The sequence below is a fragment of the Microcebus murinus genome, chromosome 5, assembly GCF_040939455.1.
Source record: "Microcebus murinus isolate Inina chromosome 5, M.murinus_Inina_mat1.0, whole genome shotgun sequence".
Lineage (NCBI taxonomy): Eukaryota > Metazoa > Chordata > Mammalia > Primates > Cheirogaleidae > Microcebus > Microcebus murinus.
This window is the reverse complement of record NC_134108.1, coordinates 196,578-338,751: the sequence shown is the minus strand read 5'-3', so window position 1 is coordinate 338,751 and position 142,174 is coordinate 196,578. Positions and strand designations below refer to the sequence as shown.

The following is a 142,174-nucleotide window of genomic DNA, read 5'->3' as shown; positions in this document are numbered from 1 at the left end:
GAGATGACTCGGGAGTGGTGGGCGTGGCCTGGCCCGAGTGCCCCGAGTGCCGCTGTGACTGTGCCGTCAGCCCCCCACCCCACCACCACCGCGGCAGCTTTGGGAAGCAACTGACTCTCTAAAACTTAAGTAGAATAAACTCACAAACAAACGCAGGAGTAAGTATCACCCTAAGAAGAAAACCCTTTGCCATGGCGACATAGAGGTGCCTGGTGGGCATTTGGTCCCAGATGAGGCTCTGCTCCAGTCCTTTAAAAAAATACGGCTCAGAAGGCAAGCGGCCACCCCCCGAATCCCTCAGGACCCCGGCCACGGCGTGGAGAAGCCTGTGGCTGGGCCGCCCGCAGGGACACAGAGCAAGGCTGCTTCTCCACGTGCCCGCTGTCGGCCCGTGGCCCCGGGCGGCTGCGGCTCGTGGGTAGAGGCAGAGGATCAAGGGAAGTTGCTCCTCACAGATCCAGGAAGCCAGGCAAGGACTCTGGCAGAGAGAAGCCCAGCCGCATGACCTGGCGAGCGAGGACGAGGCCCCTCAGAGCAACGCGGAGCCTGCCGGTTTCGTTCATAAAATTTATTCTGGAAAAATACTTTAAGAGGGAATTTCTTCATTAACAAAACAGTAAAAAAACCTCAAATAACATTTGCACAATATTCCATAAATACATTTATATACAAAAAAATATAGTCACATAGACCCGAAGTGCCTTTGTACATATTTACCAAAATTTAAATTATAAAAAAACAAAACGAACATCACAAAATACTCAAGCTTTACAGATATCGTGAAAAATATTTTTACAGATCCAAAAAAATAACACATTTTTTTTTCTTTTTCATCTAGAAAAAAAAAAACACATCTCAGTATCAAAAAAGGACGATCAAGGCAGTGTCTGTGTTTCTAGTTCAAGACAAGACTGGCTCACGGGAATCCGGATACACACTCCAGGCAGTGCATGCTCTCACGCGCACCCCAGTCCACTCACTTAAATATATATTCTTCTAAAAGCAACTGTCCATAGTGCAATGGAGACGTCGCGAAGGCGGTGGCGCAGGCCCGAGCCCCGAGCGCGCGCCTTCGCTGACTTCAGGAAGAGAACCAGCTCGCTCTGAATTCAGTGTCTCAGCAGCAGTCCACGGAGGGCCTCCCTCTCCTCTCTCAGCAGCATTCGTTGGGGCATATATCCTTGGAATTTCATGTGTTTAAGAGAAACGGGAATCTTGCCATGTCGCTTCCATGTTACACCTGCGGGGCGGCGGGACAGGCGGGGAGTCAGCGCGGCCCCCGCGGAACCCTCCCGCCCCGGGCCGGGCGCGCACTGACCTCGGTCGCTATGACGCACTCGTCCTTCCCCTCGGACAGGACGTACACCGACTGGTACTTGGTGTCCGCCGGCGCCGAGTACCCGGGGTCCGGCCTCCTCCTCTCGGGTGCTTCCCCGCTGAAAGGAAAATCAGAGAAAACCAGGGTGAACGTGGGAAACCGCTCTCGGACGGGCAATGACCGGAGCTTGCTGAGGACACCCCCAGGCGGCCCCTCTCGACAGCGCAGCACCCCCAAACGCCGGGCGCCTTCCCGGGGGGCCTTCCCGAGCTCCCCGGCCGCCGCGGCACGCACCCCCTGAGTGAGGCCGGGGTCCGCTTGTCCTCGCCCGAGGGGCTCTGGGGCTGGCCCTTGGCGTCGCGCCTGCCGTGCGCGTCCCGGGCGGCGGCGGCCTCGCCCTTGAGGTCCTGCACGAGGTTATAGTCCACCGCGGGGTAGCGCGCCTTGAAGCCGCCCCTGTCGGCGCCGGGGTCCCCGCCGAAGTCCGCCTTCTTGTTGGTGTTCTTGATCTGCGTGGCGCCGATGACGCTGACCGCGATGTCCTTCTCGCGCTGGCAGTTGGCCAGGTTGTTCATGGTCTCCGCCTCCCCCCGGCAGGGCTCCGCGGGGGGCCGGCGCTTCTGCAGCCGCAGCCGGACGCACACGCCCACGGCGGCGCAGCCCAGCAGCAGCACGAGCACCAGCACGGCGCCGGCGCACACGGCCACCCAGGGGAACGGCCCGGCGCGGGCCTCCAGCTTCTCGGTGAGGTCCACCACCACGGGCCCCGGCGGCGGCTCGGGGAGCAGGAACTGGCAGTTGGGGCCGCCGTAGCCGCGCGCACACTCGCACACGTAGCGGCGGCCCCTCTCGTGGCACGTGGCCCCGTTGTGGCAGGGCGCGTGCTCGCACCTGCTGACCGGGGCGCTGCAGTTCCTGCCCGTGTAGCCGGGCGGGCAGGTGCAGGAGTACTCGTTGACGCCGTCCCGGCAGGTGCCCCCGTGCGCGCACGGCGAGGAGGCGCAGTCATCCACGTTGGCGTCGCAGTGCCGCCCGGAGAAGCCGGCCGGGCAGCGGCACACGTAGGCGTCCCCGAGGTCCACGCACTTGGCGCCTGGAACACAGGACGGGAGACAAGGAGTCACACGCCGCCTCCCGGGAGTCTGGTCATCAGAAAGTCACTCTGACGCACGGGTGTCTGTTACCATGGAAACCAGTGATAGGAACGCGATCCGAGGCAGCCTGTGGCCTGACAGCCACAGCTCAAGACCACGTGCTCCGCGGCTCCAATGCAGGGTGGACGGGGCGTCTGGCTCTAGCTCCACTAGCCAGAAACACTAACACTGCTCCTGGCTCATTCCCAGCTACCTTTCCATGCACCGTGGGGCAGCCACAGGCTCACGCCACTAGGCCCGGGTTGCTGATGGGGAAACTGAGGCTTATAGAAGACAACATGCCCGCAGTCACAGGTGGTGAGAGGAGCAGGGTTTGAAAACAGAGAGGGAAGGAAGGACAGAGGAAGGCAGAGAGAGAGAGCAAAAGGGACCATTCCAGAACGTCCCAGCCGGGCTGGGCCAGCCTCCTCGCTGTGCGTTCCTGTGGGCCCTGGCCGGGGCAGGAGGCTCTCAGTCCTCGGACTGTTCCCGACATTGTGCCACGCCAGGCGGCCACGCCAGGTGACAGCACAGAGCCAAGCTTTCCTCCAGAGCACGTGGCCAGGTGGCCCGTGAGCACAACTGTGTTGTGGGCAGTCTCGGACACCCAGAAACGCGTGGCCAGAGACGCCATTTCACCTCCCTGCACAACACGAGAACACACACGCCTGCCCGCCTCCTTGCTCTGGGACAGTCCAGACGCAAAGGTAAGTTTCCATGGAGAATTCCCGACTGTCTGGATGAAAGGGCTCCGTAAACGCCAGGGCGACATGTTCTGACGCAGACGCAAGTGCTCCCCAAGTGCTCTCAGCGCCGACCACGTGACCCGCCACCCCTTACCGTTAGAGCAGGGCGAAGAGCTGCAGTGATCAATCTTCTTCTCACAGTTGAAGCCAGAGTAGCCCACGGGGCAGCGGCAGGTGTACCCTCCGTCGGGGCCGTCCGAGCACCGGCCCCCGTTGAAGCAGGGGCCGTCAGCACAGGTCATGGCACTCAGCTCGCAGATTTTGCCGTAGAAGCCAGGCGGGCAGGTACAGGAATAGCTGTTCTCAAGATCCTATGTGACAGAGAAGGTCAGGACAGTCCTGCCAGAGGCGTCCCTGGAGCCCCTCTCCACGTGACACAGGAGCCCAGCTCCAGAGCGAGACCCCGGCGCCCGAGCTCACCGTGCAGCTGCCCCCACTCTTGCAAGGGCTGGTGTCACACTCGTCGATCTCCAGCTCGCAGGTGGCACCTGTGTACCCAGGCCGACACGAGCAGGTGTAGCTTCCCTGGCCTGTGTTGGTGCAGGTGGCCCCGTTTTTACAGGGCTTGTGGTGTGTGCAGTAGTTCAGGTCTGCGAGGGGTGGAGACAGGAACAGGAGGCAGGAAGCACAGTGTCAAATGCAGGGAGATTGCTTTTGCAGGGAAGGCCAGGGCTGCTGTGGAAGGGGATGGGGCAGCTGGGGTGGGGGGAGGCTTACCCTGGTTGCAGAAAAGGCCCCCCCAGCCTTCCTGGCAGTTGCACTGCCAGGGCTGCTGGCAGGTGCCGTGGAGACAGCCCGGGTACCGGATGCACTCGTCGCAGTACCGGCCTTGCCAGCCCACTCTGCACCTTGGAGAAGAGCGCAGCAGAGTCAGGTGGGTGCTGCCGGCCACTGGATTCGCAACGGGACATTCTCACAGCTAGAAACCACCTTCCCGCAGCACCAGCGAGGCAGAGCCGGATCCCCTGGGGAGCTCCAACACACACTGACGCCTGGGTCCCCCCAAGGTTCTGACCTAAACTGCCCTCTGTAGACTCCCATAACCATCAAGGAGCTCAGGCGAATGACAGACCCACAACCTCACACGCTGCCAAATGCTTATTAGGTAGAAAACGCCAAAATAACGGCCCCCTGCCCAACTCATCTTGCTGGAGTTTTCAGACGATCACCTAGGGATGCCTTACAAACACGCCAGGTGTAAAAGGACCACGAGAAAAGGCAGAACAAAAAAAACAACTTTTGCAGACTTACTTGCATTCCCCCGGCTTGTCACAAAACCCGTGCTGCTCGTCACACCCGGGCAGGCAGATGGCTGCAAGCAAAGGAGAAGCCAGGTCCGGTGGAGCCCCCCTAGGTCCACCCTGTGCAGGAGGGCTCCCGGCCGTGGGGCTGGGACAGAACCTGCCGGCTGAGCTCCCTGCCCAGCAACTCCCCTGGCCTTGGGACCGGCATTCTTCTTAACACAGCGCTCAGGGACAAAGGGCTCTCGGAAGCCCCCACCCCCACCCGTCCCCCTTTCTTCCAAGAGAGGGTCAGAAGTCTTCCCCGCCTCCTCCCCCACTTCCCAATTCTCTGCACAAAGCTCCACCTCTTAATATCCCAGAAAGTGTGTGTGCAGATAAGAGTGGACAGCTGGTGTGCAGGGTGCCAGGGCAGACAGCTGCTCTATTGTCCGGCCTCCCCAGCAGCTGCCCCGGCGCAACAATGCGGCCTCCCCCCCCCCCCGCCCCCGTGTCCCCACCCCCCACACACACCCCTCGCGTGTACACACACACACACACACACACACACAGGCCCTTTCCGCCAATGGGGGCAGGCGAGTCCTGCCGCCTATCCCTGGAGAGATCTAATCTACGGCACGCGCAGCCTGGGGGCTGGGAGAGGCTCCAGTGTTTAAATAAGGAGAAAAAAGTTTAAGTTTCTGGCTTCCCCACACCCAGGACAAGGAGGGGGAGGCGAGGGGGGCAGCAGCGGCCAGAGGCACCCTCGGGGGTCGGGGGCAGTGGGCTGAGGCTTTGAGCTGGCTCACTCTGCCGGTTACGAAACTCATTAACGAGCAGCTCCACAAGTTTTCAAGAAAACAGAACCAGCTTGGGCCAAGGCGGAGCTTAGAAGGAGCTCAGTGGGTCCTTGAGACTTGGGAGGCCAGGCAACAAACAAAGACACTGAGGCCCCACTGGACGTGGAGACCCAGCCTCACCCCAGGCACAAATCGCTGAGGAGCTGCACCCTACCCACAGAGGCTCTGGGCCTCAAGGAGAATGATCCACGCTTGGCCTGTCCCAGGGCCAGAGAATGAGAGTTCACTGGGGTTTCTGGGCAGCCCCAGGACCTACCCGCCCCCTGAAATCTGGTACCAATGGGCTGGGGTGGCCGGGCAGGCAGGTGGTGCCCCTGTGAGCTAGAGAGAGGCTCCTAAGGTCCAGAGGAGTCAGAGGCCGGGGGAGGGTCCCCACCAGCCCCTCAGCCCTGCTCTGGTGGCCCTGCCTGCTGCGGAATTATGACACATCAAAACCTCATCGGGCAGGCGGAGCCTACGTCACTGAGGCAAAGACATTTCTTTTCCAGACAGGTGCTGCATGGGCAACCACCCAGACGGGGCCTGCAGACCCAGCCCAAGCCCAACACGCCCCCCTGTGTGTGCACCGACCACCCGAGTGGAAGCCTCGCCTGCGGACAGCACACGCAGTGTGCGTCACGGGGAATGCGTGGCAACACGCTTGCTCCCAAGAGCTTACGCACACCAGCTCTGGACGGCACGGGGCGCTTCCCAAGGAGAGAACTCTGGTTGAGAGCATGCCCTAGACTCACGCTCTGTTCCTCCCTTCCTTCCTCCCCGCCCCTTGGGTGGTACTGGCTGTACTTCCTGACCCCTGGCCCCGTCTCCCAAATCCTCCCCGATGAAGAAAGGCAGCTTCCTATGGTGGATATGCACTGCCTTGGATGCTAAAACCTCTGAGTTGACCCCAACCCTGCCCCTGGCTAGCTATGAGACATTAGCAAGTCACTTCTGCTCTCTGGGCCTCAGTTTCCCCAACAGGACATCTCCACATCCCCGTTAGCTAAACACCGGGATCCGTGGATGCCTGCGCGTGTGGACACAGGGCCGGGGACTCACGTTCTGTGCAGTAGGGGCCCTTCCAGCCTGGGTTGCACACTTTCTCCCCACGCTCCCCGCAGGTGAAGTGGCCGAAGGCATCGTCCCGGGGGCGGCAGAAGACGGAGCAGCCTTCCCCGTAGTAGTGCTCGTCGCACACAAAGCGGTAGGAGTACTTGAGGTCCGCCCGGCCACTGCTGTGCAGGTCCTGGGACCACTCCTCTCCCACAGTCAGGTGCCTCTGGGTGGCCAGGCGGCTGATGAGCCTTTCTGGATTTTCTGTGGGAAAGATGCTTTTCTGTGGGAAAGATTCTGTGGGAAAGATGTGGGAAAGTTGGTTCTGATGGAGACCCTCTGGGGACAGGGACAGTGGGCCCAGGCTCATGGCCCGAGGGGGCCGAGGATCCCCCGGAACTTTCTAGGGCAGGAGCAGAGTGATGGGCATCAGAGTTGGTTGCGCCTGGGGCCAAAGCCAAATACGCATGAGCTGGGGGAAGCAGTTGTCAGTCTGGAGGTTTTGTGTTTACCTGTTGCAAGGTCATCCGGAGAATCTGTGTGGAGAGCTTCAATGATCAGAGAGAAGGTGCCCTGGGAGGAGGCGGAGGGGACAGAAGACAAACCATAAAGGCAGGGTTAAGACGCCAAGGCCAGGCGCGTCTGGGGGCGGCCTGGGCAGTCTCCTGCCTGCGCGCGCTCTCAAGTGGAAGGACTTGTTAAAGAGTGGTTTCCTGGCGTGTTTTTTCAGCCTGTAGTACAGGATATTGCGTTTCTATAAACAAGAGAGGCCGCAGGCTGGGGGTGGGGAAGCCGCGGGCTGTCACCCGCAAGAGGAGCTGCACAGCAGGCGCGCGAAGGGCCCCACTGGGCCCGGAGCAGGTTCGGAGGCTGGATACGCAGCCCTCCCAGGTTTGAAAGCGATTCCAGCTCTCGACCTCGCCTCCTGACCCCCTGGGCTGTCACCTCTCGCCGCTGGCTGGGTCCTTCCGCGCGCCGTATCGACGCCGCAGGCGCCCACACGCGCATCGCGGGGCCTCCCGGCCCGGCCCTCCCCGCGCCGCCTCGCACGCGCCCGAGCTGCCACCCGGCTCGCCGCCCGCCCCGCCTCCGCCCAGGCCCGCCCCGGCGCGCGCAGGTGAGCGCTCACCGGCCAGGTGAAGCCGAAGGGGAAGCGGATGGGGTTGCTGAAGGTGGGGTCGGCGCCCGCGCCGTCGGGCAGGCTGAAGGAGTCGACGCCCAGCACCGGCGTGACGGCGCTGCCGTAGGTGCAGGGCGGCTCGGGGGACACGCTGGCCTGGTAGTGCTTGAGGCACACGCGGAAGAAGGTCCTGCAGGCGCACGGCGGGGGCCCGGCGCCCCCGCGGCAGCAGCTGCGGTTCCCCAGCAGACCTTTCCTGTTGACGAACTCCTGCAGCTTCAGCTCGAACACCCCTGAGCTCCAGACCTGCGCGGGGAGGGCGGGGGCGTGAGGACGCGGTCGGCCGTGGCGAGGGCCGTGGGGGCCCTGCGGGTCCGGGCTCGGGGACCCAGCGCACCGCGGCGCCGCGGGACCCCTACGAGCCGCCGGCCGAGAGCGCGGCAGCGGTGCTGGCGCTCGGGTCAACGCATCCAGCGTTCGCCTTCGGGCCGGCAGTCTGCACGGTCCGTCCCGCGCTCCAGCCCCACGCGGGTCCTGGGCCCTGGATTCCCCGTCTGACCCGCCGGGTCTCCGAGGACCCCCGCAACCCACCTGACAGCCTACCTGACACAGCAGGGCCGAGACCACGGCGAGGGCCAGCGCGCACCGACGGCCCATGGTGCCCCGCTGCACGCGCCTGCTCGCTGGGGCTCCCCTTTCTCCCTTCCCGAGGCCGCAGGGAGTGCGAGGAGGACAAACGTGCCCGCGGCGCGTGGGCAGAAAAGTGGTCCGCTCTGCTCCCAGCTGGGGAACCAGGACTCCCTTGTCTAAGGGCCGGCCCCGGCGCCTTCGGAGGCTGCGGCTCTCCGCGTCCGGCCTGGCACGGCTGCCCGCGGCTCCGGAGCGGCAGCTTTCGGTTTTCCTCCCCTTTCTTCCAGTCCACGGTAGGTAAGGGTCATCGATTTCCTGGTTTTGTCTCAAGCTTTTTCTCGGAGACGGGAGAGCGCGAGGAAGAGAGAGCCCAGATATTCAGCTTAATTCCCGAGAGAGCCGCCGCGGTTCCTTCCCGAGGCCGACCGGAGCGGTGTGGAAATCCCACGGCGAGGCGATAATCCCGGCCCCGGCGGGCGCGCGGAGGGACTGTCGGCGGCGGCGGCTGTCGCGGCGCGCCCCTGCGAATCGCGGCCGGGTCGTTCCGGAGCACCCTGGACTCCTGCCTCCTGCGCCACCGCAGAGACCCGCGTCTTGCCGACGAGTCCAGACAAGGCCACCCAGTAAACGGCGCGGAGAGGCCGGTCGTGGGGAGGCGTGCGCCCGCGGCCCGTGCTCTCGCGGCGCCTGCCCCGGCCGCGCCGGATCCCCGCGGGTGCGCGCCGAGGTCTGGCTCTCGCCGGCGCCTGCCGCCCTTATATCCAGCCGGCCGCCCGCATGGCTAATGAGATGCAAATGAGCAGCCCCCCAATCTGGCGAGAGCTGTCACAAAGGAGCCACTTTTCCAAACCCTCCTCTCAATGGATCGCCAAATGGTCAGTGAGCTGTAAAATGTGCAACCCTCCTCCCCGCCCCCACCCTCCCCGCCCCCAGTGCTTCCCTGCCCCCGCCCCCCGCCCGCCTTCCTTCCTCACAACACAAACGCGCTCATTTACATTCCTGCAAAACCTTCGCCGCGAGAGTCCCCTCTGCTGCCGGGGCTCCCGCCGCCCGGCCCTCCGCGCTCGCCCGGCCGCAGACTCGCGGAACCCACGGCAGCGCGCGGGGCGCTGCGCCTCCGGCCCGCCGCGAGCGCCCCGACTTGTGCGGCTGGGCCGGCCTCCACGACTCTCGGGCCGGGCGCCGCGGCCTGGTCTCCTCGCGCCGGCCGGGCCCCGGGGGCTTGGGGAGGGCGGGGTTGGGGTGGGGTGGGGAACGAAGTTCGAGGCCCGAGTTCTGGGGGGGGGCGCCCCTCTTCATGGCAGGCTCCTTCTAAGGAGTCTCCGGGAGCGGAGGCGGGGGCCGGGGGGCACGGTAGGAAAGCGGCGGGCAGAGCGGGGCGAGAGTGCAGCAGCAGTTTCGAGAAGTTTGGGGAGGTCCAACGCGGATACACCTCCCGGCCTGGGGTGGCGACTTGGACCCGAGGAGCGCAGATCGAGCGTGTGGGGCGGGGCCTGGGCGACCCCAGGGACTCCGGCGTCCCGCGTCGTCGGCGGACACTGGGGGTGGGGGTCAAGGTCCGGGCGGCACGTCCCCCAGGTCGGGAGAGCCCGAAGCCTCAAACCACCCCGCTCCCCAACACACACACACCCTCCCCCGCGCGGTTCCCAGCCGGCGCCGCCTTCCCTGGGTCTCGAACCCTCTCTCCTGCGCATCCCCCTCGGCCTCCCTCCGCTTGGTAAAAAGTGAGTTTGGTGTGTGTCGTTCGCGTGGCTGTCATTAAGGCAGTCTGTTATTGTGCGAGGCTGAATCAGTGGCTCTTTGTGCGCTCAGCTGTATGGTAATGCAGACAGCACCTGCTCCCCGCACAATGCCGGAGAAAGAGCTCCCTCCGCGCGCGCCGCGGCCTCCGCGACAATGTCCGGCACATGTTCTAAAGACCCTCCGGACCCGGCCCCCAACCCACCACCTTTACACAACCGTCACCTTGTTAGATTTTTACACGTCCGTCAGGCACCACAACTTTTGTTTTCATTTTTTAAAAGGAAATGAGTTTATTGGGAGGGCCGAGAGCACACGTAGCACACAATGAATTATCTGGATTGCTGTCATACTTAGGGCGCGATGGGGAAGGAAGTCGGGGCACAGACTCCTACTATGGCATCCAGCGTGGTGCTGGCGCGCACCCCGCCCCCTCTTCCCATCTCCACTCCTCCTCCTCAGCCACCCCAGCACCTTCAGTGGGTGTGAGCGGTGGAGCAAATGTCCCTTTGGTCGCGGCGCGGCCTGGCAGTGCGCGGCCACGACGTGCTCCTGTAGGCGCGTTCCCGCCGACTCTCTGGCGAGAATGTGCGCCGTGGAGGCAGAAGGTGACTTTCATCCGGGCAGATGTCCTGATCGCAAAATACATAATGCACAGAAAGAGGGGAAATCTTCCAACACCAAGTAAAACCACTGGCCACAGCAATCTAGAAGTCGTTTGGTGAAGTCCCCCATGGCCCTCTCTCTCTGGCTATTAGGCAACTGGAACTGAGATTCTAAGGCTCCTGTTCAGGTGACCTAGCCTGTCTCTTGCTACCTGGGCTCCCAAATACCTGTAAGGTGTCAGGATCAACAGAGATGTACACTCGAGGCTTTTCATTGCCTCATGGAAAAGCAAAGAGTTAACTAAAAGTAGCATGCATATAAGGTTTGAGCCAGAGGTGAGAAGGCCTGGGCTTGGATCCCACCACGAACCCCCTACTGTTTGGTTTAGGACAAATGGAGGCTTCAAAAGGCGTTGCCACCTCCGTGCTGTGGCAGCTCCAGTGTGGCTGTCCTTCACAGACCTGGGGCTCGCTGCTGTGCCCAGCGAGGGTGGGGCCAGCTCAAATCCTAATTTAATCTTGCCACCTAGTGTCAGAATCCTTTTTTTCCCGTCCATGTTTCCTCCAGAAGCTAATTTCTAAGAATTCTGCCCCTTACAGCACAGGAGCTGTTCACGTGGGGGTGTGGGGGGGGGAGGGCTCTGGGAGCAGGGGACACAGAAGAAGAAAGGAACGCAAGGTCAAAACCCAGAACCTTGTGCCTGTGAGACTGAGCATGGATTCCCCAGTAAGAAATGAAATATCAGGAACTTTTTAATTAGAAAATGGAAGTGGGAAACAGGCTCATTTGAATGCCTGTTTAGAAAACTCGAAATAAAAAGTTCCACGCGCAAGGGCTTAAACCTTGGGGGAAAAAAGACTTGCCCCCAAATCTTTAACAAACCCCCCTCAGTATCAAGTATTTGTTAAATTGACATGGCACAGATTTCTCGATTACAGCGGCAAAGCGGAACTGAAAGGCATCGTAAAATCCATCAGAATCCTGCCCAAAGCGTTCATTCTTTTCCAACTTAATTTATGCCACGCGATTCTGTACTGGGGAAATCAAGCAGAAAGCCCTTTTCTTCTCTTCCCTCTCCTTCCTCCTCCTCCCGTTCTTCTCCTTTTTCTTTTTCCTCTTCTTCTTCTCCTCTTCTCCTTCCTCCTTCCTCCTCCTCCTCCTTCTCCTTTTTCTTCTTCTTCCCCCTTCCTCTCCCCCACCCCCAAGTTGGTGTCTCTCCTTTTCTCTTTCAAAAGCTAAGCTAACGGGGAGACTGTTTAACTCCAGCGTTTCTATAGGAGCCTGTTGTAGTTTAACTCCTGCGCACCAGCAGCTAGGATGAACAAAGGAGAGACTCGGGTCCAACTATTCATCCTTTCTTTGCACTTTAATTTTCATTGATTGGGAAGACAAGGGGAGCCCTCAGGGATTCGAGCTGGAGGGGAGGACACGCCTTTAGACGCCATCAGCCCCCTGGCCAGCCATCTGCTCCGAACCAAATGGCGTTTTTTCACTCCCCAACTGCATGTCTCTATACTCCACAACTACGCACTCCGAACCCCCCAAATGCAGGAGGGAGCGCAAGCCAGAGTGTGTCGAATAGACTTGGGCGGCGTTGGCCCCCGCCGCCAGATTTCCTCCTCCCCAGACACCATAAATCCTCACCTTGCTCATTAGGAAAAAGCAGGAAACTTTCTTTTAAATACTTTTTGATGTCTCAGCAAATTTACTGTACAAAGTGAGGCTCATTAGGGCATGGAAGACACCCAATACATCAGACCCGGGAGTGGAAGGAGTGTGCTGGCTGGCGGGGGTGGTCTGTTTTGTCCAGCAGTGCCACCGTGGATGGGATGACCAGGGCAGGCTCAGGCTAGGACAGTCAGAACCACCGCAGCCACACCTGGGTCTGTGTGTGCCGGCAGCCTGCTTCCTTCTCCCCTCTATTATGCCACGTGGGAATAAAAGCTCCGGGCTGTCACCTTACCAAATTAAACGTGCCCATCCCCAGCTGCATGAGCATGACCTAACACTGCGGGTCCCCCAAGCCCAGTCCACCCCCTCGCCAGGAGGAAGGCTCTGTTCTCAAGGTGTGTGTGGCGGTGGCTTGGAACAGGCGGGAGGCCTGGGCGGGCTGCAGACTCTGGCCGGCCACAGGTTCAGTTTTCTGTGTAAACAAGTCTGGAGACTTGAGTGGGGTTTGTGTTTTCTCAGACCAACTGAATACTGTATACCCAACAGAGAGGTTCTCTTATTCCTAGAAGAATTGGGGTCCTTGTTCGGAACAACAAAATAAAAAACTTCCAGGCAGCAAATCTGGTGTTGACCAAACATGCCAGCTTACTTGAAAAAAAAAAAAGAAGGGTACAGAAAGCATGTGTATTAATTAGCATTGGTATCACATCCCTCCCCGCCACCCTCTGCCCACTCTCCATCCCGCACAGTTTGGGAATCTCAAAGCAGTTAAAATAGCAGAGGGGCGGCCCTGCTCTCTGCTGCCTAACTTTTAAGGATACTTCCTGCCTCCCTCCTTCCTAAGGCTACCTTTGGAGGTGAACCCAGAACTCCTTTGCCACCCCCACCCGCTCCCCAACTTTCGGCCATCCCCATGGCCACCCACGCCCCGCAAGCCAGTGCACCGGTACGTCTACACTCCCTCGCTATTGTGTCTGGCCCTTAGCCACGGCCCATCCACAGCCTGGAAACCCAGGCGGCTCCTAGTCAGTGTTTAGAACTCCCGGAGGCTTCTCGCGCCCCAGTCTGCAGCAGGAGGGACCTGTGCCCCATGAAGGCCCCCAGCCCTCCCCGCGGCGGCCCAAGGGGACCAGGACCCCCAGGCGTCAGCTGAGCGGCCTCTGGCTGGGGCGGGGGGGGGGGGGTTGGCTGGTGGGGGGGGAGTAGAACCGAGGCGGGGGAAGAAGGATCAGCCCTGACAGCGTCTCCCAGCGCCGGAGACCCCCGCGTGGGTCGGTGGTCCCGACTTCCCCTGCAGCGGGGGCGCGGCGTCTCACCGCCCGGTCTTTACAATGGGATGGTCGGCCGTGCGGAGGAAAGGAAGGAGTGCCCCCCCCCCCCGTTTGTTTGGCGTTTTGGGGGAGGAGGGGAGTCGGAGCCACAGTGCGGGGCACTGGGACACCCGCCTCTTCGGTGCGTGGCGCCGCGCGGCGCAGGCTGCAGGTCTGCAGAAAGTTGCGAAGGCATGCGCTGATTTGCATGAGAAAGGGCGGGTCGCGTGGCTCAGCTGGCGGCCCCCGCGCAGATGACCGACCGGCCGCCGGCGGCCCCTCCTCCCCCCGCCCCCCTCCGCTGCGGCCCCGCCGCCCCTTCCCCTCGCAACCGCGGATCATCTGCTCCGGGCTGTCCCGCGTCTCATCTCCATGACAAAGCGCGTGTTTACCTGCGGCCCCGAGCACCGGCGGGCACGCCTTTGTCCCGGGATCCGATTACCGCGGCAGCTGCTCCGGCCCGCCCCGTGCGAGGCCCCGAGTGGCCCCTCGGAACTTACTACTGATTGAACGTGCCGGGACCCGGGACTGGACAGGGGGTGCGGGGCGGGGGAGGCCGCGGGGCCGGGAGGGGCTTAGAGTTTGATGAGCACTGGACGCTGAGCCCCGCGACGGGGCGGGAGCCCCCGGAGGGCTTCCTGGAGGTGGTGGTGGCGCGGGGCGGGCGTCACGAGGGGCACCCGTGCGGGGTCCGCAGCGGGAGTGCGCAGTCGCCCGGGACGTGCGGCGGGTCACCCCCGGGCCGCGGGAAGGGGGGCGCGAGGGGCCTCGCGGCGGGCTCTGGTCCAAGTCAGGACGGTCCCATGCAGCTGCGCCCGGGGTCGCCGCCTTGCGCGGGGGGTGCTCGCGCGTCGCCACCTCGCCTGGCTGCCAGACGAGACTTGCAACCCGCGAGCCGGGTGCGGGCGCGCGCGGCCGCTGCCCTTTGTGCGCTCCCGGCGGAAGCCGCGAGTTCCCGGAGGGGCGCGGCCAGCTGAGACCCAGGCCCCGACGGCGGGAGGTGCTGCGGGAGCCCACACGGGGTGGGCTTCGCGGGCCGGGTCGGCCGAGGCCAGACCCCTCCCGGGCGGGGCCCTGCGCCCGCCGCCCTCAGCGTCTGCGGGACTTTCGTTTCTAAACTCGGTCCGAGGGGGGGGGGTGTTGCAGCTTCGCACCTGGAAATCGCAAGCCCGTGACTTTGTAAAAAGTGAACGAGGGGGAAGAAAAGGAGTGGAGAAGGCAACGGGCGGATGGCCGAGCCCCTCGCTCTCCCGGGACGCGCCCCCACCCCGGGGAGGTCGCGGGCACCTGTCGCTCCTGGCCCCCAGGGCAGCCTGTCAATCACCCACGCTGGGCCCTGCTGGCTGGGAAGGAGGCTGCGGGGGCTTCGAGGCCCGGCTCTCAGAGGCTCCCAAACAATGACCTCAAAAAGGTGGCGCGCACCCGCAGGGCCGAACAGGGCCTCCTTGGCCGGGGCGCACGCGGCGCGCGGGGTCCTCCCCGCCCTCCCGCGAGTGCCCGCGCGGCGCCCCGCATCACCCCAGGCAGCTCCGGGGAGCCCTGGACACGGCGACGTGGAAGCTCGAGGACGCGCTGTCCTCCTCCGGCCTCCCCCAGCTCCCTTTCTGTGAGCATCTGCCCGAGGAGGAACAGATGTGGGCACCTGCGGTGACCGGCTGCATATGTTCCATCCTATTCACAGGCATTCAGACGTGGCCACAATGAGCAGCCTTTGTGTGCGGAGAGTCACTAAATATATTAATCTGTACTCCCCAGAGCACCGGGCTGTTTAATTTTTCACTAGCAATAACATCTGATCTAATCCTTAAATCGGCTCCCAAAAGCCTTTCCTCCCGCCCACCCCTCCCGAAAGCGTGTGAAGTTATTCAGCTGCCCACCTGTTGCCTGCCGAAGCGGGCGTGGGGCATGGCAACCTCCAGTGCGGCTCGGGCGGGGGTGGGGCTGTGCCGGGAGCTGTCGGGCCACATGGGCACAGCGAGGGCATGTTTATCAGGAGCAAAATAAACACAGAGTGTGGAGTGTGGCTCCCCAAATGTTGTGCAAACAAAGAACAATAATTATTAAACAGCTTCCAAAGCAACCCGGCATACCCACCCTCGGTGTGTAAGGCCTTTAAAAATGTACATAAAGTTCCCATTTATCTTTTTGTTTATCAAACTCTAGTGGTTGTTATAAATTCCGGTCAATAGGCCACACAGCCAAAAGGTAACATAAATTTCAGATGTAAGACTTAGATTTTTTAAAGCAATTTTGTTGCATGACTCTTTTATCTTAGCATCCTTTATTTTATTTTGATTTGTTTTCTGCCACAATGAGTCCTTCAGTGCCATTGTGGACGTCACAATGCACAGGACATCAGGCTGTGGGTGAAGACTGAGCAGTTTAAACAGACCGAGCTCTTTCTTTGCCTTCCGTCCATTGTAATGTGAATGGGCCTTCTGCGTCCGCTGCTAGGAGACCAGCCTGCAAAGCCCTACTCTAGCGAGCGGGCTGCAGAGAAAGGGACCCCAATAACAGCCCAAGTGTTGGAGGGGAGAAAGGGGACAAATTTAGCAAGGTTTTTCTCACCTTGGAGAATCAACACATTTCTCAATCCCAAAATGTAAAACGTACTTTCTGGCTTTGCATTCCTTGCTTTTCAGCAGTTTCCTTCCTTCTCGTCATTTTAATTCTTCCTCCCTCCCCTCTGCCACTTCCAGTCAGGAAACAGAGTGGGGCAGCACTGGGTCACCATCAGACTTGTTTTCAAAATGCAATCCTTTTTTCTCTTAGGAAAGTGGGAACTGGGTGGTATATTTATCAGTCACCATCGCTAATTATTTGTGATCGTACAGAACTTTCAAAGTGTACGCGCTGGACCATTCCAACATCAGTAGGAGAGTGGCTGGCGAGTCCGGAGTTTTTAGGAATGATCGCAAACTATGATTTGTTTTCTTGGTGGTTGGAATGGTTCCTATTGCTGTCAGTACGTCAGTTGAGGCCACAGGTGTAGCTGCTTGCAGGCTGTGAAGGGCCCGGGCACAGGGTGTGCAGGTAACGACCACCCCACCACTTGCCAGCCTCATTCCCCAGGGGCCAGACCTAACTCACCTGGCGGCTGCGGAGCCAACACTGTCCTGGCAGACGGGAAACCACAGCTGGCTCAGAGTTGGGGGCCAGGCCAGACACGGCAATGACCCATCCCATCACTCACCACCACAGACCCCAGGGGTTAGGGTCCGGAGTGAAAGTGGGCCTGCTTTCTGCCACCACGTGAATTACAAAATGAGTCAGAGAAGACGCTCCTGTTTTTCCATTTTCTGCAAGTTTGGGTGGGATTGATACTTCTTCCTTAAAAGCTTGATAGAGGGCCGGGTGCGGTGGCTCACGCCTGTAATCCTAGTACTCTGAGAGGCTTAGGCGGGCAGATCGTTCGAGCTCAGAAGTTCGAGACTAGCCTGAGCAAGAGCAAGACCCCTGTCTACCCAAAATAGAAAAAAATTAGCCAGGCACAGTGGCACGTGCCTGTAGTCCCAGCTACCTGGGAGGCTGAGGCAGGAGGATCACTTGAGTCCAGGAGTTTGAGGTTGCTGTGAGCTAGGCTGACACTACGGCACTCTAGCCCGGGCAACAGAGAGAGACTCTTGTCTAAAAAAAAAAAAAAAAAAAAGCTTGATAGAATTCACCAGCAAGGCTATCAATCCCTGGCATTTACTTTCTTGAAAGGTTTTTACTGACAAATTCAATTTCTTTAACAAATATGGGGTTACTCAGCTTTTCTATTTCTTCTTTGGTCAGGCTTGGCAGTTTGCGTGGCTCAGGGTGTTCGGATACCTTCCATTTCCCCTTCGCGGTAGGAGTATCTGCTGGGATGCTGACTCCCATGGCTGGCATGGGCACTGTGTCCTCTCTCTTGGAGGGATCGCGGCCCATAGCCACAGCCTCACGGTGTTACCGGTCTTGTCAAAGAACCAGCCTTTTGCTTCATGGATTTTCTCTGCTGATCTAGGCAGAGGCCCCGGCAGCCACTGGGCCCACCTCATTTGTTTTCCTTTCAAGAATCTTCATCTTTCACTTATTGTCTGTTCTCTGAAAATACTAATTTCATATTTTGGTCTAGTTTTCTATTTGTTTCAAGTGGGAGGACAAGTTCTTCAGGAATTATTTCTTCTTGGGTGAAAACTGAAGAGGGTACCTTGAGTTGCAAAGAACCAGCATCCTGGTCCCACACCCGACTGTGTCTAAGGGAATAACTTTATCTCCCGTAACCAGGAGGGAGGGTGGTTGGGGCCAGGTGGTACCAGGGCAGCAGCCCAGGGCCCTGCCTCTTCCTGGTCTCCATTCTGTCCTGTTGGCTGCTTCATTTCCTCAGTGCACAGGTCTGCAGCAAGCCCAGAAGCCTTGGACACAACAGTGACCATTAGAAGAGGGACGTTTTCTATGTGACACTGTTTATCAGCAATAAAACATTTCAATAACATGTAATGTGCACCAGCCATGTGGAAATCAGTATGTTTTCATGGTTGTGGCTTTTCTTCCTTCCCCATTTTTGGATGATGAATTGTTACCCAAGTAAAATCTTGGGTTCATGTGGTTGTTACACCCAAAAAAATTCACTTGAGTCCAAATAGAATTATAACTAACTGCAGCTAAGTCTTGCATTCTATTTAAAGGGTCAGCTGGTCACCAAGAGAGGCCTGTCCCAGACCCTCTGCCCATGTCACTGTGTTTCTCTCTCACAGCTGATGTGAACTTTCTTTCAAACTTTTCACACTTTATTAACCCCTAACTTCAACCCACAGTTTTTCTTCCTCTGTCTTTCCTTTTCTATTTTTCTTTTATGTAAATCCTCCATCCCATTTTTAGATTCTCTGCAAAACTGGTAAGTTGGGCGTGTCTGATGGGGCCCAGGACAGTGTGTCTGTCTAGGATATGCAGTAGGAGGTGGAAGATGTGAACACTCACACGTGATTTTCTTCTGCTCCTCGTACCCTGATGTTTTTTATTCTCCCAGGAAGGAGAACTTGACGTAACCTTTGCCTTTTCTTTTCCTTCCCTGTAGTGTATTATAGTAATAAAACCTTTAAAAAGTTTTAGAATCTAGACGGATTAGAATTTGAGTAAAAGGTGTGCAATTTATTACCACTTGTACTGGTTATTGAACAACTTCTAAAAACATAAACTTTATCTTTTTATCCAAGTAACATACTTAAAGTTTTAAAATTCAAATAGTATTTCTAGACTTGTGGCAGAAACAGCCATTGCCCACAGCACACATCCCCACCCCTAGTCCTTTCTTCTGCATTGACCTCCATGTACCTTTGGAATTGACTCTTGTATTTTTTTTTTTTTTTGAGACAGAGTCTCGCTTTGTTGCCCAGGCTACAGTGAGTGCCTTGGCGTCAGCCTAGCTCACAGCAACCTCAAACTCCTGGGCTCAAGGAAATCCTGCCTCAGCCTCCCGAGTGGCTGGGACTGCAGGCATGCGCCACCATGCCCGGCTAATTTTTTCTATATATTTTTAGTTGGCCAATTAATTTCTTTGTATTTATAGTAGAGACGGGGTTTTGCTCTTGCTCAGGCTGGTTTCGAACTCCTGACCTCGAGCAATCCGCCCACCTCAGCCTCCCAGAGTGTTAGGATTACAGGCATGAGCCATAGCGCTGGGCCGACTCTTGTATTTTTTTAAAGTTTCTAACGCTGTCCTTAGTTCCCAGTGTGTTCAGCCCACGGACTTCCTAATTCTAAAAGGCAAGGACGTAACCCTCTCACCCTTACTTCCTAGACACATACATTTATAAACACACGAAGGTCACCTCCCTCTTTTAAAAAATGTCATAGCATCCTTTTTGATCATCACTCAGTAATTATCGTATTATAATCATGCAATTATTCATAGCCAAGGCATATTCTATAATTACATTTCCTTTTTTGTACAGTTTTGTCTTTGATAGATTCAAGTGTATCTTGACTTACTTGCTTATTGACTTTCCTATGTAGCTGTTATTCACCATCACCAAACTCTGAAGACCCTCTTTTAAAATATGCATATATCTCAGGTATTCCATGCGCTTCTCTTTTTTCTGGAGGAGTTTCTCCTGGAGGCCTCCATCCTCTACTGCAGTTTCTAGCTTTTGTCTTGGCACTTCCCCTCCCCTCTTCTCTGCTTTCTAGGTCCTAATATTCTTCTGTCTTTTCTCTTAATTTTGGAGGAGAATACCTGTCAGGAGCTTTCTGAGATAAGGTATTTGGCAGCTAATATTTTTGAGCTTGCATATCTGAAAATATCTTTATCCTACCCACAAGCATAACTAATAGATTGACTGAAAAGTCAAATTCTATGTTAGAATTATTTTCCTCAGAATTTTGAAGTTAATGCTCCATTGTATTTCAGCTTCCTGGGATTCTGTGGGGATTCCCATGCCATTCAGATTTCCAGTCCCTTAAATGAGATCTTATTATTTTCCCTTCTGGAATCTAAGATCTTATCTTTATCCCTGGTGTTCTGAAATTTTGTGATGATGTGCCTTGGTGTAGATATTTTCAGTTTTGTTTAGCTGGGCACTTGGAGGGCACTTTCAATATGAGAACCTATCTTCTAGATCTGGCAAGTTTTAAAAATTACTTCTTGAGTAATTTCTTTCTCTTCATTTTCTCTATTTTCTTTTCCTGTAGTTCCTATTTTTCAACTGTCAGAGCTCTTAATCTTCTAATTTTCTTGTGTTTTCTTTTTCTCCATCTCTTTATCTTTTTGTTCTATTAGAGAGCACCTAATTTATCTTCTTTTATTAATTTCTACATTTTAGTTATTGCTTTTCTAATTTTCCAGAGCTCATACTTATTCTCTGAACATTCTTTTATATATCTTTCTTTCTTTCACAGACATAATATTATCTTTGGAGACCACAGATAATAAAGTTTTTGTAATAACATTTTTTTCCTCCTTGTATTTTTTTTTAATTCTTCCTAGTGCTTTTCTCTTTTCCTTTCCTGTCTATCTTCCTCAAATGCCTGAAGATCCTTGGTTATCTTTGCATATTTAAAAGTGAGGCAAAATGCTATTGGAAGCTCTGTGCAGTAGTTGAGGACTGTTGACAGGTGGACTCACTGTGGGACAACCAGAGCTGCCTTCCGTGGCCTGCACGTCCCAGCTCTCCTGCCCACTGCCCTCAGTATGCGCTCCTGCCCCCAAGTTCGTCCTCCCCGGTTGCTCTGTCATGCAACCTGAATTTTTACCTCGGTGTCTTTCCTAGGTTTGCTCCTTCTGCCCAGAAGACCTTCCTCTTCTGATGCTGCCTCAGATCCTACTCTTTCTTCCAGGCTCTGTTCACACGTGACCTCCTTGCTGTCTCCTCCATCTCCGTCTTAGTTCATTCAGGCACTACTACAACAAAGCACCACAGCCTGGGTGGTTTGTAAACAACAAAAATTTATTTCCCATGGTTCTAGAGCCTGTAGGTCTCACACTGAGGTGCCAGCACAGGTGGTTCTGCTGAGGGCTCTCTTCTGGGCTGCAGGCCATCTTCTCAAGTGGAAAGGGAACGAAAGAGTTCTCTGGCTGCGTCTTATAGGGACACTAATCCCATTCATGGAGCTCCACCCTCCTGGCCTAGTCACCTCCCAAAGGGCCCACCTCCAAGACAATCATATTGGGGATTAATTTCAACATATTAATTTTGCAGGGGCACAAACATTACAAACTTGACTCTGTTGCACTTGTTCCTTAAGGTTTGACATGTTAATTTGTGTCCACATCCAGGCCGTGCACCCTTTGCCTCTTGGCTTAACCCCACAGCACCCTTGGCTGATGTTACTTAGAAAGAAAAAACCAACAGGAAATGAAAGCCTTGTATACTGAAAGGGAGAGATTCCTTCCCAAATCCTTTAATGCATACATGATGTCACTTCAATTTGGTAATTTTTTTTTTTTTTTTGAGACAGAGTCTCAATCTCTTGCCTGGGCTAGAGTGCCATGGCGTCAGCCTAGCTCACAGCAACATCAAACTCCTGGGCTCAAGCGATCCTCCTGCCTCAGCCTCCCGAGTAGCTGGGACAACAGGCACGCACCACCATGCCCGGCTAATTTTTTCTATTTTTAGTTGTTTGGCTAATTTCTTTCTATTTATAGAAGAGACGGGTCTCGCTCTTGCTCAGGCTGGTCTCGAAGTCATGAGCTCAAGCAATCCTCCCGCCTCGGCCTCCCAGAGTGCTAGGATTACAGGCGTGAGCCACCACGTCTGGCCTGGTACTGTTTTTTGATCGCTGAGCCAAGTACTTTGCCAGATCCTGAAGGAAACCAACAGAATGTTTTTCCTAGAACATCATTTGACCATTTTACTTCCCTGATGGACGCTGCATCGGCTCGCCACCGCTTCCAGCACCGCTGCTGAGACGTATTGTGCATAAGGACAGGTTTCAAGATGCATCTTAAGTAATTTGGCATTATTAATAATTGACGTTTGTCAATAATTTACTTCTTAAGGACGCTCTCTTGGTTGCAGAGAACTGCGGCTAGAAGAACGGAAGTGTGCAGTTGGCGCCTACCTTATCTTCCAGCCGGTGGGGCGCGTCCTGAACGTGCACGCGGCCTTCCCAAAGCAGCCTCAGCATGGGCCGGCGCTCCGCGCACCACCGCCCGGCCTGCCCGCGCTCTCTCACTTCCGTTCCGGACCCAAGCCCGCCTTCAGCTCACGAACCTACAACTGCAGCAGGACGAGCCCACGGCCAACCTTCCCCGCGCTCGCTGCAGCCGTGCCCCAGGGCACCCCGCGGGAGCCCCGCCCGGGAGCGCCGCCCGGGAGCGACCCGAGGAGGGAACAGCGGAGGGTGCAGGGGAGCACCCCGGCGAGCGCGCGCCGGCCGCGCAGGGCCCGGCAGAGTCGCACGGCGCGGGCACCCGCGGCCGCGCCCACCCAGCCAGGCAGGGCCTCGCGCGGCCCGGGCCATCAGCCTGCACGGGCAAAAGCCGGCGGCCAGCCACCTCTCGGCCCGGCAGGACGGTGTCCGTGGAACCAAGAGGGACAAGGGCAGCGCCCACGACAGCCTGCGGGAAGCGAGCGGACACCTTAACCCGGAGCCGCCGAAGCGCCTCGTAGTTTCCCGGGCAACACACTGAGCGTCGCGCTCCGCCGGCGCCTGCGCGCCCCGCGCCTGCCCCCTGCGCGCCCCGGGCCTTTCCCCGTGCGCCTGCGCGCGTCGCTTCCTGCAGCGCCTCCGGCGCCCAGCCGCGCAGGCGCAGTCCCCGGGAACTGGGCGGGCCCTGGGGCGGAAGCGTCTCCGGCGGAAGCGGAAATGAGCGCGGCGGTGCTGCGCTGTGGCTGTGGGGCGGCGCTGAGGGCCGAGGAGTCGCGTTTCTGGTGGCTTCTACAGGTAGGGCTGACCGGTCTTGGGTGGCCGTGCGTCCCCCGCTTCCGACCCTCGTGCGCGTCAGCCCGTGGGCCACAGAGCTCGGGTGCCGTCCCGGCTGCGCCGCGTCCCCGCTTTGCCCGCGGCGGGACCCTGGGCCGGGCGGCAGCTGCGCCCGACGTGGGCCGGGGCCGCCGCAAGGCGCCTGTGGGGTCAACCCCGAACCCACCGCTCCCCTCAGGACGGGTCTGGCTCCTGCATGTCGGTTTCGGGTCAGGTCTGCGGTCCCTCACGGCCGCGCGGCTTCTCTGGTCGTCCCTGGAGAGGCGTCCTCTCTCCTCGCCTTCGCTCTAGGCATTCTGGCTGCCCCGGGACCAGGGACCAGCGCCTCACAGGTACTTTCCTCCGCGGGGAGGAGAGATGAACAGACAGGCCCTGCCTGCGAGGGGTTCACAGACCGAGTGGGGAACGCCGACGTCACGCAGGCCCGATAACACAGGAGCGGAGAGGTGTCTTAGCTGATTTGCCCCAGGAGGGCCTGGAAGTTTCCAAAAAGGAGGAATTTGAGCTGAGCTTTGAGTAAGTGGGAGTTGGGTGGTGAAAGAGGATTGAGAGACTATTCCTGTTTCTGGCAGAGGGAGCAGAAATGTTTAAGACGTGAAGGTTTCAGACAGTCGGTCGTATTTGGGGAATTAGAGCAGTACAGCATTCCTGGGACAAGACACGTTGCTTATGTGGGGCAAGGAAGTAATATGCCCAGACCTTAGTGTTAAAAAAGAAAAATCCGTCCGGCAGGTATAGGGGTGGTGGAGTGGGATGACTCTGCAGCTTGTCAGGGCTTTTGCAGTCATTCAGGGAACCGAAAACCCGGACTTGAGATGGAGAAAACGGGAGGCAAAGAGGTGAGGGGGTGGGCTTGATAATGGCCTGAGCCCCTGAGTAGATGATTCAGAGAGTGAGAAACAGATTGCAGGCCAAGTCTGGAGCACCAGGGTCCCTACTACCCACTCCCCAGTGTGTTAGATGTCTTCCCAAGTCCCTCTGTGTCTAGCGTCCTTTTGTCTTTGACCTCGGTCTCTCCGTATCCCCTTAGGCCTGCTTGTCTTTGGACCTTGCTTTTAGAAGCTGTTCTGTCTGCCCCCACTGCAGCCTCCACACTGTAGTCTCTATATTTTGATTTCCTCATCATCCTATTTCTGCCATCTCCAAGCTCCACCATTAGTGGGTTTTCCCCGACCTTGCTGTTCCTTTTGTCTTGGAACTCTAATTGTGCTTTTCTTACCAGTTGTGTTCTTTTTTTTTTTTTTTTTGAGACAGAGTCTCGCTTTGTTGCCTAGGCTAGAGTGCGTGCCACGGCGTCAGCCTAGCTCACAGCAACCTCAAACTCCTGGGCTCAAGCAACCCTGCTGCCTCAGCCTCCCAAGTAGCTGGGACTACAAGCATGCGCCACTATGCCCGGCTAATTTTTTTTCTATATATATTAGTTGGCCAATTAATTTCTATTTATAGTAGAGATGGGGTCTCCCTCTTGTTCAGGCTGGTTTCGAACTCCTGACCTCGAGCAATCCGCCCGCCTCAGCCTCCCAGAGAGCTAGGATTACAGGCATGAGCCACCGCGCCCGGCCCCAGTTGTGTTCTTGAAAAGCACCAACACCGTAGCTGTGCCAGAGTCCTCACCATTCCTCTCTGTCTCTCTCTCTTTCTATATACATATATGTGTATAGCATTTCTCAACCACCTTATCTCCCAGTTTTTTGTTTAGTTTTTAACTCCCTAATCTTCCAGACGTATGGAAATCTCTGATCAGCCGTGGCCCATTGAGAAGACTACAGTAGATGACCTCTTTCATCACTTGCAGTTTTTAACATCCTGAAATTCTACCTTATCCATGAAAATGAAGTTCAGGCTTATGGGTCTCTCACTTATATGGGCCTCTTCCCAGGCACTGGGACCTCAGAAGTCTTAAGTTTATAATGTGTTCTCTAGTTTGAAAAAACGGTCCCTAATTTTTTTGTTTCAGACCCTTTAAAATTTGGATCCCTCCAAAACTGGCCACTTGTCATCCTGCTGCTTTGAGATTTTTGTTTTGTTTTTCAGACTTTCCCATTTCCACCTCCTACTTCTTCTCCTTCTACCATGTGCTTGTTATTTAGACCCGGGGAGAAAATATAAATGAGTGGAACTGGTCAAATTCCTGACATAGGCCAGGCTTAGTGGCTCACACCTGTAATCCCAGCACTTTGGGAGGCTGAGGCAGGAAGTCCCTTGAGCCCAGAAGTTTGAGGCTGCAGTGAGCTACCCTGTTTCCCCTAAAATAAGACAGGGTCTTATATTTATTTTTCCTCAAGAAGACACCCTAGGGCTTATTTTCAGGGGATGTGTTATTTTCCCCTCAAAGCCTCAGCTTGCAGCATGCACAGGATGGCTGGGACCTGACAGGGGGAGCTGACCTTGTTGGCGGGGCTGCCCACACCTTTCTGGTCACCTCTGGGATAGTAGCTGTCATGATGGGGCAGATGAGTAGGGCTGCTTGTCTTCTTTATCGCTTCGCAACAAAATGCATGAGTTGTACAGATACACTGAGTAGCCACGCTGATCACTAGGTCTTATTTTCAGGGTAGGGCTTATATTGCGCAAATGCTTAGAAATTCTGCTAGGGCTTATTTTATGGGTAGGTCTTATTTTCAGGGAAACACGGTATGATCATGCTACTACACTCTAGCCTGGACAACAGAGCAAGACCCTGTCTCTAAAAAAAAAAAAGGAATTCCTGATACAAAACTAACTTCATTTTGCACTGGTGTCAGAGCTTGATAAAGTAGTAGATTGGCAGAATCTTTGCTACTCCTTTGTTACAAGTTTTAATGCATGTATTGTTAGATGTATATTTCACTGCTGAGTTGCCACTTCCTTCAAGGAAAGGTTGGTGGTGAGAAAGATGGTTGGCTTAATTGAAATCATAAAAGCAACTCTTAGCTCCAAGGAAACTAGGGTTATATACTATGGAAATTCATTCAGAGGAGTTTATTGCAACCTTTCTTTTATTACTTTGAAAATGACACAACCCTAAGGCTATCATTTATTTCTATAGAGCTTTGTAATAAGTGTAAATAACTTTATTTTAATTTGCTTTGAGACAGCTGTTTCTTTGTAAGGTGTTCCATTGGGAAAATCTTCAGAGATTTAGAGCATATTAAAGTTAAATTATTTCTATAAATATAACAAGGTATTTCTAAAGGATTTTTTGGTGGCAGTTTAAAATCCTCCTATCTTGAGAGGTAAATTATGATCTTATTTTTACAAACAAGGAAGTCAGTGATGTACAAAGAGGTTAAATGATTTGAGTTCTACACCTACAGTAAATCAGGGCCTTTGCTAGCCAAAAAAGCCAGCTCCTGAGTAGTGGTTTTCTCCCCTCACCCCACCACTTGTTTCTTTTTTGAGATGCGGTCTTGCTGTGTCACCCAGGCTGGAGTGTAATGTGACATGATCATAGCTCACTGCAGCTCTGACCTCCTCGCTTCAAATGATCCTCCTGCCTCAGCCTTCCAAAGTGCTGGGATTACAGGCACGAGCCACCATACCTGACCTCGAATTTTCCTTGTAAACAAATATTAATAAATGGGAATCTATTTCAGTTTGCTCTTACAGAACATTTAATGTAAGATGGACCAAATTGTATCCTTCAGTGTGTCTATTTATACCTTTCTGCACACATGCATGTATTTCTGTATGCTAGGTTCTATAAAAGTGAGCAGTATTAATCCTGTTCCTGTTAGGACTTTAGCCTCCAAAATTAACTCTCTGTGGATTCATGCAAATTATTATAAAGTCATTTACAGTAAAGCCATGGTCACCTATGACAAGAGGATAGTAACTTTCTGAATAGCAATTTCCGGATAGTTTAGATTTTTGCCCATTAAGCAGCAAAGTATCTCATTTAGGATGAGAATCTTTCTAAAATGTATCTTCACATTCTTTTTTTTTTTTTGAGACTGAGTCTGGCTTTGTTGTCCAGGCCAGAGTGAGTGCCCTGGTGTCAGCCTAGCTTACAGCAACCTCAAACTCCTGGGCTCAAGCAATCCTGCTGTCTCAGCCTCTCGAGTAGCTGGGACTACAGGCATGCGCCACCATGCCCTGCTAATTTTTTCTATATATATTAGTTGGCCAATTAATTTCTTTGTATTTATAGTAAAGACGGGGTCTCCCTCTTGCTCAGGCTGGTTTTGAACTCCTGACCTCGAGCAATCCGTCCGCCTCGGCCTCCCAGAGTGCTAGGATTACAGGCGTGAGCCACTACGCCCGGCCTATCTTCTCATTCTTAAATGGAATGTGCTGAATGTGATGTAAGCTTTTCATAATGATCTCAAGTCATCATTTTAAACATACTTTGTTATGATGTAAACAGTGATATTCTCAGGCTTGTTAAGGCATATATAGCTGTTTTCTCTTTTTCCTTTTTTCATTATAAGGCGGAAAGGCATAAAAACTATGTCTTCCCACTTTTTAAAGTTTTCTGCCCTTCTCTTTTCCACAGACAGCTGTCAGCACTTCCACTGCTGTCAGTGTTCCTGCCTAGGTCCCTGTACCTCCCTCTCTGGGGGCTCAGGAACTAAATGTTAGAAGTGATTAGAAAACTAGTCCATAGATGATGATAAGAGTCTAAGGAAGTTTCTTGGGAGTAAGTTGTTTTAGCTTTAATTCATGAACTTCTTGATTTGTATCAGATCTTCTTATCCTGAATTCTGGATAAATGAGGCATTATAAATTTGTATAGGTGTACACACATTTTCCTTTCTACGTTCAGTGACAGTGGTTTTCACATTGTGTTTTATCAGCCTCTAAGGTGTTTTGTGGAGCTCTGTGGGGTAGGAAGGCCAAGGGCACAAGACTTCTGGGCTACTGGGAGAAGCCAGAGAAGAGACTTTTCAGTCCTAGCCCTCCTGTTGGGGCCCTGGAGTGGGCTAGTGACTGGGAATAACTTGTGGGTAAGGACACCGACAGCCCAGCTCTGGAGCGAGGCACTTGGCCCTCCTGGCACATACAGGCTGGCAGTAACCGGTCACTCCAGTGTGCAGTAGCGCTAGATGAGGTTGTGCCTGGGAAAAGGAAGCCAGAGTTTGGAGGCTGGCGGGACCAAATCTTGCTTCCCTGTTGATTGCTGACTGTGACCTGGGCAGGTGACATCCCTGACATGCACTGCTGGCTGTCTTCCCAACGGGCCCTCCTGCCTTCTTTGCTACCCAAGCGTGTCTTTGACAGAAGTGGCCAATCAGAACTGATAATGTGCTCCTGTCTGGCCAGTGGGGCTAGAGGGGATGCTGTGGGACTTTGGGCATAAATGGCACTTGTGTACACAGCTGGGCACATTTCGACGCATATATTGCTCTCCCCCTAGGCTTGGTTCTTCTCTAACGGACTCTGAGCCTTTGCCTCCTTCTGTCAAGAGGGTTCATCTTAGGGGGTCTGTCTTGTTCACTGCTGTGTCAAGAGCTGCCAGATTGGGACTTGGAGTATAGGAAGTAGTAGGTGAGTACTTACTGTGTGAATGTGGCTGAGTTTAGATCTCATGCCCTTGGTATATCTGTGGGGGTCAGAAGAGGATCTCTGCCCTTTGTTTTCAGCATAGAGAAGTGGGGCTCTGCCTGCCCCCAGTCTTGGGATTCCCCCAGAGTAGGGAGGTTTTGGATCCTGGTCAGCCGTGACACCAATGTCCACGATAGCTCATCAGCTGCCCCCAGTCTTGCCTGCCTCTGATTCCCACATAGAGCAGTGTTTTCTGAAAGGCACTTGCTGAGCAGCCTTGAGTGACGATTCGTTTCCTTGTGGATAAAGTGTAGGCATTTTAGCTTAGTTTATAACGGTCTTCACAAATCTGGCCCTATCTACTCCAGTCTCATCTCATTTTTCCTTAAAACAGAGCTTCTAGCCATACTGTTGGTTTTTTTTTTTATTTCCATATTTGATGAACAAATTTATAACAAATAAAATTGTAGGTTAGTTAAACTATTAATACTTAATGGAACAGGTTTTAAGCTCCTTAGAAACATTCACCTAGTAATTTTTAAAAGGATACCTTGGCCGGGCACATCCTAGCACTCTGGGAGGCTGAGGCGGGCGGATTGTTTGAGCTCAGGAGTTCAAGACCAACCTGAGCAAGAGTGAGAGCCCATCTCTACTAAAAGTAGAAAAAATTAGCCGGGCATGGTGGTGCATGCCTGTAGTCCCAGCTACTCGGGAGGCTGAGGCAGGAGGATCGCTTGAGGCCAGTAGTTTGAGGTTGCTGGGAGCTAGGCTGATGCCACGGCACTCTAGCCCTGGCAACAGAGTAAGACTCTGTCTTAAAAATAAAATAAAATAGTCCCTTATGTACCTTTGAAACATTTTCTCTCTCTTACTCTTGGCTGATGCTTCCCTCCGGCCACATCTGCCTGTCCTCAGGCCTAGCTTTATGTGCCTTTTTCCCACACCAGGCTGGCTCTCCCTGCTGAGTATTGCCTGGGCCTGGCCCCTGCCATCTTTGTCCTGCAGTTACACTCATGAGATGGCTGCGTGGTGGGTGTTTCCCTGCCAGCTTGCTGCTGCTGGAGGGCAGGGGCCTTATTCATGGCTCAGTGTCTACTCTGGTGCCTAACATAAAGGTGCTTGCTGAATGCAGGATCCAAATTTATTTTCAGATAAAATTACCTGGCATTGTGGAGGAGAACTGAGTATTCATGAGTTATAAATGGGTCTGTACTTGGTACAACCCTGGTGGAGAAAAACTACTCATATGTGCTTATATTTGACTGGGTAACTTCGTATCTGAGATCCTAAGGAAATATCAGAGATGAGCTCAAAGGTTCATATGCAGGGGTGTGATAACATACTTATTTATGGGATGCATTTGAAATAGCCTAAATGTTCAACAGTGGGTTAAGTAACTCAAGTCCACATTGTGCACCCATTAAACATGACATTGTAGGAGAATGTTAACATCATGATTTGGGAATAGTCATAATAAATTAAGACATGAAAACAGAGTATAAAAGCATGATCTCAGTTTTTTTAGAATTTCAGAATATTATGGGGGTACAAACGTTTTGGTTACATAAATTGCTTTTGTACTGTTTGAGTCAAAGTTATAAGTGTGCCCATCCCTCAGATAGTGTGCATTGTACCTGTTAGGTGTGAATTTACCCATCCCGGCCTCCCCTCTCCCTCCTGCTTGATTTCTGCTGAATATTATTTCTATATGTGCACATGAATGTTGTTTGATTAGTTCCAGTTTAATGGTGAGTACATGTGATGCTTGTTTTTCCATTCTTGTGATACTTTACTTAGAAGAATGGTCTCTATTCCTGATCTCAATTTTAAGAGCAATGAATAATAGGAAAAGGCTAGAAATATGTAAAATGTTTGTCATCATTGTCTTTGGAAGATGAGATTATAGGTAGTTTTTAAAAATGTTCCTTTGTGCTTTCTATGAATTTTCTGCAAAGAACATGGTTACTTTTTTAATCAGAAATTTTTTTATAAATACATTTCCAATATTAAAAAGTACTCTAGTTTGTAAAAATTACAAATATGGTGAGGCATCACAAAAATTTATAGGCCTTTCTAAATGGTGCTGGGAAAACTGGATAGCCACATGTAGAAGACTGAAACAGGATCCACACCTTTTACTTCTCACAAAAATCAACTCACACTGGGTAACATACTTGAACCCTAGGTGTGAAACGATTAGAATTCTAGAGGAAAATGTTGGAAATACTCTTCTAGACATTGGCCCAGGCAAAGAATTTATGAAGAAGACCCCAAAGGCAATCACAGCATCAATAAAAATAAATAAATGGAACCTGATCAAATTAAAAAGCTTCTGCACAGCCAAGGAAACTGTAAAGAGAGCAAACAGACAACCCACAGAATAGGAGGAAATTTTTGCAAGTTACACGTCCGATGAAGGGCTGATAACTAGAATCTACTTAGAACTTAGGAAAATCAGCAAGGAAAAAGCAAACAACCCTATCAAAAAGTGAGCAAAGGACATGAACAGAAACTTTCCAAAAGAAGACAGAATAATGGCCAACAAACATATGAAAAGATGCTCAACATCTCTAATCATCAGAGAAGTGCAAATTAAAACCACAATGAGATGTCACTTACCTCCAGTGAGAATGGCCCTTTTTAACAAGTCCCCAAACAATAAATGTTGGCATGGATGTGGAGAGATACAAACACTCCTACTTTGCTGGTGGGACTGCAAACGAGTTCAGCCTCTGTGGAAAGCAATATGGAGATACTTTAAAGCGATACAAGTGGATCTACCATTTGATCCACCAATCCTATTACTGGGCCAATCTACCCAAAAGAACAAAAGTCACTCTATGAAAAAGACACCTGCACTCGAATGTTTATAGCAGCACAATTCACAATCGCAAAGATGTGGAAACAACCCAAGTCCCCATCAATACATGAGTGGATTAATAAAATGTGGTATATGTATACCATGGAATACTATTCAGCTATAAGAAACAATGGTGATATAGCACCTCTTGTATTTTCCTGGATAGAGCTAGAACCCATTCTATTAAGTGAAGTATCCCAAGAATGGAAAAATAAGCACCACATGTACTCACCAGCAAATTGGTATTAACTGATCAACACCTAAGTGGACATACAGGAATAACATTTATTGGATGTTGGGCAGGTGGGGAGGAGGGGATGGGTATATACATGCATAATGAGTGTGATGTGCACCATCTGGGGGATGGACACGCTTGAAGCTCTGACTTGAGGGGGGAAGGGGACAAGGGCAATATACGTAACCTTAACCCTTTGCACTCGGATGTCGAGTGTGACTCGACACGGTTAGCAAAAATTATAGAGATTAAAATTATTCTTTGAGTATATCAATAATTTGAAATATAAAAAAATCCAAATAAGTTTGTATGAAAAGAAACTCCAGTTTTTTATTCTATTGCAGTGCTTTGTAAAATCTGGGGTATTTTTAAAAATTAAATCCCAAGTAGAATAAAGGAATCGAGTAAAAAGCCAGTGCAAAGGATTAACATTTGTACCCCCACAATATGCTGGAAAAAGAAAATTTATAGGGCTTTTAAAAATATTTTGAGATAATTTAATGATTTTGACTGGTGCTGGGCTGATGTTACTAAACTTTGGGCAACTGATAAAATATTAGATGAATAAATGTATAATATAATTATAACAAAATAAAACTGTACCACAACAATTGATGAGATAGGTTTTATAAACTTCACTTTGCAGATGAGGACTGTGAGCTTCTAGAACGAAGTAACTTGCCCAAGGTTTCACAGTTATTAAGTGGCAGTTAGAATTTAAACTTAGTTCTGTGTTGTGTTGGAGCCGTTCCTTTTATCAGCAGTACTATACTGCCCTTCATGTTCTCATTTTTCCCTGTGATGTAACTGAAAGGGAGTGTCTTGACATCAGCTGGCACCAGTGGTCCTGGCCAGACAGTTCTGGGGGCTCCTCCAGGGCACGGAGTGTGGACTCTGTACCTGGACGCGCCAAGAACATCATGATGGCTGTAGACTTTCCATTTCTTGCTTGAATAGGCCAGGGCTAAGGAAGATTCTGACACTTGTCAAAATGGTAAGAAAGATTTTATTTAAGACTGTTGCAGTGGAGAAGAGAGATCGGTCTTAACTCCAAATACAGCAAAAGCAGATGGGATTTGTCGCCAGTGAGCAGGGTGAAGGGATGAATGGATGGGAAATTTCTAAGAGGAGATACCAAGAGCAGGGGCATCAGATATCAAGGGTGGAGAGTTCTCTTTAAACTGTCTTAGCAGATTCTTGCTAAAAGCCCAAGATTGAGGCCAGGTGGAGAAGCAGGCCTGGGGCCTAACTAAAGTGTGGTCAGGAGAGTCTTTGTCAGTAGTTGGGAATTCCTGGGAAACTCAGCTCTTGAATAAGCCCTGCACAGAGACCCTCTAAAGCATCAAGACCAACTTGCACCCATCCTTGGTTTATTTATTCACTTGGTTGTTTGTTTGTACGTTCATAAATACGCAATGAACCTTTAGCAGACACTATCCTATGTTCTGGCATGGGGTAAATAGTGATCTCTTGGGATTTTCAGTCCCCGTTCTCACTGTATTGGTGTTAAGAGGTCCCTGTAAGTTTCACTTTTTAGGGGGGGATAGTGGGGAGAAGAGGAGAGGAGAGAAGAAACAGTAGACATTCCATACCAAGCCACGGGAGCTTGGGAGCCTGGGAGCCTGGGAGGACCCAGGCTCAGCTAGCAGTTACCATTGAAAGAAAAATTATTTCATGCTTGGAAATAAAGCAAGAACAAAAGAAGACTGCATGCTTTGTACTGTCATATGGGGCTATTGTTTGACAGATTCACCCAAGATTATTTAATTTTCTAACAAATGTACTTCTGTTTGACTTTGCTATTTACTCCCAATTAGAGTCCAGACACTGATGTAATATGCTGATTTGTAGATATTTGTCTTATGGAGATGAAAATTATTTCTGTCTGGTAAAGATAAGTCCAAAAGTTATGGATTTATTTTCTCCAATTTAAAAAGCTTATTTTAGTGTGCCTTTCCTGATGGACTGTGAATTCCAGCTCTTCCACTGCTGTGAACCAGCTTCCCTGTCTCTTAAGCTCCCTTGCTAAATACCGTTTGCATAAATTATGTCTTTTAGCTTTTGAAAATTATGCTGTGACAGGGTTGGGGAGCTGGGTGTGCCTTGAGGCAGTCACTGCTGCCAGGTACTGGTTGTCTTGCACAGGCTGTTTTCCACATGGAAGGTGCCCCTTGGGCTGTCCACAAATCCATTGTCCCTGTGTCCAGAGTGACCCTGTAGAATGGTCTGCACTGCCTGGGACATCCGTCAGTGTCGAGGGTTGGTATGTTTCTGCTGAGGCATGCCACTCCTCATTTTTGTAAGCCCAAAGAGTGCGAGTAAGGAAGCTTCTGTATTTCCCCTTTCCTCTTTCTTTCTACTTCCCCTGGTAACACAGTATGTTGGGACTGGTAAGGCTGTCAGATGAGTCTCAAGCCACCCCTGAGGATGAGGTGGCCTCCAGCTGTGCCTCTTGCCTGCCAGCAGCTCCTTGCCTCTTTCCTGCTGGAGATTTGTTGCCCAGACCCTTTGTAAGCCTCTTGAGGGCAGTGATTCTACTCTGCACTGTTTCTTTGGCCACTGTTTAATTCTATAAACTTGTCAGTTCCCAGTTTCTCTGATACATCATGGATTCATTCGTTTACTCATTTGAGTACTTAGCTGGGCCTGTCAGGTGGTAGATGTGCCGGGCGCTAGGCTGTGCCAGAGTGGTGAGGCCCATCTTAATGGTAGTGGCGCTCAGAGCGCCCCAGGCTGTACTGGGGCAATGAGACTCCTACTTGGTGAGACAGAACTTATATTTCTTTCTAAACAATTATCTAGATAATGAAAATTTCCTGTATAATTTGCAGGTAGAATGAATTTTATACACACACACACATTTCCCCTCCCCTCAGTCACCCTATAATCACTATCTTTACATAAAGAAATAAAAGGTTTCAAAAATTGTAATATCCACAGAGTTTTCTGTCTTTCTAGAGAACTTATTGCATACCACACTAACTGCAGTAAAAGTGAGTGTTGCAAATATTTAACGCTTTGAAGGTGCTGAAATACTGGGAGACACCCTCCAGTGTCACAAGCTCCCAAATCCCTGCCTACCCCCATTTTTCTTTGTGTGTGCTGTAGAAGAGCCCATTGTAATGTAACATTCCTGTGGTAATTTGTGATTCAAAATGTGAGAAATTGGCAGTATGAAAGACAGGAAGAACCAGTGCCTGCTTAATTAAAATAGTGAGCTTTTCAGTACTGGATGAGAAAGAAGGAAAAGCATTTGAATAAACTCAGAGGACTGAGCCTGACTTTCAAAATAAAAAGGAGAATATTTTGAGAAATTCAGTATTGTCACTTGCAGTTGTAATAGAAAATACTTGAAACAAAAATCCCTTTTTATTGGCAAGGGAAGGCAGCCCACCCAAATGTGGCAGACGCTGCTGCTGGAGGCTGGGCCACATCTGCCTGGAAGTGGGAGTGAAGGAGAGTTTGCTTTGCTTCCCCTCTTGGCCTTATCTCCGCGTGTGGGCATGTGGCTTCTTACCTGTCTTGAGCAATGCAGCCAGTAACTGGGAGCTGCCAGAGCCTGGCAGTCCCATCTGCTGCTGGCTTCTGACCCCAGTGGGCCTGTGGAGTGTAAGGTTTTTTGGTGGCAAAAAGAAAAGACAGACACAGAGAGAGAAAGAGTGGGGGCCAAACTATGTGGCTTTATTATACACTCGTGGACGAGGTTCTGGGGCCCCAAGAGAAGGGGGGCCCCAGAAGTCACCGCTGTTTGAAGGTGTTGAGGCCTTTTATACCCTTTGGGCCTGGCTAGGGAATTTTGGCGGGAAGAGCTGGGGATTTTAGGAGGGGCTGGAGGTATTTGTGGAATCCAAGAGCCAAAAAGTTCTTATCCAGGTGGACATCTGGGCAGGGCCTGGCAGTTTTGACCTTGGCAGGTCTGGTCTCATGAGCCTTTTCTTTTTTGATCTAGGGAAGGGAGGGGGCCTGCCACCAGCCTTACATGGAGGAGGGAAGAATCTGCAGGGGCTGGCCGTGGGCTCTGTTGGGCCCTCCACACCCTCTCACAGAGCTTGGTGGGAGAAGCAGGGTTTTTCACAATATGGAAAACCAAGTCAGAGTCCAGGTTTATCTTTGGTTGGCTCATTACCAACAAACCTTGCACAGCACACTTCATCAAGGATAGGCATAGAACAAGTCTTGAGTTTGTGAAATATAAGTGAAGTTTTTTAATCCTTCTGACCAACTTTCTTTGTGTGCTTGTATTCCCTTTCCAAAGCCTGTCCCCTGCCTGCTGTGTTGGAATAACGTCAGAAATAAGAGTGTAACCTTCCTGGACTTAGGATCCATGCCCAGGGGTCCAAAATGCAGAACCAATTTATAGATGAGATAATCATATTATTTCTTCTTCAAAAACTCAAATACCTTGTTTTTCCTGTGTTTCCAGGATGAACGGTATTTGAGTAATAGCCCTGTAATAGTGATCTGGGGTATATGTATTCATGTATCACAGTATATTTAATAGTTTAATGAGCAAGACTTCTCCAAATTTCAACATATGAAATGTGTGCTTTTTATGTAAACTCAATTTTTGCATATTTTTATTATTAATGGCTATTAAACACATAACTTCAAATTTTGTTAGGGGCTAATGTCCATTTAAATCAGTAAATCCCTCAAAGGTAGTCCTGTCAGGGTGGCTTTTCTCAACCTGGTGATATATTCACAGTTTCTTCATTTGTAAAATATAGCTTATAGCTTTTCTTTGTCAGGGTCGTTTCAAAGATTGAAGATTTTGTATGGTGAATGCCCAGCTATTTGGTGGCTGGCAGATACAGTGGATTGTAGGATGAGAGGTGTTGTGCGCAGTCACTTGCAACACCACTGCTACCCTCAATCCTGAGTCTAGGGGAGGCCTCATTTGTTCTGTGTTGGTGTTTGCATAATAAGGACTTTTTGTTCTGTTGTATTAAAGGACATACAGCCCTGATAACACTTAAAACTATAGTGGAAGGCCAGGCTAGTGGCGAGTGGCTTACGCCTGTAATCCTAGCACTTTGGGAAGCTGAGGCCGGAGGATTGCTCAGGGTCAGGAGTTTGAAACCAGCCTGAGCAAGAGCAAGACCCCGTCTCTACTAAAAATAGAAAGAAATTAATTGGCCAACTAAAAATATATAGAAAAAATTTAGCCGGGCATGGTGGCACGTGCCTGTAGACCCAGCTACTTGGGAGACTGAGGCAGAAGGATTGCTCGAACCCAGGAGTTTGAGGTTGCTGTGAGCTAGGCTGATGCCATGCACTCTAGCCGGGGCAACAGAGTGAGACTCTGTCTCAAAAAAAAAAAAAAAGTATAGTGGAAAAAATAGGCCATTTAGGATTAAAAAATGTCATGATAGGTTTTTTTCTTGAATGTGATGGATATTGCCTACTTGCAGAAAGCTTTATATTATGTCTTATATATGAGCATATTGTTACATATATACAGTATTCTGCTTATACAATTTCCACATTCTAAATTCTAACTCTTGAACTACTTTGTTTCTGATTCTAAATTTTAGAATGGGTCAGTTTTCCATTTAATGTCATCAGTATCTCATGTTACAATGTTTGGTATAGTAAATTTTTATGTAACTTTTTTAACACCTTTATTGAGATATATTTGACACATTTTCACAGTGTACAATTTGATGAGCTTTAAACCATCGCCACAAAGTAGTGCACATATCCGTCACCCCATAAGTGTCCCCGTGGTAATCCCTCTGTCTGTCCTATCACAGACAACCGTGGATCTGCTTTCTGTCACTGCAGGTTAGCTGAGCGCAGTGGACTAGGATCTGATGTGAGTTGAGTCATAGTGTGTTCTCTTCTTGTCCGGCTGCTTTTATTCAGCAAGATGATTTTGAGGATCATCTATGTTGCGTGTTTCAATTTATGTTTTAGATTTTTAACCATAACTTCTATTTGAGTTCCTACTTCTAAATGAGAAATACTACTTTTTTGAAAACTGTTAACCTCTTCTTGAATTTGGTTGAGAAACATCTTGAATAGTAACCTTTGTGAAAATCTTAAAAGATGGTTACACTCTATTGGCCTTGTGAAAGTCTAGCTAAAGTAATTACCTTCCATTTGGGTGAAGTCCTCATGTGTTGTAATTATAAACTCTTTAGGTTCCTAACCAGTGTATCATGTCACCTTGATGACAAGTGTTTTTTTGGAAATAGAGAAAGAATATTAAATGTTGTCTTGTGTTTGTTTTGAAAGATGCCATATGTCTAGTGGTAATTCTTAATCACTAATTACTAATCTGTTTTTCTTTCCAGATCTTTCCCAGAGTTCAGCTATGGGTGTAAGAGGTTTGCAAGGATTTGTGGGAAGTACCTGCCCACACGTGTGCACAGTGGTAAATTTGAAAGACCTGGCGGCACAGCACCGAAGCCGGCACCCGGCGTGCACTCCCACTGTGGTGGTGGATGCCATGTGTTGTCTCAGGTACTGGTACACTCCAGAATCCTGGGTCTGTGGTGGCCAGTGGCGAGAATACTTTTCTGCTTTGCGAGACTTTGTGAAAACCTTCTCGACTGTCGGCATTAGGCTGGTGTTCTTCTTTGATGGCACGGTGGAGCAGGGTAAGCGGGATGAATGGGTGAGGCGAAGACTGAAGAACAACAAGGAGATCAGCAGGATTTTTCATCACATCAAGTCGCACAGGCAGCAGCCCGCCAGAAACATGTTCTTTATCCCCTCGGGTCTAGCCGTGTTCACACGATTTGCCCTGAAGACCCTGGGTCAGGAGACTTTTTGCTCATTGCGGGAGGCAGACTACGAGGTTGCTTCCTACGGTCTCCAGCATGACTGTCTTGGGATTCTTGGGGAAGACACGGATTACTTAATCTATGACACTTGCCCCTATTTTTCTATTAGCGAGCTCTGTCTGGAGAGCCTGGACACTGTCATGCTTTGTAGAGAGAAACTCTGTGAGAGCCTGGACCTCCACCTGGCAGACCTTCCTCTGCTGGCCTGCCTACTTGGCAACGACATCATCCCAGAGGGCATGTTTGAAAGCTTTCGGTACAAGTGCTTATCTTCCTATACCTCTGTAAAAGAAAACTTTGACAAAAAAGGCAACGTTATCTTAGCTGTGTCAGATCATATATCTAAAGTTCGTCGCTTGCATCAAGGTGAGAAAAAATTAGAAGACATATTACCTTTGGGACCAAACAAAGCTCTTTTTTATAAGGGAGTGGCATCATATCTTTTGCCGGGACAGAAATCGCCATGGTTTTTCCTGAAGCCCAAAGGTATAACAGCTTTGGACAAACAAGTAATAGCCATGAGTTCAGACCCTGAATCCAAGCAAGATGTTCCCAAGTGTACAGACCCTGAATCCCAGCAAGACGTTTCCATGTGTACAGACCCTGAATCTAGGCAAGAAGTTCCCATGTGTACAGACCCTGAATCCAGGCAAGAAGTTCCCGTGTATACAGACCCTGAATCCAGGCAAGAAGTTCCCGTGTGTACAGACCCTGAATCCAGGCAAGAAGTTCCCATGTGTACAGACCCTGAATTCAGGCAAGAAGTTTCCGTGTGTACAGACCCTGAATCTAAGCAAGAAGTTCCTATGTGCACAAATCCTGAATCCAAACAAGAAGTTCCCTTATATGCAGATCCTGTATCCAAGCAAGAAGTTTCCATGTGTGCATACCCTGAAATCCAGCAAAAATTACCTATAGCAACAGACTCTGAATTTAAGCTAGAAGCTTCTATTTATACACACCCTGAAATTGAACAAGAAGACCCCATGAATATGGGGCCTGAAATAAAGCAAGAAGTAACCATGGTTTCAGACACCGAAATCCTAGAGGTACGTGGATCTGCCCACCCAAATCTAGTATGTCATGATTGAAAACATCTTGGTTGATGAATTTGTTAGTGAATATTTGTCGACTACCTTCAGTGGTTGAGGCACTGTGGGAGGACACAGAGCAGGAATCTGTGAGTCTGGTTGCAAAGAATGGCATCATGTATGTAAAAACTCACATCATAACCTACTTGTGATATTGTCACATGAATGTTACAGAAAAGAGGTGTAGGAACTCAAGGGACCCACTGAAGGTCATTGGTTAGCATACAGGGAGAAGTTCCCCAAAGAGGTAGAATTTGAGTGAGACCTTAATGGGGACCGGAATTTGCTTTGAACAGGCAAAGTCTTGGAGTTGCAGAAGTGCTGTCCTCTGGGGCACAGGAAGAGCAGTTAGGCTGGAGCGGGGGTTGGGATTGAGGGAAGGAGCAGGGAGGGAAAATGGAAAGGGCAGACAGTTCTGAGAGTCTCACAGGGCCTCGGGAGACTTGACGGGGGCCAGGCCACTGTGCATCAAGCACCTGTCGTGGGTGTGGTCCTGTGCCAGGTGCGTTGTGTGTCTTGTCTGAGCCTCTCAAGGCATCATCCTTGTTTTCCAGATGAGGTCCATGTCCACGTGAATGCTTAAAGGCATCTCAACAAGTTAGAAACCAAACTTACAGCCTCACCCACAAATCTTTTATTGTTCTTGGCATTATAAGTATCATCGTCTTTCATTTGTTACAGTTGCCTAGCTCTCTGGGGAGGCTGCCGGCTCCTAGAACTCTGGCCTGGGCGGCAGTGGAGCTGCTAGGGATGATGCCTGGAGGGTGGTGATGTTGGCTGGCCAGCCAGGGCTCTTCCTGGAACTTGAGCCTTTGTCACCTGCCATCCGCCTCTGCCCACCTCTGGACTCTTTTTGCTTGCTTCTGTGGGCTGTGGCCCTTTCCATGTCCCAACTCGCTCATCTCCAGTTTGTGTGTGGCCTTGCCAGGAGTCCCATTTGAGCTTAGGTAGGTTTGTTAAGGCTCCTCTTCTCAGACACTGGCTTGTGTTCACCCACAGACAGCCTCCCTGGCCTTGGCCATTTGAGTTAGCCTCCTGGGCATCTCACCCCAGTTCCCCCAAGGGGAATATGGCAGATTTGGTCAGAACACAAAGAGCATCATGTGTATTATGAAAGAATTTAGAACTTCATATTTGTACTCATTGAGGTGATTGGATATTTTTAAGCATGGGTGTGATGGGATGAGAAATTTGCTTTTTGCAAATTTCTGCAGAGAATAGATTTAAAGTGGCTGTTGCAGAAACTCAGGTAAAAGACAAAAGAGTTAGAATTAGGAAAAAGGCAGTGAAACAGGAAGAAGCAAATTCAAGAAATGTTTCAGAAGTGAAACTACTATTAAGTCTTTCTGTGGAGGTGAAGTTCCTTCTTGAGCACTAGGATGGCATTTGCCATTAGCTGAAGGAGGAGGAGGAAGGTTTTCTAGGGAGAATATTGAACTGAGTGCTGTTTCAGGTGAGTTGAGTAGACAGCATCTTTGACGCGGTCATGTAGCGAAATAGGGGCCTCAAGTCCCATTCCTGGCAGGAGGCAGACATTTGGAAGTCATCCTGTTTTATGTGTTAAGTAGAAGATTTGTGGGATGGAGACTTAAGAAACAGTGCACTGAGAGATCAGTGGTGGCAGAGGAGGTGGGAGAATGAGAAAAGACTTAGCCCAGCAGGAGCCCAAGGGGGTAAGTCTCAGGAAGGAGAAGAAGGCATCAGGAGTGTCTCGTGCTGCATATGTGAGGATATAGAATCCGGACTACACGTGGGCAGTTGTGTTTGGCAGTTAGGAGTTTTGGGGACCCTGCAGAGTGGTTACAGCAGAGGGTTGAGAGTTGAGGGTGGAGGCCAGATTGCAGCGGTTTGAGGAGCAAGCTTGGAGTCCAAGACGGCAGGGAGTTTGGCAGAAAGAGAGCCTTCGATGGGACGGGCGGGGTCAAGGGATGTGCCCGCAGGCCTATCTGAGCAGGAGGCGCTGGTGCAAAGTGGTGGGTCATGTGGTGTTCATTTTGTTGGACTTACATCTTTGAAAACAATTCTTCAGTTGCCCTTACAGTTTTTGTTTAAAATTTTTTTGCAGTGTAGTCTTCTAATCCTATCTAATAGGCAGATAAAATTCAAGTGCATGTGTATTTTAACCATACACAGTCACCCTGGAAATCCTTAGGTGGAAAGGTTGCAGGGCACAGCACTTACATTGGGTGGATGTCTACGTTTTCTCCACACTAGCATTTCGGAAAATCAGTTAAATTTAAGAGCAAATTATATGTGTTGCATAGTGCTAGATAAACTAAATTGATTTTGCTTTACAATTTTTTAATTAAGTGGATATGTTAAGATATTTGCAAGTATAGAATGCTATATATCTGCATTTAAGGGCAGAGATAAAAAACACTTAGATGATAATGATCTAATTAATGAATTAAAATTATAGAAAACTTAACTGAATACCTGTGCACATCCAGGTGTTGCATCTTAAATTCTGTGTAGTTGCCAAAATCAAGAATTTCTTGGTAGGGTAAATATAATTTATTATAATTTTCTAGATAGATTTGTAAAAATACCATCTCTTGAATTAAAGAGAGTCAGAAATGGAAGAGGGAATAAAATAAGTTAGAAGTGATTCTGCCCTTAAAGGATCATGAATACATAACTTGAACATTTCTCATAGATTCTGTATCAACATGGAATAGGTTGCTTCTGATGATCTTCAGTTGGTTAGATGGCAAGTTAGTGCTCTACGACTACTAACTCTTTAACATCTTTTTTTTTTTTTTTTTTTTTTTTTTGAGACAGAGTCTCACTTTGTTGCACAGGCTAGAGTGAGTGCCATGGCGTCAGCCTAGCTCACAGCAACCTCAAACTCCTGGGCTCAAGCAATCCTTCTGCCTCAGCCTCCCAAGTAGCTGGGACTACAGGCATGCGCCACCATGCCCTGCTAATTTTATATATATATATATTAGTTGGCCAATTAATTTCTTTCTATTTATAGTAGAGACGGGGTCTTGCTCTTGCTCAGGCTGGTTTCGAACTCCTGACCTCGAGCAATCCGCCCGCCTCGGCCTCCCAGAGTGCTAGGATTACAGGCGTGAGCCACCGCGCCCGGCCAACATCTTTTTTTTTTTAAACCTTACTTTAAAGTTGTTAGCAGATCTGCCTTGGTTTGAAGAAATTCTAGCAATGAAATAGACATTTTGTCATATGTGTAGTTTCTGAAGAGAGTCTTGGATAGTTTTATTATAATCTTATAATAATCATTAGCACTTAACTGACAGTGCACTGCACACCAAGGCCTCGTGGTAAGTGTTTCTCCTGTATGAACTCCTTGGCACTTTTAAAAAACATTTCATATATGAAGAAAGTAAGGGGCAGAGAGATCAGTCGATGGGCAGTTAGGTTGATTCCACATCTTTTCAATTGTGATGTGTGCTGCAATAAACATAAAAGTGCAGCAGTCTTTTTTTATATAATGATTTCTTTTCCTCTGGGTAGATCTGCAGTAGTAGGATTGCAGGATCTAATAATGATAGTCTACTTTTAGTTCTTTGATAAATCTCCATACTGATCTCTGTAGAGGTTGTACTAATTTATATTCTTACCAACAGTGTGAAAGTGTTCCCTTTTCACCACATCCACACCAACATCTGTTGTTTTGTAACTTTAATAGTGGCTCTTCTAATTGGAGTTAAGATGGTATCTTATTGTGGTTTTAGTGTGCATTTCCCTGATGATTAGTGATGTTAAGCATTTTTTCATGTTTCTTGGTCATTTGTATATCTTTTGAAAAATGCATGTTCATGTCATTTGCCACTTTTTTTAATGGGTTGTTTTATTCTTTCTGAGTTGAGTTCCTTATAGATTCTGGGTATTAATCCTTTGTCAGGCATGTAGTTAGTGAATATTGTCTCCCATTCTGTAGTTTGTCTCTGCACTTTTCTGATTGCTTCTTTTGCTCTGCACAAGCATTTTAGTTTAAGTCCCATTTGTCTATTTTTGTTTTTATTATATTTGTGGTCTTTGTCATAAATTTTATGTCTAGGCCAATGTCCAGAATAGTTTTCCCAAGGTTTTCTTCTAAGATTTTTGTTGTTTCAGGTTTTACATTTAAGTCTTTGATCCATCTGAGTTGATTTTTATATATGGATGAGAGATAGGGATCCAGTTTCTTTCTTCAACATGTGGGTATCCAATTTTCCCAGCACCATTTATCGAATATTGTGTCCTTTCTGCAGTGTACGTTTTTGCATCCTTTGTCAAAGATCAGTTGGTTGTAGGTATTTGGTTTTATTTCTGGCTTCTCTATTCTGTTCCTTTTATCTGTTTGTCTACTTTTGTGCCAATACCATGCTGTTTTGGTTACTGTAGACTTGTAGTATAAAATGTGATGCTTCCATTTTTGTTCCTTTTGCTTTGGATTGCTTTGGCTATTTGGGCTCTTTTTTGGTTCCATATGAATTTTAGAATTTTTTTTCCAATTCTGTGAAAAATCACATTGGTATTTCGATGGGAATTGCATTGAATCTGTAAATCACATTGGGCAAGCAATATGGTCATTCTAACAATATAGATTCTTCCAGTCCTTGAGCATGAGATATTTTTCCATTTGTTTGTGTCATCTACAATTTCTTTAATCAGTGATTTGTAGTTCTTGTAGTGATCTTTCACTTCTTTGGTTAAATTTATTCCTAGGTATTTTACTTTTTTTTCAGCTGTTGTAAATGGGATTGAGTTCTTGATTTGGTTCTCAGCTTGGTTGTTGTTGGTGTATAGAAATGCTATTGATTCTATAACCTGAGACTTTGCTGAATTCATTAATCTAGGAGTCTTTTGGAGGAGTCCTTAGGGTTTTCTAGGTATAAGATCGTATCACCAGCAACAGGGATAATTTGACCTCTTCTTCAGTTTGGATGCCCTTACTCTTGCCTGATTGCTCTGGCGAAGACTTCCAGTACTGTGTTGAATAGAAGTGGTGACAGTGGGCATCCTTGTCTTGTTCCAGTTCTTAGGAGGAATGCTTTTTTGATTGCATCCTTTCTTGGCTTTGGTATCAGGGTGATACTGGCTTTGAAGAATGAGTTAGGGAGGAATTCCCTCCTTCTTGAACTTTTGAAGCAGTCTCAGTAGGATTGGTACCAGTTTGTAAATCTGCTAGAATTTGGCTATGAATCCATCTGATCCTGAGCTTTTTTTGTTGTTGTTGGGAGATTTTTTTTTTTTAATTACTGATTCAATCTCACTATTTGTGACTGGTCTATTTAGGAGTTCTATTTCTTCCTGGTTCAATCTTGGGAGGTTGTATGCTTTCAGGAATACGTTCATTTCCTCTAGGTTTTCTAATTTTTGAGTGTGTAGTTCACAATAGTATCTGATGATCTTTTGTATTTCTGTGGTATCAGTTGTAATGTCTCCTTTGTCATTTCTGATTGTGTTTCTTCGGATAGTCTGTCTTCTCTTGGTTAGTTGAGCTAGTGGTTTATCAGTTTTGTTTCTTTTCGAAGAACCATTCTTTTATTTCATTGATACTTTGTATTGTTTTTGTCTCTATTTCATTTAGTTCTATTCTGAACTGTGTTATTTCTTTCTTCTGCTGACTTTGGTTTTGGTTTGTTCTTGTGGTTCTAGTTCTTTGAGATATGCTGTTAGGTTGTTAATTTGTGATCTTTCTACTTTTTTGATGTAGGCATTTAATACTGTGAGCTTCTCTCTCAGCACAGCTTTGGCTGCATCCCACAAGTTTTGTATCAGTTTTTAGCTTTATTCCACTGTGGTCTGAAAAGATACTTGATACGATTTCAATTTTTAAAAATTTGGTGATTTGTTTTTTGTCCCCAAAGTGGTGTACATTGGAGAACATTTCATGTCCTGATGCAAAGAATGTCTATTCTGTAGTTATTGGGTGAGATGTTCTGTAAATGTCTGTTAAGTCCATTTGGTCTAAAGTCTGATTTAAGTCCAGTATTTCTTTGTTGATTTTCTGTCTTGATGATCATTCCAGTGCTTTGAGTTGGGGTGTTGAAGTCCCCTACTATTATTGTGTTTCTGTCCAACTCTTTTGTTAGGTCTAGTAATATTCATTTTGTGAATCTGGGTGCATATATATTTAGAATTATTATAACCAGTTGCTGAATTGATCCCTTTATCATTATATTAATATAATGATCTTTGTCTTTTTTACTATTTTTGACTTAAAGTCTGTTTTATCTGACATAATTATAGCTATTCCTGCTCGCTTTTGGTTTCTGTTTGCATGGAATATCTTTTTCCACCCCTTTAACTTCAGTCTATATGTGTCTTTATGGGTAAGGTGAATTTCTTTTTCTTTTGTTCTTGAGACAGAGTCTTGCTTTGTTGCCCAGGCTAGAGTGAGTGCCATGGCATCAGCCTAGCTCACAGCAACCTTAAACTCCTGGGCTCAAGCAATCCTGCTGCCTCAGCCTCCCAAGTAGCTAGGACTACAGGCATGCGCCACCATGCCTGGCTAATTTTTTCTATATATGTTAGTTGGCTAATTAATTTCTTTGTATTTATAGTAGAGACGGGTTCTCGCTCTTGCTCAGGCTGGCTTCGAACTCCTGACCTCGAGCAGTCCACCTGCCTTGGCCTCCCAGAGTGCTAGGATTACAGGCGTGAGCCACCGCTCCCGGCCTTCTAAACTTTTTGATCTCTGTTCTCCTTTGGGAATACGGATAATTTGTAAGTTAGAATGCTCAAAGACTTTGCTCATTCTTTTTTATTCTTTTCCCCTTATTTTGTCTGACTGCGTTATTTCAGAAGACCTGTTTTCAAGTTCTGAGATTCTTTCTTCTGTTTGGTCTGATCTGTTTTTGAAGCTTTCGAATGTGTTTTGTATTTCCTTCAATGAATTTTTAAGCTCCAGAATTCGTTTGGTTTTTTAAAAAAGATCTCTCTCTCCTTGGTAAGTTTCTCATTCATATCCTGAGTTGATTTTTTTAATTTCTTTGTATTAGTTTACAGATTTCTCTCACTTCTTATTAAGCTTCTTTTGAATCGATATTTGGAATTCTTTATCTGGCATTACAAGGAATTCTTTCTGCTTGGGGTTCGTTGTTGGACAATTGTTGTTGTCCTTTGGTGGTGTCGTATTGCCTTGCTCTTTCGTGTTTCCATCCTTCCTTTGACATCTGATTTATTAGTCACTTGTTCTGATATTTTGAAATTGCTTTAGAAAGGGAGAATTTTTTTTCTGAAGGTGTATGTCTATTGTTGGTTGAGTAGGACACTTTGGCTTGATTTTTTGGTGCCTGCAATAGTGTGGTCTCTGTATGATTTCTTGGGCAGTACACATGGCCAGTGGTATCTGTGGTTTCTGTAGTGGCTTAGGGAAGAGTTATTGGTTGGGGTGGTGAAGTTTTCCTGGGAACTCAGATGGCAACTGTGAGCCAGTCTTTAGGCTCAGTGGTGGCAGCAGTTGGCCGAGTGTGCCTGATTTTAGGCCCCAGAGCAGCTTAGCTGACAGTGATATTAGTGTATGGGGGTGGGAGCAATTCTCGGGCCTTTAGGTGGCTTGCTTAGAAGCTGGGAGTTTGAGCAGAGGGTCAGGTGTGTGGGCAGGCTCTCAGGCCCCTGAGCAGCTGGTGCGATGTGGGAGGTGACAGTAGCTGTGCTGGAGCCACTCTCTAGGACCTAGATGGTCTATGTTGGTGTTGGTGGTAGTTGCAGTGGGTTGGGCAGGCTAGTCCCAGTGGGGATTGTCCTAAGTGTACTTAGGAGAGCTCGGGGTCCCCTCTCCCTCTCTGGCCAGGCAGTAGCTGCAGTCATGTCACCTTGAGGTTGGCCTGAGGACAGGGCATGGGGCCCAGCATTAAGCTCTCAAAATGGTGCTGGCTGTGGGCGTCTGATCAGAGTAGGCAAGAAACTCTGGGGAGCCCTGTGCACTCACGTCTTGGTCACACGGGAGCCTGTCTCAGGGTCATGGGGAATTGTCCTAGGTATGTGTAGGGGAGTTGGGCCCCCCTGTTCCTCCCCAGCCAGGCAGGGCTGCTTCAGCTCAAACTTGACCCGAGGGTGGGGCACTGCCCAGCTCTGCACTCCAAAGTGGTGCTTTGGGCCTGTGACCAGAGAGGGTGGAGCCCCCTCCAGGCAAATAGCATGGGTGAGATGCTGGGGGAAGGAGGGAGTGTTGTCAATCACCACAGGGTGATGGGAGTTGTCCTGGGAAGTTCACGGCGGAGGCTCCACATTCCTCCTCAGCTGGGTAGGGCTGCAGCTGTGCCGGCCTGAACTAAGCCCAAGGTGCTCCCAGCCTTGAACTCCCAAAGTGGCACCTTGGGCCTGTGCCCAGAAAGGGCGGGACCCTTTCCAGCAGGCTGGGCTTGCAGAAAACATCGTGAGTTCAGTTTGGGTGAGAGTTGGTCCCACAGCAGCTAGCTGCTAGCTGCAGGCTGGTGGACGCCTTCACAGTGGGCATAGGAAAGCCTGCTTTCGTGCCTCCCCAGCCAGATGGGGGCTGCAGCTCCAACTCAGCCCGAGGGCAGGGCACAGTCCAGTGTCGAATTCTCACAAGGGCGCCTTAGCGTGTGACCAGAAAGGCTGGGGCCCCACCCACGCAGGCAGCATGGGCAGGAGACTAGAAAATGCTGTCTACTCACGTCCCAGTCTCAAAAGCAGACCCGGGGAGGACAGTAGGGACCTTCTGGGGAGTACGTGGGAGTACCTGGGCTCCTGTCCCTCCTCAGAGCTGAGCAGTGGCTGCAGGCATGCCCACAATTTCCTGATGTCTGGGCTTTCAGGATGGCGCCTGGCTCAGGCTGCTCCCGGACCTGTGGGATTCCACATGGGTCCCCTTGTTGGAGCAGCGTCTCTGTGCAGTCTCCACCCAGCACCTCTGTCTCCACCTGTGTTAGGCCCAAGACCCACTTTTGGTGGTTCCTGTAGCTTCTCTGGTGAATCCTAGAGGATCTGTTCAGTTTGTGAAATTCTGCCTGCTGTTCTGGCTCCTCTGAGTTGGTGTTAGTGGCAGCTGCAGTGGATCGGGCAGGCTAGTCTTCTCCTACACAGTCCATCCAGTCTGTGAGAATCACCTGCTATTCAGGAGTGGAGGAAGCACATACTGCCTCTGTCTCGTTGGCATCTTGATCCTGTCCCCCATATAGGTTATTATAGTCCTTCCGATCTTAGCTACTTAATGAGAAAGTGGAATCAATTAAGTCACACATCTCATCACCTACTCTGTGCCACCACTGTCTTGGCATTGCACAGGAGAAGCAGATGTGCCTGGCACTTTGTTTTTGCTCAGTAAACAATTATTGAACAAGTGAATGAATGAATGCCCTACAGCTGCTAGTCCCAAGCAGTTCTTAGTTGAATAGGGAGGTGGGGGAGGTAGCAGCAGTGTAGGGAAGATACAAATTGAGTTCCCTGAGGCAAGGGGGCGGTTCTGGTTGGGGGAGGAGGAAGGTTCATGGAGAAGGTGACACTTTAGGTGAACTTTAAAGGGAAAAGAGGATTGTGAAGGAGCGGAAGGGAAAGATGTTCTATGTGGGATTAAGTTTTTATGGAGCACAAGCGAAGGTGGGAGAGGATGGAGTATTCTTGAGGAACAATGGAGATGTTCCACCGAGACTGGATGCATCAATCCATTTTGCATTTCTATAAAGGACTACCTCAGACTGGATAATTTATAAAGAAAAGAGGTTATTTGGCTCATAGTTCTGCAGCTGTAGGAGAAGCGTGGTACCAGCAAGTGCTTCTGGTGTAGGCCTCAGGGAGCCTCCAGTCAAGGTGGAAGGTAAAGGGGGAGCAGGCGTGTTGCATGACGAGAGCAGGCGCAAGAGAGGTACGAGGGGTGCCAGACTCCTTTAAACAGCCAGCCGGCTCACGTGAACCAGCAGAGCAAGAACTCACTCACGAACTCAGGGAGGGCACCTGGCCATTCGTGGGGGATCCTCTCCGTGACCCAGACACCTCCCACCAAGCCCCACCTCCAATACCGGGGATCAGATTTCAGCATGAAATTTGGGGGACACTGCAGTTTCTGTAGGGGTAAAATGGTGTTTAAGGCTAGAAAAAAGAGATTGAGCCCTTACAGTGGGGCCTTGAACGTGTGGTAGCCACTCAGATGTTTTGAAGAGGGTAGCAGTTGTGCCCTTTTCCAAAAAGACAATATGGCGGTGGTGTGAGGGTTAGGTTGAAGGGGGAGAAAAGGCCAAGAGGGGTGGTTAGGAGCCTTGTGTAGCAGCAACAGTGAAAAGTAGTGAGCACCTGATTACTGGGAGTATGTGGAGGAGAAAAGAGGAGGTGCTGCAGCGGGAGGTGAGACAAGCCTGGCAGAGGACCAGAGGTGGGGTGGGAGGACAGGGTGAGCCAGGGTTTGAACATGGTGGCCCAAAGGAGTGAACATAAATGCCAGCTTGGTGTCATGAGTTTGAGTGGCAGTTACTCCATTTCTGAGTGTGCTAAACAAGTGGCATGTGATAAAAGGCACTGCCTTTTCTATTTGAAGGTTATGCTACAAAGCAGTTATATTTAAATTCTGAACAGGTTGCTAGAACCCATCACGTCCAAGCAGAAAGCTACCTGGTATACAGCATCATGAGCAGTGGCGAGATCGAGTGCAGCAACACCTTGGAAGACGAGCTGGACCAGGCCCTGCCCAGCCAGGCCTTCATCTACCGCCCCATCCGCCAGCGTGTCTACTCGCTCTTGCTGGGCGGCTGCAAAGGTAAGAGTCGATCGGTCTCTCTTTGTTGTGGTTCTGTTTGGAGTTGAATTCTAGAAACTGGCCAGATGAAGTAGAATACATTCTTTCAGGACATGGAGATAATTAAATAGGATTTTGTTTCTCTGTCAAATGTATAATTGGGAATACCACTGGCATCTGTAACAATTTAAGTATAAAAACCATGGGACATATATATTTAATTAGCAAGCAGTTGATCAGCATTCATTAAAAAAGAATCCCTTGTTTCTATAAAATGTCATAGTTTATGCCTTAAAAGGATTTGTGCTTTTTAAAGAATGTGAAAACTCTTTATTCCTGTAGGAGTGTAGGTTATGCTTATTATTAGAAAACAATGTCTACTTAGTCTTCCCTCAAAATGTGATTTTCATAAAATAACTTTACACAATCTAGTACATTATTTATAATATAAACACAGTTTTTCTTTAGAGTTTTTGAAATGAAGTTTATGTTTTTCCCATCTATTTTTCCATTGCGTACTTAGTAGCAAGAGTAGGGAGAAGACCCTCGGTGAGGAGAGCAGTGAAACTGGGAGTCCGTCAGGGCCTGTCACTCATGCTGGGAAGGGCCGGGGGCACTTGGGAGGTCAAGGAGCTTTGGTGTCAGAGACCAGTGATGCTTCTTATGTCGAGTCACCTTTTCTGTAAGGCCTTGAGCACCTCAGACAGGCAGCCCTTAGGTGCTCTATGGTCAGATTTGAGGGTGTTTGATAAGAAACTCTGCCTGTCCTGTGGGTCAGGACAGAGGCAGGAGGAGTGGGGTGCTGGCGAAAGGCTGTCAGTGGCCCGTTTTGCCTAAACATCATTTCCAAACATGCCAATGTTATTGATATTACTCTGTTATTCTGGAAAGTATATATTTTCATAATCTGAAAGCGGTGATAGAATCATTATTATTTAGGGTGTCTAGGGTGGTGGGGTTCTTCAAATCTGGTTCCTATAGTGCCACCCACTGTGTACTGCCTTCCCCCACGTGACCCAAGGAAGACGTAGAAAGATGTCTGAGCTGATTTAAAAACAGAAGTATGGCCGGGCGCTGTGGCTCACGTCTGTAATCCTAGCTCTTGGGAGGCCGAGGCGGGCGGATTGCTCAAGGTCAGGAGTTCAAAACCAGCCTGAGCAAGAGCGAGACCCTGTCTCTACTATAAATAGAAAGAAATTAATTGGCCAACTGATATATATATATAAAATTAGCCGGGCATGGTGGCGCATGCCTGTAGTCCCAGCTACTCGGGAGGCTGAGGCAGAAGGATCGCGGATCGCTCAAGCCCAGGAGTTTGAGGTTGCTGTGAGCTAGGCTGACGCCACGGCACTCACTCTAGCCTGGACAACAAAGCGAGACTCTGTCTCAAAAAAAAAAAAATAAAAACAGAAGTAAAAGAAACTATGTAACAAACTCTGGGGCCAAATATTGTTTAAGTAATTTTTAAAAATTTCTTATTTGGCTCTCTGCCCATATTCTTTCTTAACATGGATGATTGCACATTGACTTTAATGATTAAAAAAGATAATTTCCTCTGAAAAAATGTTTACAGAATAATATTGGAATTGTTTTTGGACTGCTTCAGTAAATGAGAATAAATTACAGAAGCTTCACTAACTTAAATTTCATACTTTGTTAATGTAATTTATTTATAGCCATATAGATAATGTCATTAGCCACATGAACAGGAAAAACTACTCAGATGGAACTTGTCTTCACAATTGATCATTAGTTCCTCTTTTTCCTTCAATTTTTTGTCATTCTACATGAAGTTTACATTATTAGGATATGAAAATAAAATGCTGCTATTGCTGATTTGTTTATGATGATAATAATGAAGTATATTCTGTTATTTGCTTTGCTTACTTTATTATTTCATGTGTATTTGAAAATGTGTATATTCTACAGTGGTCAGGTATAGTGTTCTGTAAATATCAGTAGTGTTAATAGGGTTGTTCTAGTCTTTAACTGATTTTCTGTCTACTTGTTCTTAGTTCTGAGAGTGTTAAAAATCTCCCCATATTGTGGTTTTGTCTGTTTATTCCTTCAGTTCTTCATTTTTTGCTGAAGATACTTTGAAGCTCTGTCGTTAGGGGCATATACATTGAAGATGGTTAGGTTTCTTAATGAATTGACCCTTTTAACATGAGATTTGTCATTTTTCAGTCTGATAATATTGCTTGTCCTAAAGTTGACTTGTATTAATATGTGTACTCCAGTTTTCTCAGTGTCCATGCTTGCATGGGATGTCTTTTTTCTATCCTTTTAAATTTTGTCTTTACATTTAAGTGCTTCTCTTTTAAATATCATATCCAGTCTAACAATCTCTTTTGAGTGTTTAGACTATTTATATTTAATGTAATTATTGACATAATTGGGTTTTAGTATTCCATTTAGCTCTTTGTGTTTTTTCTCCTTATTTTCTCCTCTTCCTGACTTCTTTTGGATTAATCGAATAATTTTTAGTATTTTGTTTTATGTCTTCATTTGAATGATTACATTTACCTTTTTTTTTTTTTTTTAAAGAAGTGGTTGGTTTAGGGCTTACAATATATATTTTTAAAATCACAATTTACCTTCAAGTAATATACCAATGTTGTATGTAATGTACTAATCTTTTAACAATGTCCTTTCATTCTGTCCAACGTTTTTGGTATTGTTTAATGTCTCCTGTATATGTTTTCAGACTTTTTAATTTGAAATAATTACAGACTCACAGGGAGTTACAAAAATAATACATAGATTTCCATGTACCCTTCACCCAGCTTCCTCCAAAGATGACATCTTCTGTAAATCTCATGCAATATCACAGCCAGAAATAAATGTTGGTACGCTAATGTTAACTAGACTACAGACTTTATTCATTTCACTGTTTTTTGTTTGTTTTGTTTTGTTTTTTTGAGACGAAGTCTCATTTTGTTGCCCAGGCTAGAGTGCCATGGCATCAGCCTAGCTCCCAGCAACCTCAAACTCCTGGGCTCAGGCAATCCTGCTGCCTCAGCCTCCCGAGTAGCTGGGACTACAGGCGTGCGCCACCATGCCCGGCTAATTTTTTCTATATATATTAGTTGACCAATTAATTTCTTTGTATTTATAGTAGAGACGGGGTCTCGCTCTTGCTCAGGCTGGTTTTAAACTCCTGACCTGGAGAAATCCCCCTGCCTCGGCCTCGCAGAGTGCTAGGATTACAGGCGTAAACAACTGCGCCCGGCCCATTTCACCGTTTTTTTGCATGCACGTGTGTGTGTGGTTCTGTGCAGTTTTATCCCATGCAGAGGGGCTTTTAACTACCACAGTCAGGTTGTAGAGCCGGGCACCCCCAAGCAGAAGTCCCTGTGCTGCCCCTTTGTTCTCATCTCTTTCTTCCCCTGTCCCTGTCCTCTGGCAACTACTGATCTCTCCTGCATCTCTGTTTTTGTTCATTTTGAGAATGTTATAGAAATGGAAGCATGTAATATGTAACCTTTAGAGATTATGCATGTAGTATGCACATATCTTAAGCCCTGTTATACATGATTTTAAAAAAAAAAATGTAATCTAGGGATTGGCAGTCTTTTTCTTTGAAGGGCCAAATGATAGATATTGTAGATTTTGAGGGCCCCCCTACCCCGCGTCTCTGTAACAACCCCACGACCCTACTGTTGCAGCACTAGAACAGCCAAAGGCATTGTGCAACCTGATGAGTGTGGCTGGGTGGCAGCAAACCTCTGTTTAACTTTCACATGTGACAAAATTGAATTGTGTATGGTATAATTTTCCTGAGTCACAAAATCTTCTTTGCATTTTTTTCAACCATTTAAAAATATTGAAAGCATTATTAGATTAGCTTTCAGGCTATATAAAAACAATCAGGCCAGATTTGGCCTGTTGGCTTTAGTTTGTCAGCTACTACTTTAAACAGTTATCTTTTTTAGAAATTGATAAATGATAAACATCTTTGTTATAAATTTTTTGTTTTTATTTTTAGAGACAGAGTCACAGTGATGTGATAACAGCTCAGTATGGCATTGAATTCCTGGGCTCAAGCGATCCTCCCACCTTGGCCTCCCAAATTGCTGGGATTATATGTGTGAGCCACCATACCTGTCTGATAAAAAGTCTCCTATGTATGCCATTTTCTGTGCTGTTTATTCTTTTATGTAGATCAAAATTTCCATTGAGCATCGTCTTCCTTCATCAAAAGAATTGGATTTGTCATTTCTTATGGTGTAATTTTAAATTTTCTGGTTTTTTCCCCCCTGAATTTTCATAGTCTTGTGTCACCTGATGACACAGGGATACCTTCTGAGAAATGCATCGTTAGACAATGTCATCCTAGACAATACATCATAGACAATACATCATAGAGTGTATTTACACACACATAGGTGGTAGATCCTACTACATACCTAGGCCATGTGTTATAGCCTATGCTCCTCAGCCACAAACCTGTATAGCCTGCTACTGTGCCGAATACTGTAGGCAAATGTAGCACAACAGTGTAGTGTTTATGTATCTAAACATGTCTAAACATAGAAAAGGTAAAAATATGTAATACAGTAAAAATATGGTATAAAAGATTAAAATGGTACATCTGTACAGGGCATTTACTCTGCGTGGAGCTTGCAGGACTGGAAGTTGCTCTGAGCGTGTCAGTGAGTGGTGGGTGAATGTGAAAGTCTGGGACAGCACCGTACACTACTGTAGATTTCATATTAACTATACACTTAAGCTGCCTTAAATTTATTAGAAATTTTTTTCTTTCTTCAGTGATAAGCTTTTTATTTTATAAAATTTTGTTTTTAAACTTTTTGACGCTTGTCAAAAAGTTAAACATATCATACAACTATACAAGAATATTTTCTTTCTTTATATCCTTATTCTGTGGGCTTTTTTCTATTTCTAAAAATTATTATTTTTTTTCTTTTTAAATTGCCTGTTAAAAGCTAAGACACAAGCAAACACATTGGCCTGGGGTCTTCACAGGGTCAGGGTCATCAGGATGTCACAAGGACACCTGTGTGGTCCGTCATTTTCTGAAACGCTCTTATGCAGTGCATGGCTGTATCTAATCTTTGTTTGGGGGTAGAGTTTTTTTTTTTTTTGAGACAGAGTCTCACTTTGTTGCCCAGGCTAGAGTGAGTGCTGTGGCGTCAGCCTAGCTCACAGCAACCTCAAACTCCTGGGCTCAAGCAATCCTTCTGCCTCAGCCTCCCGAGTAGCTGGGTCTACAGGTATGCGCCACCATGCCCGGCTAATTTTACATATGTATATTAGTTGGCCAATTAATTTCTTTGTATTTATAGTAGAGACGGGTTCTCGCTCTTGCTCAGGCTGGTTTCAAACTCCTGAACTCGAGCAATCCGCCCGCTTCGGCCTCCCAGAGTGCTAGGATTACAGGCGTGAGCCACTACGCCCGGCGGGGGTACAGTTTTGCCAGATGTAGAATCTTAGGTTTTTTTGTATGTGTGTCCAGCACTTTAAAGATGTCATTATATTTTTTTCTGGTTTATGTTGTTTCCCAGGAGATGACAGTTGTCATTGTTGTTCTTCAGATGTAATGTGACTTTTTCCCTCTGTCTTTAAAATTTTCCTCTTGACTGCTGGTTTTCAGCAGTTTGACTAAGATGAGCTCGAGTGGTTTTCTCCTGTTTTCCCAGGTGAGATTCTTGAGCTTGTTGAACCTGTGGGTTTATATTTCCTTCAGATTCAAAAAAAATTGAGCATTATTTCCTCAATTTTCTTCTATCTCAGTCTTTTTTTCACTTCTTCTTCTGGACCATTTATTGATTTCTCCTCCTAAGGGATCCACATATTTTTGCTCATTCTCACGTCTGGTATTTTTGGTGGTATGCTAGATCATTTCTGGTGCTATGAAGAGTTTTCTTCTGTCAGGCAATTAATTTCCCTGATCCTTCCACACCTTGCCTTGTGAGGGTGAGTCTGTGGTAGGTTTTCCTGTAGAGCTAGGGTGGCCCTACTGCTACGGCAGGGCCTCCTGGGCAGTCACCTGCACGCCCATATGTGGGACGAGGTCTCCTCACATGGGTGTTGGGAACACTACTGTCCTGAGGCCCTGTGCAAGCTCAGTGGTGGCCAGCCCCAGCCACTGCTCCGGCCTAGCCTCTGAGTTGCGCCCTGAACCTGCATCTGGGACCACAGTCTGGCACTGCCCACCCTACAACACGTGAATGCTTTTGTCCGGAGAGTCTGTCCAGTTTTAGTGCTGACGAAAGGAAGACGGGCCACAATTCTGCCCCACACCCCCATGCCCAGTCCTTGGTCACTGCTCTACCCACCACACCCACCCCCATTCCTGGTTGTGGCTCTGCACCGCCCTTTGTCCCTGGCCATGGCTCTGCCCCCCACGCCTACCCCCATCCTCTGAGTTCAGAGGTACTGCTGATGTCTTTTTTGGTAACTCTTTTTCTCATAGAAGGATTTGAGATGTTCTCATTACCCTCTCTGTTTAGAAAGTCTCTTCTTCTGTTTCCTATTGTGGAACTGCTGTGAGAATCATATTGGACTTATTAGATGGACATTCTATATTTTTTCCTCTTTTAATTCCTGTTTTTGTCTTTTTGTTCTGCATTGTGGGAACATTTCACTGCTTCATTTCTCAACTCTTTTGCAGAAAAGTTTCCCCTCCTTCTTCTTACCAAGGCTGCTCCCCCTACCCTGGATGGAGCCCCTCTCTCGTTTGGGGGTTCTGCCTAATTTTGCCAGCGGTTTGCCTGGTGGTCTGGGGGCATAGCCCCTCTCCCCTGCTCTAGGCTCCTGCACCATGCTGACCTTCATATGGCAGAGTTACATCTAGCCTCTGCCTGCCTGCCTCTGTGTGTGTGTGTGTGTGTGTGTGTGTGTGTGTGTGTGTGTGTGTGTGTGTGTGTGTGTCTCTCTCTCTCTCTCTCTCTCTCTCTCTCTCTCTCCCCCCCTCCCCCTCTTCCTTTCCCTCCCCCTCTCCCTCCCTCCCTCTCCCACCCCTCTCCCTCTCTCCCCCTCTCCCCACCTGGCACTGTTTAAAAATGTATCTGTGTTGGCAAATGTAAACACTTTTTTTCTGGCTTAGGCCATTCTTCTGAATTCTAGTTCAGATAGCACAGGTGGGAGACCTGGTCTCTTGAATCCTATTAGGTGAACAGTGGTCTCCAAGTCCGTGTGAGTAGCAGGAGGGAACCAACCCACTCATTTAAAGTGAGACTGAAAGCCACTGGTGCCTTTTGGCCACATAGTGTAGACTTGGAGCACCAGAGGCCTCTCCCAAACTTGCACAGCCCTCAACACCGACACCAAGTCCGAACCAGAAGGCGCTCACAGGCACTGGATTGCTGCACTGACCCTTCAGGGTTCCTGTTTATGGATACCTTTTGGGTAACTGATCTAGTGCACACTCCAGCTCATCTGGACACCTCAGGGGTCCCTCTTTAGGGAGTGCTGGCGTTGCTCCTGTGCACACTTTACATGGCTGGGCATGTGGTGTTGGGAAATACTCTGGGCAGAGGGGCCCTGTGCTCACAGTCCTCAGCCTGTCCCTGTCTTCTGACCTGGTCCTACCTGTGATTATTACTCTGTCTCTGTTTTGTCGTCTCCCTAATGATAAACTTAGCTTACATCACTCTGTGAAACTTTATAATATTTGGAAATGTAAGAGACACTCAGAAAGATGCAAAGGTGGCATCTCTTCTCATTTCCTCCTTTATCCTCAGCATTCACAGGGCCGTGTGCACCCTTGCAGCCTCTGGCACTCCAGGGTGCTCCCCCTTCGTCCCTGCAGGATGCCCCAGCTCTCCTTCTTGCCCAGCAGACCTTCCAGGAATCCCATGGAAACGCTGTGGGATTGTCCCTGTCCAGTGCCCTGACACCTGGGCACAGCACCAGAAGACTGCCAGCTCTTTAAAATCCTGATGACTACTCACAGGGCAACTTTTCCCACAAATACATATACAAAAAGGAATGGGGAGTTCTTCTGTTTTCTGAGGATTAAGGCCACACGGTTATAGTTCAAGCCACAGTATAAAAATATTACAGAGCCATAAGGATAAATAATTGTCTAAAAGCCTGAAGAGTTGTCACCAAATTGGAAAACCCCCATGTGAAGAGGTTAAGGTTGACGTCCCTGTTGTCCGTCCTCTTTCTCCTGAGTCCTCCACTTGAGCAGGATCCACGTCTCCTCCGGGTGGTCACGTGAGAGAAGTCTGCACCATGGGAGCTGAGGCGTCCTTGTGATCCAGGTGCAGTTTCTGTGTGATTGAGGCCGGAAGTGTGAGCAGTTCCACAATTTTGCTCCCAAAAACACATAACTAATCTTAGTCATGTATCAAAGATTTTATAAAGTGGATTAATGTGTCTGTCTTTGGAAATAGCAAAAGAACAGGCTTGACAATGATGTCAGTTTCTGTTTCCATGTAAAATGCTAGAGCCTGAAGTAGAGAGTAAACAAGCAGGAACTTTGCCCTTTTGGACTCAGAACCTACAAATTGAAAGTTCTAATGTTAAAATCAAATTTTTTTTTAAGGAATTGCCAGACTCAATTTTCTCTTTTTTTTCTTGATATATAAAAAGATTATTTTATTATAATACTGGCAGACCAAATAATTGCAAACATTTTTGACATGGTTTCGAAGTCCGTGTCTGATTAAAACTTCTATAATGATGTGGTTTCCAGAGAATGGACTAAACCCTAGGATTTTCCAGTAAAGTGCATTTATTTTTTAAGAAGATCTCAGGTAGCGCTTTGTATCTGTCTTTGGTTTTGAAAGGAACCCAGGAGCTGTAACTACGCAGGAATGATGATTGGGACCAAACATGAAGAGTGCTGCCATCTGGATAGTTAGGTTTGGATGAATAGGTTGTGCAGACCATGAAACTTACTTTCTGCAGATGTTGGCGTTTCTAGCCACCCCGTGCTCGTGTTTTGTCCTCGCCATGAGTGGAGAGGGCACCGCGTGCGCCCCTGCTGCCCACTCAGGCACAGAGGTCAGGCAAGGGCACAAGGCATCTGCACAAGCTAGTGTGGTTTCCTAGTGTCGATTTTGATAACCCCTTTCCTGTGAGGAGATGCTAGTTTACCTAAGAGAACACACTACTTTTTAATATCACTTCCTTTTTATTACCCCACACAGTTCTCTACTGTCTCCTCTTGTGCCTCTACTAACCCTGCTGTGTTTCTGCAGATGGCATCAGCAGCTGCGTGAAGGAGTGGTTTGTGTACCCTGGGAACCCACTGAGGCACCCGGACCTCGTCAGGCCCCTGCCGATGACTGTCCCAGGTACAGACAGCCTTGGTTTAAGTAAACTGCTTGTCTCCTCTTGCGTGATGTAAGCTTGAGAATGGGCCAGTTGTGGAAGCATCTTTTTCCACGTACCGATTTTCATTTAAACCCTTGGCCCAAGATGGATGTGTCTGTCTCATGCGGTCCCCAGCTAAGGGAAGCGGTGACGTTATAGCAGATGTGCCCTGGACCCACCTGCTGCATTACTCTTCACTCCCCTCCTCCCGCCTGCCCGAGGTCACAGTGGCGGGCAGAGGAAAGACACAGGGCGGCTGTGGTCAGAGTCCAGTCACTGGAGTTGGGCAGGATCAGGTTCTGCTTGTCTCAGCTCTCACCCTCTCCCCGCTGCTGACGGTCATTAGATGAGCTGTGGGATTGGACATGGGCATAAAAAGGAGAGTTATCTTAACTGGAGAAAATAAGTTATAAAAGTTAGTTGAAGTAAATCCCAAGAGCAGCCTTTCTTCCTGCGAGTTCTTAGTGTCTGGAAAAGGTCAGGGGCGTCTGGCTGTTGGGTGCTGCTCTGGACAGCTGAGGAGGAGGCTGAGTTCTAGGGCTTATTTTTAGTGTCTGTGTCATTGTTACAGAGAACACATTTTTCTGGAGTTTTGCTATTCCATGTTCATATACATTAAATTCTCTGGTGTCACTACAATTTTCTATCACATACGCCTGTAATTTACCAAATATGGATCTGAGCGCTGCAAATGTTTTTTTTAATAAATGGAATTGTATTGAGAGAGAAGTTGAGAAAAGTGACTTTAGGGAATGTTTCCTTATTCTGTCAATGAGTGATAGACTCAGACCTAGTGTTTATCACAAAAATAAATTAAAATGCATTGACATTTGTTTTTATAGCAAGAAGTATTTTTTAAAAAGATAGCCTGGCCGGGTGCAGTGGCTCACGCCTGTAATCCTATCACTCTGAGAGGCCGAGGTGGGCGGATCACTCGAGGTCAAGAGTTTGAAATGAGCCTGAGCGAGACCCCATCTCTACCAAAAATAGAAAGAAATTAATTGACCAACTAAAAAAAATATATATATATAAAATTAGCCGGGCATGGTGGTGCATGCCTGTAGTCCCAGCTACTCAGGAGGCTGAGGCAGAAGGATTGCTTGAGCCCAGGAGTTTGAGGTTGCTGTGAGCTAGGCTGATGCCATGGCACTCACTCTAGCTTGGACAACAAAGTGAGACTCTGTCTCAAAAAAAAAAAAAGATAGCCTAAGTAATTTTCCAGAAACATTGTTATATACATAACTTTTATCTCATAGTGTCCTTACAAAAATAATACGGTAAAGGTTTATTATAGCTTTCTTCATTGTTTGAATTAAAGAGGGTGTTTGGCTATGCATCATTATATTAAATGTCAACAATGCTAAAACTGCAATCACTTTTCCACCAACCTAATAAAAAAGAAATCACAGATATTTTTCAATAAAGTGGAAGTGAAGCAGACAATATTGTAGAGATTATTTAAAAATTAAAAAAGGGAAAGAATTAAAGTTGACCCACCAAGGAGCAGAAAAAGAAATCTCATTACTAGTTGCTATGGTCTGAATGTATATAGCCCCCAAAATGTATATGTTGAAAACCTGTTCACCACTATGATGATATGAGGAGAATAGGGCCTTTGGGAGGTGACCAGATGTCGTTTGTGCCCTTTTGAGAGAGACCCAGAGAGCTGCGCTGCCCCTCTGCATGTGAGGGCATGGCCAGGAAGTGCTGTCTTGGAGCCAGGGCTTCAGCAGGTAGCAACCAGCCCCCAGAAACGTGAGAAGCAGATTTCTGTGGTCATAAACTACCCAGATTATGGCATTTCGTTACAGCAGCCCCAATGGACCAAGACACTAGTTTGTTTTATTCAGGGATTTCATTTATATGCATATGTTCCTATTCCCCATCTTTGGGTGCATGCATGTGCACGTGTGTAAAATGTGTATGCACCACATTTCCTTTACTCCACGGCATGTCATGAAGGTCCTGGAAGTATGCGTGTGTGTGTGTGCATGTGTATAGGGTGTGTACACATTTCCTTTACTCCACAGCATATCATGAAGGCCTTGGAGGTGTGTGTATGCATGTGCACGTGTATAGGATGTGTATTTCCTTTACAGCATGTTACGAAGATCCTGGAAGTATGCGTGTGCATGTGTATAGGGTGTGTACACATTTCCTTTACTCCACGGCATATCATGAAGGCCTTGGACGTGTGTGTATGCGTGTGCATTTGTATGGGATGTGTACACATTTCCTTTACTCCATAGCATATCATGAAGATCCTGGAAGTATGCGTGTGCGTGTGCATGTGTATAGGGTGTGTACACATTTCCTTTACTCCACAGCATATCACGAAGATCCTGGAAGTACACATGTGTGTGTGCACGTGTATAGGGTGTGTACATATTTCCTTTACTCCTCAGTATATCACGAAGGCTCTAGAGGCATGCGCGTGCTCCTTCCCAGCATTCTTCCCTGCTCTGGTGCTTTCTGCACGCCTTCCTGACCTCCTCCATTCTGTGCGAGTGAGCTGGGCCAGACCACAGGCCAGACACGTGAAGGAGCCTCTCCTGTCTCCAGGCTGGAGAATTCTTCTCCAGACAAAGTATAATGACTCTTTTTTTCTCTTCTCAGTGTCAGTTTTTATTCATTAATAGCATATCCGGGCCGGGCATGGTGGCTCACACCTGTAATCCTAGCACTTTGGGAGGCTAAGATGGGGAGATCGCTCAAGGTCAGGAGTTCGAAACCAGTCTGAGCAAGAATGAGACCCCATCTCCACTAAAAATAGAAAGAAATTAATTGGCCAATTAAAAATATATAGAGCCGGGCGTAGTGGCTCACGCCTGTAATCCTAGCACTTTGGGAGGCCAAGGCGGGCGGATTGCTCAAGGTCGGAGTTCGAAACCAGCCTGAGCAAGACCCCGTCTCTACCAAAAATAGAAATAAATTAATTGACCAACTAAAAATATATATACACACAAAAAAATTAGCCAGGCATGGTGGCACATGCCTGTAGTCCCAGCTACTCGGGAGGCTGAGGTAGTAGGATCGCTGAGCCCCGGAGATTGAGGTTGCTGTGAGCCAGGCTGATGCCACGGCACTCACTCTAGCCTGGGCAACAAAGTGAGACTCTGTCTCAAAAAAAAAAAAAAATATATAGACTAAATTAGCCAGGCATGGTCGCGCATGCCTGTAGTCCCAGCTACTCAGGAGGCTGAGGCAGAAGGATTGCTTGAGCCCAAGAAAGAGCATATCCTTATTTTAGAAACCCAGGAAAGCTAATAATACACATCTAATTGGTAATTTGTCTATCTTGAATGAATTTTTACAATATTGAGCAATCAGTAAGTGAACTTAGTATTTCTTGGTTATATACGTTTGACATACAAGAAGCTTGCAGAACATCTTAGATGACTATTTCACAAAATGAGATATGGGGAAGTCATGCATTTCATGACCAAAAGGAGCTATATTTGATTCATTCTATCAATTTCTATTAAATGATTGTAGTGAAGTCTTATTTCTCCTTTATACTGTTGAAGGTTTTCATTTTGACATTTTGATGCATGCAGGTCAAGAAAGTCTTGACATATCTCAGGGGTTTCTGTAAATGGTAGAAGAAGGTTGTGTGTTTGCGCATGTGCCCTGAATGAGATGCCTCTGATGCAGCTGCCAGTGCCTGGAACTGTATCCTGACCATCAGGGAGCAAGATAAGTGGGTAAAAATCTCAGGAGTGGTTTTTCTCTCATTTGTAAAAATAGTGTGAAGCTTTGTCAGATGTGTTAAAAATTCACATTAGAGTCATAAGACAAGGGTTAAATTTTTGTGTTGAATACTTTTTATAGCCATATTCACTGTTTCTTGAAAGTGTTAGGTAGAAGTAGTGATGTCATTTTGTAAGCAGAAAATGAGGCAATTCAGCCATGTAAGTATACCTGAGCTGTTAATACATTCTACTTTATATCTGAATGCATTTTCTTGCTTATTATAAGTATGTTATTGAAATTTATTCATCCAAAGACTCACTTTGTATGTGAGTAGTTTTTAATTTTAATTTGTTTTTGTCCAGGAATGCTCTACCAACAAAGAGTACTAAATAAATATTCTTATAAATTGAGCTCGTGAATTAAAACTTTCACAAATGAACTTGAGGTATAAAATATATGCTAGTTAATTCTAGGAGTTTCACCTCTTACTTCCTGAGAGTGGACACAAGCCAGCCAGTTTTACTATTTTTTCACCTTAGGTATATGCAGGGAAGATAACCGTAAGATAATGCAAAAACCTGGCTGTTAAAATACTTATTTCCATATAAAAAGCACATATAAGTGCCATGGCTTAGCATCTAGCATGTCTTTTATTCATTCACTTGTATTTATGGCTGCGAAAGCACAAAACAGGGCAGTTTCTTTGTCACTGAGGCCTGTCCATAACCTCCCCTGGGGTCCAGTCCTCACAGACGTCCCGTGAGGCAGTCTTCGAAGTTGTCAGTCTCAGAAATGACCTCCTTCACCCACCCTCTGCCTGGCCTTCTAGGGCTCAGTCCCTCCTTAAAAGCCCTGTCCTGTCCACCGACTCACACAAATCTTACCAAGTGCTTTAGTTAGGTTTTTGAAGCTGATGCATTTTAGATGTGATCGGGTGGGTGACCTGGCGACATACTGCTTGTTTAGGGCTCTGAGGTCTCTAGGTCGTTGTTGGAAACATCTCCGCTGCCCATGGCTTTGATCTTTTTTTTTTTTTTTTTTGAGACAGAGTCTCGCTTTGTTGCACAGGCTAGAGTGAGTGCCGTGGCGTCAGCCTAGCTCACAGCAACCTCAAACTCCTGGGCTCAAGCAATCCTGCTGCCTCAGCCTCCCGAGTAGCTGGGACTACAGGCATGCGCCACCATGCCCGGCTAATTTTATATATATATTAGTTGGCCAATTAATTTCTTTCTATTTATAGTAGAGACGGGGTCTCGCTCTTGCTCAGGCTGGTTTCGAACTCTTGACCTCGAGCAATCCGCCCGCCTCAGCCTCCCAGAGTGCTAGGATTACAGGCGTGAGCCACCGCGCCCGGCTCATGGCTTTGATCTTTGTTGGCGGTTTTATCCTGTGTTGACCAGAAAAGTGACAGAATGTATAAATTTAGAAAGGAGGCTCTATTCCTAAAAGAGGATACCGCAGCTTTCAGGCTGGAAGCAGAACCTCCAGCCAAAACCAAGAAGCGAACACTTCGAGAGAACAGTAACCGGAACAGGAATTTATGCTGAATGGGTGGCCGAGTGTGCATATTTAACAAGCTGTAGGGGCAGTCATGAGTATTGACAAGAGGAGAACAAGAAATGGCTGAGCTTCATGCCCCTGTGGGGGACCCATGTTCAGAAAGCGGTAGCCTTAACATGATCTGAGGGTGGCGTTTTCAGCCCTCTCACATCGAAAGGTGCAGTGGAGGACGTGAAGCCTTTACTGCGTGCAGCCTCCATGGACTGCTCAGACCACGCTGTGGTCAGTGGCCTCTTATCAGGAAGGGTGCTGGTCAGTTGTGTTGGAACCACAAAAGGGAGTTGTAGTCTGGAGGTTGGTTGTAGTCGGGTGGAGCCGGTCTTTCCAAAGGGCTGGTTCTGTTTAACACTGGGGTGCGAGGGTGGGGAGAAGCCTGAGGACAGTGATCGAGGGGGGATATATAGCAAGACCTGTCCAACCTCCCATCCTGTCTCTGCCAAGAACTCAGTGTTAAAGTTTCTCTGGGGTCGCTTTGTCTGAGAGGGGTCCATTCAGTCGGTTGGGGCTTAGCATTTTATTTTTATTTCTCAGTATCCAAACATATCAACACATAGAAAAAGTGTAGTAAAAATGCGATATCATAATCTTGTCATTAACCACAGCGTCATTATGTAGCACCTGACACTACACTAGATATATTTTACGAATCTTCATTTTTTTGTATTGAACTTCCATGTGTGAGCAGGGATACACAAGGTAAACCTTTCTCTGCCCATCGCTGTGCACTCTGAGCTATCTATGATCCATCAATATTTTGTATACATTAAAAAATAAGCCTCATGTTTGTTTCCTGGGGTAAAAAAAATAGGACTAGAAGTTATATTTCAAAATATGGTTATATCTGGGTGGTGGGATTATAGATTATCTTTATTTTCTTATCCCTTTCTATTTTTTAAGAATGTTTACAATTCTGACTTTGTAGGCAGGAAAAAAGTGTTTTTCAAAAATGACACTGTATTTGAAATACCTGTGATGATGGAAGATTTATTATTTACCTTAGAAGTTGGCAGACTTTCTTTTTAGAGTGGCATAGTAAATGTTTTAGGCTTTTCAGGCCACATGGTCTGTTACTTAACTCTGCCATTAAAGCACAGAAGGAGCCGTGATCAGCATGTAAATGAATGAGCATGGCAGTTTTCCAATAAAACTTTATTGATGGACACTGAAATTGGAATTTCATATGATGTTCTTTCATGAAATATTATTTTTCTTTTGATTTTTTTCAACTATTTAAAAATGTGAAAACCATTCTCGGTTCACAAGCTGTATAAAAACAAGCGGTGGGACAGGTTTGGCCCACAGGCTGCAGGCCCTTGCTTTAGTGTTTCTAAGAAGTAATTGCTGACACATTTGAATTTCTTAACATCTTAATGTCTGTATCTTAAGTACCAGTGCCATAGATTGTTTTTTGTTTGTTTGGGGTTTGTTTTTTTTTTTTTGCTTATTTTTTAAAGAGTATTGTCTTTCTCCCATGAGAAAAAGGATTTTTTTTTTCCTCCAAAATAAATAATGAAAAGGCTTTTTAGATGGCGGGAACACTTCAGTCATTTCAGAAATGCAAGTGACTGGTGAGTTGTTTCACTTTCTGATGGTGGGAAGTACACCACTGAAAATAGTAAGGGATGTCGTGGAAAAATAAGAAAGAAAAGAATTTCCTTTTTGAGTCATTTGATTCTCTTTTTTTTTTTTTTTTTTATTTCTTAGAGTCATTTGATTCTAATATCATTTGATCCGAGGGTTTGCTTACTTAAACATGCAGGATATATTTTACAGCTACATCCACCTAACAGAGGATCACAGCTGTTGACAGTAACAGGAGGTGTGTCACCAATCACAGATCAATGTATGTGATCTTAAAGGGACACCGTTCTGCATGTCAGAAAGTAGGAGGGAATTGCCCCCACATCTGCAGTTCTGTGTCTTCATTTAGATTCATCCATGGTTGTTGTGATTTAAATGTTAGGTTGGTGCAAATGTAATTGCGATTTTAACATTGTTGACATTTGCCCTTTGATATTGTAATACATTCTAAATAAATGTGGTTATGTAATACATCATTTTAATGCGGACTTCTTTATGTGTTTTTGCTAATGACTTATTACTTGCTATTTATTTTATACATATTTTATACTATGGAAATGATGTTAGACAAAAAGCAAATTTGAGCCGGGCGCGGTGGCTCACGCCTGTAATCCTAGCACTCTGGGAGGCTGAGGCGGGCGGATTGCTCAAGGTCAGGAGTTCGAAACCAGCCTGAGCAAGAGCAAGACCCCGTCTCTACTATAAAGAGAAAGAAATTAATTGGCCAACTAATATATATATATAAAAAAAAAATTAGCCGGGCATGGTGGCGCATGCCTGTAGTCCTAGCTACTCGGGAGGCTAAGGCAGAGGGATGGCTTGAGCCCTGGAGTTTGAGGTTGCTGTGAGCTAGGCTGACGCCACGGCACTCACTCTAGCCTGGGCAACAAGCAAGACTCTGTCTCGGAAAAAAAAAAAAGCAAATTTGAGCGATTTTCTTATTCGTGTTCAAAATGTGTCGTAAAGCAGCAGAGACAACTCGCAACGTCCATGACGCATTTGGCCCAGGAACTGCTAACGACCATGCAGTGCAGTGGGGGGTCAAGAAGTTTTGCAATAGAAACGAGAGCCTTGAAGATGAGGAGCGCAGTGGCCATCGGAAGTTGACCATAACCAATTGAGAGCAACCATCAAAGCTGATCTTCTTGCAACTACACGAGAAGTTGCTGAAGAACTCAGCGTCGACCATTCTACAGTCACATTGTTTGGCATTTGAAGCAAATTGGAAAGGTGAAAAAGCTTGATAAGTGGCTTCTTCATGAGCTGACTGCAAATCAAAAAAATCGTTGTTTTGAAGTGTCATTCTCTTATTGTATGCAACAAGGAACCATTTCTTGATCAGATCATGATGTGTGATAAAAAGTGGATTGTCTATGACAACCTACAATGAACAGCTCAGTGGTTGGACCAAGAAGAAGCTCCAAAGCACTTCCCAAAGCCAAACTTACACAAAGAAAAGGTCATGGTCACTGTTTGGTGGTCTGCTGCCAGTCTGATCCACTGCAGCTTTGTGAATCCTGGCGAAACCATTACATCTGAGAAGTATACTCAGCAAATCGAGGAGATATACCCAAAACTGCCACACCTGCAGCTGGTATTGGTCAATAGAAAGGGCCTGATTCTTTTCCATGACAACGCCCTACCACAACGTCACAACCAGCGACTTCCAAAGTTGAATGAATTGTGCTATGAAGTTTTGCCTCATCCGCCATATTCACCTGACCTCTCAACAACCGACTCCCACTTCTTCAAGCATCTCAACAGCTTTTTGCAAGGATAACTCTTCCACATCCAGCAGGAAATGCTTTCCAAGAATTCATTGAATCCCGAAGCGTGGATTTTTGCGCTACAGGAATAAACAAAGTTACTTCTCCTGGCAAAATATGTTGATTGTAATGGTTCCTGTTTTGATTAATAAAGATGTGTTCAAGCCTAGTTACAGTGATGTAAAATTCATGGTCCAAAATAGCAATTACTTTTGCACCAACCTAATAAGAGATTTTTTTCTTTTGATATTAGGAATGTAAGTGTATATATAAAGTATAGAAATTAAACATGAAATATTATATTTTAGGGATCTCTGTTTATTTAATAGTTTTAGGGAACTGCGTTATAAAGTGTGGGGTCCACAGATGACCTGCATCCAAGTCTTCCTGTAGATTTCTGGGCACCCATACCTGTCAAATCAGAATTTCTGCATATAGATCCCAGGAAAGTGCATTTTTTACAATCTCTGCAGCTGATTCTTCTGCATACGAAAGTTTGAAAACCATTTGTTTAGGGGTGTAAGAGAACAAACTAAAGCGGTAGGTTGATGGTGCCTCTCCAGGTGTGTGTGCATCACGCCTGAGGTGTGTCAGCGTGGCACTTCTGCGTTACAGCCCGAGTTGGCACGTTCGAAGTTTGTTCTGAAAAGTGTCTTAACAATAGAGAGTGCAGCCTGGGTGGGAACAAAAGCCCCTGGTTTCCCTCAAAATTTAGCCATCAAGAAAAGGAAGAGGCCGGGCGCGGTGGCTCACGCCTGTAATCCTAGCTCTCTGGGAGGCCGAGGCGGGCGGATTGCTGGAGGTCGGGAGTTCGAAACCAGCCTGAGCAAGAGCGAGACCCCGTCTCTACTATAAATAGAAAGAAACTAATTGGCCAACTAATATATATAGAAAAAATTAGCCAGGCATGGTGGCTCATGCCTGTAGTCCCAGCTACTTGGGAGGCTGAGACAGAAGGATCGCTTGAGCCCAGGAGTTTGAGGTTGCTGTGAGCTAGGCTGACGCCACGGCACTCACTCTAGCCTGTGCAACAAAGTGAGACTCTGTCTCAAAAAAAAAACAACAAAACAAAACAAAACAAACAAACAAAAAAAAAAACACAGAACAAATAAAGTGTAATTTAAAAAAAAAAAAAAGAAAAGGAGGAGAGTTTTCAATTTTTTTTTTTTTTTTAACTAGGAAACTCTGATCATGTTTACTTCCCAGCTCCTTCAAGCTTTAAAGTCCTAAGTATATCAGGAAGGGAAGAGATTTGTTTCCTTTTATTTCTAGAAGAAATATATTATAACTTGCTGCTGCAAAGAATAATGCTACACGGACTTTTTCTTTTTTTTAACTAGGGGGAATGCCTAGTTTGAAATTGTTGTGGCTGAACCAGGAGCCAGAAGTACAGGCCCGGCGCATGGATGCACTCCTGGCTTGTTTCAACCTGTCTTCCTCCAGAGAAGAGCTGCAGGCCCTGGAGAGCCCATTCGCAGCTCTGTGCTGCCTCCTCATCTACCTGTTTGTCCAGGTAACTTGAGTGCTGAGAAGCTGTGCTGTGGGGTATGGCCTTGGGTCCTGGGTCATCCTTCTCCAGTGTCTGTTCCCTGGAACACTGGTAGTCCTTTGAGGTGCTCTAAATAGAAAAAGAAGGTTCTGTGGTGAAATACTTTTGAGAAACCCTGTCTGCTCTGTCAGACTTACGATCGTGGTGCCCATTAGGAAATCCTACAGGTGTAGGAACCTGCATTAGCTCTGATTAAACTTCCTCAAGCTGTTGAGGTCCCGTGGTGCAGCCCCGTGTCCTGTGGTGGTTGGGGTGGTTCTGTTGCTGGGTGTGCTGCGATGCTGGGAGGCACCTGCCTCCCCTAGTTGCTCTGCACCTCCGGGCAGATCGTTCAGCTTTCCTGAGTCGTGTGCATCTGGCAGGGGCTCAGTGAGCACTTGGCCTCCTCTCCTCCGTGAAAACGAGAGGATGATAGTAACAGCTTTCTGGGGTTAGTGCACAGCCACGTTCTGGGAAACACGGGGATGGTTTTTGCAGAAGGGCCCAGTAACATGCCTGCTGTGTTGACATCGTCATCATCATCGTCTATGTCCTCCTGGCCTGCTAGGCTAGCACACCTCAGGGTAGGGCTGCGCATTAGAAATTGGGGCACCTGAGCCTTCGTGTCACTCACGGCTTGGGCTGTTTCTTTTTCATTAGTTTTACAGTTTATGTATGAAAATCATAAAGTCCAATTAACAGAGTCCTCTTTTTAATAGTTTTCTACCTTTGCGATAATGTTTGGACCCCTTAGTAAAGGAAGGCTGAGAGGAGAACCCTTTGTCTCCCAGCCTATTTCTCCAGATACCTTCTCGCGTCCTCCTTCCCAGCTGTGTGATTTAGGGTGATTTTTGTCTCATTGTTGACAGGGCGTCTGCTTCTGCCTGTGGAGACTTTCTCATAAACTCTCTGACCCCTTCAGGTTGTCCTGTCAGCTCCCCCGTCTCCCTCTGTGCAGGGTCTGCTTCACCATGACCACTGGTTTCATTGCCTGGAGTAGGAAGTTCTGTGAGTCTGTTTTTCACACCTGAATACGTATTATTGATCGTCTTTAGGAACTTGGCTCTTAGGGAAGAGTGACACCCCAGGGAACCCTGCTCTGATTTCTCCTTTCTGAACGTCCTCTTGGCTTTGCACCTTCTCTAGTTTGCTCTCCATTTTGCATTTTGTAAAAATGTGGGTAAATGGCTCTTAGAGATTTGGTTGCCTCATTATTGGTTTCACATAACACCAGTGTAAACTTTAGTTTTTGTGTTACTGTTTACTTCTTTGTTTGCACAAGACTTAATAAAGCATAAATTAATATAGGATGGTAGAAGTTATTTAATTCTTGAATGTACAAACATCTTTTTTTTGAGACACAGTCTCACTCTGTTGTCCGGGCTAGAGTGCCATGGCATCAGCCTAGCTCACAGCAACCTCAAACTCCTGGGCTCAAGCGATCCTCCTGCGTAGCTGGGACTACAGGCACGTGCCGCCATGCCCGGCTAATTTTTTCTATATATTTTTAGTTGTCCAATTAGTTTCTTTCTATTTTTAATAGAGATGGGGTCTCGCTCTTGCTCAGGCTGGTCTCGAAATCCTGACCTGGAGCGATCTGCCCACCTCACCCTCCTGGAGTGCTAGGATTACATATCTCTTTTGATATTACTAAATATGCATGCATGTGTTGTCAGTTAATATTTTCTGTCCATTGTTTAGAAATCTTCAGGTGTCTATGGTTGAAGCTTAGCCATGGTGGGGAGTGGTAGGTAGCCAGTAACAGAATTTTCTCACCCACAAAGATAAGTGTGTTTTGTTCTCGATGCTGTGTGCACATAGCCATGAGATGCCACAGGGTCAGCCCTAGGACCTGCACGTGGAAGTGCTTTTCCAGCGGTGTCGACTGGAGTTCAGCAAAGATCTGCCCCCTGTCAGCTGTGCATTGGCCGTCGTTGTAAAAATCCACTTCAGACAGAAAAAGTCCAAAGTCCTAGAATAGTAGCTCTATGTCCCTATTTATATACACCTGAAGGAAAACAAACATCAGGAGTAAAATTTCCACTTTACCTTTTCTCAGTTAATAATGACCTTTTTTTTTAAATAATGACCTTTTAAATAAAATCTCTACAGCATAAGTCAGTGTGAGTAGACTCAGTGATGTGGCTTTAAAGGAGATGTTAAAATTGGAACTTTTTTATTTAAAAAAAAATATTTTTTTTTTGAGACAGAGTCTTACTCTGTTGCCTGGGCTAGAGTGTCGTGGCCTCAGCCTTGCTCACAGCAACCTCAAACTCCTGGGCTCAAGCAATCCTGCCTCAGCCTCTTGAGTAGCTGGGACTACAGGCATGTGCCACCATGCCCGGCTGATTTTTTCTATATTTTTAGTTGTCCAATTAATTTCTATTTTTTTAGTAGAGACAGGGTTTCGCTCTTGCTCAGGCTGGTTTTGAATTCCTGACCTTGAGGGATCCATCCGCCTCAGCCTCCCAGAGTGCTAGGATTACAGGCATGAGCCACCGTGCCCGGCCAAAATTGGAACTTTTTAAAATTAGAAAACGGCAAATTGACAAATCAGTGGTAACCATTAAGTTAAGAAGCCACTGTATTATTCACAGGGATAATTACTCTCTCAATAAGGCTAAAAAGACCAATTTATAAAAACATTGTAATTTTATATAGCTAAGCCTAACTTAGATGTTTTGATCTGCAATATGAGTTGAAAAAAATTGTTGCTGCTCTGCATACACAAACTACAGAGAAACTGTTAATAAATACAGTTGCCCCTTGGTGTCCTTGGGGGATTGGTTTTAGGCCCCTGAGTATACTGAAATCTGTGCTTACTCAAGTCCTGCAGTTGGCCCAGCAGAATTGGTGTGTTTGAAAAGTCAGTCCTCTCTGTACAAAAGATTTTGCCTTCCCGTGAATACTGCATTTCCCATCCTAGTTTGGTTGTGAAAAGTCTGCATATAAATGGACCTGCCCAGTTCAAATCCGTGTTGTTCAGGGGTCAAGTGTATTTTCATTTGACCTGACCTGCATGTTTACAGCAACAAAAGATTTTATTAAAGATTTATCTGAGAAAATCCTCTGGAGGCATAAGTTTACATCATAGGAAAGGTACCTATTTTTTATAATCTATAGCAGAACAAATACTTTATAATAATGCACACCTTATAATGTATACTGTTAAATGATATCCATTATGTGAAATCCTAAAAAGTTAGATATTACTAAGTGTCTTAGGCAACCTCTGATGTATCTTAGTTGTGCTAATTACAAAAATGGTCTCTTAGGCAGCTCGAGGGTGAGCACCAGGGTCAGATGCTGACAAGTGCTGCCTCGGCTCCAGGTTGGGAAGCTCACAGTTCAGTGCTATCTGCCCCCATAGTCTCATAATTTGAGGAAAGTTGTTTATTTGATCCTATGTAACAGGGGTTCCCCAACCTATGGTGAGTTGTGTAATTATTTCATTATATATTACAGTGTAATAATAATAATATGAAATTGTTTAACTGTACAAACATGATGTATAAAATAGTTATTCTTTTCTTATAGGTTGGTATTTTAAGACCAGCATTCTTCCAAAGTTACTAAGGCAGGGCATAGACTTACATACTGGCAACCTCAGTCTGCACAGTGAGGGAGCTTGTGGATTTCAGAAAACAACATGCTGTGCTTGGGCTTCTAAGACTTGCATCTGTTTTCTTGGTCATGGGTATTATGCATTTGCAGACTCTCCCCACCCCCAATAATTAGAATTGCTCATTTATACAAAGGGTGACACCCACTTAGGAATAAAAGTGGACTAGTATACGATAGGGTCAGTAGGACGGTTGGCAGGTCTCGGCAGTCAGTGTCTCCAGGCAGGGCGTGTGTCCAGTGGGTGACCAGGAGTACCTAATGGACAGTCTTTGTGATTTAGGATGCGGTCATTTTTACTGGAGATGGGCACATTAGCCATTTTTATTGTCCAGAAAGAGTCAGTGAAATTGTTACCGGTGAGTTTGTTGTTTTCCTGTTTGCTTTCCCTGAGCCTTTCTTTGCCATGGTCATGCTCTATGGGAACAGGTTCCCATGGTCTTGTGACGGTGGTGGGGTTGGGTGGAATTAGTCAGTGGGTTCCGTGCTGCTGTTATCTGGCAGGGCGAGGAAGTCTTGGCCTCACGGCGGAGTGAGGCAGGAGGCAGCAGTGGACGCCGTCTGCTGTCAGATGTCCACAGTTTCCTTGAGACCCAGCCATTCTCAGTCTGCTTCTTTCTTTTCTCTGGTTTCCCACACACTCCTGTTAGATCTGTGGGTTTCAGTGTACTTTAATCTGGAATCTGAGCACACAGGTTTCACCTGGGTGGAGGGAGACAGGTGTTGACCGCCCACCCCTGAGCTGTCCACTCTGCAGTTGCTGCCAGAAGTGATGGCCTGTGTTCCTCTCAGACTCAGACTTGAGTGGCACCTCCTGGTCTTTCCCAGGTATTCCGGAGATTTCTGCCTTGCTGGAGAGTACCTTTACTAGCAGTCAGATTCCCCTGTTCAGCCTGGTCTGTGAGTTGTGTGCACAGCCGAGGACACGTGGAAGGAGCTTCATGGGCAGGGGCCGAGGGCAGTGAGGGAAGATCCTGTGCTTTCTTCACCCCATGTCCCTTGCTGCCCCATGTGTGTCTGTGTGTGCATGTGTATACCTGTGTATGCACATGTGTGCCTGTGTGTGTGCGCGTGACATGCGTCCATATTTATCAACTGGGATCGGTTTGTGAGACGTGTAGGATGTCCTGCTGTCACCTAACGCTGGCCTTCCTCTGTCCCTTGCAGGTAGACACCCTTTGCCTGGAGGATTTGCATGCGTTCATTGCCCAGGCCCTGTGCCTCCCAGGAAAATCAACTGCTCAGCTGGTAAACTTACAGGTACAGAGATGACCAGTTAGTTGTCACAGCCCTGAAGACAAGGGGACATGACCAGAGGGTCGGCATTCCTTCCCACCCCCTCTTTCCGTCATCACAGTTGACATTTCTCAGAGAGGATGGGACCACATTTTAGCTGCGGTCTTTCCACAAGGAGCAGCTGTCATGTCTCTTAGGCAGCTCGAGGGTGAGCACCAGGGTCAGATGCTGACAAGTGCTGCCTCGGCTCCAGGTTGGGAAGCTCACAGTTCAGTGCTATCTGCCCCCATAGTCTCATAATTTGAGGAAAGTTGTTTATTTGATCCTATGTAACAGGGGTTCCCCAACCTATGGTGAGTTGTGTAATTATTTCATTATATATTACAGTGTAATAATAATAGAAATAAAGTGCATGATAAATTTAATGTGCTTGAATCATCCTGAAACCACCCCCCATCCACCCACCCCTGGTCTGTGGGAAGATTGTCTTCCATTAAAATGATTCCTGGTGCTAAAAAGTTTGGGGACCACTGCTTTATAAGCCTCACTACGTTCTGGGGTCAGTGGTTTGGGCCAGTTTGCATGCTACCCACCTGTTCTATCCCCAGGCCTCGCCTCGCTTCTCAGCCTGCCCTGGCGAACCTCGAGGGCCCTGCGCACCTTCCCACACCCTCTCCTGGTGCTGTGTATGTGGCCAGTGTTCAGTGAAGGAGGTTCATGTAAAGGGGAAGGCTTACCCCACCCAGAGACCCGCACCCGCCATTGTTCTTATTCAGACGTTGCCATGGGGAGTGTTTGTTCCTTTAGTCTCACCAATGGCCCACTCCCAGCTAAGCTCTGTGACTCTGCTCTGCCGGCTGCAGCCTTTGAGATCTGGACGTTGGGTGTTTCCTGTTGGAAAATCCCCCCTCAGGTCAGTTGTGGAGTGGAATCTAAGGCTTTGTTTTACAAATGCTGTTTGATAATGATAATTTTTTTAGCTTTATCCATAGCTTCTATTTAGTGGAATTCATTATTCGTCTTCCAAGTAATGAAAACTAGTAAATTTCATTTGTAAGTGACCTTTTACCTCATAACTCTTGCATAGTAGTTTAATTCGTAACTAATTCTCACAGCAGTCCAAGTAAATGAATAATGCCAGATCTTTTTCTTTTGTATTAGAAATTTCATCATTGTTAAAAAGCTATTTTTAAAAGTGATCTTTTTTTTTAACTTCCATTAAGCAAAACAGAATCTCAAAAAGTTGACTTTGAGTTATCAGTAGGTTAATATTAATTCCTCATGCTGACCTGGAGCCCACTACCAACTGTCCTTCTGGGCCCTGGTAGGACCCACCACCAGCTGTGGCTTCCCTGGTATAGCTGAGCAGCTCCCAGCACAGCTGAGGGCCCCCCTGCTCTCCTCTTCCCTGTCAGTAGAACTAAACCAGCAGACAGGTGGAAAGGGTCTTTGAGCTCCTGTCCTCTTGTCCTGAGGTAGTGTGGACAGCAAACAGTGGGTTTGGGAGTTAGGGTCTGCCCCCACCTGCTGAGTAATCTCGAACAACTTATTAAGAACATACAGCAAGTAACTGAACTTGTGAGTCTCAGGTTCCACTCAGCTATAAAATTTGCAGTGTGGTTTTTCTTCTGTGTTTCGCATGTGACCCCTACTCTGCGTCTCATGACTCGCCATGCTTACCTCCTTGTTACTGGCAGAGCTGAAGTAGAGCTCCTGCCACCGTGCCATCTCCGAGAGGTAAGAGTGGAGAAAACATGGGAAAAGGACACCGTGAAAACCCTCTCTCGCATGCACGGCCCCATGCAGAGGCTGTTTCTCCCTGGCCTTCCACTCGCCAGCTCAGTACACACAACCATCAACCATCACAGAGGTTTTTTCCAGACCTCTAGTTTTTCCCATTAAGAGTGAGACTTGTGCCAAATGTCACTGATCACGGGTTCCTTCTGAGCGCCGACTGGGCAGCTGTGCTATCAGTGACGCCTGAGGTCACATGGGAAGATACTTCAGCAAAGACAGAGTTTTTGTAACAAGCCATGGGTAGTCCAGGACTGTCTTCATATTCTAGGCAGGGATGGCTCATGGCTTCACAGTGCTTCTGGGCTCCTTTCTCAGTCCATTTGTGTTGCTATAAAGGAATACTCAAGACTGGGTAATTTATAAAGAAAGGAGGTTTATTTGGCTCATGATTCTGCAGGCTGTATGAGAAGCGTGGCGCCAGCATCTGCTTCTGGTGCGGGCCTCAGGGAGCCTTCAATCAAGGCAGGTGGGGAAGGGGGCAGGCATGTCATGTGAGAAGCAGGAAGAAGAGAAGGAGGAAGCGGTGCCAGGCTCCTTTAAACAGCCAGCTGCCGGGGACTAGCAGAGGAAGAACTCACTCATGACCTTGGGGAGAGCACCGGCCATTCCTGGGGGATCTGCCCTGGGGACCCAGACACCTCCCACCTCCAGTGTTGGAGACCTAATTTCAATATGAGATTGGAGGGGACAAGAACACAAACTTCAGCTCCCTTTTGTGAAAGGGGACAGGGTAGGGGAGGGAGTCTGGTCAGGGTGCAACCTTCCTGCAGCTCTGACCCTGCTCTGCCCTGAGGTGCAGGTAGTTCACTGTCTGTCTTGAAAGTGAGCTGGTAGAGCCACCTGGGTGCATCCCCTTCCCAGCTCCCCTGCTGGGGGCGTGGCCCCTGTTAGGGGTCACCGTTACTCATGGGGAATTTTAAGAACACCCTAGTTAGTTCTTTGCTCAACATTATTTTTCTTAGTCTAGTATCTCAAATATAGCTTTAAAACTCTCTATATTTACATGTTTACCAAAAACTCAGGAGATTGGATTATACATGTAAAGGTATGATTTATATATATACATAGAAACCTGCTATACTGAATCAAGGAATATAAGAACGCTTAATCTGCAATAATTATATAAAGAAAAGAAACAATAAGGAAAGCAGTATTTCGTCCAGTTTAAGAAAACCAAAACATGACTCTCTTTCGTGACAAATAAAGGGCCTTGGTGTGGTGGCAGTGAGGGGTAGGCCTGGGCGCGGAGATGGCACGGGCCTTGCTCCAGGTGCCTCGTGTCCTCTCTGAGTGCAGGTTATGTATCGGCCGGTCGTCCTGCTCATGTCTGTAACTGTCAGTGTGCGCTTCTGTCTTGCAGTTCTAGAGCATGCAGCTGTTTACTGTACTTTAAGTAGGACATGTGATCCTTAATACATATTTGGAAAACCCATGTGAAACCGTGTCCACATATGTGTAGATGTATGTGGGATTTAAGTTAGAATCTCTTTATAGTAAGGGAGTAAAGTAAATCAGGCAATAGACTGAATTATATAACCAAGGGGTAACCTGTGAAGTCTCCCTAAACAGCTGTGAGGGGAGGGTGAAGTCGTATGGATCATTCCAGAAATTTGCCCTGGCAGAGGAGTAACCAGGACTTTGGCACCCTCACTGGTCTCTGTGGACACTCAGGGTCACGGGCCACTCCCTAATTCCAGCTGTTCCACAGCTTGTGCCCCTGGGGTGTGGAGGAGCAGCCTCGGCGCAGGTCCAGAGTTCTGTCTGCACTCGGCAGCTTCTCACTCTAGCACACCACATTGTCGACCAAAGTGAATGAGGCAAAAATCTCAGTCAGCAGAGGTTTATTAAGCTATTAAAGATTTTGAGGACATGCCTGGGAAAAACAGGAACAGACAAGCTGTGGCTGTTTTTCCAAAGGGAAAGTTGATACCTTAAGCAATTTAGAGTCCTGGGGTGGGGAGAGGGATGATGAGATAGTAGTCACCTTCTCGTGAGGCCAAAGAAGTCTACATTTCACATAAAATAAGAGAGTGGAGGAAACATCAGGGCAGGTGGAAGAATGTCTGATTCTGTCTTGTCTCCAGTCCTGTCGCCTGGAGTTAAAATTGTAATTTATTATTAGTGTGGAATTGAACAGGCCTTCGTTTCAGATGCTGGACACAGGTACAGTGTGGGTGTCTTTGCTTCTGGGAGGTCAGAAAGGACTTTCCTTAACAAATGGTCTGTGGGGCTGGCTCTTCTCGGGGGCCTGAGGCTTCTACCTTCTCTTTTACAAGAGGAGATGGGGGTGTGGCCCTGAGACTTTGATTTTTTTTACACTCCCCCTGTTCTTCAAGATCTTTTGGAGGAATCCTCCTAGAAGATACGAGTTCATGATTGCATTTTTTAAAATTCAAATCCCACATCTCTGGGAAGGTTCATTTTTAGGAAATCATGTCCCTCAGAAGGGAAAAAATTAAGCCAAGAAGGACCAATGTCGAAAAATTATAGGTAAATAAAACTCAAAAACTAGTTCACTATATTCTTTTGAAACATAACTCTCTCTCTCTCTAGTTTCTCATTTTTATAGAGACAAATCATACATATAGTAAGACCATTTATTTGCAAAATAAATTTTAGTCTCATGGTCTGGTTACTTGAATAAAGTGCAGTAAGAATAATCATTCAAGTAGGCTTTTTTTTTTTTTTAATTGGCTTTGGTGGAACCTTTTCTTTTAAAAAGGAGGAATTTCAGGTTACTTAAAGGTCTCTTGAACCAAGCCAAGGATTTAACTGCCTGTAGATACCTGTGTGAATTGGGTAAAGTCCTCTTCTTTTGAGATCTCAAAGTAACTTGAGGTTCTTGGACCTGTCAGTGACATTCCTTACTTACCACAGATCAGGAAATGTTATAGATGAAGCATCAACTTGGAATTTTTTTCCCCAAAGGGCTTTTTATTGGCCTTATAAAGTAAACCTAATTCCTCAAAGCAATCTGGGCATATTTGAAAATATGCCATTCTAGTCAAAGCCTTGGTAAAATAACCAGCATCTCTAATTCTGTCCTGTTATTAAAGAAAAACAGATTCTTGTTGAACTTATGCAGATGACTATATTGCATAGAATAAGAATACTCATGAATAGTTTCCAAATTCTGGAGAACTCAAGTAGAGAGAAAAAATGTTTCAGATTGATTGCAAAATACACTATACTAATTTGTTGTAATTTGTTGTATAATAAATAGCTCAGAAGAAGGAAAAAACTTTTTTGTCTTCTGGGAAACAAAACATAAAAGAATTAGGAATGTTTTAAACAAACGGTCAAAAAATTAGTTCAGTCCCATGTAATTATTTCTTGCTCTGCTTGAGGTTGGGTTAACAATCCTCATGAAGGCATCAGTGTTTGGATTTTTTTAAAAAATGTATTTATTTATTAAAGCCAGATTCTTTTAGAGTCTGGAAGGCATCTAGCTGAGGTGTCTGGATGTTAAACCCAAAGCATCTTCCATTAGAGTAGAAGTAGCTTTCATACAGAAAACAAATGTTAATATTTGAAAGAATTTGCCATGGAGTTTGTATGTCACCAGGTGTGTTTGTGGGGCCTCAGGAAACAGGTGGTGGGTGCAGTTTCATCAAGTCCAAGTCAGAAAAATGGAAGAAGAGTTTGAAACATTATTTGGAAATTTGTAGCCAGGAAAGAATTCAAGATTCAGTCTAAATTGTATGATCTCTAAGGTTACTAGAAAACTGCATTTTGAAAAGAATTAAAGTAATAATTGTGGATGACAAAAAGTTTTAGGATAGCCATGATTAAAGAGACAGTTAACAAAAGAAATTTGGTTATTTTTATGGAATATAACAATTTAACATTATAACCATAATTATTGATAACGTATATCAAAACATATCAAACTTTTAGGAATCTCGTCCAGTTTTGGAACACATATTAATATCATGTTTATATAAATATGACTCAAAGTTAAATACCATTTTATATTTGACAAAGCTTCCTGTATGGTTTTCACTTACCAAATAAGCCTAATATAAGTGATAATTCAAAGATTTTAAAAATCAAAAAATGTTACCCTTTTTAAAACTTTTATATTCACTTAGTTTAATTTATTTTAAAACTATTTTTAAAATCTTTGAATTAGGCAAAATTAATTTTCCAAAACCCACATTTCTATATCTTCTTATAACCTTTTTTTCTCAAAAAAATCCAAAAACCCACATTTAATTTTTTCTTCATATTTTATATATAGAATTGTTTCTCTTATATCTGGTAGTTTTCATTACATATGTTAATTACAGTGTTAGCTCTTAGTATCCCTTATTTTTAATAAAAATCCAGGAAGTTAAAGTAACTTTGAGCTGTGTTCAATCCCCAATTTTATTAGTACATTTAAGTACTAATACATTTAAATATATTTAGCTTTCTGTGCTATGTGAAAATAAGATGTCAAAATATATATACTTAAACTTATGTTTAATAATTAATGTTTTAGTATTTTAACTTATAAATGACTCCGCCATTTTATGATTATCCTTTTTAATTTAACATATCATGACTTTATGATTTTAAATTATAGAAAAGAATTTTGAAACTACACATGTACCATCTGTAAGTCCACAGTCAAATCTAGCCAAATATTAAAAATATTATAGAAGCAGCAGTTTCGTGACCTTAAAATGTCTAGCAGACATAGGTTTTAACCCAACAGATTCAGGTGAAAATGTCTAAATTAAATTTTGAAGATATTTTTATTTTATTTTACCAATGGTTTTTTAAACTCTTATTCATTGAAGATTACTAAAGTCATGTGAACTTGAAAAGCATTTGGGCTTATTTACTTAATTTATGACCCATACACATGCATTCTAGGATCCTGCAGCCTTGATTGTAGAGCTCCAGCCATGAGACTGGCAGAACCCATCAGCAGGACAGTGTGATTTAAGCCATGCCGTCAAGAACGGGACAGCAAAATTTCTCTTCTCACGTGGGGCCTGAGCCCTCAGTGAGCCTTGGAGAAAACCAGGTGATAATTCACATCCTAAAGCACAGGAGGAAGCTAAGCCCTTCCAGGAAGGAGTCGGGGTGTGTTGGAAGTCAGTAATAACGGATGCCATGGCAACATAACATTCAGGAAGTCACCGAGCACTTTGTAAGGAGACCAGCTTCATTTAGGTGGGGAGCATTGAGCCTCAGAACCTCCAGAAAAGAGAGGTGCCGTGGGACGGAGCTGTGCAGTGTCTTTATAACTCACATCTTACAAAGATTCCGTAGTGTTCAATCCCACTCTTGCTTAGCCACGGCCAAAGGAAAGGAGGAGCCTCTTGTGGCGCGTTCAGCGCCTCTACTTTGGCCATTCTGCCAGAGCCAAAACTCTCACATTGTGAAGGAATTTTTGGTGTCCCCAAAAGCCAGAGAGATCAGGTAACACGGTACAAAAGAGAGTAGTTTTATATCTGAGAGGAATCTGTTTGTGACCTTTTAGACTCCATAAGGAAAACAGAAGACACCCCCAAAAGAGGGGTAAATGGCATCTTTTTTTCTGAGTTCCTCAGGGAGTCTGAACCATTAGAAGCAGCAGCTTTTACCTGGGACAAAGTTGGCAGTTTGTCTTTTGAACTTTTTAAACTAAAGATACCCTTCTACTAAGTGAAATCTGCAGGACTTAGCTAAGGTTATAGCTTAATCAGGGAAGCACGAGGTGTCTCCAAAGAGCTGGAAGACAGTTTTTATGCCATCCAGAAGAGCCACAAGAACAGCTCACAGAAGGAAAGTCTCACTAGCCATAAACCAGGTGTGACCCACGTTTCTGTGCAGCCATGGTTTTTGTGTCTCCGTTTCTCAGCTGACTATTACATGTAAAAGTCCAGAAGCTTCCTGTGCCTCTCACGGGTAGAAGAAAACAAGAAGTTAAAGGTTGTCCATGTAATAAATGGCAAAAGTTACATAAAATCAAGCCAAACCTACTCCCTGATGGGGAACTGAACCCAGGCTGTGAGGGTGAAGCACAGAATTTCAGCCGTTGGGCTGCAGGATGAATTGGCTTGTGCTGTCATTCCCACAGGAACAGCGTATGGAGGACTTTTATTCTTTAGGACAGATTTTGCTCTTTAATTTTGTCAAGAGCATTTTTAAGGCTAGCCCTTCTATGTCCTTCTTTTAATCTAATTCTTACACTAATAGAAAAAGGCAATTGTTTAGCATAAGAGATTTCTAAAATCCATCTTTCAATTTAAAGGATCCATGTTTGGCCATTATTTTTCAATGATGTGCGCTTATTCTAAAGCAGCTTGGTCTAATGGTTTCTTCAGGGAAAAAACAGTTCCAAAGATCCCCTCATTCTTCCAGAAACAGGCAAAGAAAAAGATGACAAAAGCCCCTTGTTCTTCCCAAGCTCACGGTTCTTGGTCCCTGAGTCAGCAGATTGGCAGGAGATGGAAAGGGGAATTTACACAGGCAGGGCTTTGGGGGGTTGCGTGAACAGAAGGGGGACGGTGCTGGTGAAGAGTGGTGAGGCTGGCTGTCCCAGCAGAGGGCTGGCAGCTTTTGAAGGCAGAGAGGAAGCTTGGTGCCAGCACTGAAGTCACAGCATGTGGAGGCAGAGTTCTGTTGGCAGCTGCCACTCCGGTGATCATGCTTGTTCATACCTTGCACATCTCCTTAGCATTTTAAATCTCCACCCTTGGGCGTGATTTTTAGCATTAAAATGAGGCAAAAGGTCTATGAACATTCAACTTTGGGCTTCATCTTGGCAGCAGCCAGTTTGTGCTAGCTTTGACAGGGGCAGGGATCCCTGGCCCAGCGGTTGCCGCGTCTATTAAAGCAGTCAGAACTACCTCCCATTGAAGCCGCTGTTAATCATTTTCAAAGCTTTCCTTCAGTATCTTAAGCAGACTTAAGCTTTGGCTCAAGGCTCAGGTAGGAAGCCAAAGCCCACCTCCTATACTATCTGATTGTGACTGGGACGTTTTATGATAACACAGGATAGAGAGCAACAAGGGAAAACCCTGTCTCTGGGAGGGAAAAAAGGATTAAAAATGAATTTATATCACGAAGTACCAAAGTCACTGTATTAAGACTAGTCATAAAAATCCTTTTTCTCTCATCAGTCAAAACAAATAATGATTTTTACTGTTCGCCCAACTGGATTGTACAGAGAGGCCAGGATCCTTGGTTGGGATACATTTTATTTATATATATGTGTGTGTGTGAGAGAAAGAGAGATTTTTTTAAAAACCCTTTTTGCCTGCTGATCAGGTTCTTGGTTTTTTCTCTACTCCAGTTTTCTGGAAGAACAGAGCAGCTTCAGACTGTGGGAAACAAAGTGCTTTTCCCCTTAAAGGTTTACTGTAAAAAAAAAAAAAATCACTGACATAAGGCAGATTGATTAATTGGAGAAAAAGACATTTAAGTCAGTTTTTGCCATGTATACAAGAAGCTTTTAGAATGAAAACCTAGCAAAATAAGAGGGAGAAGAGAGAGGCTGGCAGAGGGGTCCTGTTATGCAGATGAAGTCTCCCAGCTCAGAGTCCTCAGGGAGAGTGACTGTTTCCTTTTAAAACTTTTAAAGGTGTGGGACTCTCAGTTAATCTTTTCTAGTTTAGGTAAAAGAAAGTCTTGGCTGCATGGAGATTCTCTAAGGTGTGAAAAAACATCTATGGAGATGTCTACAAAGCTTGTAGCAGCCATCTTAAATACGTCAGAGAAATATTTTTGGGTTAAGTTATTTTTATTTTTTATCTTTTTGGACCAGCTGGGGTATTGCAGCTGTAGGGGGTTTAGTCAATTTTAGAGGCCTTGTTTTCTGTAATTTAGTTGGTCAAATCTAATGTAAGATAAGACTAAAACTAAAAACAGAAAAAACAATCACCCAATTAATTTGGTGTTGAGATCTCTAAGCACAAGAAGTTGTAGCCAGCTGACAGCAGACCTTAGCCCTCAGCTGTCAAACTCTAAAACCAAACCCCAGACCAGCTCCTCCCCTGGCCTGGGGCCCAAGCTGAGCCTGCCCTCCATCTTTAGGGAAGCGGGAGACTCACCTTCCTTATCAGAGGTGAGCAGAGCTCCCCTAGAGGAGTTCCCAAGCAGAGTAAACCCCAGATCTAAACCACAAAGTTGGGAGGTTGAGGATCTCTGGAAAGAGCAGCCAGAACCTCAGTGGCCTTCCCGATGGGTCAGGGCAGTAAGGGGCTTTGGCTGGTGCTGGGATCCAGTTGGAAAGTCGCTCCAGGTTGAGAAGTCCAAACTCTGCTCAGGGTTCGTTTGCAGTCTCCACGGCAACCCAAGTAAACAACCAAGGGAAAAAATATCAGTGGAGGTTTATTAAGCCAAGATTTTGAGGACACTGGGAAAAACAGGAACTAGATAAGCTGCGGCAGTTTTTCTGTGGGGAAAGTTGGAATCTTCTGCAATTTAAAGGCAACAGAGAAGGAGAGATGCAGGGTTGGGGGGAGCTTATAAGGTAAAGTGGTTACATTTTTGTGAGGCCCAAGAAAATCCACATTTTAGGGAGTGAAGAAAGCATCAATTATGTAGATGTCCCTGGGCAAGTGAAAGAATATCTCATTCTGTCTGGTGTCCAGTTTTGTCACCTGGAGATAAACTTGTAATTCATATTAGTGTGGCTTAGTGGCTCTAGTTTTAGGTGCTGGACACAGGTACAATTTGCATGTCTTTTCTTACGGGAGGTCAGCAAGGAATTTCCTTAATGAATGATCTGTGGGGGTGGTTCTCACAGGTACCTGAACCCTTTGCCTTCTCTCTTTTTGTTTTTTTGTGGTTTTTTTTGTTTGTTTGTTTGTTTTTTTTGAGACAGAGTCTTGCTCTGTTGCCCAGGCTAGAGTGCCATGGCATCAGCCTAGCTCACAGCAACCTCAAACTCCTGGGCTTAAGCAATCCTGCCTCAGCCTCCCGAGTAGCTGGAACTACAGGCACGTGCCACCATGCCCAGCTAAATTTTTTCTGTATATTTTTAGTTGTCCAGATAATTTCTTTTTATTTTTAGTAGAAACAGGGTCTCACTCTTGCTCAGGCTGGTCTCAAACTCCTGAGCTCAAATGATCCGCCCACTTCTCCTGGCCTGCCTTTTCTTTTGCATGACGAGTTGCCCTGGGGTTGGGGGGGATGGCCCTGAGGCTTTGATTTTCTTTTTACAACACACGGACCCATCACACCTGTTGCAGGTCTGAGTTCTTTGAGGTTCTCCTGGGGGTTAGACTTGAAATTCAGAAGTCAGGACGCAGCAATGCCACCCTCAGCCTGGTGCCTGTCGTCGCCTGTGGGGTGTCTTGGGTGAGGAGAGGTCAGGGCAGGGGCAGGAGCCGCAGAATCGCAGTCAAGTCCAGGGATGGTCCCGCCACATTCTTGTACAGATGAGACCTTTAAGCACTTATTTCTTTTAAATTTGGCTTCTTCTCTAGCTTTACACTTACCAGTGTAATTATGTAGTCTCAGGATCCCCGAGAGGCAGGGACCCACCCCAGAGTCTACAGCATGGAGCCCTGTGCCCAGGAGGGGTTGCGAGAACACGGCCCAGCCACCACTAGCCGGGGCCGGTGTGCACATGCACACGGCAACACGCTGTTCTAGAGACAGTCGCAGAAGTGGTGCCACACACACAGAGCTGCTTGACCACCACCATAGTCGGTACCAGAATGTCTCGTCACCCGGGAAGAAACCTCACACCTCCTCTGCCATCCGACCCTGCTCCTGGCGACCATGCACTTCCCCTCTCTGGAGATTTCTTAGTTCCGGGCATCTCATGCCCAGCGTCACACGACACGTGGCTCTGGTGTCTGGCTCCTTCACTGAGCACAGTGTTGGCCAGGCTTGCCCGCCGTGTGGCCCGCGTCAGCTTCACTGCTCCTGTGGCTGGATGCTGTCTGTCACCCCTGTGGGGTGGACACGCCTTGCTTATTCCTTGAGGACTCTTGGGCTGTTTCCATGTTTTGGCTGTGTGAGTGCTGCTGCTGGAGCCTTCCTGCACGGGCGTTTGTGTGGAATGTACACCCCTCAGGTGTTAGAAACGAAAGCCTTTCTGGTTTGTAAAAAGTACCTTTTGCCATGGTAAGAAGCTGTCATTACTGAATTCAGAGTTTCAAGAATTGCATATAAAGTATATTTTGAATGAAAAACCCCACCTGAAGATGCAGAAGAGAAAAAAAGAAGTTCTCCACACATGGCTGGGGAGGAGGAAGCAGCTGGGGTCAGCATCATCAAGGCCAGTGGGGCTGGGGCACTGGCCTCGCTGGGAACCAGGGAGAGGAGGGCCGCAGTGCCGGCGCCACGGGGAACCGCCCGGAGCCAGTGCAGGTAGGAGCCAAGGACCAGAGCTGCAGTCGTGCGGATCCAGACCTTTGAGCTCAATTTTCAGGAAATTCATCTCTCCTTGCTGTTTTCCTTATGTTAAATGAGTCCAGAAATTGAAAAAAGTAGAGAAAATAAGAATGAAATAGGGTTGTTGTTTCTCAGATTTATTCAGTTATTTTTAAGGAGTTTATCCTGCTGATAAGAGTGAAATAAAAGTTTTTATTAGGAATAATGAGAGATTATTTTTTCTCTACACATACAGTACAAATGTTTGAAAACAGCAAGGTTAGTTACCTCTTGCTAGTTTACTGTTTATGCTGGGTTTAACTAAACTTCTATCGTGGTTTTCTCATTAGTACCGGATTTGTCATGGTGCTAAGAAAGCCTCAATTCAGGCACTGCTTTTACAAGTTTATTATGATGTTAAGAGATCGATTAATCCTTTGTTAGAAGTCACAGAGATGAGTATTTCAAAGGAACCTAATGAAGGCAATTTGATTATTTTAATATTTTACAATAAGATGGTGGTATTCGGGGAGGGTGTGTATTCAGCCTTGTCTGGAAGTGTCTTCCTAAACCTATCTTGCTCTGTGATTGTTTCAGTGTGAGAGTGTTCGTAGCAGAGAACACAGTACAGTTATGTACACTCAGCGGTAACTGAGAAGAACTCGATGTTTGACTTTCTGCTCAGTTTCCCTATGTAAATGTTAATAATGTGGGTCCCCCCAAATACATAGGCACAGATGTGGGTGGCCATGCCTTTCCCAGTCCCATCCTCCGTGTGTGTGTGTGTGTGTGTGTGTGTGTGTGTGTGTGTGTGTGTGTGTGTGGATGGAGATGTGGATACAGATGTGTGTGTGGATGGAGATGTGGATACAGATGTGTGTGTGGATGGAGATGTGGATACAGATGTGTGTGTGTGTGGATGGAGATGTGGATACAGATGTGTGTGTGGATGGAGATGTGGATACAGATGTGTGTGTGGATGGAGATGTGGATACAGATGTGTGTGTGTGGATGGAGATGTGGATACAGATGTGTGTGTGGGTGGAGATGTGGATACAGATGTGTGTCTGGATGGAGATGTGGATACAGATGTGTGTGTGTGTGGATGGAGATGTGGATACAGGTGTGTGTGTGGATGGAGATGTGGATACAGATGTGTGTGTGGATGGAGATGTGGATACAGATGTGTGTGTGGATGGAGATGTGGATACAGATGTGCGTGTGTGGATGGAGATGTGGATACAGATGTGTGTGTGGATGGAGATGTGGATACAGATGTGTGTGGATTGAGATGTGGAGTCAGATGTGTGTGGATTAAGATGTGGATACAGATGTGTGTGTGGGTGGAGATGTGGATACAGATGTGTGTGGATGGAGATGTGGATACAGATGTGTGTGTGGATGGAGATGTGGATACAGATGTGTGTGGATGGAGATGTGGATACAGATGTGTGTGTGGATGGAGATGTGGATACAGATGTGCGTGTGTGGATGGAGATGTGGATACAGATGTGCGTGTGTGGATGGAGATGTGGATACAGATGTGCGTGTGGATGGAGATGTGGATACAGATGTGTGTGTGGATGGAGATGTGGATACAGATGTGCGTGTGTGGATGGAGATGTGGATACAGATGTGTGTGGATGGAGATGTGGATACAGATGTGTGTGGAAGGAGATGTGGATACAGATGTGTGTGTGTGGATGGAGATGTGGATACAGATGTGCGTGTGTGGATGGAGATGTGGATACAGATGTGCGTGTGTGGATGGAGATGTGGATACAGATGTGTGTGTGGATGGAGATGTGGATACAGATGTGTGTGTGTGTGGATGGAGATGTGGATACAGATGTGTGTGTGGATGGAGATGTGGATACAGATGTGTGTGTGGATGGAGATGTGGATACAGATGTGTGTGTGTGGATGGAGATGTGGATACAGATGTGTGTGTGGGTGGAGATGTGGATACAGATGTGTGTCTGGATGGAGATGTGGATACAGATGTGTGTGTGTATGGATGGAGATGTGGATACAGGTGTGTGTGTGGATGGAGATGTGGATACAGATGTGTGTGTGGATGGAGATGTGGATACAGATGTGTGTGTGGATGGAGATGTGGATACAGATGTGCGTGTGTGGATGGAGATGTGGATACAGATGTGTGTGTGGATGGAGATGTGGATACAGATGTGTGTGGATTGAGATGTGGAGTCAGATGTGTGTGGATTAAGATGTGGATACAGATGTGTGTGTGGGTGGAGATGTGGATACAGATGTGTGTGGATGGAGATGTGGATACAGATGTGTGTGTGGATGGAGATGTGGATACAGATGTGTGTGGATGGAGATGTGGATACAGATGTGTGTGTGGATGGAGATGTGGATACAGATGTGCGTGTGTGGATGGAGATGTGGATACAGATGTGCGTGTGTGGATGGAGATGTGGATACAGATGTGCGTGTGGATGGAGATGTGGATACAGATGTGTGTGTGGATGGAGATGTGGATACAGATGTGCGTGTGTGGATGGAGATGTGGATACAGATGTGTGTGGATGGAGATGTGGATACAGATGTGTGTGGAAGGAGATGTGGATACAGATGTGTGTGTGTGGATGGAGATGTGGATACAGATGTGCGTGTGTGGATGGAGATGTGGATACAGATGTGCGTGTGTGGATGGAGATGTGGATACAGATGTGTGTGTGTGGATGGAGATGTGGATACAGATGTGTGTGTGTGGATGGAGATGTGGATAAAGATGTAGTAGATGTAGCCAATCCCAGTCTCTGGCCTGTGTTGCCTTTGCCTGCCGAGAAGGCACCCTAACAGATTCCCTCAGTTACCCAGTTGAAGGCATGTTTCTCTATTTAGGCTATGAGACAGGAGGAGAGGTAAAGGCTTTGAGAGAGATTTTGCTTTCTTTGTAAACTTAAAGAGCTAGGACCTTTTTCCTCACCTTGAATGTGGGCACAGTATTTGGAGCAGCCTCTGAGGTAATGCTCCCAGTGCCAGGGAGACAGACAGAGCTGGTGTCTTAGCTGGTGCTGCTGAGCTGCTCACTTTACCCTGAGAGTGCTGAGCTCTGTTTTCTGCTGGGTACTCGGCAAAAACCCTCACAGTTGAGCCACTGCTAGTTCGGCACATCTGCGACCACAGCCAGGCTCCCCAAGAAGGATTATACGGGGTTCCCTTCTGCAAGGCCACATTTTGTTCTCACTGTCTCGTTTTTAATAACCTGTACACATGCCAGGGAGGAGCCGGATGGAAGTCAGGTCGGGGTTCTCAGAGGCGGTGCTCATCAGTTGAATTTCAAAGAGAAGCAGGGGTTTCAAAGGCAGGCAAGATGAGGTGGTGGGCAGGCCGGAGGCTCTCACGTATGAGAGCCTCAGAGGGCAGGAGGGGGGATGGCAGGAATGGGAGGATGCGGGCTGTGAGGCCCGGTGGGGTGGTAAGGAGGCGGACGCAGGGTTCGAGGCCTTGCTCTCCCTTTCTTCCTCTCCCCCCTACATTGTCCTGCTCACTGCCTTCCGTAGGCCTGTCGAGGTGCAGACCCAGCCAGAGAGGGAGACCTTGTTCTTTGATAACTCCTTCAGGTCCATTCCTGAGCCACTGTGACTCTGGCTGGGGTGGGGTCCTGGGGCGGCCTGAGTGTGTGCCCACCTGGAGGAGGGCTGAGATTAAGCCATGAGAGTTGAGGAGGGTTCCACGGAGTAGGGGCCAAATCACTTCGCAGAGAAAGGAAAGACGGGCCAGGAAAAATGTACTTTATGGTTACTGTGGAGAAGTGGAAGATCTGGGAGGGCGTGCAGGTGGCTTTCATTTTCTTTCTGTTGCTTATTTGCATTTGCTTTGTTTTGTAATACATATTTGTTGCTGCATAATGCACAGAAGAATAATGAATGCAGTGGTGAGCAGACACGCGTGTACGCACGTGCATACGTGTATATGTTAAATTAGTAAGAACTGGCCCCGTATCCAGCTTTTTATAAACATCGTAACCAGTTCTCCATGAAGCACAGCGGAGCAGGAAACTGGAGTTCAGAGCAACTTGCCTGAAGCTGTCGCTGTCAGAGCCAGGACTCCAGCCCTGCCTTCCGAGTCATGGTGCAGGCTGTTCTCTTACGTCGAGGGCGAGGCCGTGAGATGCCCCATGTAGCCCAGGTTAGGACATTAAGTCTCAAACTAAGACGGTCTTTACTTGTGACTGCATTCCCTCCAGGAAGGTGGTGCTGCCACGATAGGAGATGGCTGAGGAGGAGGAACAGGCGGGAATTTTAATGAGTTCATTTCTGGAGCCTCAGGCTATGTGAGACGTCCAGCTGGGAGGGTTTGGCCATCAGTTGGCTCTGGGGTCTGTGACAAAGACAGAGACCTGGCGTGGTCAGTACGTGGCATGGTGGTCAGCGGGAGGAGGAGGCAGCCCTGGAAGGGTTAGAGAGATTTGGCACATGGCGCCACTCTCATAGTTATTTCCTCTTTTCATGGGAGTTTTTAACACAATTATATGTCTTTCCACTAAGCTGCAGTTTCTTTTCTTTTCTCTATTCTTGGGTCCTTTCTGTAAGCCATCTGAAAATACACAAGAATTTGTGTTTCTGTTGCTTGTCTGCAGCTGTCTGTCCTGCTTTGTAGTGCAGGTGAGGAGCAGGTCAGATGATGTCCTCCGCAGAGCCTGCTCCCGGCTCCACCGACCCCTCTTCGTGCACACCCTGGGCTGTGGGGAGATGCCAGTAGAGCTGGCCTGGCCAGGCCCGCAGGACACCTGCACAGGGGAGGCAGCACTCCTCTGTGGGCGGAGACCTTACTTCCCTTCACATGAGGGTCGGAAGCTTGCTGCTGTTTCCGCTTGACACTGTGGGTATTTCTGTGATGTTACCAGAGTGCCATAGCCCAGCCTGGACCCATGTACGAGAGTTCCCAGAGTGCACCAAGCAGCGCTTGCTAGTTTAGCAATTTTTTTCTTTGTAAAAGGGTCAGTTTAAATTCCAGAAATGCATTTCACCATAATTACTTTGTTCCTGGTATAAAGATGTAAATAAAAATAAAATGGCATTGGATAGAGTTTTTTGGTTTTTTTTTTAGCTTGCTGAAGACAAGAGTCACATACTGGTTAAACAGGGCTTTGATGCAGACCTTGGTGTTCTCTGAGGATACTTGCTGCCTTTCCTGGTCTCAGGGCTTTGCACCCTCTGGTCAGGATCCCACCCCTGCCCTTTGCGTTATGAGAAACAGAAGGTTTCAGAGTGCAGTGTTGCTGGGTTCCTTGTTAACTCATACCCCAGGCTCAATTTCTTTTCCCCTCTAAAATAAGATTAGAAAATGGTAGGTTTCCCCACACAGTCTTAAAATGTAGTCGTTTATTTACTCATAATTTCGGCAACTATTTTTGCAGTGCCTGCTAGCTCTGTGCAAGGCCCGTGCTAGGGCTGGGAGGACTGGCAGCAAGGCAGCCCACCATGCAGTGGCTCACACTGGAGTCTGACGTTGCTTATCCTGTGTTAAGCCCACGGTGCTCTCAAGGGCTCTCGTGTGTCAGACGTGGCCATGTCATCCCTCTGCTTGCAGATGATTGGCTCTCCAGGGGTGTGCCAGATGCAGAGTCCTGAACATGGGAACAAAGCCCCTGTTCCCAACCTCTCTTCTCCCTGGCATGGTTCGTGCCAGAAGTTACACAGCTTTACTCCCTGCATGTTCACACATGCCGTCTGTCTGCGCTGGCTGCTGGCTCAGTCTCCCTCTCCCCTATGTTCCTTATCAGTGGTGGTGCAGTCATGTCTGAACACTTGCCCCCCCCAAGGCAGCCCTGCCTCTCTCGGACTGGGAGCCACGTGGGCCGGCACATTCGCCACAGAGGCAACGCTGGGCGGGTCATTTGATGTGCAGAGTAACTGCAGTGAGGAGCGCAGGGTTGCGTCATGGGGGCTGCAGAGTGCTGGTGTGTGGTTTCCTAGGCCTTGGTGTAGAGCCTCTGTGCAGCTGGTGGAAGTCCGGGGACTGGAGATGGTGGCTTAACGAAGGTGTCACAAACTAGCCAATGCTCTTTAGCAAATAAAAGTTTTCTTTTCAGAATGAAAAGTACCAAAGCCATGGGGCAAACATGAACAAGGAAAAAGACAAGTAAATATCAAATATAACATGGGAAATCTCAGATGGGTCCATTTGTTAAGTACGGTGCTGCTAAGTAAGTGGTAGCCCACTTTTAGGTGGTCCGCCCTCAGGAACTGTTAACAGACTTTCACGGGAGAGTGCACAGCAGCTGGACACTGGTAACAGCTGCACCCTCAGAGGCCTGGCCTGTCAGGGTTCCGGAAAAAGGTACAATCAGGAGACGTCTACTAAAGAGAAGGGATCTTAGTGTAGAACCTCTAAAATCAAACCAGGCCTTTTGGACCAGAGAACATCAGTTTACTTTTGGTGTTGTGTTTGCTGATGCTGCTGTATTAACAGTGCGCTCCTGCTTGCGTGGTTTCAGTGTCCTGCAGAAGGAGCACCCTGGTGAAGCAGTATCTGAAAGTTAAAATAGCAGTTCTGCTCCATGCAAGTATCATTTTATTTTATTTTTTTACTTTTTTTTCTCAAGGACAAAGCAGAGGTGCTTTATTTTTTTTATTTTTTTTTTTTTTACTGCAAGTATCATTTTATATAACTACCAATAAGCCTTAGTAAATGAATCTTCCTTAGCATATAAACACCAACAGTTGAGCTGTTTACTGTTAAATATTTACTGTGAGGCCTTAGGGACATGAAGAACTGGCTTCTCCAGTTTCCCTGTTCCCATGGGACTGCATCTCCTTGGCAGGAAGAGCTTTTCCTCTCTCTTCCAAAGCACCTTAAATCCTGTTTCCAAAACACAGGCTGCTTTTGTGCATTGATTTATTTGTTGAGTTGGGCAAGCCCAAGGCCACACCTTTCAGCCTCATGGACATGAGGGGTGCTGACCACTGGGGCCAGTCCTCTGCCACACCAGGGGTCCCAGAGTCTGTGTGACTTTCCCTGTTGCTGAGAAGATAAGCTCAGATCCTCAGATTTTACTCCTACAGTCTCTGAAAGTATGTTCTACCCATATAGCCCCACTTAAATTAGTCATTTTTTTCCTATTTGATGAGTAACTTGGAAATTGGTCTTGGTCACCCAGCTTTTCACAAGCCCTCGGTTTAAAGCACACTGGTTTTAGGATGAGCCTCTTTCTTAACAAAGACTTGCCGAGGAGGAAGGGTGTAATTTATTTTCTGAATCTTGCGCTATAATTAGAAAAATAAAAGCACAAGGCAAACATCCTGATAAACACTTCTAAAGCATGTTCTGAGAAGTAAACACTCTGCAACCAGGACACTTTGAAAATCCTGTTTTCTGTCTCAGACCTCCAGAAGCACAGCAGACAGCACAGATGTGCCAGCTGCTGCCGAGCGTAGACTCAGTCACTCGTCACCAAACACACAAGCGAGAGCCCAGCCCCAACTGCGTGTCCCTGTCGAGGGCCAACTTATGCCTTAGTTCCATGCAGATATTTTCCCCTCATTCATGTTTAGAGTAGGGACAAGAGAAAGCCATATTTAGGAAACTGAATAATGCCTATAAATAGTTTCTTGGACAAAACTTCAGGCCTCACATCCCTCAGCTGCTCTCGGCTGTTGTGAAGGACACACACCTCTGTTCCTCTCTCACCTTCTAAACCCTGCACTGGTGGTTTTACCTGTTTGGGATTTGATCAAATGTGCTTTTTTGTCTGTTTTGTTTTGAGATGGGTCTCACTCTGTTGCTCAGACTAGAGTGCTGTGGCGTCACCCTAGCTCACAACAACCTCACAAACTCCTGGGCTCCAGTGATCTTCCTGCCTCAGCCTCCCGAGTAGCTGAAACTATAGGTGTGCGCCACCATGCCCGGCTAATTTTCTTTATTTTTTGTAGAAATGAAGTTCTCGCTCTTGTCCAGGCTGGTCTTGAACTCCTGGTCTCAAGCAATCCTCCCACCTCAGCCTCCCAAAGTGCCGGGATTATAGGCGTGAGCCACCGCGCCCAGCCTGGATTTGATCACATGTTTAATTCTTCAGGGCAAAGAGAAGAGGCAGCTCCTCTGTAAACTGTAAAATGGGAGCATGGTGGCTTCGGCTCCCTCCTAGCGGGTGAGCAGGGCCCATTGTTGCCGGTGGGGGTCTGTCTCTGCCGTCTGCTAGGTCCTGGGTTGGACTCTGCCTCCTCTGGGTGTTCCCACCTTCATCCAAGTCATCAGGGCCACACTTCTGACTTGTAACAGAATCACTTTGTATCATGTTTGTTTTTGAAAACTTTACCAATATGTAGCTCTTGAGTTCAGAGCACATTCTAACCTCTAAGAATGAACCCCTCTGTCATTTAGGATAGTTCTTCTCGTCACTGTGTTTCGAGTCATGGACGAGGCATTGTCAGTCACTTTCTAACCCAGGATGCCGTCTGTTAGGCGAACTCCACCACTGTCCCTTCACCTTTCCCCAGGAGCTTCACCTGTCCTTGCACATGTCAGACAGAGCCGTGTGTGGGAGGGCCCCACGAGGACTTCGGTGGGCCACAGTCTGTCGTTCCCACCATTGTTCTCGGACTCCTCGGGCAAGACTCTCACATTCACACCTGGCTGGGGCCTCGGCTAGGTGGTGGCAGTTCATCAGTGTCGGTGATTGAACGGAGCCTGATCCGGGTCTTCGTGCTCAGACGAGTTGCAAAGACCCTCAGAAGTGACGTGACTTGTTCCCAGCACTTGGCAGGCGGCGAAAGAGGCGGAGCATCTAGTCCCGGGCTCTTCCTGCTGAGTGGTGGTGACAGTGCTAATGGGAAGCAGGTCCAGCCGTGGCGGGTGCTGTGACCTGTGTTTCCACAGCACGTGCCAAGCAGGAGACCGTGGTGGAATGTTCATGGCAGACGTGGCTCGTAGGCCCAGGGCCTTGCACAGCAAAAGCCTCACGAATGCCACGTCTCCTCGGAGGGCGGCTGGTTGTTGGCAACACACAGCTCTCAGGGTCACGTGTTGTTCTTCACAAGTGTCTCGGGTCAGGTGTGTTGTGGTTTCTCTCGGCTCGCAGAGGATGCGTGTTGGCCTGTGCTGCTCTGAGATGGCAGTCTGTTGCAAACTGGATAAACACTGCGTTCTCGAGTGAGTGGGGAACACGTGTCCTCTGCAGGCTCCAGTCTGCAGCAGAAGTGTGAATTCCCAGCATGGGCCAGCGTGGGACTCATCAGACGGGCGGTGAGGACGTGGGCGGTGCCCTGGGAGATGCATCCTGGTGTCAATCATGGGGCGGAGGCGGCTCTGTCTTGGCGAGGCGACTCCCAAGGGTGGGTCAGGTTTGGTGAGCCAGAGGCTGCTAGCTCTTAGTCAGAGTTTGCACAGGTTGAATGTCCATTATCTGAAGTGCTTCTGATTTGGGGTTTTTCCAAATTTCAGAACACTGGCGTTGTCCTTGCCAGCCAGTCATTCATTCCTAACCCGGAAGTCTGAAATCTGAAGTGCTTCAATAAACGTCGCATCAGCCTTCAAAACTTCTCAGATTCTGAAGCAGTCTGGATTTTGCATTTTTAGATTAGGGATGTTCAGCCTATATAAGAAGTAGATAAATTATTGTATCATAAACTTGATTTTATATGATTTTCACAACTATATTTCATTGTAATTAATTTCTCTATAAATGTGTGTATTGTATTGTGCACATGTAATGTTGTTATGAGAAAGAGTCCATAGACTTTACCAGACTGCCAAAAAGATTCCTAATACAGAAGAGGTTTTTGTTGTTTTTTATTTTTTTTCAAATTAACCTGTGCATCACTTTTATAGATTCCTTGTATACACAGCGTTGAGGGGGTGGTGAGAGGACCTACAGTCTGCTCTCGGCAAGGCCTCAGGACGTAGCAGTTAGCTGCGGTCCTCCTGCCTCACCCCAGACCTCGGGCTCTCACCCCGCACACCTGCAGCCCGCACTCTGTGCCCTGCTCCTCCCGTTCCCTCCCCTCCCGCCCCTGTGACTACCATTCTGCTTTCTGTTTCTGTATATTCCCCTTTTTTTAGATTCCACACATTTGTGAGATCATGTGGAATTTGTCCTTCTGTTTCTGGCTTATTTTACTTAGCACAGTATTCTCTACTTCTATCCACGTTGTCACAAATGACAGGACTTCCTTACTTTTTTAAGGCTGGGTAGTATTCCATTTTGTGTATAAATCACATTTTCTTCCCCCCTTCATCTGTTGACAGACACTTGGGTCGTGTCCGTGTCCAGGCTGTCCTGGACACGGGAGTGCAGACGCCGCTTTGGCACCCTGGCTTCCTTTCCCTCCCCTCAGGTGTCTGCCAGCAGTGAGGTTGCCGGATTCTGTGGTACTTCTGTTTGTAGTTTTCCCAGGAGCCTGCACGCTGCCCCATCGTGGCTGTGCTGATTTGCATTCCCACCAGCAGTGTGCAAGGGTCCCTTTCTCCACCTCGCCGGCATTTGTCTTTTGGACACACGCCGTTGCCACAGGTGTGAGGCTGTGTCTCCTTGTGGCTTTGGTTCGCAGTTCTCTGAGGATTAGTGAGGCCGAGCGCCTTTTCATGGACCTATTGGCATTTGTCTCTCTTTGGAAAACATCTATTCATGTCCTTTGCTCGTGTTTTAATTGGGTTATTTAGATTTTTACTATTGAGTTATGTGATTTTCTTATATATTTTGGCTATTAGCCCCTTATCAGATACATGGTTTGCAAATGTTTTCTCTCAGTCCACAGGTTGCCTTTTCGTTTTGTTGATCATTTTCTTTGCTGTGCAGAAGGTTTTTAATTTGAGGTAATCCCACTTATTTAGTTTGGTTTTTTTTGCCTGGGCTTTTTGGTATTATATCCCCCAAATGGTTAAGAACCATTGGAGAGAAACTGTTCTAGAGCTGCCTCCAGGAATGGAAGATGGAGATAATGGACTCATTTTCTGGTTGAAGACAAATAGAAAATCTAGCAAAATATTTTTTAAAAAATAAAGCTGATAGAAGGTATCAAAGGGCTAAAACAGCTATAATGAATTACTGTGTAGAGTAATTCAGAGATCCTGCAGGAGGAGGTCAGCCTGGCGTCTGGAGTGTTTGCCGTCAAGATGAGGTAAAAACACAAATTGCTCCTATTGGAAAGGAAACAAGATGTCACTGCAGACCCTGCTGAGAGTGGAAGGACAGAGGGAAATACTGTAAACAGCCGCACGTACATTCAGAGACAGAGACAGAGTGGACCAAGTCCCTGAAAAGCATCTGACCACAACCTCCCATATCAAATAGGTAATTTAAATAATCTAGCCCAGATGGTTTCACTGGATAATGTACCAAATGTTTAAAGAAGAATTAATGCCGATTCTACATAGTCTCCCAGAAAATATTAATAATACAAGAGGGTGGACCACTCCTCAGTGAGGCCAGTATTGCCCTGGTACCAAAACCAGACAAAACTAGTATATAACATCCCTTATGAACATAGTTACAAAAATCCTTAACAAAATATTAGCAAATCAAATCCAGCAATGCATAAAGAGTTATGCACTGTGACTGTTTTTTTTTATTCCAGGGATACATGGCTGGTTCAATATTTAAAAATCAGTGTAATCCCCTCTATTAATAGGCTAACAAAGAAAAATCACGTGACCATATGAATCATTCAGAAAAGGCATGTGACAGAATACAATGCCCATTCATGACAAACTGTCAGTAAAAAGAGTAGAGGAGATCTTTCTCAATTTGATAAATAACATCTACAAAACCCTATAGCTAGCATTGTGCATAATAGTGAAGCCTAATTGCTTTCCCCAAGATCAAGGACAAGACAAGAATGTGTGTTCTTACCACTTTTATTCAACATAATGCTGGAAGTTCTAGCCAGTGCTAGAAACAAGAACAGGAAATAACAGGCATACAGATTAAAAGGAGGAAACAAAACTGTCCCTATTTGCAGATGACATGAGTCTCTAAATAGATAATCCTAAGAAATCTACCAAAAAAACCAGAGCCACTTAAAATCTGTACCCCCATAATATGCCGGGAAAAAAAAACAAAAACAAAAAAAAACTAGAGCCAATGAGAGTTAAGCAAGGCCTCAGGCTACAAGATCCACATACCAAAAATCAATTGCATTTCTGTGTACTATTAATGAATACGTAGAAACCTAAATTTGAAAACTAGTACCACTTAGAATTGTTCCACAAAAACGAATTACCTGGGCATAAATCGAACATGTGTAAGAGTTTTGTGCTGAAAATTACAAAGTGCTGATAAAAGAAATCATAAAAACCTAAACAAATGGAGAGAAAGGCATACCATGTCCATGGATTGGAAGGCTTAGCATAATTAAAGGTTGATTGCCTCCAAATTGATGTGCAGGTTTAGTGCAGTTGTACACTCCTAGCAAGACTGGTTTTTTTTAGACATGACAAGATAAATCTCAAATTTAATATGGAAGGGCAAAGGAACTAGACTAGATAAAACAGTTTTGATGAAGAATAAAGTGGGAGGGAACACTGCATCTGGTAGTCCACCTTGTTCCATAGCTGCAGTGGTCTGACAGTGCAGTGTTGGTGCCAGCAGGACGGAGCAGAGAGCCCAGAGACAGAGCCACACACACCGTCAGAGGGGCAGCAGCAACTCAGTGGAGAAAGGACAGTCTTCAAGAAGTAGTCCTGGAGCAGTTAACTCAAACAGAACATGGAATTAAATGTAAAACATAAAACTATTAAATTTGGGAGAAAAATAGAAAATCTTTGGGATCTAGGGCCAGGTAAAGAGTTCTTAGACTTTATACCAAAATGATGATCCATAAAAGGGAAAATTGACAAATTGGACTTCATCAAAATTAAAAACTTTTGCTACGTTAAGATAAGGAAAAGACAGGCTCCTGACAGGGAGAAAACATGTGCAAATCACTTGTCTGGCAAAGGTCTTATATCTAGAAAATATAAAGAACCCCAAAACTCTAAACAGTGAAAACGATCCAGTTAGGAAGTGGCAAAAGACATAAACCAGACATTTCACCGAAGAATATATGTGGATGGTGGATCAGTGTGTGAAAAGTTGTTCAACATAATTAGCCATTAAGGAAATGCAAATTAAGACTGTAACGAGATATCACTGCACACAGATCAGAACAGCCAAAATTGAAAATACAGAAGTGACAGCACCAAATTCTGGCAAGGGTGTGATCTTCGTCATAGCAGTGGCAGTATAGGGTGTGTGCAGTCCTTCTGGAAAAGTTTGGCAGTTTCTTAAAAAGCTAAATGTGCACTTGCCACATGAACTAGCAGTCACACTCCTGGGCATTTATCGCAAAGAAGTAAAAACTTAGCTTCATTTAAGAACCTATACACTAATATTCATAGCAGCTTTATTTGTAATAGCAAATGTTGGGAACAACCCAGATGTCTTTAAGTAGGTGAATGTTTAAACAGGCCGGTACATCCACACCACGGAATCCAGGTCAGCAGAAAAAAGGGATGTGCTATTTACACTCGAAACAGCTTGAACAGACCTCAGAGGAATTATGCTAAGTAACAAAGCCTGTCCCCACGGTCACATTCTCACAGTGATGGAGGACAGACTGTTGGTTGCTGGAAGACCTTCGGGGTGAAGAAACAGTTGTGTCTTAACAGTGGTGATGGTTACACAAATCTGTGTTGCCTGGATCACACACACGCATGTGAAGCTGACAGAACCTGGACAGGTTTGGATATTGTGCTGTAGTGTTCAGACATTACCAGTGGGTGGAGGATGTACAGGACCTTCTTAGCTGTCTTTGCAAATTCCTGTGAATCTATAATCATTTTTGAGTAAAAAGCTAAAAAAAACACAAAAAAACACAACCATATGCCTCCTGCCAGACGCACACCTGAGACCTGAGGACAGTAGGAAGTTGAAAATACGAGGACCGAAAAGATGTTCCATGCAACTGCTGACCCAGAGAAACCGGTGTGGCTGCATCACAGTGTACTCAAGGAGAAGTTCCTAGAGCAAAAAGGGACATTTCGTGGTGGTGAGTGGCCCACCAGGGTTCCGTCAAAATTCTCTAAATCTGTAAATAGAACGCATAGCAAATACGTAAGACAAAGAGATAAAGGAGAAATAGACACATCTGCAGTCACTGTGGAGACTTGAGCACGGGGCAGCCAGCTGCAGCTGGTGGGCCAGGTCTGGCCTTTGGCCTGTTTCTGTGTGAGCCTGGGAGTTGAGAATGGTTTTTAGACTTTTAAAGGGTCGGTTAAAAAGAACATCCCGCAGAGACTGCATAGGGCTAGCGAGGCCTGAACTATTCACTGTCTGGCCCTTCAGAGAAAAGGTTTCTGGAGCCCTGCTTTAAAACCTCTCTTGCAAGAGCTGACAGAGCAAGCAGACCAGAGACCCTGCGGATTAGGGTGTTTGAACACAGTTAACACTCTTGACCTAGTTGACGGAGGAGACGGCACCCAAAGGCCACCGAATAAATGCTGTTCAAGTGCATGTGGAAAATTTGCCCAAACTGGCTAGATGACAGGTCACAGAGCAGGCCTCAGCAGGCTTCAGACTACTGAAATCATATCTGTTTTCTGACCACAGTAAAGGTAAGCTAGAAATCAATGCAATAAATAACAATCCCCAGTTATTTGGCAATTAAGTAATATCCTTCTGAATAACTCACAGGTGAAAGGAGAAACCGCACTGAACATTATAAAATATTTTGGATGACAGTGAAAATGCTACATATCAAAATCTGTGGGATGAAGCTAAAAGCTGTTCTTGGAAGGAAATTTACAGAATTAAATGAATATATTTGAAAAAAAGAAAACCTAAAGATCAATGATCTAAGCATACCTCTCTATAAATTAGCAAAAGAACAAATCAAGCCTAGAGACTGTGGTAGGAAGGAAATAATAAAAGAGCAGGAATTGATGAAATACAAAGCAAATGTATAATAGAGAAAAACATTTTTAAAGTCAATTCTTCATAAGAACTCTCATTCATTGGTGTTGAGAATGCAAAATGGTACAGCCACTTTGGAAAACAATTTAGCAGTTTCTTACAGAACTAAACATACTCTTACCATGTGATCCAGCATTTGCACCCCTTGGTATTTACCCAAAGGAGTTGAAATCTTCTGTCCACACAGCAGCCTATTCGTAGAGGTTTTAGCAGCCTTATTCCTGATTCCCAAGACTTGGAAGCAACCGGATCTCCTTGAGTAGGCGAGTGGATAAACTGTGGCACACCCAGACAGTGGCACGTCAGTCAGTGCTAGAAATGCATCTGTCAGGCTGTAAGGAGATATGGAGGGACTGTAAATGCACGTTACTAAGTGACAGAAGCCAATCTGAAATGGCTGCATACAGCGTGATTCCAAGTATGTGACATTCTGGAAAAAGCAGAACTGTGGAGACAGTAAAAAGATCAGTGGGTGCCAGGGGCTATGGGGAGGGTTTTCAGGGCAGGGGGGCTGCTCTGTAGGGTGCTCTCGTGATGGCACATTGTCCAGACACAGCACCGAGCATGTGAGCTCTGCTGGCACCTGTGGACTTTGGTGGTTGTGGCAGGTCTGCTGTCTGGGGCGGGGGCAGGTAGAGGGCGTGTGGGAAATCTCTGCCTTCTCTCAGGTTTGCCGTAAGCCTAAAAGTGCTCCTAGAATATCAGATCTTTAAAAAAAAGTTGATTCTTTGAAAAGATGAATAAATCAATAAACCTGTAACAAAATTGATTAGGAAAAGGAGAAGGCATAAATTGCTGGTCTAAGGAATGAAAAGAGAGACATCCTGATAGAAAATTTAGACATTAAAGAGATAGGAGAATATACCAATGCATTTGAAATTTTGGATCAAATAAACATATTCCTTGAAAAACACAATCTAATGAGACTGAATGTGAAGAAATAGAAAACCTGATTGGTTCTGTGTCTACTAAAGACATCGAATCTGAAATGGAAACTCATCCCACAGGAAACCTCAAGGCCAGAGGCCTCGACATTTCAGGAGGAAGCAGCTCAGTAGGAAGCAGCGTCCCTGTTATGCTAATCCTTCTAGAGAACAGAACAAGAAAGAAGCTTTACAGCTTTTTTATGAGCCCAGCAAAATCTTGATACCAAAACCTAACAAAGGCATCACAAGAAATAAAAATTTAGGTCATTCTGTTTCATGAAAATAAATTCAAACCTTTCAAACAAAGTATTAACAGAGCAAATCTAGCAATATATGAAACTGATAAGACACGATGACTAGTTGGGTTTATTTTTGGAATGCATGGTTTATTTAACATTTGAAAACCATTGTCATTCAGTTTAGTAGCAATGCAAAAAAAGCATATGTTATGTTAATGGATGCTGAAAATTTTGATTAAACCCAGTACCCATTCATGCTGAAAACTCTCCCCAAACTCTAGGACTCGAAGGGAACTACCTTAATCTAGTAGAGAATATCTGCAGAAAACATACTTAGTGGTGAAATATTGAAAGTTTTTTCTCTTTAGAGTGAATCAGGGAGCTTTCTTCCCCAGTTCTGTTACATTAGAGAGCCTTGCCAATGGAATAAATCAGAAGAAAGAAATACAAAGCACAGGATTTGAAAGAAAGAAAGAAACCTATTACGATGGGCAGATGACATAATTGTGTGGAAAATCCAGAAGAATCTACAGACCAGCAATTAGAATTAATAAGCAGATTTAAAAGTATCGAAATACAAAGTCAACATATAAAAACAAAATGTATAAGACCATAACGTAAAAGTAACTCCCAAATTTTTAATTTTACACTAACATCAAAGAAAAACATGAACTAATTAGTAAAAAGCAAAAGTTGTACAAATTCTCTGCATTGTAAGCCACAAAACAGTACTGAAGGACATTAAAGGAGACCTACGTGAATGGAGAGAGGTGCTGCGTTCACGAGGCAAAAGAAGACTCAGTATCTGAAGATGTCAGTGGTCCTGAGACTTACCTTACACCGTCAGGGCAATCCCAGCAGCATCCCAGCATCAGTGCTGGGGAAGGGAGCAGCAAGAGGGAAGGAACTTGCGCAACACGGACAGACCTCCCAAAGCCAGAGACAGAAGTAAATACACTGTCTGATTCATTTTTACAGAAAGAAAAGCAAGTCCTGCCTGGGGATTGAGAAGTTAGTGCCTGGCTTTGCGGGCAGCAGACAGCGTGAGGAGCGGGCAGAGGAGTCTTTGTTCTTTAATCTGGTGTTGACCACACTGTTGGTTTGTGAACACTCAAGTGGTACACACAGGATTTGTGCTTTGGGGCAATGATATACTTTATTTAAAATTTACTTCATAACAGACAAGCAGTTGTGAAGAGATGAACAGAAAGTGATTCCCTTTCAGAAAAGTCTACCAAGTCGGAGAATTGCCCCCAGCATCCTCTGAGAAAACATATAGCATCTGTGTTAACGCAGATTGTCCGCTAGTTCAGCTTACACCAACTGAGCAGTCACTGTGGAGTGTGCTGAGCAGGGAACCAGGTTGCAGGTGTAGATAAGGAGCGTCTACAGGGACGGTGCCAACAGCAGCTCTGAGCACCTGCCATCTGTGAGGAGGGTGGGACTTGGGGCGGGCTGGGGCTGGGCTGGGCGGAGTGGGCAAGTGGTAGTTGTAGTTTGCAAAGAGAAAATGGCATTCGAGACGAGAGCTGTGCAGCAAAACCCTCCATAAAAAGGGAAATGTTCTGTGTCTGTGCTGACCAGTACGCTGGCCGCTCAACACGTGTGGCTACTGAGTACTTGAAACGTGGCAAGGGCATCTGAGAAGCTGAATGTTTCATTGACTCAATTAGAATTCAGATCCCATATGTGGCTCCCGTGTTGACCAGTGGGTGCTGGAGCAACAGTACAGGCTGTGCAGAAGTGCCAGGGCTCAGCACATCTGAGAAGCGGAAGGATGGCAACAAGGTGCTTTGTGATGAGACTGAAAGTAAGACGGGAGCAGAGCTGGTCACTGGAGCTGCTGTAGGAAATAGCTTCTCTCCAACGTGCCCTTTTAGGCAGGACCAGCTCAGCCCTACCTGCTTGTTTAGTTTTTGTTCTTTCTAAAGGATGAGTATCTTTTAGGATATTTTTTTAGAATATGCTATACAACGAAAACATTTTGATTAAAGCGTAGATTAATTCTGAGATACTCCTATATTTGGAGTTGGAGGTAATAAAATCTCTAAGATAATCTCAGTTCATGATGTTTCTTAAAATGATTATCAAGCTTCTTTTATTTTAATAAGGAAGCCTTACTCATAAAGGGGCTAAAACATCTGTCACTTTTTCCCTAATTTATTTCAGTTAAAATAGCTCTTGGAGGCCTGGCGTGGTGGCTCACGCCTGTAATCCTAGCACTTTGGGAGGCCGAGGCGGGCGGATTGCTCGAGGTCAGGAGTTCGAAACCAGCCTGAGCAAGAGTGAGACCCCGTCTCTACTATAAATAGAAATTAATTGGCCAACTAATATATATATAGAAAAAATTGGCCGGGCATGGTGGTGCATGCCTGTAGTCCCAGCTACTCGGGAGGCTGAGGCAGGAGGATTGCTTGAGCCCTGGAGTTTGAGGTTGCTGTGAGCTAGGCTGACACCACGGCAATCACTCTAGCTTGGGCAACAAAGTGAGACTCTATCTCCAAAAAAAAAAAAAAAAAAATAGCTCTTGGTTAACTTGAGCATCATAAACCAGAAAATGACTGATTCAGTTGCACTCACCCTGTTCAGGGAATCACCTGGATTCTTACTAGATGTCACTGCGCTTTGCGAGAGGCCAGTGCGGCCAGGAGTTCCAGAAACAGTCTTGTGCAGTTCCTTGCTGAACGTGGGAAGTCTCTGGAACCTTAGGGCTGCCTCTCCATCCAGAAACAGTGAGAGTGCTGGACGCTGAGGCAGATGTGACAATGAGAAGAAATACTTCATATTAGCATGACATTCTTAACTTGAAAAATTATCAGCCTATTGACCCAATGAGATACATAAGCCATTTTATTCTTAAATAAGTATTCATTTAAAATGAGATTTTTAACAATTAATACTCATGATTAGAGCAGTTAAGCATGACTTTTTAAAATACAGTGAAATCATCATTATATACAACGATACTCTCCTGACTTCCCTTCCTGTCCCTTTGCCTTTGAAGAAGGTTTTTAGAAGAGCACAAACCAAGGAGTGCATGATCTTGTGGGTGTTGTCCTAGTGGACCACAGTGTTGACGGGCTAAAGGGACCTTCTGTCCACAGCCCAGAGGGTCCTGGGGCAAGAGACACTGCGTGCCCATGTGCTTGGGGCAGGCTCGAGTGAACGTGGTGGGCGGGTTTCAGGCGATGAGTGAAGAGGAGCTCAGTGAAGAGGGGCCCCTCGAATTCCCCACTGCACCGTTCCCAAGGCCTCCCATAATCTGCAGAGCTCCTGACACTTGGCTTTGTTGGAGACGGCCACGGTCCTGTTGACCAGTCTCTGAGCGGAGTTAAGATCGTGTTGCTGACTCACACGGTGTGTGACTCCTGTTCGCACTGTCTGTGTGTCTCCCACAGCCCGATTATGTCAACTCCAGAGCCGTGCAGCTGGGCTCCCTCCTGGTCCGCGGCCTCACCATGCTGGTCCTGGTCAACAGTGCCTGTGGCTGCCCCTGGAATACGAGCGAGTTCATGCCCTGGAACGTGTTTGACGGGAAGCTTTTCCATCAGAAGTACCTGCAGTCTGAAAAGGGCTACAGTGTGGAAGCGCTTTTAGAACAAAATGTGAGTTCACAGACGTGCTCGGCACAGACAGCCCTGTAGCCCCCAGCTTCAAAAATGTACACAGGTAACATTAAGACTGCTATTAAATTTCTCAAATTACTATTCTTCAGGTACAGGATTGTATTAGTTCATAAGACCAGAAATACGTGATTGGAAGCCTTAGGCTTCAATGCCAGAATATCTAGTGCAGGCTGAGCACCTCTTATCCAAAGTGCTTTGGGCCAGAAGTGTTTTGGACTTTGCTTCAGATTTTGGAATATTTGCATAAACAGTTAACCCTGAGCAGCACGGGGGTTAGGCATACCAACCCCTTTTGTGCAGTTGAAAATCCTTGTGTCACCTTTGACTCCCCAAACCTTAACTGACAGCCTACTGTTGACTAGAAGCCTCACTGATAATATAAACAGTCGGTTAACATGCTTTGAGCATGTATTATACATACTATACTCTTACAATAAAGTTAGCTAGAGAAAAGAAAATCATCAGTAGGAGGAGATGTATTTACTACTCATTATGTGGAAGTGGGTCATCCACTCTAAAAGTCTTCATCCTCATTGTCTTCACGTGGAGTGAGCTGAGGGGGAGGAAGGGGGAAGAGGAAGGGTTGGACTCCCTGCTGCGGGTGGCAGATGTGGAAGGAAATCCACATGTAAGTGGACTCATCAGTTCAAACCCGTGTGTTCAAGGGTCAGCTGTACCTGCATGATGAGAGAGCTTGGGGATGCCACCCAGGGTTAAACCCACAGTTTCTTTGTGTTCCATAGACACCTTAGCCTGAAGGGAATTTTCTACAGTATTTTCAATAATTTTGTGCATGAAATAAAGTTTTGACTGTGCGTACAACCCATCACATGAGGTCAGGTATGGAATTTTCCACTAGTGAATTTATATAAGTGGTCTACAATTTTCAGATTTTGGATTTTTAGATTAGGGGTGCTAACCTGAAGCTTTCGCCAAAATACTTAACAAGGGTTTGAAACCCCAACACTCCTGCATGGGCAGGGTGAGTAGCACCCAGCTCAGCCTAGGACGTTCTTAGTTTTTGAGTGCTTTCGCCCCTAGGGAGGAGAGCGAGTGCTCCCACAAACAGGAGACTGGCCTGGGGGGAGAGTTAGGACCTACTACTGGGAAAATCCCAAAGGCTGCCAGTGGAGCTGGGACGCCAGCTGCTGCTCCAGCTCCGTAAATACATTGCTGCATGATTCCTGGAAGGTTTCCACATGAGGCCTCCAGCCAAGCCCATTTGCAGTGTGTTTTAGTTCACATCCCTGTGTGGCAGGAGAGAGCACCCTGGCCTGTCAGGTCCAGCACTCAGAGCTTCCATCCCGGACAGAACACGTTTGGTGATGTGTCGCCATCACTGGTTCTCACCAGGAAGAAAGTTCCAGAGTGTCCTAGGACTGTCATTTGGGAACTTAGAAAGAAGCAGCCCGCGTTATGTACAGAAAGTAAGAAGAATAAGAGGGATAATACTCTCCAGGTTTGCGTATTCCTGTAGACAGGGTGGGCATGGCCTTGTCGGGCTGTGGACTGTCAGTCAGTAGTAGACAGTCGGCAATAAACAGTTGTCAGCGGAGATCACCACCTTTCTGTGTTTGATCTCTTGACCAAATACGAAGTGATGACAGGATCATACTGGTAGTTAAAATATTAATGATTATGGAGTAGAGTATCCAGCAGTAAAACAGGGTGCTAGAAGGAGAGATCGGATGGACCATTTTTCAGTCTTCTGCTGTTGTTGTGATGTGGCATTTCCATTGAATATGTTCTCACAGCTAAGAATTGAAATAATAAGATATATTAAATGCGTAGGGTTTTTTAGATAAGATTGTATGGTAATTGCCTAAATTGTCACAGTGGGGCTTGAGGATTCTTTCTTGGAAATGACATTTACCCTACAGAAGACAGAAGCCAGCATAGCTGCTTGATGTGACTTTTCTAGGCAGTTCAGGAGGATATCAGTGGTTAAGGCCCTCTGTGAGGCGATCCTCTTTGAGGGACACGGTGCAGCCTCCACACGCAGGGCCATGTACCGCAGGCTCCCCCACGCCACAACTGCCCCTGCTCTGCGCCGTCTGGACCCTGCGCGTCTCATTTGCATCTGCTCTGTTTGCAGAGATCTCGGCTCACCAAATTCCACAACCTGAAAGCAGTCGTCTGCAAGGCCTGCGTGAAGGAGAACAGACGCATCGTGGCCCGGGCGCACTGGGGCACACACCATGCAGGTGGGCGGGCGCTTTGCTCATGAGAGTGTGAACATTCTGGGGGCCCCACAACATAGTCCTCGATTGCTTCTTGAGTTTTCTTGGTTAAAGAATTCCAAGAAAAGGCTGATGAAATTGGAAGAAAAGAATTCTGGTTTGAATTCTGGTCCCATCAGGAAAAAAATTCTCAGAATGGATTCCCCAAAGTACAGGAGCCACCTGGGTCATGTTTATTTGACAAAAGTTTAGGGTTGTTTTTGTTTTTGTTTTTCTGATAGTAAAAGTATATTCAGAGAATTTAGAGTATAAAGAAAATAATTGAAAAGGAAATATAAATAATCTTTAATTCTGTGCCCTGAAGCTGACAGGCACTGACAGATAAGGCGTGAGTAGCATTTGCAGTGCTTCGTGTCACGGGCACCTCTTGTTCTCTGCAGATGGGCAGCTGCCTTGCCCCTCAGCACCTGACTGAGGGCCGGGTCAGAGCTGTGTCACTGCAGTTCTTCTTGAGCAGTGGCTGCAGAGTCTCCACCACACGATGGTCCCCACAGTTCTCCTAGTGCAGTTCTTGAGCAGTGGCTGCAGGGTCTCCACCACACGATGGTCCCCACTTCCCTGACAGTTCTCCTAGTGCGGTTCTTCTTGAGCAGTGGCTGCAGGGTCTCCACCACATGATGGTCTGCACTTCCCTGACAGTTCTCCCAGTGCAGTTCTTCTTGAGCAGTGGCTGCAGGGTCTCCACCACACGGTGGTCTGCACTTCCCTGACAGTTCTCCTAGTGCGGTTCTTCTTGAGTAGTGGCTGCAGAGTCTCCACCACGCCGTGGTCCACACTTCCCTGACAGTTCTCCTAGTGCAGTTCTTCTTGAGTAGTGGCTGCAGAGTCTCCACCACACGATGGTCCCCACAGTTCTCCTAGTGCAGTTCTTCTTGAGCAGTGGCTGCAGAGTCTCCACCACACGATGGTCCGCACTTCCCTGACAGTTCTCCTAGTGCAGTTCTTCTTGAGCAATGAATGGCTGCAGAGTCTCCACCACACAATGGTCCGCACTTCCCTGACAGTTCTCCTAGTGCGGTTCTTCTTGAGCAATGAATGGCTGCAGAGTCTCCACCATGCAATGGTCCTCTCTTCCTTGACAGTTTTCCTGTTTTGAGCTTTGAAGATATTTCCATTTTTCTCATTACTCCTCATGCTTTTGTGTACATTATTTCCTTAAAATAGAGTATCATAGTTTGCAGTATTATGGACCCAAATGTAATCGACTTCAGGTAAATCATCAGTTAATTCCTTCTCCAGCAGTGATCAAGAGTTTCTGTTTTGTGGTACCCTTGATATTATTTAAAAGTGTGTTTTGGGGGCAGGGGTTGGAGATAGAGTTTTGCTCTGTCAGCCAGGCTGAAGCACAGTGGTGTGTAATCATAGCTCGCTGCAGTCTCAAACTCCTGGGCTCAAGCAAGCCTTCTGCCCCAGCCTCCCGAGTAGCTGGGACTATAGGCGTGCACCACCAAGCCTGGCTAATTTTTTCTATTTTTTATAGAGATTGGGTCTTGCTATGTTGCCCAGGCTGGCTGAAGCAATCTTTCCTCCTCAGCCTCCCAAAGTGCTGGAATTACAGGCATGAACCACTGTGCCCAGCTTGGTTTTTGAAGCTAATTTGATAGATGAATATTGTATCTCATTAATTGGATGCTTCTTTGTTTATCTATGAAGTTGGGCATCTTACTCATTTCCTTATTTCTTTTAATTATTTTCTCATGTCCTCTTCTGGTTCGTGTCTGTACCTTTAACTGTAACAGCCCTATTGTTTTTCTTGATGGAATAAGAGAACTTGCCCCAAACTCCTACCTACACAGACCATCTCAAGGAGTCTCAGTTGGTGTCAGCTGTGCACATTTCATTCTCAGTGGCTCTGAGCTGTCAGGGCCACCTTGGGTGTATCCCAGTCACACCTTTAAAGGAGCACAGTGAGCCAGAGGAAGGCTGCTTTCTCCCCACTTCCCAGTCCTTTTCTCCGTATTTTACCTGTCTCCTACCAACTGTAGGTAAACAGAATGAGACCCCAGAGCAACGTGTATTCATGCAAAATAAATGTACAACATTCTCTCTACATTGCCTGTTCCCTTAATTGGTTGGCAATTGGTACCCAGAAGTCTGTACTGTACTCACAGTGCTCCAGGGTTCCCACTCCCGATCGAGATTGCCAGTGGGGCTGCAACAGGTGCCTTGGGGGTCCCACTCCCAATAGAGATTGCCAGTGGGGCCGTGACAGGTGCCCTGGGGGTCCGACTCCCGATCGAGATTGCCAGTGGGGCCGTGACAGGTGTCTAAGAAACTTGCAGGAGCTGGATGCAGGCTGTTTGCGTTGGCAACGTCACTGTGTTTGCATGTCTAAACTACTCTTTCTGAGCTTCAGAGGGCCTGAGAGTTGTCTGTGTGACAATTTTGTTTTGAGCACTAAAGGTGGCCCACGTGTTCACCTTAGTCTTGCCTGTTTGTTTAATGCAATAGTGCAGTTACTCATAATCTTTACAGAAACTAATTTGACTACTTGGTATACTGTCCTATTATTCCAAGTTAATGAGGAAAACTACATTTTAAGAGATAGGATCATTTACATGACTTGGAAACTGTTCCCTTTTTGTCGCCAGGGTCATTGTGTTCTCTACAAACCCAGCTTCAGGCCAGGCGGGGCAGCCCTCCCTTTGCTGAGGGGACCTTCAGCCCCACACGCCTCCCCCAGCACCAAGCAGGTTCTTAGTGGCAGAGCTTGGGTTGGAGCCTTGGGCCGCTTGGCCCCGGCCCGTGTCTGTGCTGGCACTGTCCTTCACCTCCCGTGCTGGGACAAGGCGGGTGCCACAGTCCTGACTGGGCTGTCGCCTGCTCCCCGGTAGTGGTGTCTGTCCCCAAGCTGACAGCTGTGAGCCCTAGCTCCTCAGGGCACGAGGCCGGTGACTCCACATGTGGGCACAGCACCGTGCTGGCGAGGGACCAAATGTTATACGTGAGCTTGTGCCGGCCCTAAGGGGCCAAGAGATGAGCCCGTGTGTGTTCCCTGGCCAGCCAGGATGGGCACGTCATTAGCGCTGTGCACAGGCAGCTCAGAGATGAGGGCAGCCGTCAAGAAGGGCGGGAGCCCCACAGGAGAGTCCGTGGGGTTTCCGGTTAGCTCTGGGTAAAAGCTGCAACGGGGGAAGAATCAGGGAAGTTAAGCAGGCACTAGAGAGACATTGGGAGGCTGTTGGATACCAGGCGAGAGTCTTGACTTTTTTATCAACTGTAAATTGAGGAACTTGTGAAGGTTTTTGATGTGATGTGATTAGAAGTGAGCTTTTCAGGACAGTGACTCTGCAGACAGTGTAGGGAAACAGCTGAGGAGAACGGCTCGGAGGCTGTGCGGGCCCAAAGGAGGCGGCCAGTCCCGAGGGTGACCCAGCCAGCATGTGCTGGCACAAGGCCCCGTGAGCACCCGGGACACACCCCCTTCACTCGTGATCAAAGGCCCAGGCCGCCTGTGGTCCTCATGCATGGAGCTGCCCCGGCTCCGTGTCCACGGCTGGCCCGTGGCATAGGAGGGCATCGCACCACGTGTGAGGTCACTCACCGGGGAGTGCAGCGCGCAGGGCGGCTCTGCCCAGGGACACGCCGCGGCAGGGGGGCCTTCTTTCTTGTGGAGCACTGTGGAACATTAAGATCTTTGGGAAATCACATCAGAGTTTTACTTAATCAGGCCTTGTGGTAGAGACAAACATCACAGGCGCCAGGGTCTAGGAATTTATGGAAAAGTTAGAGTTGGAAAGCGTGTTCATGAAGTTTGCGGAGAAGTAGGGAGGTGGAGCCTGGGCTTGGTCACGAAGTCCAGGAACACTGGGGCCTTTGCCCTCAGCTGCTCGGGCCTGGCCTGAGCCCTGAGGGGGGTGGGCTTGGTCCTGGGGCCCGCTGGTGCATTCACATTTCCATGCGCTCCCCTGTGGTTTTAAGGGGTGAGAAAGTTTGCAGACTGATTTCACTGGAGATCTTGCTGATGTGCTGATCACATGTTCCCACAGGGCGGTGGGGAAGACAGGGCTCCAGCTCCTACCGGATGGACTCCGGGTACAGCCGTTCTGGTCAGGGACAGCCGTGGAGAGACCAGGGACCAGGTAAGACGGCCATGGGCTCCCGCCACCTGCCCACTCAGCACTGCCTTAGCCTGTTTCTGTTGAAAACCGCCCTCCTCCGTTTCAGAAATAGGCTGTGTGTTTACAAGTAGGTAAACAGATACATGTGTTGATATGTCCAGTTTTCATTGGTTATCGAGACAATTTCCAGGCTTGAGGCTCAAGACCCAATTCTTGTAATTTACTCAGTGGAAGGCTCTCATGGAAGGTACGTGCTTATGAAAAAAAGCACAAATGACAGCGTTTTACCAGCACTAGCGTTCGAATGGTAGCACTTTGATACTTTCCATGGCCTGGATTATATACAGAAGGGGTTTACGGTGTGATGTAGAAAATAAACCTAACCTTTATTTCTTACATAGGTGACACAGACATCTGTTTTAATGGAGGTATTATGCTGGGTTTTATACATAATAATCTGCATTTTAAATACATAGAGAACCTCACATCGGTATTTAAACTCAAATTCCTTATAGTTTTGAGAGCCAAACTTCATAGACTTTGAAATTACCTAAAATTTATAATGTTATCCTTTCAAATACAAACACTATTTTATTTTTTTACTTTTACAACCTTTAAAATGCACAGAAACTTTACAAGTTACTCACATTATTATCTAAAACACAGCAAGCCTTCAGCACAGCCCGGCTGACTCTGGGTCTGTGGGCAGCCGTGGCCCTCGCGTGTGTCGTGGCAAGAGTCTGTGGGCAGCCGTGGCCCTCGCGTGTGCCGTGGCAGGAGTCTGTGGGCAACCATGGCCCTCGCGTGTGCCATAGCAAGTCTGTGGGCAGGCCGTGGCCCTCACGTGTGTCGTGGCAGGAGTCTGTGGGCAACACGGCTACTGGAGAGCTGAGCCCTCCCGTCCCGATGCCACATGTCTGACAAGTGCAGGAGTCCACCCCACTGTTCAGTGTGGAATAGTGATGAATATTTTTGAAATGCCCATCCCTGGGAGAGTGAGAAAAGCTCCATTTATGTAAATTTAGATTTATATTTGCTTTAGATGTTTCCTTGAACCAGCCTAACCTACAGCAATTTTACCAAATCCTGCCACTCACACCTGGGGCTTCCATGTGGCCTGACGGGACAGGCTCAGGGCGTCCCACCCTCCTCGGGTCTGGCACAGCGTCCACATGAGGCCCACGTCCGCTGGTGCAGTCCCTGAGAGCTACCGGAAGACCATTTCCCACTTTTGCAAGCACATTAGGATTGCTTCTCGTTTAGAAGCTGCTGTCGTTTACTGGACAAAACCACAGATGGGGACCCTGGAAATGATGAAACATTTAAAAACTTGCCTAGAACCAGATAGCAAAGCCCGGGCTGTGGGCCACGGCCTCTGCCTCGCTCAGGTGTGGCCTGCTGGTGTCATCCCCGGCATGGCGTCCCCCTTCTCTGCTCTGCGTGGGTGGCAAGCCTGCGCCTGTGCAGCCTGGAGGTACCTGTGTGCAGAGGACGCAGGGCACCGAGGTCCCCTAGCCGCACACACGGGCTGGCATGCCCCAGCTGTCAGCTCTGCCCGTCTGGCTGGCGGCAGGGGCTCAGGCTGCTCTTGCAGAGGGCGGGTTCGGGCTCCTCATCTTTGAGGACGGCAGTCCCACCTCAGTGGACTAGCTGAGGGTGTCCCCAGGAGAAAGAGGCGCGAGCACAGATGGGGTCAGGCCTGAACAGGTGGAGCTTCCTTTTCCCTCCTCGTCCTCTCCGCTCTGAGACCCCCACAAGACAGTGTTTAAGCCAAGACCTGATGGGAGGGAGAGCAGCGCCAGAGAGTGGCCGCGCGGACACTGGGCAGAGCCCGCAGGGCTGTCGTGCGGCCTTGCCTGCGGGCAGCGGCCCTAGCAGGACTCTGGGGCAGGAGTCAGACTCTGGGTGGGCAGATGTTTCGTCAGCCAGATGCTGCCAGCGCGCGCACAGCCCATCTGCACAGGTGGGACGTGGGTGCCAGTCTCGTCTGAAATGCAGGTGCTGACAGGCCAGGTGCGAGGCCACTGGGGTGGGCAGGCTTCCGGCCCCGGCTGTCCACCCTCCCTGGATGCATGCGCGGCCTGGCCCTGGTGCCAGTCCAGCAGAGCAGGCAGGAGGGCAGGGGGAAACTGGCCTCCCGCAGGCTGCCTGGCTGGGCGGAGCACGCCGTTGTGCCCAGCATCCACGGAGAAGGGCTGCTCCACCCCAGCCCCATCGTGCCGTCGGCTCTGCCCACATCCAGCCTGTGGGGTAAGGGAGGGACCCTGCGCATGGGTGGCCCCCGGGTGGCAAGAGCTCCGGGTGGGACTCTGAGGGTGCAGGTCCCCACCCTCTTGTGGAGGCAGGCGCTGGGTGGGTAGCGCACCTGCATGCTTTGGGGGCGTCGGTCCCCACCGCCGGCGTGTCACTGTGGACGCCTGTCAGTCCTCTCCCGTCACTCGTTTCCAGCCAGGAACGCTGTGGCTCTGTTTCCTCGTGGTGGGTGAGACCAGTGAACAGCAGCACTCGAGTCAGAGAGGTGGCGTCTGCGTGCCTGTCCCATGGGGCGACGCCTCCCTCGGGCCAGCGCTCGGGCAGAGGCGTTGTCGGCACTGCAGCCTCATGCCGGAGCATCTCAGCGCTGTGTCTAGCGTTTCTCTCGATGTTCATGCCGAATGGTTTTGTTTAAATAATTCTGTTGAAAAGAAAAACGTCAGTTACACCTCAGTACAGCTGTTTTTTGTCCATTACAAAGAGCAGCCAAGCACACCGCAGCCTGCCAGCGTGGCCTGCTGCGCGTGGTCGGGAGCTCCGCGCCTGCTGCCGCGGCCACCAGACTGCAGGAGGGATGCGTGGTGCCGCCTTGCCCCTTTCTGAGTGCGCCGGCGGAGATCACAGGGCGTGTGGATCCGACAAGGAGAAACCCCCCCTTGCTCTAGTAGGAAACAGTTAGGGTTCTTCACGTTCTGTTGGAGAATGTCAACACTGTCCAGAAATCTCTCCTCCTCGCAAATTAACGTGACAGAGCGGCCTTGCTTGGGGCAGAGGAGGAGCTGTCCTAGCGGTCACCACAGCAGAGCACTCGGCCGTCCCGCCGTACTGACGGCCTTGCCAGGCGCCCGGCCACCTGTGTGGCGCTCGCCAGAGCGGCAGGCCGAGGTGCCGCGGAGGGGTCTCCACAGGGCGACAGGGCACAGAGGCAGCAGCCTCCCACTGGGCCTGGCCATCGGTTCTGGAGAAGAACGGCTCTAGGGTGGGGGTGCCAGAGGCCAGGGTCCCTCTGCTGGGGTGCAGGTTCCAGGAGGGGGTCGGCTGGGGGGCGGCCAGAGGCCGGGGCGCCAGCGCAGCCGTGCCCTTCCAGGAGAGCTTGGTTCCTGTGCCTTTCTGCTTGTGGTGCGTGCTGCTGGTAGGACAGGACACACACCAGGCTGGGCACCCAACACCCAACATGCTTCGAAGTCCAGCACTCCTTGCACACTGACAGGATGCTCAAAGGAGACGCTCATTGGAGCATTTCAGATTTCAGATTTTTTGATTAGGGATGCTGAACCAGTAAGGACAATACAAATATTCCAAAATTTGAAAAGACCCCAAATCCACACCACTTCTGGCCCCGCGCGTTTCAGGCTCGGGACACTCAGCCCGTGGTCAGCCCGTGGGCTCTGCGGGTTGGGGCGCATCTCCCCAGCCCTTGCCCACCGCCCCAGTGCTCACCACAAGGGCCTCGCGTGACTCGCTCTTCTCTGCTGACACTGTGTCCGCCCCGGGACTCAGTCCTCCCAGAACTCTGGTCCCCCACACACCTTCCTGCCCGTGTTCTCGTGCGATGCCGTGTCCCCACCACAGGCCCTGGTGCGGTCCGTGACCTGCCGCGTGGAGGCTGAGGACTGGGGACTCCTCGCACGCATCACCTGTTACATTCCTGTGGGTTCTGAAGGGCCCCTGAGTGGCCCCCCCTGCACTCGGTGTGACGCCGGCTTTCTGTAGTGCGTAAATCAGGACATTCAACTGTACCCACCACTCGGCCCACACGTCATCTCTGACATGTGTTTCTCTAGGACGCCATTTATGGATGTCAGTAAAAGCCAGGCGACCAAAGTGGAGGTGCAGGTCCTGACCCAGAAAGGCGCAGGGGGCGGCGTGGGCTGTGGCCGTTGCAGGAGCCGGGCCCACTGACCCTGTCCCACAAGGGTGAGCCTGCGGCAGCTGAGCCTGAGTGGCGCAGTCTCCAGGCCACGGGGTGCGCACCCTCGTGTAAGGTGGCCCTTCTTACTGGATTTCAGGACCTCGTTGGAACTCTCGCTCCTCAGACTGGGCACCAGGCTCGGGGGAGCATGTTGTACCTCTTCTGTTCTGGTCACTGAGAAGCAGTAAAACCGTAATGACCTCAGCTAGAGCCTAAAGACAGTAAAGGCTGGCCCTACTTTGATAAATTGGTCTTCGAAGAAGGCTGCCACTGTGTTGGGGCGGGACCGCATCACGCAGTGGCGGTGCGTGTGCACGAGTGGGCTGGAAATGCCCCAGCGACCCTGAGATGTTAAATTCGGAGTCAGTATCAGATTCGAGAGTTTAGCCATGAGAGTGAGGAATTAAAAGGCTCTTGCAAGACAGCACAAGCAAGGATGTTACGCTGCATTTGCATTTTGCCTGACATGGAGAAATGTTCACAAAATGTTGCTGTGGCACAAGCATGTTTTCTAATTTCAGATATTTAGTGTGAAGTATGGGTCATACACACACACACACGGAGTCAGGCTTTTGTTGGGACTGCAGTGTGTTTTTCACATCAGGTAACCCACTTTTTTAGTTTTAATTACTGTGATTGAATTTGGGGCAGCACATTTTTTGCTGAGTCTTGCCTACCTTGAACTCCTGTGTTGGTATTTCTTAGACATATTAACATAGTTCCAGTAGAAAGTTGTCACTATTTCCAGGACAGAATTAATCGGCAAATTTTTTTGCGTTAGTAAAAAAAACTTAAAGATGCCTCATAAATGCGAGCATTCAGTTAGTACCAAAAGTGGGCAAGTTTCTAGAGCCTGGCCTGGCCCCCTTGGTGGTCAGCTTCAAAGCCGCCCTGAGAACAAAGGCAGCAAGAGTGAGAACTTTTAACCTCATCCCTGCTGTTGCTCAGCCCAGCTGTTAAGAAACGATGTGTTAAATTCCACATTCAGTAGCTACAAATGTGCCTGTGCTTTCTCAGACTGTCACTTTTCATGGTAATTCTGTGGGAGCCTGACTGTTGTAAAACCACCTCTGCTCATCTGTGATAACAAGCGTCTGGGAATCGCTGTGGCTGCAACCAGCCTCTGCCAGCGCCCAGGAGGCCAGAGGAGAGGCACAGAGGTCCCCATTCCCAACACGTTAAACGTGTATACTTCTGTATGCCAGGAGAAAACTAAGAGCGGGGAAAATTTTGAAGACAAGCGTTATATTTAGTTGTGAAAAGCTGTTACCTTTTTTACTGTTAGTTGGGGGGTTCTGCTCTGAATCTCTTCCCAAGATCCCCTGTGTATCAGAAAGTTGCCATCATGCCCCAGGCCAGGCCAGGGCAGCTCTGGGCCTGGCCGAAGAGCCACACGTGGTCTCTGCACTTGGCAAAATGTCCACTGTGCCCCAGCTGCACTTGGGCCTCTGTTTCCAGAAGTCGTCAGCCGTGGTCAACATCTGGGTGTCGTGCAGATGGCAGGGCCGTTTTGAGAGGAACGACTCTGACACTGTGTCCTCTACCAACCTCCTAATTAATTGCTTCCACTTTAACGGCATAATTATAGAACAAAATTTTAATGACGCGTGGCCACAGCTGAAAAGAGAATAAAGTTCTGTCCTCCAGCTACCGCTCAGCATGCTGCTCCTGTGTGTGCACTTAGAAATGTGCAGTGTTTTTGTTGTTTGTGTGTTTAGAGAAATTTAATTCTAAGTCTGGTTTTCATATCTATTTGGTGCAGGACACAGACCATATGAGCATGACCAGTGGAGAAGATACTAATCATCCTCCAGGTAACTTCTTCACCTGCATCTTGAGAAGAAATTAATAAAACATCTATCTTTTATAACCTAAATCTTCCATATCAATTTCCAAACTTTAGACAGAATTCAGGTGGTAAATACTACTAGCCTGGTACAGAGTTAACTTGGTTTCAAGATCAGTTTTCCTCCAGAAAGTATGGTGAGAAAAACACAGGTCTGGACCTGCAGCCCTGCCCCTGCCCTTGGCAGAGTCCCCAGGAGACGCTGCTCCAGAGAGGGCAGCTGTGGGGGCCAGGCCTGCTCAGAGAGAGGGAAGGACGCGCAGGCCAGCGCTCCTCCCACCCCTCGTGAAAAGCTGCTGTCGGCTTGTTTCCCGAGGGCGAGCCCCACTCCATGGCCCAGAACTGCCGTTGTCAGCGCCTCCTGCATTGAATTCTAGTCTTTGCATCCGTGTGGATGAGGCATAGTCGCTTTCTTTTCTCAATAAATTGCAACCTTACTGTACCCTAACACTAGACAGTGAATGTTGAATAGTCCTTTGGAAACCTGGTATCCGATGGCTACACAGGAGTCCCCCTTATCTGTGGGGGACACTTTCCAGGCCCCCCAGGGGATGCTTAAACCACGGACAACACCAAACCCTTGCACACCGTACTGATTTCCTGCATGTATATACAATACAGTTTAATGTGTAAATTAGGCACAGTACGAGTGTAACACTAGACATAGAACGGTCCTCACCCTTCCTCCTGCGTCTGTTGCCTGGTCACTGAGCTGGCTGGTGGCGTCTGCGGCCTGAACGTGCTGGACAAAGGGATGGTCACGTCCTGCGTGGAACAGAGCAGATGGAGAGATTTCAATGACTGAAAGTGGCATGCAATTTAAAACTCAAATTGTTTATTTCTGGGATTTTCTATTTAACATTTTCAGACCTCAGTTGACTGTGGGTGACTGAAGCTGTGGATAAGGGGTCTGCTGAGTAATATATCAGAAATTGTTTTCTAGTTAGAAATTCTAATCAAAAGTAAAGTCTCCAGCTATTTCTTCCCTTGGTCCCCAGAAGTGTTTCAACAGAAAAAGAAGAAACTGATTTCTCACCTTCCTGGTGGGGGAGTTACTTCTGCTGTGGGGCTCTGCGGGAGGCACGGCACAGGGCACCTGGACTCCAGGTCCGTTTCCCACGTCGTCCTGCTCGGTTCGTCTGGCCAGACCCTGGCTCACGCCTGGGCGCAGTAACCTGGGCTGGTCCGTGGTGCAGTCGGACAGGAAGCCTGTGTGCAGGACGTGTTGAGAGGAGGTGATCACAGCTGCCAAGAAGCCTCATTTATGATGCCGCTAATAAATGGCACAGTGTTCTCTATCTATGAGCATGGAAGGGCTTTTTTGAGAAACATTTAAAATGAATCCAATTTCAGAGTAATCCTTTTCATGGAAGAATTTTCAGATAACACAAGAATTGACTTTTTAAGCCCAGAATTGTGCTGAGCTCTAACTGTGGGGGAAAGAACAGCCACGGACCTGACCCCGGGAAGCGTTCTAGAGTAGGAGTTGGAAGACAGCCCTCTGCTGGGTGGCGTCTTCTCCAAACCTGGAACCCCCACCTGTGTAACAAGCCCCTGATCATAGTCACAAACCCACTCGTCTGTCTGCACTTGGTGAATCACCCTGACCAGCAGCTCAAGTGTACGTAGCTCCAGGTATCTAAAACCTTGTCTAGTTTCGACTAAAAGGACACAGCCTCCAGGTATTTGTTCATCTGCATTTCTTAGATTTGAGGTACCCTGGCCACATTTCCAGTTCCTCCATAAGGATATTTGCACATCGAGTCATTTTTCATGCAAGCCTTACAGAACCCACACTTTTTCCGTGGTTTGGAAATAGGAAAACTTTCAAAAGTGGAATTTAAAAATCTAGATATTAACTTTCTAATCCTTTTCATCTATGCTGATTTGAAACCACTGCTGCTTCTATAAGATATATTTGCTACTTGTTTGTGTAACTTTGAAATAAATTTCTCATTCCTTAGACTTAGTTCTAGGAAAATTCGTGTGTCTCTTTATAATATCCAATTTATCAATAAAATACTTGTGTTCAGTTGACAAGCTTAAGTAAGCCATTGAGTTGGTATAATCTGTATTGCATTTGAACAGCCAGAGCAGTGATTTTTTTGTGACCTCAATATTGTTATAAAAGTTATCTCTGACCTTAATATTGTTATATGTTATCTCTGAGGTCAAGTCTTCTGATGAAATTTCCATGTATCTATTTAAAAGTTAAAATAAAGCAAAATATATTAATACAATTCACATTTGAATATTCCAGACATGTCAACATCCAGTATATTGAGCTCTTTGTGACGACATCAAAGAAGACAAAGGGAAGAGAAGCCTGGGATGTCTTTGCTGTAGGTTTATAAAACAGCAGGTGCTGGTGGAGATTGCAGGATACTTTTCATTTTCCGTATTTTTGTGTTTGAAAAACTTTTTATAGTCAGAAAAAAATGTAGGGGGACCCAGAGGTTAAAAAAAGTTTATCTAACATTCTACTGGGCAGAATTCCTTACTGGCCATGCACACAGCACACAGGGTTCGACCTGCCTGCCCGTGCGCGTTGACAGGAGCAGAGCTGCCTGTCCAGAAGACTCGTGTGTTCACAGCTGTGGCCGGTGCTGCCAAATCACCGTCGGAAACTGCGGCCCTGTCCAGCCCACCCACACTGTGCGGAGATCCTTTGGTCTTAATCTTTACCCAGCTGTGATCAGAAACGGGTATTTGAGTGACTAAGCTTGCATTTTTTTCTGAATCTTAGGTTTTTTCCCCCCACACACATTTCTAGACCATTTGTATTTCTTTCTGTAAATTATTCACATCCTTGACCAAATTTTTCTTGTAATTTCTTAGTGTTGATTTGTAGGGTCCCTTCATATATGGCAGACATCATACCTTTGGTGATCATATATGTGACAAATCACTTGTCCCCATTCCTTTCCCTGGCTCCCTTGTGAGGCTGTCACGCGACATCTCCATTTCCCGGAGCCCTCACGTCCAGTCTGTCAGGGAGGAGGAGCCTGCCCAGACGTCTCCCTGCCACCGTGCGGCCTCCATTAGGACGAGCCTGCCCAGACGTCTCCCTGCCACCGTGTGGCCTCCATTCACGACTTTTGAAACTCCACCACACCGACCTTCACCCTCTCGTCCCGACAGAAACCCGGGGTGCACCCTGTACCCATGCACGTTCTTCTGTTTCCAGAGGGCTACGGTTGCTGTGGCCGCGGGGTTTCACATCAGCACACACGTTTATTGTGCTCACAGAGCGGGGAGCCGGTGCAGCGGCCCAGCTCGTCCTGCTCCGCCACATCTGGGCCTCAGCCGGGGGACCCGAAGTTGACGAAGGCTCACTCACGTGTAGCTGGTGCTGGCCCTTGGCTGGGTGCCTCAGTTTCTCTCCACATGAGCCTCCCCTTGGTCCACGTGCTGGTTTGGGCTTCTTCTCAGCATGGTAACTGGGTTCTGAACACGAGCATGCCCACAGGTAAAGAGCCAGCCAGGACCAGGACCAGAACGTCACTTGTTACAGCCCAGCCTCGAGTCACACCTCTGCTGCCACACTCTGCTCATTGGGGCAGCCAAAAAAGCCTGTCTGAGTTCAGGTGGAGATGAAGTAGACACTTCCTCTGGGTGGGGAAGGACAGGATGCCCAGAGATCCCGTGAGACCAGAAGTGTTGTGATCTCCCCATCCGTAAAACCAGCAGACACCGAATCTCTTCCTCCAGACCTGCCCTACCACTCCTCCCTGCGGTCCTCGTTCCTGGCTGTCACTCTTCCCGGTATGACTCTCGTAGCAGTGTCTGGTGACCTCGGCATGCTATAGCTTCCCCTGCCAGAGGCCTTGTTCTCCATCTTGGCCTCATCGTTACCAGTGACTATTTCCAGGGCCAGACAGTCTCGCCACACAGCTTGTGCTCTGGAACTTGGCTCTGGCCAGGCGTCACCCAGCCTGCTGGGCCAGCACTCTGCAGCTCAGTCCCTCTGTGGTCCTCACCACTTACTGCTGTGGTCCATAACTTTCTTGCATATGCTGCTCTGCCCCTGTCACATTACCGTGTCTATGTGGGAAAACCCCACACCCAGGTTAAAACCCAGCCATTTGCATTTTGAACGTGGATAGAGAAAGCTCTGCAGTCACCCTTAGAGGCCCAGCTTCAATCCAGTGAGTCCCGGGACTGCTCAGCCGTACTCTGCTCTCCCACCCCCAGATGCCCGTTTCATGTTCCCCTCTCCGCTCGATCTTGCAGCTCTTTTCCTGTCCTCAGCTACATGTGAGAACTTCACTTTCTGTAAGTTCTTTCAGCCACATTTGCTCACCTTCATCTGCATCATCACATCAGACTTCAGCAACAGATACCAAGGGAAATAGACAAATCCGCAAGAAAGGGAACGTCCACTTTTTACCTTCACACCTGGTAAGCTGACAGTGTTGGGCTAAGGCCGCCCCCCAGCTGTGGGCACGGGCCCCTCCCCTGCTCAGCCCCAGCCCGAGTCAGCAGCTGCACCATCTTTCTTCTTTCTAGCAAAATAGTGTTGAGCCAGAATCCTATGTGTGGTCAGTCAAATTAGCATTCTAGACTAAGGAAAAATTAACAGATATTCAGGAATCACAAAATTTTGACCTGTGGATCCTTTCCAAGAGAAAATGGATGTGCTCAAGCAAAATGAACACTCCATCTAGCAGGAATGCTTGGGCTATGAGAAGCAATGCTGCGCAAAGATTAGTAAAATGTATAATTATTGCTAAGCAATTAACCATAAAGGAAATAGGCAAAAATAGACTAAAATCCTGTGTTACAAGGAAAGTGATGAGTTGAGAGAATGAGATGAAAAGACATCAAGTTTTTTGTCTTAGGACATAGATTTTTATTAAATCTACATATTTTTTAGAAAAATATAAGCTTAAGTATGTGTGCTAAAGTGTAGCATACATGCTAGAAGAAAAAAGGAGAGTCCTGTCATAGTCTATGCACCTGGCATTTTAAGTCAAAATTATAAGCAAAATGGCCGGGAGCCTGTAATCCTAGGACTCTGGGAGGCTGAGGTGGCGGATCGCTCAAGGTCAGGAGTTCGAAACTAGCCTGAGCAAGAGTGAGACCCCGTCTGTACTAAAAATAGCAAGAAATTAATTGACCAACTAAAAATATATATACAAAAAAAATCAGTCAGGCTTGGTGGCACATGCCTGTAGTCCCAGCTACTTCAAAGGCTGAGGCAGAAGGATTGCCTGAGCCCAGGCTTTGGAGGTTGCTGTGAGCTAGGCTGACGCCACGGCACTCTAGCCCAGGCAACAGAGTGAGACTCTGACTTTAAAAAAAAAAAATCATAAGCGAAATACAAGGATAAATAGACCAAATAATACAATATTTAAATGTGTATTTAACTCACGTAGACCAAAAGTCATAAACAAGGTGATAAAAACCTTGTTCTAATAGAAATATACTGAAAAAAATACGTACCTATTTATGTCCTTTTCAAACACACAGGGACAGGTCACAAAACCTAACAGGTGTTAGCCCCAAAGTAAACCTCAATCAAAATACTGAAAAGCCAATTTACTGAAATCACACGAGCCGTATTTTCTGCTCATAAGAAAATAGCATTAGAAATCAACAAAAGCATAAAAAGCAAAAATCTTTCCAGTTAGAAATTCACCCACCATTCTAAAATATTGAGATCAAAACCAAAATTACTTTTAGAAATAATAAAAGTACCATGTAAATCAAAAAATTTACATAAGGGAAGTGATGTCAAAGCAGAGCAAGAAACACCAGGAATCAATCCACATTCCCGTCTAGATGAAGACTGCACTTGCAGAAACCGTCTGAAGTAACTTAATATTTTAGAACTCGGGTCTACTTGAAGTCTTACGGCTTCTACAGGAAAGCTTGGCAGGGAGTTGTGGTTGGTTTCCACTAGTTTCAGATGCACGGCCCCAGGCCCATGGCAGGCAGCCGTGCACAGTTCCCAGTGCAGCTTGCAGGAGCCGGGATGGGCATAAGGACCTTGTCTTCCAGCGTCAGGGCTGGGTTGCAGTTGCTCCTTTTGGTCCTGCGTTCAGGCAGAGGCTGGCCACAACTGCCCTAACCCATACCAGCTACAGAGACTTCCTCAGGGTTACAGGAGCAACACCGGCGGGTTTTTATTTGCTTATGCTCTTCCAGGACCCAGACATTTAGGGATCAGGACGTTCAAAGGCAACCAAGTGTAACGGGAAATTTAGGAAGCCACCATGCATGGCCAGGGAAAGAGACTGCCTCAGAAAAGACCTGGATCTTTCGCTCAAGCTGATCCCCAGCACCATTCAACAATCAAAAGCAAACCCCAGAGGAAGAAGAAAATAGGATTTTCAAAAGTACATTATAAGATTCAGGTGTGTAGTTCTCAACAAAAACATTATAGGCAAACAAAATATATGGACAGAAATTGTCCCTGAAGAAGCCCAGACATCAGACTTACTAGACAAGACTTTAAAACAGCCATCCCAAAGGTGCTCAGAGAGCTGAAGGAAGATGTCGGCAAAGTCCATTGAACAATGTATGAACCAAACGAGAATATCTCAGAGAAATTATTAAAAAAAAAAAAATTCTGGAAGTGAGAAGTTTAATGACTGAAGTGAAAAATTCACTAAAGGAATCCAAAAGAGAGCTGAGCAGGCAGAGAAACAATCGGCAAACTTGGAGATAAAACAAAGTTAATGAGCCTGAGAAACAGAAAGAATGAACAAAAGCAAACAGAGCTTAGGGACCCGTGAGACACCATGAGGTGGACCAGCACACACATTGTAAGAAACTCAGAGGGAGAGAGAAAGAAGAATAAAGAAATAATTCTGAAAACTTCCCAAATTTGATAAGAGACATGAATCCTCCAATCCAACAAACTGGACAGGCTTCAAGTAGGATAAACTTGGAAGAGACCTGCACTGAGACACACCATGAAACTGTTGAGAGCCAGAGACAACCTTGAAAGCAGCAAAAGTGGCTTTTTAGATACAAGGGACTCTCAGTAGAATTATTGAGAATGTCTTATCAGAAACCTTGGAGGACAGAATACAGTAAAGGTTAGTATATTTAAAATGTTGAAAGAAACTGTCAACTGACAATTCTCTATGTGGCAAAAGTATCCTTCAAAAATGAGGGTGAATCACGAGAATGGAAAAACAAGCACCACATGTACTCACCACTAAATTGGCACTAACTGATCAACACGTGTGTACACATATGAACGTGACATCGCGTGTCGGGCAGGTGGGAGCAGGGAGGAGGGGTTGGGTAAATTCATACCTGACGGGTGCAGTGCACACCGTCTGGGGGATTGCCATGCTTATAGCTCTCACCTGGGCGTTACAAAGGCAATATACGGAACCAAAGCATTTGTACCCCCATAATACTCTGAACTATATAAAATAAACTTAGTAAAACTGCAAAAAAAGTGAGGGCGAAATTAAGACACTGTCAGACAAACAAGAGCTAGGGCGTTCGTCACCACCGGACGTGCCACACAAGGAAAGAGAAAGGGAAATTGCTCTGGTGAAATCACAGGGCACTAGACAGTGACAAACTCATGTGGAGAAACACAGATCTCCATCAAAGGTAAATACACAGGTGGTTATAAAAGCCAGCATTGTTGTAATTTTGGTTTGCAACTCCACTTTTTATTTTCTAGGTAATTTGAAAGGTATAAAGAAACAATGTTAATCTACATTATTGGGCTCACAATTTATAAAGATTAATTTGTGACTTAAGAGGGGAACAGCTGTATAGGAGCAGTTCTGTACGCCACTGAACTTGGTATGAACTCAGATTATAGTATAACTTTAGGATGATGTTAAATGTAATTCCCATGGCAATCACAGAGAAAATGGCTACAGGATAGTCACAGAAGGAAATTAGAAGGGAGTCAAAATGTGTCACTATAAAAAGAATATCAACTAACTACAAAAGAAACCTTAATGGAGTAAATGCGGGACAAAAAAGCTTTAAGCTATATAGAAAACAAATAGCAAAATGGCAGAAATAAATCCTTATCAGAATTCAAGACAGATTAGCAGAGTAGATTTTTAAAAGGTGATCCGACAAGGTGCTGTGTACAAGAGACTAACTTTAGATCCAAAGACACAAACGGGTTGAAAGTGAAAGAATGGAAAAAGATAGTCCATGCAAATATTGACAGTAACCAAGAGAGAACTGAGGTATCTTTACAAGTAACAGACAAAATAGACTCTAAATCAAATTTGCAAGAGACAAAGGACATTAAGACTTTCAGTACATCAAGAAGATAGAACAATTATAAACATTTGTGCACCCAACAACAGACCTTCAAAATATTAATGCATGAAGCAAAACCTGACAGAATTGAAGGGAGAAATAGTTCTATAATAGATGGAGACTTTAATACCCAACTTTCTGGAATAGGTAGAACAACCAGACAAGATACATGAGGAAATAGAAGACTTGAGCACCACAATAAACCAGCTAGACTTAGCAGGCATAGACAGAACACTCCACCCAACAACAGAATATGGATTCTTCTCACCCAACAACAGAATATGGATTCTTCTCAAGTGCACACGGGCCAATCTCCTGGATGGATCACGTTGCACCACAAAACAAGGCTCAATAGATGTTAACAGATAGACATCACGCAAAGTATCTTCTCCAGTACCAGTGGGACGAAGTTAGAAATCAATCATGGAACACTAGAAAATTCACACATGTAGAATGTAACACACTGCTAAACCACCAGTGGATTGAGGAAACAACGAGGGAAATTAGAAAGCAATTAGAGACAAATGAAAAGATGGCACAGGAAGACCTACCTGACGCAGGGCAGCAGTGCAGAGGGCAGGGCCTGCATTAGGAGAAAAGACGCCAAGTCCATAACCAGCCTGACTTCCCACCCGAGAGAGAGAACAGCAACTAAGCCCAAAGCCAAAACGAAGGAAATAAGATAGGAGGGAATGTAGAAAAAATAAAGTACAGAAAAATAGAGAAAAGTCAGTGAGACCAAAGTTGGTTCTTTGGAAAGACAAAACTCACCAAGCTGTTGACTAGAACGACAGAGAAGAAAATGCAAACAACTGAACTCGGGAATGGAAGTGGGGACGTCATGCTGACCTAAGGTGACGAGGGCCCTGTGCCCGAGAGGATGGGGGCCGGATCTCTGGCCTTGTGCTAAGACGCGGCCACGCTCACCACCTGCCCACTGACCGGGCGGGGCGGGGGTGACCCCTGATGGCCTCGCTTCAGACGCCAAGCCGGGCACGGCCTGCTCTGAGGACAGTGCCAGGCGGGGATTCTGGCAGGCGGCGCACCTGGTACACCTGTCTTTGAACAGTGACCCGGGTGTCCTGAGCGAGCCCAGGGAGGACAGAAACCTCAGGAGCAGGAGGGCAAAGGCCCGCTTGACCTTGGTCTCCAACACGAATGCTGACTGTGAAAGAGACCTCACCATCCTCCTGGCCTCCTGGGTTTAAAGCGGGAGGTGCCAGGAAAGTCACTGCAGGGACACCTGGCTTGTGACAGCCAAACCTTCCCAGTGACGCGTTGCGGCTGCTTTTCGCTCCTGAGCTCGGCAGCGAAGGAAGGGATGATTACTGGAAACGGTGTTTAGAGAGAAGGCGAGAGGCCAGAACCTAAAGGAGAAAATGGCCTCTTCAGCCGAGTTCCTCCCCATATTTATTTGCTAATTTAACAACTTCCATACACACGGCAAACAAGCAGCTTCTGGCAGGTGTTTTCGCCTGACCCTTCATTCACCTGCTCACGTTCTTTCCCTCTATCCTTCCATCCATCTTCTAGACCCGGCCCCTACATGTCCCCTGTGAACCAAAATAAAATCTTAAGGCTCACCTCACCCCCCACCAGCTGACTGAATGGACCTCCTTGAGGCCAAAGGAATATCCCAAAACTAAATTGCCTGCCAGGAGGAAGGAGGTGAGACAAGCCTCATCATGCCCCCTCCCTTCTTGGGGACATCCTTTGTAACCCCATAAACAGGCCTAAGGGTATGCAAGACAGACCTGCAGGTCCTCAGTTTACACAACAAACTTATGTCCAGTGGCTTGTCTCTGATAAACAGCTCCTTATGTTAAAACATTCTAAGCCTTTAGACAAAGCTTCATGTCTTTAACCACTTACGAGCCAAAGGATCTTTAAACTCACCTACAACCTGTAAGCCCCCCCCCAGCTTCGAAATGGCCCACCTTTTTGGGCCAATGTATGCCTCCCATGTATCGATCTATGACTATCTCTAGCCCCTGTCTCCCTGAAATGTATAAAACTGATAAGGAAAACCCCCACCTATTACCTGGCACATCAATATAATACTAACCTATTACCTGACACATCAACTAACCTATTACCTGGCAGCGTGTCAGCCACCTGAGACCCCACCCCTTGGACCACCCCAACTTAATAAAAGTGGGAAAAATCCGGTAGACGGGGCTCAGAATTTGGCATTTGAGACCCCTGAGCCCGCCGGCAAATAGACTTTGATTCTCCGACTCTCCACGCGCCACTCGGTTTGTCCTCGGGTCCACCCGCTGTGACACTCGCTGTAACGAAACCAAACTAACCCAGCCACAAAGAGTCCACTTGGTCAAGGCTTCCTGAGCGTGGCTCTGGATCATAGTCCTCAAATTTGGCTCAGAGTAAATCTCTTTCAAATTAATTTACAGAATTTGGCTTTTATTCCATGAACACCACTCATTGCTCTTCCTAGGCGTGATGAGTACAGGAGTGCTCCCTGGGCACAGGGGAGGCTCTGTGTGTCCCGCTTTAGTTGGTCCTGGCAAGACGTCTTAAATGTTTAGTTTATCCTGCTCAGCGGGCCCCTGCTCTATCCAGATGGGCCAATGAATTCGTGGTCCACTGTCAAGGTGTGGGCTGTATGGGATGCACCTGAGCAGTGGCCCCCAGTGAGAAGGCTGGGGAGTTGGAAGATTCCATTGTTCTAGCAAATCTCGTCCCCATAAAGCTTGGCCTCTCGTAGGCAGTGTTGAAAAGCAGATGGTTTACCAGGGGAGGAAGAGAGATCCCCTTTGAGACCCGGAGGGGGAGGAGGACGGGGAGGGGGAGGAGGACGGGGAGGAGGAAGAGGGGAAGGAGGATGGGGAGGAGGGGCAGGGGGATGGGATGGGGAGCAGGAGGAAGCTGCTCCTCCTGTTGACCCCCAGAAGGCGATGGTGGAGAGAACAGCTCAGGATTCCGGAATTTTCTGACAAGGGACGCCGGCTCCTCTGGTGCAACAGGCGGCAGCGGCAGACTAGCAGGTGCCAGGATTAGAACTGCAGGAACACGTGAGGGAGTCAGCGCTGCTCGCACCCGGCTCCGTGTAGCCAACACGGTAAGGGGACTGAGATTCTTCTTAAAAACCTTCCCTGCTCGTTCCCAGCGCTCTGAATCTGACGGCCCTCGCCCGGGAGCCTGGGCAGCGCCGTCTCACTGCGCACAAGAGCTGCCCTGAGGGTTTGGTTCTGCAGGACACCGGGCAGCTTTCAAGAGTCGCTGCAAAGCAGGCAGATAGATTCGCTGATCTGTCGTCAGGTCTGCCCCATGTTAGAAACCCCCCCAAACTACACGCATCTGTCCCTTCCAAGAGCAGCGGGAGGGACTGTCCCTTACCGGATGATGCCCCTTGCAGTGTGGACGATGGAAACGCTCACTGCATGGGCGGGTTCCCGAGTCACGCCGGAGTCACCACCTGCTGCGGCTGCTTTTGGCTCCTGAGCTGGGTGGCGAAGGAATCATCACTCGAAACGCAGTGTCTGCAGGAAAGGGGGAGGCCAAAGTCTGAAGGAGAAAGTGGCCTCCCCAGCTAAGTCCCTCCCGTATTTATTTCCAAGGACACGTGCACAGGGTCAGGGGTGTTTGCTAATTTCTTTAACAACTTCCACGCAGGTTGGCTGTTTTCAGCTGAACTTTGCGCTCAGCAAACAATCAGCTTCGGGCAGGTGTTTTCATCTGACCCTTCATTCACCTGCTCAGGTTCCATCCATCCATCCATCATTTCTTCTGGGCCCGGCCCCCCAGCGACGTCCCATTCTGACCCCTCCTTTCGGGCTGTCCTGTCGTTGTGAGGCTCAGCTCACTGAGCGTTGGTTGGTTTGTCCGCTCACAGGGACCTTGAGCTGGGATGACACCATCCTGAGACAGGTTAAGTTTACCTTGCTGCCGATGAAAACACTTTTAAAAAAATAAACAGGATTTTAAAAGAATACTATGAAAAAAATGTATGCTAACAAATTATTATAGATAACCTAGAAGACATGGACAAATTCCTTGAAACACACAAATTAACTGATTCAAGAAATAGAAAATCTCAATACTGGTAGACCTTTTAGCAAGTAGAGAGATTGAATCAACAATCAAAAACCTCCCGGCCGGGCGTGGTGGCTCACGACTGTAATCCTAGCACTCTGGGAGGCCGAGGCGGGTGGATCGTTTGAGCTCAGGAATTCGAGACCAGCCTCAGCAAGAGCGAGACCCCGTCTCTACTAAAAATAGAACGAGCCTGCTCAGTGTGAAAGGTACAGACTTTTCAGTAAACGGTGCTGGGAAAACTGGATGTGCACATGCAAAAGAAGGTACTTGAACCTTTACCTTATACTGTGTACAAAAATTAACTCAAAATGGATCAAAGACCTAGACTCAAGAACTAAAACTATAAAACTCTTGGAGGAAAACACAGGAGAAAGTCTTTACAATGTTGGTTTGGCAATGACCTCACATATAGGACACCAAAAGCACAGACAACAACAAATAGATACATTAGACTTGGTCAAAAGTACAACTTTTGTGCAACAAAGGGCACTGTCAAGAAAGTGAGGCCGGGCATGGTGGTTCATGCCTGAAATCCCAGCACTCTGGGAGGGTGAGGCAGGAGGATCGCTTGAGTTCAGGAGTTCGAGACCAGCCTGAGCAAGAGCAAGAGCCCTCTCTACCAAAAAAATAGAAATTATTTGGACAATATATATATATATATATACATATATATATATATATATACATATATATATATATATATAAAATAAAAAATTAGCTGGGCCTGGTGGTGCATGCCTGTAGTCCCAGCTACTCAGGAGACCGAGGCAGGAGGATTGCTTGAGCCCAGGAGTTTGAGGTAGCTGTGAGCTAGGCTGACGCCATGGCACTCTAGCCTGGGGTGATAGAGCAAGACTCTGTCTCAAAAAAAAATTAAATTAAATTGAATTTTAAAAAAGTGAAAAGACAACTTGCTGAATGGGAGAAAAGACTTACATATCAGACGTCTGATAAGGGATTAATATTCAGAACATGTAAGGAACTTCCCCAGCTCAGCAACAAAGAAACAACCAACCCATGTCAAAAATGGACAAAGGACATCAATACACATCTCCAAAGAAGATATATGAATGGCCAGTAAGCACACAAAAAGTTGCTCAACGTCTTTAAAACCATATTGAGATACCACTTCACGCTTACTAGGATGCCTATTTTTAAAAAACCGAAAACGATAAGGGTTGACGAGGATATACTGAAACTGGAACCCTCCTGCATGGCTGGTGGAAATTTGAAATGTTGCAGCTACTGTCAAAGACAATTTAGTGGTTTCCCAAAAGATCAAACGTGGAGCTACCATGTCATAGCTAGGTACATGTCCACAAGACTGGGAAGCAGAAATTCAACCAGATGTTTGCACACCAGTGTTTACAGCAGCACTATTCACAGTATTCAACACATAGAAACAACTCAAGCGTCCACACGTGAATGGATAAACAAAATGTGGTCTGTCCCTATAGTGGAATATTATTCAGCCATGAAAAGGAATGAAATTGGACTAGGTGCAGTGGCTCTCACCTATAACCCTAGCACTCTAGGAGGCCCAAGGCAGGAGGATCACTTGAGGTCAGGAGTTTGAGACCAGCCTGGGCAAGAGCGAGACCCCATCTCTACTAAAAATAGAAGAAATTAGCCAGGTGTGGTAGCACACGACTGTAGTCCCAGCTACTCGGGAGGCTGAGGCAGGAGCACAGCTTAAGCCCAGGAGTTTGAGGTTGCTGTGAGCTAGGCTGATGCCACGGCACTCTACCCAGAGTGACAGAGCAAGACCCTGTCTCAAAAAATAAAAACAAGGAATGAATTAATGAATTAATTTTGATATATGCTACATCATGAGTAGACCTTGAAAACCTGCTAAGTGAAGTGAGTTGGACACAGAAAGACAAGACTCTGCTTGTGTGACTAGCTGTGGTTCCTTCATACAAACAGAAGTGGGACAGACGCCCCCAGGGCCTGTGGGGCAGGGAAGCGAGTGGTGTTTAGTGGTACAGGGGTGACGGTTACACAACACGTGCATGTAGTTAATGCCACTGAATTGCATACTAACAGGTGGTTAAAATGATAAATACATTATATATATATATATATCTACCACATTTTTTAAAAAACTCATACAAAATGGGTAAAAATAAAAGTTATACATGTTATATGGGGCCTTTATTCATACCCCAGATTTTTAATTGGCATATAACCCCTTTGGTGGCTAAATCAAAGGAGAATGCTAAAATTTAGACCTTGAATATAGTGAAAATAAATAAAAATAAAATGCAATATTTCCAGGCAAAGGCACTCTTAAAAATTCATGGGATGTAGCCAGAACAATTTTCAAAGGACAAATTTTCAGCCTTAACTGCACTTATTACATAATTTATTACAGATTTTGTTATTGGAAACACAGTCAACTCAAGAAATTAGGATAAAAACAAAACACACTTATGAGAAGTAGAAGTAAATAGTAGAGACAAAGAAATTAATGTACCAGAAATTTCTTTTAATTGGTTTTTAAAAATAAACTTTATTTTTTGAAAAATTCAACACAGTTTTAGCTAGTCTGCTCAAGAAGGAAAAAGAAAATAAGCAATGTTAGAAGCAAGAAAGGGACATAAATACAGAGACAGACACAATCCTTTAATCATCAGGGAATTCCACAATGTCTTGGAAAGGCCAGGTGAGGTGAGTGAGCTCTGGGGCTGCAGAATCCCTCAGCTCACCGCCAGCCAGGTAGCCCTGAAGGAATGTTCCTAAAGGAATGTGTTTGCTGAAGGAATGAAATAATTTTACAGGAAAACAGTAAAGAAATAAAAATCTGAATAAACCATTGACTACAGGAAAAACCCCAAAGGTATTCAGGGCCCCTCCCTCAAAAGACACATACCAAGAGGGCTTGACGAGAAGGTTTTCCAAATCTTTGATGATCCCCTGTGACGTTAATATAAATAGAGAACATCTCGCCTCTTATTTCAGTACAATCTGACTCTCACCGCGTCTAGTCATCCAAGCACAGGGAAGAACATTCCAGAAAGAGGGAACAGCAGACACGGAGTGTCTGAGGCAGGCATCACCTTGCTATCGTGGAGGACAGCGCGGGGCTGGAAGGCGGGGCGCAGGGTCACACGGGCCGCGCTGAGGAGATGGCGTGTTCTGTGTGCTCCGTCTGTCAGGCCACCGGCCACTGTTCTCCACGGCAGTGTGTGCAGTGTGTTTGCTCCTGATGCGACTCCTCCTGTTTTACTCCTGTGTAGGAATTTTTCTTCTGAACGTTTGTTGTTTGTCTTTATATTCTGAAATTTCAAAAGGATCTGTGTACACGTGGGGCCAACGTCACTCCGTCCTCCACAGAGGCCAGCGCTGGCGAGGCCCGGCCCGAGCCCCGCCGCCGTCTCTCGGACCCGCGGCACTCTCCCCCAAGGATTCCCGGACGGTTGTCTTCCCTCCTCTCTGTCCTCTGTTGCCTGACGCAGAGCTCAGGCTCAGACCGCGGTGCTGGAGTCGTCTTGTGTTTTCTCTCCTAATATCTCTGTCTCTTTGCTCTACTTTCTGGGAAACTTCCTCAACGTTCTCGTCACATCCCTTCTATTGATGCTTTAGTTTTGCTGTTTTTAAATTCCAGGAGCTCAGAATGTTCCTCTTTATGGGATAATCTTCCTTGTTTCAGGGCTGCAACATTTTCTCTTATATCTCTGGGAAGATTAAATATGCCAGCAGTTTTATTTTGTTCTTTCTTCTTCCTTCATAGACACCATTTTTCCCAAATTTCTTCTTCTATTTGTTTATTTTGGTCTTTATTTTCATTTTAGACTTTTTGTTCTCAAATGCCTGGTGGTTCTTTCTTTCTTTCTTTCTTTCTTTCTTTCTTTCTTTCTTTCTTTCTTTCTTTCTTTCTTTCTTTCTTTCTTTCTTTCTTTCCTTCCTTCCTTCCTTCCTTCCTTCCTTCCTTCCTTCCTTTCTTTCTTCCTTCCTTCCTTTCCTTCCTTTCTTTCTTCCTTTCCCTCTTCTCTTCTCTTCTCTTCTCTTCTCTTCTCTTCTCTTCTCTTCTCTTCTCTTCTCTTCTCTTCTCTTCTCTTCTTTCTTGACAGATTCTCACTCTGTTGACCCAGCTAGAGTGCTGTGGCATCAGCCTGGCTCACAGCAACCTCAAACTCCTGGGCTTAAGCGATCCTCCTACCTCAGCCTCCTGAATAGTGGGGACTACAGGCATGCGCCACCATGCCCGGCTAATATTTTCTATATATTTTTACTTGGCCAATTAATTTGTTTCCATTTTTAGTAGAGACGGGGCCTTGCTTTTGCTCAGGCTGGTTTCAAACTCCTAACCTCGAGTAATCCACCTGCCTTGGCCTCCCAGAGTGCTAGGATTACAGGCGTGAGCCACTGTGCCTGGCCAAGCCTGGTGGTTCTTGAGTGCCCACTCTGGTTTAGGAGTCAGTGGTCTTCTCGGTCGTAGGATGTTGGGGAGGTCCCGTGCTAGAGTCCTCGGCTATTTTAGCTGGGGTTGGTCAGTTTCCCTAGAGTCCTTTGGTCTCTTCCTGGAGACAAGAAGGGAGCGATGTAGTTGAAGAGATTCTGGAGACGCTCTGAGTGGCCACTGGGACTGGGTGGGGCGGGAGTCAGAGGCCGGGACATGCCCAGGCTTCTGGCTTGAGCTGGGCTCAGATCCCAGGGCCGTTACCCGGGACAGGAATACCAGGCAGACGACAGGCAAAGCGATTGGGCCAGTCGGAGCCCACGGGCAGCATGTGGAGTAAAACGTTCACTCATTACAAATCGTGTCCAGAACTCATGACGAGCTGGACGCTGTGTCCAGACACTGCCAAGACAGGACCCTTTGAGGGCCTGGCCCTGCAGAGCCTGCAGCCCGGCCTCGGGGGGCGGGAGCCCGAGAGTTTCACCACCAGGACTCACTGAGCCGGCAGGGCCGGGGTCATTCCGCTAACTCAGAGTTTGTTTGATGAAAACGCGTTGCTGGAGCTGACATTGACCACACTCGGATTTCAGTCTGCAAAGTACCCAAGAGGCAGTCGCACGTCCTGCATCACCCCTCCGCCCAGACACCTCCGCCACCCAGAGTGAGCCCAGGTCAGAGGGCACAGGCGGGGGCGGGGCAGTGCCAGGAGATGTCGGGAAGGACGGTGGGCAGAAGCTCACTTGGGACGTCATAGAAACAAAACGAACGTGAATGTTTTCTCAAAAGGTAACCATCCCGTGACATTTTCTCTTCGTTCTCCGTTTTCTCGTTGCTTTCATGGTTTTGCTGGGTTGGAATGTGGCCTAGCTCTGTTCACACTTTTGAGAGGCTTGAAAAATGGCCAACGGAGGCGCTAGAATAGTTGGGTCAAAACGACAGCCAACGCCACGGCATTCATGCACAGAAATTCGTGGCTAAGCGGCAGACCAACTCCCCGGGATCTAACCCTCCTACTCCCCTGCGTCCTGCCCTCTTGCTCACTGGGTTCTGCAGCACGGCCGTCTGTCCCCTCTTTGTTGGAGGGCTCGCCCTCGGGTACGGCGGCCGACAGTTGGGGGTGCAGGAAGGAGAGGGAGCATAAGACTCCCAGGAAACCCAGACCGGACCGTCAGCCCCTGCGGGCCCACTGTCTCCAGTCGGAGGGCTGGCAGCTGGGTGTCCGGGTGCGAGTGCAGGGCACACACTGGGCACCTGACTGGGGCCTTCACACGCTGGGGACCTGACTGGGGGCTTCACACGCCGGGGACCTGCCCATCGCCTTCCGAAGACGCAGCTGAGGAACCGGGTGCTTTGGATCCTGCCCCAGAACATGCGACTGACCCGGGGGCTCCGGCTGCAGCTGTGGGTGTGCAGGAGAGTTGCTGCGTGGGCGGCACACAGACGGGACGCTGGGGACTTTGGCTCTCAGATCCTCTTTCAGCACGTGCAACTGTTTGTTATAACGGGAAGGAAAGGGACCTGCCACCCAGCCAGCGAGCTGGCCACCCGCCCCGTTCGCAGCTGCACCGGCTTTTGTGAAACCATTCTTATTGGGAATTAGTGTCGGCAAGCTGACGGTTCTAATGACTGTTTAAAACAAACCCATAAAAACGAACCAGAAGATATTTTTAAGACCAGGAGCTTACTAAATGCAACGTGGCTCACTGCCGCCATCGTCACTGAGGTGGCAGAGCCGTGGGGCTGTGGGTTGGCGGTCCTGCCTTGGCAGCCCTCTCTGCGCCCTCCCGCCGGGACAGGTGCGCCGTCTTCGCTTCCGCCGCCCCCACCGGCCTGAACAGCACTGAATGCAAGGAAGCCTCGGCCCGCCAGGACGCGGCGTGACTGCAGCCCCAGGGGGACGCGAGGCCGAGCCTGGGAGCCACTCCGCAAGCCGCCGCCTCCCCTGGTCCGCGAGCAGGCCCTGCCGCAGAGGCCGACCCGGTGCAGCGCGACCGCGAGTCTCGGGCTCCTCTGCCCTTGGAGGCCGCCCGGTAAGCGCACCTCGCGCGTGGCGGGCCGCAGCCACACCTGGCCCCAGCGCGAACCGCACCTGCCCTGCCGAGGTGTCTGCGTGGCCGCAGCTGTCCCCAGTGGGCGGGTCCGCCGTCTGGGCAGCGCGAGGACACAGGACGCTGCGCGGCAGGGCACCTGGGCGCAGGTTCGCACCCGCCGTGGGCAGCCCCCACGGGACCGCCGCACTCCGCGCGCCAGGCGTCACCTGCCCCCACAGGACTGCCACACTCCGCGCGCCAGGCGTCACCTGCCCCCACGGGACCGCCGCACTCCGCGCGCCAGGCGTCACCTGCCCCCATGGGACCGCCGCACTCCGCGCGCCAGGCGTCACCTGCCCCCATGGGACCGCCGCACCCCGTGCGCCAGGCGTCACCTGCCCCCACGGGACCGCCGCACTCCGCGCGCCAGGCGTCACCTGCCCCCATGGGACTGCCGCACTCCGCGCGCCAGGCGTCACCTGCCCCCATGGGACCGCCGCACCCCGTGCGCCAGGCGTCACCTGCCCCCATGGGACCGCCGCACTCCGCGCCTGGCGTCACCTGCCCCCACGGGACCGCCGCACCCCGCGCGCCAGGCGTCACCTGCCCCCACGGGACCGCCGCACTCCGCGCGCCAGGCGTCACCTGCCCCCATGGGACCGCCGCACTCCGCGCGCCAGGCGTCACCTGCCCCCATGGGACCGCCGCACCCCGTGCGCCAGGCGTCACCTGCCCCCATGGGACCGCCGCACCCCGTGCGCCAGGCGTCACCTGCCCCCATGGGACCGCCGCACTCCGCGCCTGGCGTCACCTGCCCCCACGGGACCGCCGCACCCCGCGCGCCAGGCGTCACCTGCCCCCACGGGACCGCCGCACTCCGCGCGCCAGCCTTCACCTGCCCCCACGGGACCGCCACACCCCGCGCCAGGCGTCACCTGCCCCCACGGGACCGCCGCACCCCGCGCCAGGCGTCACCTGCCCCCACGGGACCGCCGCACTCCGCGCTAGGCGTCACCTGCCCCCACAGGACCGCGTCCCGGGAAGACGCCCTGCGGCCGAGCTTCTCCCGTTCCGTGGCTGCACTGCCACCGTGGTGACCTTAGGGCCCGAGGACACGCGCTGGAAAGCACACGGGCCCGGGGTGGGGGCGGGGTGCCCGGGACCCGGACGCGGCTGCCACGGCGTGCCTGCGCCCAGCCAGCATCTGCCCGGGGTAAGGGGGCTGACTTTAAAGTTATCCTAGAAAAAACACAACGGGACTAAATCTGCAACAAGGCTGCACGCACACTCCAGAGCCCGCGGGGTGACGACCAGAGGACTGTCCTCGCGAGCGTGGCTGCTGCGGGATATCACACACCTGAGCCATCCAGGTGAGGGGCGTAGACCCTGCCTCGCCCACGCAGGCTGCGGACGGCACGCGAGCGGGCGTGGCGAGCGGCTCTGGTCCGTCCTGCCCCCGTGCACTCCCAGGGCCGAGTTTTGCCTGCGTGCAGCTGAATCTCTGCCGCCCCCACAGCTCCTTGGTCATCGGCAAAGTCATTGTGTGAACGCCTGCACCTGTGTGGCGTGGCCTTGGCAGGCACCTGGGCTGCAGGCACCTGGGCTGCAGGCACCTGGGCTGCAGGCACCTGGGCTGCAGGCACCTGGGAGGGCTCTCTGAGACTGCCCTTGCCAGGAAGCTCGGGGGGCTCGGCGGGACATCCCCAAGCATGCTGGGACCGCCCAGGCCGGTGCGCCTGGCGTCTGGAAGCACCTGGGCCCTGGCAGGTCCCTCCTCGGCAAGGACAGGGTTCCCCGAGAGCTGGGCCGCGGGGGAGGCCGGGGCAGGGGACCGTGAAGGACGGGCCAGCTCCTCGGAGAGAAGTGGTTCTGTTTTTCTTTTCATTTGATCTCCTCGTGGAAGTATCTTCATGAAAACCATCCGCAAAGACAAAGAACTTTTTACAGGAAAGAAAATACATGCTCCAACTCATCTGCCCATCTCAGACATGAGCCCGTCAAATGAGAGGGTCGTAACAGTGAACCGCACCCACAGATGATGCCTAGTTTCCATAAACTATTAATAATACGGTCACAAAGCATCTGACCTGGCCACGGCATCTTCACTTCAGTCCCATCGTCCCTCGTTAATCTGTCTACGCAAATTTTCTCCCACTCTTTTACCCCAATCTGAAGCTTAGGCTGGGCGCAGTGGTCACACCTGTAATCCCAGCACTCTGGGAGGCCGAGGCAGGAGGATCATTTGAGCTGAGGAGTTCGAGACCAGCCTGAGCAAGAGCGAAACCCCGTCTCTACTAAAAATAGATAGAAAAAAATTAGTCGGCCAACTAAAAATACATAGAAAAATTGGCCGGGCATGGTGGTGCATGCCTGTAGACCCAGCTACTCAGGAGGCTGAGGCAGGAGGATCACTTGAGCCCAGGAGTTGGAGGTTGCTGTGAGCTAGGCTGACACCACGGCACTCTAGCCTGGGCAACAGAGTGAGACTCTGTCTCAAAAAAACAAAAACAAACAAACAAAAAACTAAAGACAATACAGGAAATTATCTTGGTAAAATATAAATTCTTCAGGATGTTTTAGGCAAGTTTCTAAGAAAGTAAAGAAAAGCCCCTAGAATCTGATTCCCTCTCCCCAAGGGAAGTCCATTTAGAGATCCTGAAAGTGAAATTTGGTGAGAAGTAACTGAATCTAATTGGACGTGGGAAGAGTATGTTGGAGGTTGTGAGTGGCCTCCGCGGTGGGTGTCTCCGCGCCAGGCACAGCGGCAGAGCTGGAACTGCAGACAGCCGTCACGGGGCAGAGAAAACAGTGCACGGACAGGCTGTCACCCGGCCTGTCCCGGGCAAGGGCCCGCGACTGAGGACCACGAGCAGCGCAGCGTCTGCCCAGACACAAACTCTGCCTCGAGAAATGGAATCCCCATTCTGAACGAAAAAGAGCACTTTTAACCTGGACCTGGGGAGATTCAATGGAGACCATAAAATGGGGGGAAAGCTGCAAAGAACTAAAAATCAAAACCTTTTGAAATTTTGTTAAGAACCATGAATATTTCAACAAAACCTTGTTGTTCTAACATAGAGGGCCAAATCTTTACTTTTGCATTAGAGTATCTTTAACATCAAACTCATTCTTTAGAAAGACACAATAACTCCCTTCTAATTACAGTCAACGTGATCACTCACAAAATTACCTTTATAAACTCATCCTCCACAGCCTCATCGTGACTGTACCTTTGACAACATACCTGGACATCATCCCGCTTCACCCTATACTTACTCTTTTTTTTTTTTGAGACAGAATCTCACTCGGTTGCCCGGGCTAGAGTGCCGTGGCGTCAGCCCAGCTCACAGCAACCTCAGACTCCTGGGCTCAGGCAATCCTCTTGCCTCAGCCTCCCAAGTAGCTGAGACTACAGGCATGTGCCACCATGCCCGGCTAATTTTTTCTATTTTTTTTTAGTAGAGACGGGGGTCTCACTCTTGCTCAGGCTGGTCTCGAACTCCTCCTCAGCTCAGACATCTACCCACCTCGGCCTCCTAGAGTGCTAGGATTACAGGCGTGAGCCACCTCACCCGGCCTACTGTTTCTTAAATAACCAACTGTTTCACTTTCAGACAAAAAATTTACCACACAAGATTTTCTTATATACATATAAAATTATTCTCTTTTCCTTTTTTAACTTTTCTTACCAAAAAATATATCTTTATACCTATAAAACTTTCTTCATCTCTCTCTCCTACTATCAGTTCCTTTCTATCTTGTTTATTCCGTTCTTAAATCCATATTGCAAAATAGCCTTCAAATAACCTCCAAAGTAGACAAAATTATTCTTTTTTTTCTCAAAGAACATATTTTTATGCATTTCTTAAAATTTTTCTCATCAAAAACACATTTTACTTTTTTGGTACACTTTATATATACAATTATATATATTAATTAGAAGTTTAACTCTTATTAACCTTAGTTCAAAATTGCTTACTAGAAATTATCTGTCACATATCAGCAATTTATAGATGAGAACCATTTTATAGTTTTTAGAAACATGTTTTCGTATAACATAATATTTTTATGTGAATTACTAGACCCAAGTACATTTAGTCTTTCTATAAAACTTAAGAAGCCAAGAACAAATTATATTTATGTTCAGCAATTTATGTTTCAGTTTCTTTAAATCTTATTTGGAAATGACCCAGACATTTAATGAGTATCTGTTATTTAATTTAATATAACATGACTTTAATATTTCAAATCACATGAAATATTTATAAACATTTATGCCATTTACTTTTACCTAATTTATCTATTTTTAAGAATCTACCTAGATGACTTACAAAAACCAGTCATCACTTCCAGTCGTTTCCTGTTTGCCGTCTCTAGGGCCTGTGAAGATCAATGTTCACCTAAGTGAGAAGCCTTGAAATTAAACATACGTGAACTTCATCAGTTACTCAGAAGATAGCTGTTTTTATGAAACCAACAATATTAAATTAGTCTTGTCGAAGAATTGGACCTAGGAAGATCATTCTGGTTCACGCTGGGTTTATGGTTTTATAAACATTGTGTCAAACCTGACACCTTAAAATATCTGTTGGAGACCCATAAAAGATTTTCTGAATAGTAAACTGAGGCAAAAATGTATGCTGACGATTTTGAAAACACTTCAATTTTTATTATTTTTATTTTACCAATAATTTTAAGAGCAGCTTATTTACCGAAGCGTTACTTAGGTCACATGAACCAACAGGCTTTTGGGTTAACAACTGCACAGTTCGTTCGGGGACTCGTCCGTCTCAGCCAGTCTGAGCGGGCTGTGTCCAGGGACTTCTGACACTGTTGCCAGACGCTGTCGTGTGGACACAGCACACGTCACCCGTTGCACACGTGTGTGACACCCCGAACACACAGCACACACAGATCTTACAGCTTTCACTTGAGGGCTTTAGTCACGAGACAGCGAAACACATGAACTCACCGGTTTATGGGGCAGTTGGATCCAGACTGCATTTCTGACAAATGGGAACTGTTCCATGGCTAACGCCGTGTCTGGAATGGGCAATCTGATCAAAGCCGTTGACCAAGACTTTGGGTTTAGCGGTTTGGTTTTAAAAGAACTTTTTTTCAGATTTGTTTGTTCGTTTGTTTTTGAGACAGAGTCTCGCTCTGTCACCCAGGCTGGAGTG

At 47.6% G+C, this 142,174-nt stretch overlaps 2 protein-coding genes and 1 long non-coding RNA gene across 11 annotated transcripts; 1 reads left to right on the top strand and 2 right to left on the bottom strand.

Annotated features, from left to right (window-relative positions):
• Window positions 1-555: 555 nt before the first annotated feature.
• DLL1 (delta like canonical Notch ligand 1) lies at window positions 556-8,935 on the bottom strand. Of its 3 annotated transcripts, XM_020287325.2 has the most exons (11): window positions 8,033-8,935; window positions 7,439-7,735; window positions 6,822-6,882; window positions 6,316-6,573; window positions 4,449-4,509; window positions 3,915-4,045; window positions 3,618-3,787; window positions 3,292-3,508; window positions 1,613-2,411; window positions 1,319-1,436; window positions 556-1,240 (listed from the first exon to the last, which is right to left on the bottom strand). In XM_020287325.2, the coding sequence occupies exons 1-11, from the start codon at window positions 8,084-8,086 to the stop codon at window positions 1,235-1,237; spliced, it is 2,172 nt and encodes a 723-aa protein (XP_020142914.2). In that variant the 5' UTR covers window positions 8,087-8,935; the 3' UTR covers window positions 556-1,234. The 3 variants fall into 3 exon arrangements, with proteins under 3 accessions (XP_020142914.2, XP_075858885.1, XP_075858886.1); XM_076002770.1 differs by having other exon boundaries at window positions 567-1,240; window positions 1,319-2,411; XM_076002771.1 differs by having other exon boundaries at window positions 567-1,436.
• A 13,544-nt stretch (window positions 8,936-22,479) lies between these two features.
• On the top strand, window positions 22,480-120,633 carry FAM120B (family with sequence similarity 120 member B). Of its 7 annotated transcripts, none has more exons than XM_012782541.3 (11): window positions 22,653-23,105; window positions 37,628-39,168; window positions 49,696-49,876; window positions 59,029-59,124; window positions 69,084-69,256; window positions 74,060-74,152; window positions 105,714-105,920; window positions 108,037-108,145; window positions 112,171-112,263; window positions 118,170-118,221; window positions 120,514-120,633. In XM_012782541.3, the coding sequence occupies exons 1-10, from the start codon at window positions 22,970-22,972 to the stop codon at window positions 118,208-118,210; spliced, it is 2,670 nt and encodes an 889-aa protein (XP_012637995.2). In that variant the 5' UTR covers window positions 22,653-22,969; the 3' UTR covers window positions 118,211-118,221; window positions 120,514-120,633. The 7 variants fall into 7 exon arrangements, with proteins under 7 accessions (XP_012637999.2, XP_012637995.2, XP_075858881.1 ...); XM_076002766.1 differs by lacking the exon at window positions 120,514-120,633 and adding an exon at window positions 119,252-119,371; XM_012782545.3 differs by lacking the exon at window positions 120,514-120,633 and having other exon boundaries at window positions 22,480-22,734; window positions 118,170-118,277.
• On the bottom strand, window positions 64,185-74,811 carry LOC105881077 (uncharacterized). Its single transcript, XR_001158520.3, has 3 exons — window positions 74,722-74,811; window positions 69,245-69,361; window positions 64,185-64,223 (listed from the first exon to the last, which is right to left on the bottom strand). It is a non-coding gene; the product is annotated as an uncharacterized LOC105881077 (long non-coding RNA).
• Window positions 120,634-142,174: the final 21,541 nt, after the last annotated feature.

Bases quoted from the DNA above. Each gene is read 5' to 3' on its own strand.
- DLL1 (XM_076002770.1), bottom strand. From the start codon at position 8,086: ATGGGCCGTCGGTGCGCGCTGGCCCTCGCCGTGGTCTCGGCCCTGCTG. The intron at 6,574-6,821 runs GTAAACACAAAA...TCTTTCCCACAG, and splicing joins TCCGGATGACCTTGCAACAG to AAAATCCAGAAAGGCTCATC. The intron at 3,509-3,617 runs GTGAGCTCGGGC...TCTGTCACATAG, and splicing joins AGAGTGGGGGCAGCTGCACG to GATCTTGAGAACAGCTATTC.
- FAM120B (XM_012782541.3), top strand. From the start codon at position 22,970: ATGTCGGTTTCGGGTCAGGTCTGCGGTCCCTCACGGCCGCGCGGCTTC. The intron at 23,106-37,627 runs GTACTTTCCTCC...TTTTCTTTCCAG, and splicing joins CAGGGACCAGCGCCTCACAG to ATCTTTCCCAGAGTTCAGCT. The intron at 39,169-49,695 runs GTACGTGGATCT...AATTCTGAACAG, and splicing joins CAGACACCGAAATCCTAGAG to GTTGCTAGAACCCATCACGT.